This window comes from Aplidium turbinatum, chromosome 5 (genome assembly GCF_918807975.1).
Source record: "Aplidium turbinatum chromosome 5, kaAplTurb1.1, whole genome shotgun sequence".
Lineage (NCBI taxonomy): Eukaryota > Metazoa > Chordata > Ascidiacea > Aplousobranchia > Polyclinidae > Aplidium > Aplidium turbinatum.
Window position 1 is genome coordinate 11,624,855 of NC_137476.1, and position 129,172 is coordinate 11,754,026.

Sequence of the window (129,172 nt, forward strand, 5' to 3'; positions counted from 1 at the left end):
GTAAGTTTTGACACACAAAGACATTGAATAGAGTCAAACTTTTACCATATTCAGAATCCTGATGAAATTTACCGCTTTTTAGATACAAAAAAGATTTTTTGATAAAAAAAAATTTCCATCAGGAGTGTTTCGTTCAGTTCTGCAGCCATGTATTATATCACGCATTGCACTGGGTGGTGTAACAAAGTCGCATGGTTTTTTCCACAAGAATATGCTTTGATCATGACGCACAAACTCAAAATCTATAAAAATGTTGCTTGAGTACTTCTGAAATTTAAATTTTTATTGGTGCTAACTTTGTTCCGTATTTGGTGCATGTACTACAAATTATTCTTGGCTTCTTTTCAACCGACGACACGTGCTTTTCAGCATATTTTTAGCTATTGGTGTTATCCTACAATCTCGCAGTGTATCATATATGTTTGCGATCGGGCTGTTTGTGAGATTATAAATTATTTTTTTACTTTCATCAACAAGCTTTGGTGCTACCATATTGTGTTACCGTTGCAAGTGAAGATCTTCGCTGAGTGATAACAAAACCTGGCGTAAGTCCAAAACCATGATTTAAAAAACATTTTAAAAACAAGCGGTCGTACTAACTTACACTTTTTAAAATTAGTATTCAAAGGAGCAACGAATACGACACGTTTTTGCAATATAATTATCCTATACAACTTCAAAAGCATAAAAATGAAAACCAATTTTTTTGGACTTGAGACAGTCATTGTTAGCGAGGAAGTTGAAATGTATTATATCTCCCATCTTTAATGGTTTAGTAGATTAAAATATACATATTCGCGAGACATGAGGGTTACCACCATCCTGAGACAAGACAGCAAATCGTCTCGTTTGAAGAATTTGTTCTTTAAAACGAGTCGCATATAATCCAGATAGTAGGCCATTTGAATAAAAACATTTTGAAGATCCCATCAAGAGTTAAACAGACTTTAAAGTTTTTTGGAGAGCAGCAATTGTATTTGCACAACAGTGGACCATATTCGAGAAGCGACGTTGTATTGCAGTGGTGTATAACCTTGCGAGTGCAAAACCCCGTTGATGATTTCAAGGTGTTCCAAACAAGGATGTGTTGAGATGGGCTAGCTGAGGCGTTGCGGAGAAAGACAAAGGCCGTGTTAAAAAGTATTTTGGAACTGCTTTCAGCGAGACTTCACCTTTAACTGCGTTTAGTTAAAGAAACTTATGCATCCCCTTTCCAAGCTACAAGTTGTAGGTCTAAATTTAAACCTTTTTCAGGCAATGTAAACTCGAGTATGGCGACTTCTATTTTCGTTCGATCATGACCTTGTAACTGCATTTGAACCGGTGATAGGCTAATGGAAAATTATATCATTTGGATGATCTTACTATTTAATACAGTAACCATGAAAGAGCGGGTCCAACTGCAACGCTCCGTGCTAAACTTCAGAAGAAAACATTATTTTCTTTCTGCAAGAGACCAATATTACAAGTGGCAGCATTACTGTACAATCAAACATAACGCACTGTGTTAAACTCGCTTTCAACTGTTAAATACCCTACTACAGTGGTTCCCAACCTTTTTGTTGTCACGGACCCCTTTAGACAAATTATTAATTCTGCGGACCCCTACCTAAATTTTGCCTGAAACTCAATTAACATACTATTGACTATTGCAAAGAAATTTATTTTCACACGAGTCAGTTCAATCACAGTGTCATATTGTTCAATCACAGTGTCATATTGCATTGCCGCTGTGACTCCTGCGGCAAATATCAGGAACAGTTGCTCAAATAAGAAAATGATAATGGATTGTTCAAGAAATGTCAGCAGTATTTGAATATTAAGGGGACCGAAAGTGCCATAACGAAACTTTTTCAACGTAAGCAAATTTAATGAGATGGTTGTTGTTGCCTTTCCTGAACTAAACGACTGAACTGCGGTTGAGTTTTTGACAATGCAACACGCATGTCATCTTCAACGTCCACTATGTCCAGGCGATTTCGATGTTGTTTTTATTGTAACAAGAGCTGAGAATCCTGCCTCGCAAAGGTTAAGTGGTTATGAATGGTTACAAAACAATAATTGCTTGCTTTGCCAAGAATGGGTAGGTTTGCAGTTGTGAGCACCAAAATTCTTCCACAGTTTTTGAATGAAACTCAATGCGTAACTAACTCTTTTGATATCAAATCAATTAGGTCATCTTTACTGAGATCGTCGCTAATGTTGTTCAAGTCAAAAAGAAAAGGATTTCGAATCCATGTTTCAACTTCGTTCGGCAGGTGTTCTAAATTAAAATAACGTTGAAATGAGATTTGCAGGGTTTCAAGTGTGCGCAAAATTTTTCTCTCATGGAGATCAAAAGAGTAGGCTACATTCTCTTCGAGTTTCATCCATCAAGATAAGATCTTCTAACATTGGAAAGTTAGCGTAATTACCTGCTTCCAATCTGCGTTTCCAAACCGGCAACTTGGCTAAAAACGCTTCAGTTTTTCAGCTGCATCAATTATTGTCACACCTGGTCCTTGAATGCCACGATTGACATTGTTAATATGACCGAAAATATCGGCTAAGTAGGCCATGCCGTATAGAAAACTTTTAGGCTACTCTCGAACAATTTTGAGAGGAGACTTCCTTTTGCTTTCAAAAGAGTTGATAAGCCTACCTCATTTTTTAGCTGCTGCAGTCGTTTTAAAACTTCTCTGGATGACCAACGTACCTCAGAATGATACAAAAGTACTCCGTAACCTGACCCTACTTCTTGATAGAGCGCTTTAAAAGTACGGTGGTTTACAGCTCTGCTTTTGATGAAATTAACGACTTTCACGCAATTCGTCAGAATTTCTTTGAGACTCGCTAGTAAAGTTTTGCTGCTAAGGCGTACCTGTGCAAAAAGCAATGGGTAACAACCACGCGAGGAGCTTCGATTTTCACTAAAGCAGCAAATCCGGATTTGTTCTCGAGCATAGCTGGTGCTCCATCCGTGCATATAGAACAAAGTTTTTTTTTTTTCCAAAATTCATCAAGGTAATCACGGACCCCCAAATGCATTCTCACGGACCCCCAAGGGGTCCGCGAACCCCAGGTTGGGAACCACTGCCCTACTATCAGAGAGCTGTTGCTGTCTTACTAATGCGGAATAAAAAAGCATCGCTATGTGGATAGAGAATGTAGCCTACTGAAAGTTGTTGTTTGGTAAGCTCAATTTACTCATAGAAGTGTAATCGATTCCCAAGCTGGAAACGCAAGGTCTATTTGCAATTCTCACGCTGAAATTTAGTAAAATACTTTGTCATAAAAGATCATATAATTTTCTCTTGTAGGCTTAGCAGGTTCTCTGTATTTTATTTAACCATTATCGTGATCATACAATTTATTGCACCAATGGCCCTACCATTGAAGTTGTACGCCGATTCACAAAATTCTTTTTTGTATTTCTCCCAGAATTAGGAATTTTCTTTGCAGGTTCCCCAGACTCTTGAATGACTTTGTGTACGCATTGCTTGCCGTTGCGAAATGCTGTTCTTCGACCAGATTTCTGCTGTAATAATACGATTGAATCATTAGCAACGAAAGGTCTGATTGCAAGAACACACAAAGTGGGCAAATCACCGGTTACAACTAGAGTTACATTTCAAAATACGAAAAATTTGAGACTTTTAAAACCTGTGAGAAATTTGCTTGGTAAAAGTAGGCTAAACGAAGATACAGCCGTTGTCTTTTATGTGTAGACCAGTGCTTACTGCTTATCAACCGGTGATACGTCAGTATAGCCTAGCTTATGTTGTTGTTTTTTTCATTACTAAACTGCATTCACAACTTTTACCTGAACTAAGCTACGGTACCGAAATTATAAATTTTATCAACACGTCGGTTCTCTTTGTAAAAACTTTGGCTTCGATTACACAGTTGCTTTGACTCTCTCAGTACAACAAAGCTGTTGCCAGTCATTGTTAAAGTCAACCATTCAATCTATCACTTCAAAAAGAAAACTGTTCTGTATTGGAGTTAAAATCTGTAAATGTGTCTGGGGATATTGGACCTCTGTTTATCGTGTGAAGCAAACGCTACGGATTTTTAAATTCTTTACTATATTTGAGAATACAACAGTCAAAACGAACGATTTTATACGGATGTCAAATCACAGAGAAGTTTGGAAGACCATGATCGCCAACGTCTGTATCAGATCAGGCACATAATCATCATCATCATCATATTTGAGAATAGAATAACAATTATTTAAAAAATTATTGTTTCCCTCTGCATAATGCTGACTGATGCATTTCTTTCAAGGTGAAAAATATTCCGTTATAACCTATACCCATCAAAAATCCAGTCAGCTTTATTTCAGCCGACCTGACTGGAGGTATAGCCGATAACTAAACAGCCGTAGCCTAGCCTTAGACTGGAGGGTTGTGTGGTAGGCCACTTTTGGACCCGGAATTATCTGGACTAGAAGGCTCCAGAAAAACACCGCATATTCTTAAACTATTCTATGTTTTTTCCAGGTGTTTCGTTTGGAAGAGGGGGCTTCATATGCTGAACCCAAGCGCGTTATTCATAAGAATATAATAGGATTTTGTCACAAATCTTTCAAATGGCTTTGTAGTGGTATTCTACACATCCAATGAAATTGTGATACCGGTACGGAACAGGCTATGTTTTGCTGATATCTGATAAAAATACAAATAAAAAAAAACGTTTTTCGAGCACAAGTACCTCTTCTTTCTTTTTCTTAAGCCTATTTTTGCGATGTTTTTTCATTTGTCCGATCAGCATTACCAAGCCTAAAATTCCAAACACAGCTGCGAAGGGAATTCCAACAGATAATGCAATAATAGTGGTCTCAGTGTTTTCAGCAACCGCGAAGCTTTGGATTAGTAGCTGAAAATACACATCATGTTGTCAATGGATCAACAAACTGAAATGCATTTACAAGGTCCTTTAAATTTCCGCTTCTTTGTAGCCTACCGGTAACAAAAATATAAAAAGTATTCAATTTTTACAACTGATACGTAGCCTACGTTGGTCTTTGTGAGTAGGCTATAGGCTATGAAACATATGTGTCAAACTCCCGGCCAGCGATACAACATTTTTTGGCCCTCAGGATGGCATTAAATTCCTTTTAAACCTGGCCCGCCGATATGCTGCATCCCAAACAACTCCAAGTTTTAGGCTAATCAATGATAAACTTACATAACTAAAATAAACAATAATGAAGTTATACGTGATTAAAACCTAATAAATGCTTAGTTTATAAGTAGCCTACTGTACAGTGCATATTTGCACGAGCCAAAGTCCTCAATATGCTTCATGAAAGGACATTCTGGGTAGGCCATATTGACGAATTTACATTGCCAAAATCCAGAAATCTGACGATTTTTGAAGAAAATAAACAACAATTCACACAGGAGTCGCCTTACTGATGAACACCTGTTTTCAATCATGAGGATTTCTTCAGCTGAGAGCTTGACCCCAAACATTGATAAACTTGCATCCAAAATGAAAAGCCAAGTATCGGGATTAAAGTAGTAGCTTATGCGTTACAAATGCGCAAAGTAAACTTTCGTGTAGGTTTTTTCTTGCTTTTTAGAGGCATGTTTGTGTTTTTCGGTTTTAGTTTGAATAGCCTATTGTTTTTCTTCGCTGCTTTGAAAAGGCTTTACTGATCTGAAAGCCATAAGCAAGGAATAGCCTACAACTGATTTTTTTTTATTTAATAGCCCTATCTTGACTTTAGATATATTATTACATATATGATTTTATCGTCACCACATAACTAAAAAGATTGTAATCGTCTTTCCACAACAGAACGTAATTCAGATCATAAGTTTAACCCAGGAAACTGCACACTGAACGTTGACTGACGGAGCCAGAAATAATATCACTACTGTACCAAAATCAGATTATACTAGTGAGCTGCACCAAAATTATACCGTACTCTGACATACTCTCTACACCAAAAATAATACTCTCTGTGTTGAATTGAAGGCCAGGACGCGATATACATAGTCGCTGAGGCATCCAGCATCTGTAAGCTATAACGTTGAAGAGACGAATAACTCAGGCCCGTAATTGCCGGGGGGGCTTGGGGGGGGCAATGCCTCCCAAGCTCAAAGTAAGAGATTCTATTCTGCAATCATTTTGGCTGGAATTATCCCAATCATTCGAAATTAATTCGGTTTTTGCCCGAAAAACCGCAAATTAGACTCATTGCAATTACAAATGTTATGTGCATAGCCTTTTACTTCGCAACAGCTTTTGAACACCCCCAAGCTAAAATGTATAATTACGGGCCTGGAATAACTACGTATATATGATTGAAACTGCCGGTTGCAAGAATGCGTTTAGCTTATGGGCATGCAAATTCTTGAGGCACGCAAATTCCTAATCACGCCTCAGAATCTTGGAGCACAACTGCACAATTACTTGAATTCCTAGGTAGCGTTACATAAATGCAAAATAACGACAATTTCATGACGGTAACAAACGTTGAAAAGACCTAAGCAGAAACGCAGGGCGCTACAATTAGCCTACAGTATATAAATGCGAGAAAAATCAGCTTACACACACCGGAAGACTAAACAAAATAGTCGAACCTGTTTTTTGCCGAAGCTGGCTTATGCTTGGCCAATAAAGCTAAGCTTTCGAACATTTGAGGAAACTGCTGTTGTAATTTAACTTACTTTTATGTTAATTTACTATACCACACAACCAGTGTCACTGCAACTATTATACGAACATAACATCAATAAATAAACTTTCAAGACGTTTGAAAGTTTTTACTGATAATATGTTCGTAGCCTACTTTCTTTGCGTAAAGAAAAAAAATGTTACTCTCATTGACGTTACTCAGTTTTATATGTCTGTGGTATAACAAAGTAAACTTTATTAAAGCTTTATAGTAATTAGAAAAATTTAAAACATTTCTTTAAAACGTTACGTTTTCTGGTAATCCGATTGTTTCTGCCACAGCATCTTCTTTTCCAAACCTTATAAATTCCGAAGACATTCGAATATGAGATCCAGGAAATTCACATGGGGTAGGTTTGACGACGTAAGGCTGAACAATATTGGCCTCTCCATCTCCAATTCTCCTCGAGTTTTTTATGTCATCATTTCTAACAGACAGAGATCATTGCAAATCAAAATTTGTTTTTAAAAATAAAAATGTTTATTTAACCATTTTAATTGAAAACTCTGATCCAAACACATACATCACATACAAGTTTAGGCTACAGGCAGTGGCAGTTTGAAGGTTCGAGGCCCATTAAGTTAGAGCACTGAGGTCCCTAAACCACAATAAAGTATTCAATCTATGATAACTATAAAAACGTGTGAATGTGGAGGCTATTAAACACCACCCAAACTTATAAACACGAAAGAAAATTAAACACCGTCTAATATCGAAAGTAACAAGTTGAATACGATTAAAGCAAAAGTTAGGATATCGTTCTTTTAGCTATAACTGTGGCGCAAATTTAAAATAGTCTACATTTCCACATCGTATTATTTTTGATGGCGTCTTGTTTTTCGTCATTAAAGCTGAAAACTTAGAAGTTGGTATGTAGCCTCACAGATTAGGTTGGTCTATTCTGCATTTCTACTGAAGCCAAGTACATTTCTACTGCATTTCTATATGAAGCCAAGTACATTTCTACTGCATTTCTATATGAAGCCAAGTAACATCAGCGGATTTAATACATTAATTTTTAAACACGCATGAAAAAAAACTACATTGATAAAAACATCGAAACAAAAAGCATCGAATTTCTGTACATCGTAGTATTTCCATCAGATATCACAACAAAGTGGTAAGGTGGCGGTGGGATGGCGCAGCGGAAAAGGCGCTCGCTTTCCAATCATAGAGTCCTGGTTTTACTCCCTGCTCAAGCTGATTGTTGCTAACCTCTACCCAGGGTCTAATAAATTGGGTGGGAGTAGTTGCTGAAGAAAAGGTTGGCAAGAGAAAGCAACTGGCCACCCTACTCTCGTTAGTGCCGATGGCTTAGTAATAACCTTACTTTCTCCCCCTTCCTCGATCCTTGGATCAAGTATGGGACTCACCTTTAGCCTTTATCACAACAATAAAACTTAAGTACGTACATCTAAAAAACACAAAATACAGCAGATATAGATTCCACCTTAACTCCAATAAACTAAATCTGCTGATGTGACGTGGCTTTATATGTTTGCGGTAGCCTACCACAAACAAACTCTCTACCAAAGCTCTATCACTTTTATCAAAGTCTGCTATATGTAAAAATCTTCGTAAAAATCAGTGTAAAATACGTAATAGACGACAAAACACATTCTAAACATGAGGTTAGGCGAGCTGGCGTAATATTTATTAGAAGTTCAGGGATTGCAACATACAGCACCGATTGAAATGGAACCTGTTGCAATATTACTTGATTTCGGATAAATAATGTCGAATTTAAAAGCCTCTTTTGAGTTGAAGGGCATGAAAAACCATTTCTCATGCTCTAACTACAATAAGTTTCACTGCCATAGCTGCGTAAATAATTTTGTAAAGTGACTTGGCAGTTGGCACTGCATATGGTCAGGAGCACAGTTTGTACAAAAATAGGAGAGGCCTAATTGTCTTCCAATGTAGTATAGTTCTAGCGATAAGATGTGATCCTGAAGGATTGTGAAAGTTTCGGGGTAAGCTTGTTTAGTGTTTTGTATTGCTTAGCAGTTACTTAAACTTAGCGCTGAATTGAATATAACCAAATTTTGTTAGCAACATTGTCTTCAAATAATACAAACCTTGGTGAAGAGTTTCTTATCCATATCTGTGCTTGTGATTCACGTTCTAAATTTGAAGAATGACTTGAGATTTTGCGAGCAAAATTTTCCGGTGATTCCCACGAATGAGGAATCAATATTTGAACATCTCGAACATATGCTCGTTTCCTGGGCAACAGCAAAGAGTAAAGATGTTAGTCGGTTGTGCCGCCGAGTGGTGAGAGTCCTTGCACGAGGTCGGGAGAGTGTCGGTTCTACACGGCTCCAGAGCACGCGGCTGTGTTATTGGCAAGACACTTAACGACGTGTTTCAAGGTGGAAACGAAGATCGGCTTCCTTAGGGCTACCATATGTCCTCTTTTAAGAGGATTTGTCCTCTTTTTTCAAGAAAAATGAATTGTCCTCCGAGGACACTAAAAAATGCTCAAATGTCCTCTTTTTTGACAATTTGGGTTTTCTTGCTTATATTTTCAACGGGATTATATTGCTTGATTGATGACGTTTCAACGACGGCTTGTAGGCTATTTGTTTTCTAAACATTTTGTATACCAATGTAACATGCTGATTTATAAATTCTACAAGAAATTGGCGCCTTTTATGGAACTGTTGTTGAACGTTCATTGCCTGGTCCACTGTAACATATTAAATGACATTTCAAAGGCCATGCTCAAACTTTCACAAAAAAATACTCTTTTACCTACACACCAGTGGCGTACCGTGACCACTTTGACAGGGTGTTCAGTGACGGCAAAGCAACAGCGGGGGGTCTGGGGGGCCTCCCCCAGAAAATTTTTAAAATTAACATTGAATTTGGTGCGTTCAGAGAGCATTTTCAGCACAAATTCTGAACATGAGCAGAACTGACAAAAATAATGTTGTCGGAATGGAGAAGAATACAAAATAGATATTTATTTGACAGCGCATTGAATGAAAGACTTAATAATATCAAACATTAAGTTGCATTTCTAAAATCACATACTTCAGTTCACTTTTTATTTCCGACCATCAAAACGAACAATATTACTTGCCATAACACAGCAGGAGTCTGAAAAAACGCGAAAGTTAAAGCGTGCTCGAGATGGAAATGATTTACTTCATGCAAGGATTAGGCACGGTCGCAACACCTTGAGAAATGTACAAGCGAATTAAAAACAAACAGGTGAAAGTTAAAACAAAAAACAATAGCAAAGCAACTCGATAATAAACAAGAAAAGAAAGTCGACTGCTATGTTGGTCGGCTGTACTTTTATCCGCCGTACTACTTAGTAAAAACGAAAATGTTTAACACCTCGACTACAGAAGGAAAATTCATCTATAGCATAATTCGATTCTTCTTGTTTGTGCAATAAATTTTTGAATTACATCGTCGTAGAAAGCTTGCTTTTGCTTCAGTTCTAGCAAAAGTTGTTTCCAACGCTGATCACCTCAAACTCTAATCCAACAAGCTAAAACTTGCTATTGCCTGGGATTCCCCCAATGACGCGCCAAGGTGTGCAGATCAGCGAGTGCACAGCTTGGCTGACCTAAAACCATTGCTGTTTTCGCTGCCTTGTGACGTCATTTTTCTTAATTGTTTATTTTAAATAGCACTCGCAAAGCTGTCAGTGCACACCCAGCTTAAAGGTAATGACCGAAAAAAATTAAAGGCAATGACCTCAAACGTTGGAGTATTAAAATTAGAAGGGGAAGAGTTTTGCAATTGAAAAAAAAGCAATCAGCATGCAGCAAGATGTTAGAATATCATGAAAGTAAAGAACATCGACAACCGATGGAAATTTTCTTTTTTTCTGGATTTCTTGGGGTGTGCAGTGCACACCTTGAACACCCTGAACACCTTGAACACACCTTGAACACGCCTACGCCACTGCTACATAGGCTACGTTTTATATTGATACCGTACAACACTGGTAGACGTTGTTAATTACCAACTCAGTTTGGTATTTGAACAAATCGAAACGAATGTCTAAAAGTGCAATGTGTATAACACCTAACCTACAGCAAAAGAAATCGTGGTATGGATAGGCCTACAGCAGTGGTTCTTACCCAGGGTTCGATCGAACCCCTGGAGTTCGACGAAGCTGTTTCAGGGGTTCGGCGCGAACGTCCTCTGAAACATTAACACACGGCCTACTGAATGGTATATCAGAAAATATTTTTGGAAAATATTGTCCATCCGAAACTTGATTGCGGCTTAGCCTACATGATGATAAATAAACATCTGTGTGATTGACGCGTGATGTAATGATGCCATCTGCATGTAACACAGAATGCAAAAAAACTATATTTTACCTAACATTGTAAAAACAATCGGTATGAAAAACTTTATTTTCTTAAAGCATGAATTTCTTCACGTTTGCTACTTGCATGGAACTGCAAGAGCAGGGCTCTCACTTTTGAGGAAACTTCCTTAGTTTAAGGAAATTTAGTTCTATGTTCCTTTTTTTTTCAACAACATCAGATATAAACAGTCCATAGGCTACTTGGACTACATTATCGAGCTTCAAGAAAGCAAGATACAAAAAAATCCTCAACACAACAAATTTTCAAACGTTTTGGTGCCAACAAATGGAAAGTTATCTTCTTATTACAAAAGTTGGCCTTAAAGTTCTCATGCCATTCGTAACCATTTATTTATGCAAGCATGCGTTTTCTATTCTGGTGGATGTTAAAGCAAAAAAAAAAAAACGAAACCGGCTTGCATGCGAAAATGACATGAAAATTTGCTGTTTCCGAGACAAAGCTTCGAATTTGTTTGTTTGTTTGTTTGTTTATCTTTATCCTGCATTGCGGAAAGCGGACTTGAGACACACACGCCTTCCGACATACACCTGACCCACGCTGCAGCCGACGGCATTGTCTGTTTCCGGTTGTCTACTCTTTCTCTCTCTCTGTAGGTATCATGGCTGATACAGCCCTCGATGTACAATGATGTTCCAGTTTGATCGATCTCGTGCGTCTTGCCAAATTTTAGTAGGGTTCTTGGTATGTGGTTGAAAATTGTGCAAAAATGTAAATCTTTGAGCTCCTCTTGACCGTTTTCCTAGTATTTTTCCACTTAAAGATAAATCTTCAAGTTCGCCTTTTCTTATGATGTGACCCAAGAACTTCAGTTGCCGCATTTCTATAGATCTCATTATCTGCTGCTCCTGGCCCATCTGTTGGAGAACTGCTCTGTTGGTTCGAAAAGCTGTCCATGGAATTTTGAGAATTTTTCGGTAAAACTACATTTCTGCAGCTTCAAGCTTTTTTCGTGTTTTTGCCGTTAGCGTCCAGGTTTCACATCCGTAGGCCTACATCAAAATTGACCAAACAAAGCATTTTAACAAACGAATTTTTAAGGTTTTGGAGAGCTTTCAATCTTTAAAGATTTTTACCATGGTGTTGAAACTTGATTTTGATAGTGCAATGCGTCGTCTAATTTCTTCTTCACATCGGGTGCTTGGATTCAGTATTGAGCCCAAATAATTGAATTTTTGAACCTGTTCAATTTTGTTATCATTGCAGTACACGCAAATTGTTGGTTCAGGAAGACGTTTCGAGACTGCCAGAGTTTTAGTTTTGTTAATGTTTATTTTTAGTCCATATTTTTCATTAGATGTTTGAACTGCATCTAGTAAAATTTGCAAACCACATTGTGACGTTGCAAGCAAGACTGTGTCATCTGCATATCGAATGTTATTTATAAGTTTTCCGTTTATATTAATTCCTTCATCAATATCTTCCAGTTCTCTAAGGATGAGTTCACTGTACAAATTGAAGAGATCTGGGCTCATGACACAGCCCTGTCGAACACCTCTTGATATTTCCATCCATTCAGTGATTCCATTGGGAAGTATGACAGCGGCTTGTTGCTTGTAGTATAGATTGTGTATCATACGGAAATCTTTATCATCAATCCCAATTCGTTTTAGTGATGAAAGAAGCTGGAAATGGCGTACTTTATCAAAAGCTTTCTGATAATCTATGAAACACAGAAATACATCTTGTTGGTGTTGAATTGAACGTTCACACAGAATTGTCTACCGGTACTCTACTTATGACTTAAATTTGGTACTACCCATTACTCGAAATCGATCACTGGGTAGAGGCAATTATCGTAAAGTTTTTTTCCTAGAGAAACAACAGCAAGTGCGGGTGGCTGGAGTCGAACATGCAGGCTCTCAACTGCGAGCCCAACGCGCTAACCACTCGGTCCAAGTAATCTCACTATTGGTCCAAGAAAAACATCAACAGAAGTCTCATTGATACAGTAATGTATTACTATTAAATGTGGTAGATTTTCGTTTCTGTGATTCAGCGAAAATTTGGGGTTCAACGATAGCTTGCAGATTAGCGTAAGGGTTCGGCAGGTTAGTAAAGGTTAAGAACCACTGGCCTACAGCTTTGCAAGGAAAGGAACAGCTTTTTAGTTCACGCCGTGTTTAGCATCGTAACGGTAATGTGCACTGTGCAGCCTACAGTTTTAGTCATGTTTCTTGCAAATAATTTAACAATTTCGGGCTGACCAGTGACCATTCCTTGTTGAAAAAACTTAAGGCTTGACCTGGAGGTCGTGCCTGATTTGTCACATTTTGCAGATTTTTGCAATCATTGCTGTCTGACTGACATTGTCTAAAAATTAGGTCTTTTTCACTTTTTGCTTACTCTTAAAACTATAAAATCATTTGTTGTCTTAAGAAGCACTAAGCTTAGAAATGAGAAAAAATAAGTTAAACGTTCAGTCAATCTGTTTTCGTGTTTTTTTTTTATAACTTTTGCTGCGTAGGGCTATACTGTAGCCTAATGATCTAAAAACATGTAGACGATTCTTCAAGCGTAAAATTTACTTGCTGGCGAAACGTGTCCTCTTTTTAGGCGATGAAAATATGGTAGGCCTAGGCTTTCTCATCTTCTTCTCTACTTGATCTAAATCATTTGACGTAATAAGCTAAGATTCAGTAGACCTGAACGGTTTTATATGACGTTTGATTTGAAAATTGTCCGTAACACCATCATGTAAGCCGCAATCAAGTTTCGGCTTGACAATATTTTCCAAAAATATTCTCTGATAGCCTACACCATTCAGTAGGCCGTGTGTTAATGTTTCAGAGGACGTTCGCGCCGAACCCCTGAAACAGCTTCGTCGAACCCCAGGGGTTCGATCGAACCCTGGTTAAGAACCACTGCTCTACAAGTATGCGGAACTGCTAGAAATAACCTTTTAAAGACTCTGTCACTCCAAAGATAAAGATTCAAAACCAAAATGTTCATGAAATTATCAGCTTATGTCACTGAAACAAAATAAAATTACTACCGGTACTGAGATTTATTACAGAATAATTAGATTATTTTATGTACAGATTACACTGGTCAACAAAAAAAAAAAATTTCTTGTTGCAAGAGATTTTTTGATCGATTCTGAATGAGTTTTAGCCACTGATTCCAAATCTGCAATCAGATTTTTTCTGCAAGCTCTAGTTTTTATGCAATACACCAGTCGATATTTTGAGGCTTGCAGCATTTGGTCTGAAATTTAAAACAAAATTCCAACTATTTATGTAACCATATTTTTGTGTTTAGACGTTATAAATTGTTTAGATTTACAGTTCTATAGGCTGCCGGTTCTTTTGGAGTTTTTGACATGGCTTCGTATACTTCTAATCGATATAAATGCCAAAAAAAAGTTGATTTTTTTTATTACATTTGTGGCATATACTCATTCCCTCGTCAGAGACGAAACATAACGCCATTCGTGAAGCGGGCCAACAAAGCTTATTTTCAAGTTCCTCTGGGAGATCAAGAGAAGAAATGGACTCCACATATTGTCTGCCATAATTGCGAAGAAATGCTTAGAGACTGGACAATGGACTTCCTTTTGGTGTCCCTATGGTGTGGTGTGAACCGAAGGACCACTGCACTGATTGTTACTTTTGTTTGATTAACACCAAGGGCATTGGCAGGAAAAACAGACAAAATATTTCTTATCCAAATATTCCTTCCGCTATTCGACCTGTCCTTCACTCTGAAACGTTTCCACCTCCAGTATTTAATGGTTTTGCATCCTCCGATGATGAAGAAACAGACTCTGAGATTTACCACGGTAGTATGGAATGCGAGTATACTAAGGAAGCAGATGCAGACTCAGAAGGCTCTAATTCTGAAACCATTCAGAAATTTAACCAGTCAGAACTAAATGACTTTGGTACGAGACATGGACTTATTCAAGCAAGCTGCTGAGCTTTTAGCATCAAGGTTTAGTGAAAAACACGTATTGGACCATTCTCCAAAGGTTTTGTTTTTCAGGAAACGAGATGAAATGTTTATGTTTTTTTTTTCGGAGGAAAAGCAGTTAATTTACTGCAATGATATTCCAGGCCTTCTCGTCCAACTGGAAGTTTCTTCATATGATTCAAGTGAATGGCGCTTATTTATAGACAGTTCCAGGCGAAGCCTGAAGTGTGTTCTTTTGCACAATGGTAATGCATATGGAAGAGTTCCAGTTGGTCATTCAACTGTCTTAAAAGAATCATATGATGATATTTAGCTAGTCATTGACTTGCTGAAATATCATCAGCACAATGGGATAGGCTATTATGTGTTGACCTGAAAATGGTTGGTTTCTTACTTGCTCAGCAAAAAGGATACACAAATTTTCCATGTTATCTTTGCATGTGGGACAGCAGAGCTAATGACAAGCATTGGACCCAAAAGGATTGGCCCATACGTGAAACACTTGAAGCCGGCATGCCAAACATGTTAAACGATCCGATTGTAAGTAGAGACAAAATTGTTTTCCCCCTCTTCACATCAAGTTATGGTTGATGAAACAGTTTGTGAAAGCTTTAAGCCCTGATAGCGACTGCTTCCAATATATTGTTCACACATTTCCCTCCATTTCATACGAAAAGATTAAAGCTGGTGTCTTCAATGGACCACAAATTCGAAGCCTTGTGCGAGACCAACAGTTCACCAATAAGATGAAAACCAAAGAGAGAGCAGCATGGTTGTCCTTTGTGGATATCACTTAAACTTTCTTGGAAACAAAATGGCTCACAATTACGAGGTTCTTGTGAGCAAAATGCTCTTTGCTTTCCGCAACTTAGGATCCAGAATGAGCATTAAAGTTCATTTCTTATTCAGTCATCTGGACAAATTTCCAGAAAACCTTGGAGCTGTCAGTGACGAACAAGGAGAGCGGTTCCACCAGGATCTTATGAAAGTAGAAGAACGTTACCAAGGCCGATGGAATCGACACATGATGGCAAATTACTGCTGGAGCATTAAACGAGACTACCCCCAAAAAGCTTACAAACGCAAGAGCCTCAAATGCCAAATTTTTGCCCAGCATGTAGTGTGGATTTCGCTTTCTATTTTCATCCAGTGAACTTTTCTCACAACATCAAACTTTTAAAGGAGCTTATTTTTATGCTTGTAATTGCAATAGGTCTGCATGCAGTGCTATGGTTACTACTTTAGTTGTGAAAATGATTCGTTTGTTGTGTATATATAGCCTATTTAGTTTTTGAAATTTTGTTTACGACGCTTTTCGAATGATTTTGTAACGTTTTTTCAAACATTTCGGTGCATTTCTATCAGTAAGTATAGATCTAAGCTATAGACAAAACAGTTAAGCAGTTATTTTAGTCGTAAAAGATGTTTTTTTTCCCTATTCATCAAAATATAATTGTTTTGAAAAATATTCCGTTTTTAGTCAAAAAAAGGAAAAAATCAAAACTTGCAAAAAATCTAGAGCTTCTAGACCAAAAATAACGTCATATTCGGATTCAGCACCTCAAAATTACCCAGGACCAAGTGAATTTGAAAATGCAACAAATTTTTTGTTGGCCAGTGTTATTTATTGAGATTAATTACTATTTAAAATTACTACGGAGAATGTTTGCGACTTTTGTAAGAATTCCTCCTTTTTTGTATTTTTTATTCAATATTTCGTTGCAATTATAATCATGGCAAAACTGTGAGTGCTAGTATATATTGACTTACGTTTGCATTTCTGAATCAAACATTCATCAACAATCTTATGTTTCAAAGGAATTAAGTTGAACATATATATAGCCTTATAACAAGATTTAACTCTTTTACATGAACTTTTTTAATTTGGAAACCAAACCTTTGTACGGCACCTTCTGAAATTTCAAACGACGCACCAGGGCGTCGCTATGCACAGTTTGAGGATCACTGCAATACACAAATAAAGCACAACCAATTTTAAAATTTTGTAATTGAGCAACCATGCTGGCGGACCCCTCAGGGTCCGCGGACTCCAGATTGAGAACGGGAGGACTATTCACCTAGACAAAGAAAGCAAACAATAAATGCCAATTTCTCGGAATGTAAGTTCGCCATAAATTAAATAGGCGATTAAGCTGAAATAAGTAATTTTAAAAAATACTGCACCGGACACATGTAGACACTCCTGGACACCCCTGCCATAAGGCATATTGTGTGAGAGATACAGTATCTATATGGAAAGATTTTTTCTTTCAAGAAATTTTGAAACACCATAGCTTACAATTACGTCTACTCACAGTGCATGCATATAGCAGTAGTACATACTATTGCACAAATTGTACAGTATCACCAATCTTACAAATAGATTTTTAAAAATTGTTGATGCAAATTAATGCAATGTATAGGAGTAGGCTACAAAGCCTTTCATCACATAAAAGAATTCAAATAAAAGTTATACCAATTTTGTTCAAAGGAAAGCATTGTCTTTTTCTGTAAAGAGGTTATACAAACTATTTGCCCAACAAATAAATTAATGGCAAAACGATGAAACACTTCAAAAAAGGAGATACAAAAATTGGAGATATTGCATTACCTGGCCCAAAAATGTATAACAACATAATAAATTGAACTTTGATCCAATCAAAAAAATGTGAAAAGAATTGTATTAGTTTCCGGCTGAAATGAGTTTTCATATATTACGCAATAAGATTTAAAGAAAGTCACCAAAAAGTTGTCATCACGTAACTTCATCATGTCATCACATCACGTAAAAATGAAATCAATCAAAACTTCTCCGACTGAAAACTTGCAAGATTGGTACAGTTGTTCACTAAGTGTTTATTTCAAGATGGAGTGTTGATGGACGCTTTTGTTTGTATGAGTAGAGAGGTTGGAGACAGATTGATCTTTGCAGCACCGAATGGCCAATACCTCAGCGAGTAATCAGCAAAAGAGAAAATTACTACACCCATGTTGAAGGTTGTGTCATAGCAAGAAGTTAAAGATACAAATACTGACGTCACCTCCGGTGGTTTAATGAATGTTGTCATGAGAAATAACAGATCACTGATAATGCAGACCGCAGTACAAATTGCCAAACGAACAGTCACCTTCCTCATATTTGAATGATCGAGATTTTTTTTCATCATGTGAAGAACTAGTGGATATATCAGAAGACCAAGCAATGCAAGTTGAAAACTAATTGCAGATGAAAATATCACAGAAGCAGCTAACTTGAAGAACACTATAAAAGGTTTTGCAATTTCAATTTCACATCCCCCCTCGGCAGCAATAAATTTTGTAAAAAATACCTGCACAATTGTCATGGCAACTTGAAAAATAATAATCCCTACTAAAGTAACCCAGCTTACAACTTTAACTCTGATCGTGTAAAGAATAGACTGGTTTCCATTAATGTAGAGGTTTCTTTGTCGAATCCACAAGATGATATACGGAAGTGACTTGTTTAGGTAATAGCATATTGCGGTTAAAACTCTCAATATCTCACAAATATCATCAGATAAATGCCCAATTCGGATCCTGAGCTCCAGTGTAATTGTTCGCAGCAACAATGTCGTGGAAAATAGACTAAGAATGGTGTTTGTCATTTTTAGATTTGTTTTACCGTACTTGACTTGGTAACAATGAGTAACTATTACCAAACAGAAATTGATAACTAGCATCACTCCAGTCATGATCTCTTCATGAATAGACAACCCTCCACTCGAGGTAGAAGTTCGCTTTGTGGCAAGGAAGATCCAAGATGGCGTTCCAATTGAAACATTCATGCTATCGTTGAGCAGAAGACTGTTTTCACCCAATGCCATCGTTTTCAAGCCTCTTGCTTGCTGCTAATCCTCTTCTAGCTAGAGCATCAAAATAACAAACTGCTTTCGAAGTAAGCTGCTTAAAATATTAAACTTTTGCATGAAAAAATGCGTTTAATAAAAACAAAATAAAGTTAAAAAGGTTTTAGCACTTTAAACGTGTTTCTACAAAAAAAAAGTGTTAGTAACCACTTAAACGAGTACTGCTCGTTGTGAGTTGAAACACTAAGTCTAATTATTTATTCATTTATTTGTTTGTTTCAATTAATATTTCAAATTAGATAAACTAAAACAATCGTGACGTCTAAAACGACACTTTCATACGTTAATAGTAATAGATTTTTTTAAGTGCCTATTAGTGTCTTGTTAGGTCAATGTAAGGCCTTCAGGTCTTTTATTTTATTTTTGCAAGTTAGTTAATTATGAATTAGCTTTTAACATGCTCCAAACAAAGTTGTACGCAAAGGTGGTGAGGGTTTACTAAAACCTAATTTCTTAACTCCCCTCCACAAAACGTTTTCTATCTGTAGCACTTATTTCAATTGTAATAAAATAACCCACCAAAATGAGGCTTAAAATAACATCTTTGATTCCTTTTATTCATCACCGATACACTGATGGTTGGCTGAACGTTTAAAGCGAAATGAAGACCTTAAGTGCACAGAAGCCGGACCCGTATGTCCTATACGCCTAACGAATGCAACATTTGATTGTGCAATATCTGCTACCATTTTGACACCAATAATCTTAACTATCTATCTTATCAGCCGACAAGTCAGCAAGCAAAGGCCGGTCATCTCCAATTTTAGTTTTATTGTAAGCTAAACGAAATTGAAATGTTAACGTATAAATCATAGGTTTATGTAGGCTACTTGAATATTAATTTAACTCTTCAAGCTTAGTTGTTTCTTCTTATACAATATATAAATCTTCATCCCAAACAAAATGCATTATGAAAAAAGTTATAAACATGCACAAGATTTATCCACTTGCGTTAATATTTTTGACATTCTTTCCTTTAATGTTCTTACAACAAATTTACTTAAACAAGGAAACAATTTCTTGAATGAATTGAATTCGTACAAATAGTTTTTAAATACATCAATATTCATATTGGAAAGATGTTTCAGTCCTTGAACCACGGATTTCCGAAAAACACAGATCTGCCCCAAAAGGTGTTCGTGGTGGTGACCATACTGCGACATCAAGCGGTAGCTATGATCCAATCCTAGCTCATTGTCCAGAAACAGAAGATAACCTGAGGAAGAACAAAAGTAGTCGGTATACAAGTAATCTTTACCTCAGGAGATGTTTAATTGGTCTACTGCAGTCACGTGAATGGTAAAAGTAACTGATTGATTGTGGAAACCTTTATCCTCGAACTGAAAAAATTCCTTGAGAGCTTAGCCCTGGAAGTTTTGCATACTTGTAGAGGCTTGAATCATTGACGCAGGCTGGCCTGGTCCCAGAGATGGACGGAATGAATTTCCACTGGCTGTCTGTGAATTATTCCATCCGCAAGGTGCTGATGAGAATGGAGAGCTGTCGTTAAAATGTGAGAATCCCTAATGTAGCAAATGTGCTCATGTGCAAACCCCTAGAGCGAGCTGCTGCCAAAATTGAAATAAATTAAAATTGTGTAGCAAAATGTGATTCTATTAATTGACAAATCTTCTTTGTAAGTTATTGCAAATTTACTGAGATTAGTGTTTTAGAGCAACACTTGCTCTAAAAACAAGAATTTCTAACTCATAGCCAAGAGTGGGATGTTTCAAATAAAACTGTTGCCAGAATATTTCTCAAATTGTCATTTAAAACATTTTACTAGTTGTGTCGTTTCTCGTTTGGAGTTTTTACACTTGAAGCTAGTTGTCTTTTAGCCAGTTTTTAAATATGTTTTTGCATTGATAAATTGTGTTAAAACCACCGAGTAATGTAGCCTAATCCATGGACAGTCCTAATCAAGAGTGGTAGCAGTTCGGGCATGACGGGATAAAATTCGATTATAAGTAATCCATTTTTTTCTGTTGCATGCTGAGAAACCTAGGAGGGGAAGCGTTGGATCGTCAATAATGTCTCCATCATAAAATCGATTTTTTTTCTCTAATATTTTTCCCATTCATGATTTAGAATTTTAGATCATAGTTCTTGGTTGTTTGGTTGTAAAAAGGATGGCGTGATTTTAGTCGATAAGTGTTTGATTTTTATTGGATTATGTTTTGTAATGATGAGTTACTTCAAGTATTGGCAGGTTCTTGAAGTCTTTGAGTTAGTTTGGCTGTAATTTTTCCGCTTGGCTGTAATTTCTCCTCTAGCCTACGTTAGTGATAATAGCTCTACCAAGAAACTACTTCAGTGATGATAGCCTACCTCGTTTACTCTCCGCAAGATTGTGTATAGGAAGGTGCAAAGCGTCTCTATCCCACTGCAAGCTGTGCAGGTGACTGATCAACCGATCAATATTGCCGGTGATGTAATCAAAAAGTACGAGATTTGACCACTGCATCAAAAATCCGGCTTTGTTTAAAGTCAAACCTTCCTAAAAATAAACAACAGGATTTCATTGTTTGAACTGAAATAAAAGCAATAATGGTGACTTAAAACTTTTAGACTTATCAGGAATACTTTAGTTAACTATTCAAGCTTTTAATTTAAATTATATAAAGTAGAGAAAAAATAATCGTAACCACTTGTAATACATTTCTTTCATGGCCTACCATTTTATCACATGAAACTTGACAACTGTCTGGACTTTGGTCTCTGATATACTTCGGGGCTTTCACAGGTCGCACAGAATCGATCCACGGTGTTACTGCAACAATGGCATGAGAGCGCCAACCACTTCTTTCTAAGACAGGCCAGACAGTTGTCCACATGGGAGAAGTTGGAATCACCTATTTGCGTTAATTTCTGTTAAAGTTAACTGAATATATTTCAACTCGGTAAGCTACTGCTTAAGTCAAAGCTGAATTTTTAAAGGCAAGACAATAAACTAGACTATGCGTTTGCTTGATTGGTTTTAAATCTTTATCCTCGAACTGATAAAGGCTCTGATAGGTTATTCCTGGCATTTTCGCATAATTGTAAAGGCAGGATACCGAGATTAACAAAAAGAAGTTTCCAATAATTGTTGAAGTGTTGTTGCCTGGAAATTATTGCATCCATTAGGTGCCGCTAAATAGAGAGCAGTCCTGAAATACGTTGCTCAAGCGCACACCCCGAAAGTCGAACCAGTGCCGCTTGATCTTGAGCAGGTTGCGTAACCACTGAGCTAACGGGGTGTTGTCAGGCTTATAAAGGACGCTGCAGTTGCTGTAAGTTGCTTTGAAAAAATCTAGGTTAAGCCAACGTTAAAAAAATAAATCATGTAAAAAAAGTTAGCTTTAGCTTCACATATCAAAGCTTCAGAATGTTCATAATTTAAGACATAGCTTAAGGCTTATTAAAAATTATCCATTCAACACCATTTTCTTTTTAATTTTTGAACGACTACTCACCTCTAACAAAAAAACTGGAAGAACGTTGTTCATGGACAACATCAAAGCTATTATGTAACTGTAGTAATCTCCTTGTAACTGCTCAAAATTGTGGCGATTTCTTGCACAATATTTGATGCCCTTGTTTGAAATTAATAACCTAATAAAAAAAAATAGTTTACTATCTTTCACTTCATGTTCTTTATATTTTGATTTACAGTGGACCAGAACCAGTGGCCGAGTGGTTAGCGCGTTGGGCTCGCAGTCGAGAGCCTGCATGCTCGACTCCAGCCACTCGCACTTGCTGTTGTTTAAGAAACTTTACGATAATTGCCTCTACCCAGTGATCGATTTCGAGTAATGGGTAGTACCAAATCTAAGTCATAAGTAGAGTATGACAACCGGAAACAGACATTGCCGTCGGCTGCAGCGTGGATCAGGTGTACGTTGGAAGGCGTACACCGATGCATAGCGCTCAAGTCCGCTTTCCCACAATGCAGGATAAAGATAATAAAAACAAACAAAACAAATGACAGACAGAAAGTTTTTTTCTTTCAATTTGCTTTAAAATAATTACACAACTCGAAATATAAAATTTTCTTACTTATTCTTCATTCGGCCACACCTGTTGTGTTCAATATCAACGAAGCGAATGTCAGGCGGCAGAAGAGATGCTTCAGTTTGTTTATTGTCAACATGGTCTTCAACATATTTGCTCCAATATTTTCCTTCTGAGATAAATTGCTTTGCGCTTTGTGTCATAAAGGAACAGTTCAAGAAGAGGCTTTCCTCGTTCCTGCTTTCCTCCGTCCATTGTCTTGCAGAGTTTTCTGCTCTAAGAACGGAAGGCAGAAAAACAAGAACAGCAATTGCTTTACTCCAAGAAATCTTTAGACGTTGTATCATATTAGAGTCAGGTTCTTTTGACTTTATATTTTTGTTTTAATTTCTTAAAACTTATCTTTTAAACTTTCTTCTTTCACTGATTGAATGAGTTTTTAATGACTTCCATTTCTCAAAGAAACCGAGAACTAAACCAGATGCAATCAAGTTTCACAGATAATTGCAAGACCTGCATGCAAACGATAATATAACTTGACTGAAATAAATTCAGCACAAAATAATAAGATATTCTTACAATTGCTAAGTTAGTAAAAAATAATTGTCACAATTTTGTGATAAATTCTGTCGATGTTCAACAGTATGTAGCATCAGTACCCTAGCCTACACGTGAGGTAAAACTGAACAAAGAAACTTAATGCAAATTACCTTAACGCTTAAATAAAGAACAATGAGCAATCTACCGATAAAATCAAAAATCAACGCGCCGTTGGAAATTAACAATGTGAGCATGTCAAACCATTGAAATCTTAGCGGTCATGTTTGAAATAAAACTCCAGAAAAACTTCTCCGCCACTGTGCTGTGAAGCTGCTTCAAACGCTTGCTATCAATATACTGTAGGCCTACTTACCACATTAGACCATTTCTTAGGTTACTGTCCTTTTTTAATGCAACGTATTATCAGTGAAACACTATCAGAACATGTAATAAATTGAGTTTTGTTTTTAGCAGCATGATTGCTTTTTACTTTACAATTGTAGTTGCAAACGACCTGTTTTAGCCTGATACTGCTTGATAGTAGAAGTTTGCACTAGCTTTAGTAAGCTAATGCAAACTCCTACTACCACAGCTAACAAGCAGTATCAGGCTAAAACAGGTCGTTTGCGTCTACAATTGTGAAGTAAATTATCTGAATAGGCTACTTTTTGTCAAACAATTTCAACAAGTTATGGGGCTAATAGCTGAAATTCTCAAATGAAAAAATTGCCGTGAAAAACGTTAATTTTTCACATTGCAGCAAACATTAGTTTTATGAAAAAAAAGAAACCAGGCAACTTTAAGCTTAGGCAAACTAGTTGTAGCCTACTTGTTTACAAGCAGAACTAACGACGGACACCACTTTGCTGGAGTGTTAATTGAAGCAACCAGCAACGTCTCTAAGGATGCTTGAACAAATTTCTTCAATAACAGTCTGTTTGTTCAGACCATGGGTAATAGGTTGATCAGCTATCGAACACAAAATAAATTTCGCCATCAACAACGATTTTCGCAAATTGAGTTTTGAAAAATCAAACCTTAACTTTGTACGAAAAAAACTTTTCAAGCATAGAAAAAAAACGGAAGAACTTGATAGAAAAAAAATAGTTAAAATAACTTGTAAATAAAATTGGACTGCAATCGTCTGTTGCGCTGCTGCGACATTCAAGAAAGAAAAAGGCAAGATCAGCGATGACGTCTGGTGGGGTATTTGCGCTCATTAAACCTTACATGTTAGGCCCAAACGCGACATGATCACTGTTTTAGTTTTTCTAACAAATAAAATTAAATAAGCCATTCGTACAGCCAGATTGTCTAACAACAACGAAAATACCAGCAAAGAAATAGCGGGTTTACACCACGCAAACTCGAATTTAATGCACTCTGTTAAGTTCCTTGTTGACAAGCACTGACTCAGAAAAGAAGAAGAATGTTATAGATATATTTATTATCAATGGTTATATTTTATGATATATTTATTGACCCGACCTAGCTGGTGACTCAGAGAAGATCTTTGATTGTCCTGATGAAAGGCAAAAAGAAACATAACCATGTAAATTGAGAACACGATGAAAAACTTTAATTCATCAAGCAGAGTTACGTTGAGAAACAGCCTATAATCAATTCCTATGCTGACGCGGGGAACGCAAGTTATTTTTGCACGTTTCACATTGAAGTAAATTAGTTGAAAATATACAAGATTATGTTATACAAGACCACAACAAACACGAACGTTAAAAACATCTTTGCTGTCCAATTTAGAGTTAAAATTTAAATTTTCTGATGGAATCGAATTGACAAAGGCAGGCCAGCCAATACAGAAAGCTACAAGATCCACATAATTCCAGTAGGCTAGGCTATTGTAGCCACATTTCTTCGAGCCTTAAAAAGGCTTAACTTACCACTTTTTTTGATCTGTAATTTGAACGTGACAAACTAAGTAAAACAAAAATCTTAGACCTCACTTAATTTCTTCCTATATAGTTTGTCGAATCAGATACACAAGAATAAATTTCAAACAAGTGTTTAATATTGAGAGCCTGCAGGCTACGTTCTTGACAAACATTCATTCATTCTGCATCAAGGAAGTTGGTCTGGTCTGAAAACAAACTTTAAACCGTTTAGCCTAACATTTAAAAATATTTTTCAGTCAGTCTGAACACAAAATCTATTCCGAATGAACAGGAGTATAAGCAATGAAAATGCTTTGTAAACCCACACTCTCAATCGTGTAACCATAGGCTTGCTCGATGCTCAGTCTTTATATCCGTACAAATGTAACCAGAAACTTTAATTCAATTATTTAGCTAAAGTTTGATTTAAGCCCAGGCCTAAGGATCAGAAAATCTTTGACTGAAATTGCAAACAATCAGATTCGAGGCTTAATTGGATGCGCGTCCGACTTTGTGAACGAAGAAACGGTGAAATTAAGCAATGCCGATTCAACTCTCGGGGTATCCGTTTGAGCAACCCATTTCTAGGACAGCTCTCCATTTAGCGGCTCCTGGTGGATCAGACAATAAGCACAAACTTTATTAACCCGAGCCAGTGGTTCAAAACATCTACAAGTAGGCAATACTGCCAGAATTAAACTTACAAAAACGCTTTCTCCGTCAATTAACATCAAAACATGTTCCCACAAAATTCTTCATTTATCAAGTAAGCTTTGTCGAATGAAATGTATTATCATCCCAGTCGATTTTGTAATTAAATACGCAAGAGGAAAAAAAATACTTTTTAAAGGTTAAGCACGATAATGGAAGCATGGAAGTAAGACAGAGTCCTACAGTAGGCTAATCACGCGGATTTTGTTATTAAAGGAGTCGTTTCGGTACCAACAGAGAGCTTGATCCTCTTTAACAATTTTAACTAGTTTCGATAAGTTATTGTGCACTTCTTGGACTTCAATCATCGTTTTATTTTTATCATTAACGTGTCGGGAACAAAAAATAGCCATAGCTCAGATAATCGACACACCAGCACGTAAATGAAGGCGAAAAGGTGGCAAAACCTTGAAAGGTTCAAGATGTACCTGAATAGTTATTCATGTAGTATAGCCTACAGATATGTGTCTGTAGCTAGCACGACCATAAATTCTTCAACCCAAGTTCAATAATCACAGCAGGTCAATAAAAAGTTTTTTCGTGTTGTTTTGTCATCAATAACTAACTGAAAGTAATTTGAGGATTCTAAATTTGTATTTGAACTCCTATTTTTTTCTGTCACAAAAAAATGTTATTTTGCCAAAAGTAACATAATTTGTAATACATTTACTACCTACTGTGTTATGATTGTGTAGCCTACAGTGAGAAGTGATGATATAGTGCAAAAGAGACATATGTGTGCCAGAGTGGGAAATCGCCATAGACCAGTCACGAAACACCGAATTATTCTACGACAGTTGTGGGATTTTAAACTCGAGGTGGAGCAAGAGAGCAAAAATGATTTACGAATTACTATGAATGGCCTGTGTTAATTGTGTAATCACTGTTTTGTTGATCTGTGTCATAACTTATAGTTTATTTCGTTGTCACTTTAGTGTCTAGCTTTATTGTGACCTTATCTACGATGTGTCCTTCGCGTTGTCTTATGATATCTCTGGTTTAAGCAAGGAAAAACTTAGTGCGGAGACTAAAAGAATGTCTAGAGCGCAAACTTGTCGGCCACTGAGCTAATACACAACAACTTATGTCTCTTCTGAATCGCACAATATTTTTAATTTGACACTTTTGGAACGCGACAGAATATGTTTCAAATTAATCAATAGCTTTGATAAAGAATAAAATAGCTTTCAATCTGAAATGTGAAATGTTTATATTTTCTGCAAGCAACATAATCTTTCATAGGCTACACGTTTTTCATGATTGCATGTGGCAACATACAAAGAAAAACATCTTAACTCTGCAAAGGACGGCGCCCCGAAAGGAAAAATAAATTAATCAGACAATAGTGTTGCAAAGATAAAAAGTAAAAATTGAGACCACGAAGAATGTTATGATATTTATTATAAGACTAATTTACAACAAGTTCACATTTTCAATATATTGTTCCAAAAAATAGAATCTTGTCAGTTTTGTGAAAGTCGCCGTTTCAACTTTGATTACAAATTAATAAAATTAATTTTTATAAAAATGAAAAAGAACAAAATTTTAGGAAAGTCTGAGACCTCTAAAATCTGGCAACACTGAAGACGGAGTCGGCCCGTTGTAAACCGAGGAGTCGGAGTCGAAGTCGTATATTTCACCCGACTCTACAGCCCTGTTTTTAACTATTGTGTTTGTAAATCTTGCAACCAAGCAAAGCCTACTTTTGGCCATCTGAATACTTTTTATAACAGTATATATATTTTTTTTTTCAGCACAAATTAAGAAAACTGCTCAATTATTGGTTTTTATCTTATTGTTTTGCAACTTGGTTTAAAAAACCGACTTGGAAGATTTTCAAATCTCATCTCGTGGTGTACTTTACTTAACCCTTTCACTCATTTTGTGGTGTAGTGTACTTAATTCTTTTTGTGATCAAGCAATCGATATTAGGTCAACCTGAAAATCCGACTGTTATATTTTTGCTTTAAAAATGGTCAAACTACAAAGATTTTAATGCAATTTCATGGTATTTCGGTTCTTTGATTTTTTACTCTTCTTGAATTTCAAATAGGTTGTAAGCGCTTAACGACGCTCTCCCGACACATTTCCTTGCGTAAAGGCTTCAAATCATTCTGACAATTTTTTCAAGCTTAGTTGTAATTCAGTCTTGAGACAATTTGACTTACTTCGTAAGTGCAGCTTGCTTCTACCACAACAAATTGAATGAAAAGTAGAAAATTGTCATATTCAAAATGACTCTGCAGAAGTCAAGGTTTACAGCACTTTCATCATACGGTGGTCTTATCATACGATACACGTGAAATCATTGGTAAGGATTCGTCGTCACGGAGCAACACTTGTTGAGAAGGCTATTACATTAGTGTAAAGTAAGTTCAAAACATCGTAAGTATAAAAACTAACAAACTCTTTTGCGGTAATTACAGCTTTTGTAAAGCGATTTGTGAAACGTAAAACGTATCAAGACGTTTTCAGAACCACCAAAAAAATTCTTTTATTGCTACAATTAGTAAAATCATTCGTTTTACATTCATCCTTGTCAGACTTCAGATAATTACAAAAAATGGATTCTGCTAACTGGGCTACGTTTTGTTCAATTACCTGCCGATAAGAATTGTGCAAAAAAGGTTGCCAGTGTTTTTCGTGGTAAATTTATCAGTTGTGAAACACAGGCGAAGTTGGCATTGTACCATAAGCGCAAACTGTCTCATTTCGATATGGAAATTCGAGTGTAAAGACTTGATTTTTTGTTGTTTATACTTAGGCGAAATTACGATGTTTGGCAAAATATTAGAAATCTGTCACCAAATTACCGGTTATGTTTCAATGGTCAGATATGGTCAGTAAAATGTAGGCACATTGGTTTTATTAGTTTTCGCACCGTGGACTTCTTTCATTCGTGCTGTTTTTTATGGCTACTGGTATGGAAGGCCGTAGTATCAGCAATTCAGGCTGGTGGTCTAACCAAGTCAGACAGAGCCATAATTGAAAAAAATAAATCTCGTTTTCGTAAAATTAACGATATTATCTATTATTGCTAAAGTTTCTACAAAGTGCATGATTGCAGCTTTGGAAGAGATGACTATTTCGTAGAAGCAAGCTCTGGTCGATGAAGAAAAGTTTCTTTCTTGTTTCGCTGTTGAAACATTCAGGCAGTCATGCTCCAGATGCATCCAAAGCCTAAGTATCACTTGCTACCGGAATGGCGCCGACCCAATTTTCCCTAAACGCCGGTGTCCGTAAAATAGGAAATCCTGCGCTTTTGTCAATGGATGTAATTCTATGTCTAGGTACTTTGCGGAGAAAAGATTTCAATGGTCATTGCATCTACAAGCATTCGATGTTTGCTTCGCTTCTTTAAAAATCATATCAAAAAGAAATGCAAAGTAATTTTAAGTTTTTTTTTTCGGAGGCATAAAATTCAATAGATAATGACCTGTTATGGCAGGTGCCTGTCTCGACAGTGTCGGCTCCTCGTTTGTTTTGTTTGCTTGCAACAGTTGCATTTGTTATAAATTCAATTCTAGACGTTCATTGCGTGGGTTAAAAATACAAAGTGGGCTAACTTGAGAATTTATTTGCTTTTTTTAATTTATGGTTTACTTTACAAGATCGCTTACATTTCACTGTGTTTTATTGTTCGGTTTGTTCAAATGCTTCTTTAGACGCCGCGTTTTAGCATAAACTAAAACCATGTTTTTGAAATATTTTTGTTAAACAAAGAATCGAGTGCAGGTGCAACCTATGTACCACTTGTGAAAAGTAAATATGAATTAGAAAGGTATGCAAACATTAGTTGGCTTTGCCAATTTGTCATACGCTGGTCTTGATACCAAAACATGTGTGTTTGCGGTTTTTTGTTGCTATCTCAAAGTATTTCGACTCAAGATTATGGACAAAGCACCGGTTAAAGTTGGTCAAAGGAAACCTTGACTAGGTTTGATGAAGCTTTTGTGAACTTAATAACTAAGACGGTTTTATTAGAGCCCGCACACCAAACCTTGCCGTCTATTTACTAACTGGGTGAGGTCGTCAAAAAGCTAACATTGAAAAGAAGTTTTATTATGACAAGATATTTACTTTATTTGTTTGACCTACATGTTGCCCTTTGTAAAGGTCTTGTGATATTTGATGCTGCTACAATATTTAAATGCTATTAAATGTTACTTTAACAAATTTCACTGATAAATTGTAATTTTACCTTAGTAGGTTTTCGGAACAAAAATATCAAAATTAAAACAGGTTTTCTTTTTGGTAGCTTTGCGGCTTTTTCTTGCTTGTAGTGACAAATCATCTTTTTGGAAATGTTAAATGAAATTTAACTCAAAGCTAAGCCAAAGAAGAGACGAGATTGAATATATTATGAACAGTGTTTCCGTTTAATCTTAAGCAGTTATCTGAAACCTATCTTTCAAGCTTCAAGCTTCACTAATCGTTTGTGATTTAAGACGACTTTGATAAATCACGTTCACACCACGCATCTATTTCAACAGATGTCAGTTTTGTTATTAGTAGTGTGACGTCTTATCTAATGCGTTATGTCATAAAATGAAATTACAGTGGCGCTGCTTAGATTTGCTATCGGGCGCCGTTGACAAACACGATTACAAAGTGAGACAAGTCGGTGACACAATTTTATCTCTCGTCATTTTGAGACAAGATAGTAGAAACGGCGAAGTAGATGAAATTCTTGGAATGGCTATTTTGTTTGATGTTACCTTTTCCAATTCGAAGCATGTTTGAGAGATTGATAGGCTTGGCTTGTTGACATTTTTAACACTTTTTTTTACTGAATCCAAACTGACAAACAAAAATCTTTAAACAAGAGGTCCTTCTGTGAAAAAAAGTAAAGGACATTGTGGTAAAGAAAAGGCCGCTTTATTTTATTGAACAATTTAATATTATTATCATATTTGAACAAAGAAGGAAACATTTACGAAAGCATACGATGGAACATATGAAGGAACATGAGGAAAGAAGGCCGGCCGAAATAAATATTAGAAGCAAAAGTAACTTGTGCTTTAATGATTTAGCAATTGCATTTTCCAAAGCTCGATTAGTAATGGAAGCATGTTCTTCGCTCAAAAATCAAACTTATATTAGAAACGGGAAGAACTGTGCAAAAACAAAAGAACAGAATAATAAATCAGACTTGGCTTTTTACAACTTATGAAATCATCATGCAAAATCGGATCAACACAGCAAAACGGCGATTTAGGCGAATTCTGCTGTATGGCCTAAGTTTTTTCGAGGTCGCTTTATTTCCTTCTAAACAAACTCTCTACAAGTAAGTTAGATTGTGATTAACTAATGTTCAAAACTTCACTGATGCAACCTGCTTTATTTTCCATCCTTGGCTTTGATCCAACGTCATTAAACGCTTTTTCACACAAAAGATTTCAAAGTAGGTCAATGGTTTTAAGGAATTTCCGGTGTGGGATTTAGTGAAACTTCTGTGATATTTTTTCTTGTATTTTGTAAAGTCAACATACCACGCGAAATGGATATAAAATGAACAAGAACTGCAAAGTCAAATGATATATTATAATATTGGAAACGCCAAAAGTGTTTTTTTTTTTTTTGAAGTACTGTAGTGGATATGGGCAATTTACTATGAACCGAGTCTTTTGCCATTCTTAGCAATAAATCATGGCTTAGCCCCACTGTACGCAACAGAAAATCTTTCAACTTATGGTCATGCACTCAGTGCTGCAACGCCATACCTTTGTAGAAAATCATTACCAGATTCAAAGATTAATGTTCTGTCACTTGTTGTAGGCCTAAATATAGTAATCAGAAGATCAGCCTTGAATAAGCAATATTCTGTTCATTTTGTTGCAATGGTTTCAGAATACAACACAATGCTCTGTACAATAGCGAGATGAAAGAGCTATCGCACATCCAAGTGCTCATATACAGTCGATTCCATGGATGAAATTGATCAACAGAAAGCAAGTAATAACATCAAAGTGGATTTTGATTTAGTGTAGAAAGATATTCGTTCCCATGTGGGTAGTTTGACACATTTACAAGTATAGCAAAAGCTTTGACAGTTAGGCGAGATGATAGTAAAGTGGTAGCCTAGTAGGCTACTCGGTATAATTGAAAGTTAAGCGGTGGCTAAGTCTTTGTCAATATCAAAACACGAGCTGAAAACTTTTCAGTGCAAGTGATGAAATGCATGTTAATATCTAAAAAAACAAACCCTCGTTTTACCATAAATATTAAAGAAAAATGAGAACAGAGCGATTAGTAGCATAGTAGTTTTCAATAATGGTGTCAATTGTCGTAACATCCTAGCTACTTTTCTATTGTGGATGAACTTAAAAGACTAGTTTCAAAACATTTTGCTTTGATGTAGTGATAGGTAATTACTTACATTGAGTAGGCCTACCTTGTTGCAAACTATGGCGATCTGCATACACAGGCCTTGACAACGTGCGAACTGGAGACCTGACAAGGCCGATGTATTTTGGATTTTAAAGTTTAAGTTAAATTCACTATTATATCGCTTTGAAATGATAGTTTTGAGAATCTAAATTGCCAAAGTGTGATCCCTGAATCACAAATCACTGAAAAACTCCAAACATTACGTTAAAATAAGTGATAATCTTTTCCCAATTACCGGTGCTGCCAGACGCTTTTTGGATTTCCAGCACAAGTGCCAAAATCTAGTCCGTTATTTTTGCTGATAACAATAACACAAAAGTACCTCAAATTTGCACAAAATATAGATAAAGACTTTATGTATCAACTAATACTCAAACATTCAACTTATACTAGCGATTTTGGCCACTAACAGATCGGACAAATTTTAAGCTGCACGTTGTCGTGGCCTGTGTATAAAGGCGCCATGTTACAAACTTTATTGTACATTAGGTTTATGTCGGATGCCTAACAATGCCACTTAATTTTGTGTAAGTCGTTTTAGAAACGAGGAAACTTAATGATCGCTTCAGAGATATGAACAGTTAAAGAGGTAAAAAAAACGTTCTACTATGTACTTTCGTTTGGAGCCAGCTATTGATAAGTCGGTGGTATACTTTGCTTATCAAACCGCCTCGCTTTGTTTGATCTTTTTAAAACAAGCTTGAAGGTTATGTTTGCCTTGGCGGGCTAAACATGCTAACAGTAGAAGACGCTCAATAGTCATCGTTTGCAGACGGGCGGGTTCGCGCTGGCTTGGTTTCCTTTTAGCATTTTCGAATCCTACGCAAGTCTTCCATTCCAAAGTTCTGCTTTCTCTTCTTGGAAGTTTGCATTTGAGCAACTCAACATTGAGACATCATTGAAACGTAAAATAAGCCGTCCTCCTGAAATCACATAAATTGTGGATCAGGTCAAAGCCAACAGAGATTATTTTGAGCGTTTGTGGAAGTGGAAGATTTAAAAACAAGAACGAAGACTTATGTCTGGTTGTTATGCACAAAGACGGTAAACATTTGTGTGATTGATACGCTATTTATCTTGTAAATCTTTCCACATAAAACATGATTGTGACTTGTAGGAGAAAAATGACAAATTATACCTCTGCTGAATAAACTACTCAGCGCGAGAGAAAAAAAGGAAAAACACCAAGACGTATTCTTGGAATCTTAGCGAGGCAAAGAAGTACGTTAGCAAGAATCAAAAGCATCAATTGCAAAATGCATTGTGAACATAGCTCGCTAGTTAGAGAGTTTTTGCTAATTGTTAAGCCTAATAGGAAAGAAAGTTAAGTCGCTTTAATTTTGTTTGTATGTCAGATAACACAAAATTTCAAACATTGCCTACAAGCAAATAAAACGTGCTTGCCTGGGAAACCTTTGACATCTGTACTGTGAATTTTCCTTGAGTGTTGCCATGCTCACATCGTGATAACACTTCGTGGATGGCAGCGTCAGCAAGTCTAGCTAGATCTACCAATCATTACATGAGTACAAAAGCAACCTACGAGTGAATTCGTGTTAATAAAAATGTATAACTACAGCACAGCATAAGAATTGCCCCTTTTGTCTCGCTTGACAGCTACTTTGGTAGCTACGCCGTCAGATTCAGAACGAATGTTAGCCTAAAAAATTAAAAATTAAAATGAAAATCAATTGATATTTATCACTAGTTAACGACCATTAGCGATACCTTGTGAGGCTAATAATTTGTAAATGTCTTCAGCGTACTTGAAAGAGGTTTGGTGCTTAGTTTAGTTTAAATTGTGGTGTTACGTCGTTGAATGACACAATAGAACAAGCTCCTTCATCTCTGCAATCTAACAAACTTTTCGATTTTGATACTCACAAACAAAAGGGTTGTTTAGCATTTAACAATGATTTTAATTCGTTTCTTATGTATTTTTTTTCTAAAAATCAGAAAGATAACCGCTCAATGACTAAAGTTTAACATACTTTTGTGGGGTCACCGTCCTTATAACTTCAAAAGTGTTAATACACATTTTGGATGGCAACTTTGAGCAAGAAATCGTTGTGCAAAATTTCATGAGTGGAAGATCCACATTGGGTTTGAAGCTCAAGATTGAGGGTAAAAGAATTCCATTTCTTGAAGATTGTGAAATTTTGCCGCCACCTCAATGATATGCTATGCTGCAAATGCGTGCAAAGTTATTTCTTGTGACTTTTTAAGTAAAAATCCTTTTGAAGAACTTCAACCAATAAAATATAGGCTAGGTCCCGTCATTAGGGGGCAGCCTATAACACTTGGACTTATTAGAGATTTAAATACAAAATAGCTAAACAACTTTATCAATGGTTTGAGTTTTTTGTGTAATTATAAACGAAAAGTGTGAAAAGCAAGCTTTCCTGTTTATGATGTTGCTTTGTCGAATGGTAAGCTCTCATTGTCATTGCTTGTGCAAATAACAGTAACATAAAATATCCGAGATTCTTCAATAGAATTAAACTTTTCCTGTTTCTCGGACTCGTAAAAATCACGAGGGCGGTGGCGAATTCTTCTGGAGTGAAATCTCCAGAGAAATTGATAACTCTAGCTTTACCGTGCTGTGCAACTGAAGTTACTACAGCATACCTTTTCAGACTGGATAAACATCTATTAAATACCCATCACTTTGTTACAGCCATTTTTCAAAAGTCAATTCAAATGCAAGTGTGTATTTTTTGTATATTAAATGGAGGAAATTTATCACAACCATAGTTGTTGTGGGATCAATCTTCGACATATTGCGGAGTCAGGAGTTACCGGGAATTAAAATGCAGAAGTTGTGATGAAAAGATTCATCCTACTCCTTCGAAACATGTATCTTTGTTAATCCTCTTTTAAATAAGTTTTTTTTTTTAATAACGTCTGCTTAGTGAAGATTTGTCCAAATACTAAAGTTTTACATCACTTTAGTTTTTTGAAAATTTTGCAAACGTTGGGATAGGCCTACGACAGTACAACATCTTGAGGTTGTCTCTAAGTACAAGAATAACCTGTAATAAAGTATACTTTGACCACTGCGTGCGGTAACTTTGTTGGTTATTTCTTGGGATAATGTTATATCATTCCCTGGTTTTATAAAAGTTGTAGGCTACTTTCTGACACTTTGTTAAACTAGACCAGTGGGAAATTATTGGTTTCACTGTTATCGCCTACAATGCTGCACAACTGATAACAGAAAAGTTCTTGCATAAAAAAAAGGCGAAACCAGCATTAACAATTTGATGGGCTTAAAGCTTGCAATGTGCTTTATTGAAGCTCAGTTAAGTAGCTTATTTAGCAGCTTGCAAAAGAGAACGAGAACAATACATACTTGTAAAATTTAGATGATAGTAACTGATAACAGAAGTTTTCAACAGTGGCCAGGCACATTTTAATGTCTCAGTGGTTGGTAATATGTTCGTTGTGGGTTTTTGTTGAATTTTCGAAAAAAAAGGAGTGAGTACTGATATGTTTGGAATAACTGGAAAACTAGGTTGCCATCATTTAGTTGGCATCAAATATGTTAAACGAACGTTTAAATCATACTGCTTTGTCAATAAAGTTGACTTCATGAGCACCAATAAAACGCCATGCATTGTAAACTTGTGTGGTGTGCAATCACAATGATCAAGTCTGAATGATTCCAAACTGTTTACAAGATGCGTAAGTAGCCTACCTGCCTGTCATTATTTGTTTCCAAGAACTATCCATTATCCAACTCTTTGTGAATGATTTGATAATCCCTGTGTTTGAGAACATGTTTAGAATTCTTTGATCACCAATGCACAGTCTACTGTATGACACTATTCTCAGAGGATTTCCCATTAGTCACGAGAGAACATTGAGGTGTGTCAAGTTGAAACACAATTCAATGAACACTTCAACCAGCTTAAAATAAAACACTCTCGGGAATGAAACTGAAACTTTGAAGACGTTTTCTTTTGTGTTTGTTCGAGGTATCCAGTTATCATATTTTAAATAGATTTCCTTTAGGCTACTACTTAATTTTATCACTGACTTGATAAACGTGCTTTTACATTTATTATTTTGCAGGTTGTAGCTAAACCCGTTTAGTTGCGTCCATTTGCAGTGCAATATTAAAATGAGGGTGTTTGCCGGGGCAGTAGTTTTTGTATTTTTTATCCAAAGTAATGTCATCGGTAAAAGGTTAAAAACAAAGACTATTTTTCGCGGAGGAAACGGAATTTTAAGCGATGATCCAGTACTTGAAGTAGAACCTTTGCCTCCAGATGTGGTCAGAGGAGATTGCAACTGCGTATGCTGTGAACCCCCTCCAGAACGTAAGCGAAGATGCAATAGATTAATAAAACTTGTAGTTTTTTCTCCATAAAATCGAAAACTTAAACCTACTGTTAAATAACTTAATTGATAAATTTAAGCTATACAGAATGATAGTGCTATGTTTTGAGTGAGGGATTGTAGGCCCACTAAATGTCACACTGCTGGTTTCAAGAAGTGTTTGCATCTAGCTGCATAGCTTAATCAATTTGCGCTGATGGATACAGGAGGAGAGTCTCAAATCAACAAAATCAAGCTTTTGCTATATTGCTTGATTGTCTGGAGACGCTGAATTACTGTCAAAAGGATGACGTGTAGCTGAGGAACTGTCAAAACCGCAACTTATGTTATTTTGCTTCCTGCCAATTTTGAAAGCAAAACCCATTTACCGGAAAACAAACAATTAACACTAAGGCAAAGCTTGTCAAAGCATTGAGTGTTAATACTTAATATTTTCCAAGAAAGGAAAATACATCGATCCGTTTTTTTTACTTCTTGCACTGAAACAATAACCCCTGTTTTTCAGCCCTTAGACAACCAAAATGTGCCAACGATGTCGTCATAGCTGTTGATAGCAGTGCTTGCTTCAGGGATCACCATAGCCGCATGATGAGGTTCTTGAAAAAACTTGTTCGCCGGATTGGACGGACGGATAACATTCAATATGGAGGAGACGAAACGAGACTCGCATTGATGCAGGTGACTGGAAAGTCAGCGTATTCCACCGGATGACGCAATAATCACGCTTGACTTAAAGAAATTTAAAACATGAGTTTTAAAATAATTATGTGCATCTTTTGCACGTTGTAACTTGGATTAGGTGGCGCGGTAACTTAAACTATATATCAATCAAGGCAGGTATGATGTAGCCTATCTGTTGTCTTCCTCCACTTAGAGCTCATCCTCACCAACTGTTTCTTTAGCCCTTCCTGTGATAGCAATGACCGAAAAAACATTACAGACAATGCTCTTATCTGGTAGTGACACTAGTGTGACAAGTTATGAATAAATCCATTTCGAGCTAGCCTTGCGCTCTGAGGCAGTTGATAACAATGTGACTTCTAGTTTGTTCGTCTATGTCCAATTTTTGGTCATAAGCTAACTCGTTTAGGACCAATGGCTGTTTACACAAAAGGTTTAAAGCTTCTTCTTTTTAAAAAGGTTTAAATAAAAGAAGAAAAATCCTACTATGTCTTCGACTTTTATAATGTAGCCTATAAAACTGTAGGCTACATGTACTGTAAAAGTGCTGGTTTGACATTTAACTTGCATAGCCTATGTCTTCCAGTTGTATTGCGACGTAAAATAAACTTTGTTGTTAAGTTTACAGCACCAAAATTTTTCTGGAGATATTTTTGAATTTGCTAACGTTAATAATTTTGTAAAAGGAGAGTCGGTTATGTGGTAATTGTGCATATACCTGAATTGCTATTATTTCTAAGCCTAAACTTACCTATGACGAAATGAAAACAACGCAACGCACACTTATATTAAATATACTTCTTTGCAGTTCAGCAGTGATATTGTATTTCCTCTTGAACTGTCCTCCTTTGAAGATTATACAAATCCCTCCACAAGAAAAGGGATCATGGATGGAATCAACACACAACTGGAAAGACTTAGATTTCTTGGAGAAGGATCGTTCCTCAACAAAGGTGATGTACCAGAGTAAAGTAACGGTTCTCATAAACTTGTTAAACCATTCTTCAATGTTAATGCACTTTTGCAACCAAAAGTGCAATTAAAAAGCACATCGCCTCTTGTGACTTGTGCACTGACAATGTCTCGATCGATCAATTTAAAATCATCTTTCGGGGAAGATCTGTATTTTAGCCTAAGACAGGGGTTGTTAACCACGCGGACCCCTTGAAAACAATTTTGGTTTGCGTGGACCCCCTTTGTGGCCTAGTCCGAGAAACTTTTTGATCAGCATGAATTGGTCATAACGCAATAAAATTAAAATATATTGGTAACAACATTTATGCTTTATTAAATTTAAGAAATAGCAAATGCAGATTGTTTTTCAATGTCTTTGATTTAATTTCATCAATGTGAAGAATGCTGCTGTTTGTCTTCAACAAGAACATAAAATTGTGGCTTTGTGTTTGATAGGGCTGATAAGATAGTTGTTTGAACTTAATCTTTTTCTTTCGAAAAATTTATTCCATTTTTGAAATTATACACTAAGATTTCCATTGGGCCTTCATGGACCCCCTAAAACTAGTCTGCGTACCCCTTGGGGGTCCACGGACCCTAGTTTAAGAACCCCTGGACTAAGATCATGTAAGCCTTAAGAATCAAACGTAATAATCCGTCTGTCAACCGGCAGTTATTCGCCTGTGGCTCATCGTTCCTTTTGTGTGTGTTCTAATTGTTTGTCACATGCCTGTACTTTCACCTTATGTGATCTGTTTTCCGCAGTATAGTTTACTCGCAATCATTCTAGCATCACTTGTTCAGTTTGTGCTTTTCAGTCCGGAGTGTCGTTACAGTTGTAGTGCATAGTCAGATTTATCTTATAATTTTCATTTTATGTATATTGGAGATTTAAATAATTTCTGATGAGGACAAACGTACGCGTCGAAAACGTTTGAGTTGATATTTCAATTATGTTATATCTCTTTGTAATAAAACATGTTAAACCCGCTAAAGCTACTTTGTTTTGTCTGTCCATGGTTCAACAAAGCAAACTTTCTACCAAAGCTTTATTATTTATTTAAAGCAGCCCAACCGATCATCCTTCACTCGTCATCTGCATTTTTTAGGAAAAAGTATCTATGCAAATGTCATAGAAAAAGTATTGTCACAATATTTAAACAACAACGACAATTTGATTTGTGTTTTAAAGAGCTTTATTGCTTCTCAAAAGACAAAAAGTTACAGTTCATTAATGTTAAATCTCCATTTCAGCACTTAACGCTACTGTGGACCACATCCAAACTCAACCGAGACCTCAACGTCTTTTAGACGCAATTTCTCCAACAAACCCTCGGCCGGTAAGCGTGTCCTCATTGTTTCGATCTTTTTCTAAACAGTCAAATACAAGTTGGGGTTGCTCACATTATAAGCTGGTACTTTTTAATTTTTTTTTTTTACAACGTTAGGCATTTCAAGCTTTCGTTTTGCTTTTCAAGTTTTTCAAGCTTTAACACGTGTTTTTTTTCTTGTTTGCACCTTTTCTCTTACACAATATTGTGGCCTTATCTGCAATCGATTAAATATAATCTTACTAACCTTAACGAGCAAGCTACAACAGCTTTTTTATCTTTTCCGGCTACTTGTGGCTACGTGTACTTATGTGAAGCTGGCTAAGTTGGCTGTGTTCAACATTGGCTATGGTTAAAATCAAATAGGGTTAGTTGGTTAGTTGTGGAATCTTTATCCTCGGACTGACAAAGCCTTTATAGGTTATTTCTGGACTCTGGTAGTTTCGCATACTTGTAGACTCTACAATGTAGAGGCTCTTGACGAAGAGCCAGTTGCTGAGATTAGTAAATTGAAGTTTCCGACTGTTGAAGTGTTGTTACCGTGAGTTGTTCCATCCATTAGCTGCCGCTGAATGGAAAGCGGTCCTTAACGTGCGTTGCTCAAGCACATAGATGGTCGAAACAGCGCCGCTTGATCTTGAAGCTTTTTCGTTCACGAGGCTACGCGCTAACCAACTGACCTAAAGGGGTGGACGATATGGTATTGAATGTATTGACAGCTATAATTTCTGATCTTGACAAATTTGAATGATCATCACATTTTCCCTGTAACCATAAAGTATGAACATTTGTGCTGAGAGAATAGTCCGGGATTGAAATGTTTGAGAATATTAATTTGTCTCGAGTGCCTTGGAAAATCTTTCAAACAAAATCAGTTGGTGTTTAAGTAGGATTTTAGTTCTAACAACTATCATTCCAGATCGTGATTGTGATAACAAATGGCAAAAGTCATCCAACCGTGACAATGAACGACATCGAATATTCGATTACGGATCTACAACGAGCCGGAGTCACGGTCATACCTGTCTCTGTCACTAGGGAGTGCCAGTAAGTGACAGGTTTAAGACAATGTACTTATAGGGAGTCGATAGAAAGAATCAGTGAGGCAGAAAGGGGTTTACATATTTGTTGTGTCTATCTTCTAGATATGAAGCAATTATTTTGATAAGTTATCGTATTTGTTTAATATTGTTTTGACATTTGAAAATTAATTACAAAGTGTCATCTTGCACGTACAGAAGTACATGTTTCTGCTCACACTTTGATGAAACAATTAGTAATCAAATTTTAAAATATTAGGAATTGATACAAATCTATTGCTTTCAAAGATGTAATTGTTATCACTGAAAAAGTAAATGTTTTAAAATTTAAAAAATTGCCGGCCCTTGTCAATAGGCAGGATACGATTAGCAGAGTAGTAGTAGTAGTAGTCCAGTTATAATCTGGTGATGTCCCTGTTACCGAGGGTGGCCGGATTCACCTTCAAGTTCCGCAATCACCTTCATACCCTGCCTCCACATCGATCTGTCTAACGCGTCCTCTTTCGTCAAGCCCACCTTGCTGCTTTCCTCCTCAACTTGCCGTTTCCACGTTTTCATGGGTCTTCCTTGTTTTCTGCGACCATCCACTCGCAACTCCAGCGCTCTTTTCAAAACATCATCTTCATCCCTTCTCAAAACATGCCCAAACCATCTCTCTCAATTCTCATTCTCATTTAACCCAAGCAAGTTCATTAGTTTTCTTCGGTATTCCTTTTTCCATCAGCTTCACACCACACATTGATCTCACCATCGCTCTCTCAGTTCTTCTTAAAAACACCAATTTGTTTTCCCGTTAGCACCATGTCTCACTTCTGTACAGCATTGCAGATCTCATGCAACTGGTATAAATTATTTATTCCTCTCATTTTGAACGGAAATCTTCTACCACATCGACACTCCACAACAACTCTCGACACTCTCTGAGTTTCACCAAACCAAACCTTACTCTTGCAATCACTGCCGCTTCACAACCACCACTGGCATTCAATCTATCTTTAAAATAGCAAAAGGCATTCACTGACTCAACTTCATCATTCAGCTTTTCAACAGGACCAACCATTCCTTTTTCAATCTTCTTGCATCTTTCACATTCAAAACCATCTCCAAATCTGCATGTCACTCTCTTCATCTTTGCACAGCTTTCATGCACCCACTTCCTGCATTTCGTACACTTAACAGAATTTCCCCTTCCTCTTTTTCCACATACGCCACAAGGGTCGATTTTGCTAATTATGGGTTCCCCTTCCGTACAATCTTTGTCTTTTTGACGTTAACAAGCATACCTTTGCATTGAAGCGACTCCTTCCACTTCTCAAATGTCTCTGTCAGATCTTCCATTGTGTCACTCAACAAAACCAAATTATCAGCGTACTGTTTGAAAAGTATTTTGAATGCTTCAATACTCTTAAAATACCTTTTGTTGGTAACACACCTATCTTTCAAATGCGGTACTGTTTTATTAACTTTTCTATTTGTTATCTTTTCAGTTTTATTAGAATCAAATAAAATGAAATTCTTTATATTAAATGACGAGTTTGTCCTTGTTATGTGCTTTAAAGGCTCATAGTAGCAATATTGTGGGTCTTCTACTGTGTAATACTATCATTTAAATCAAGGAATTTTTTACGTTGCTGCAACGGCCGCCAGATCACACGCGATTCGAACTGAAAGTTTATTTTTTATAAAAATAAACATTAAACAATAAATGTGGTTTTATTGACTTTATGTCTGGCTTCGTTTGGAGACTTTACCTTTGTATTCAACTGAAGAAAGCACTAAAATTTAACGCAGCGGAGTACAATCGGATGGCTGGAACGAGGGACTGTGCCCAGACACAATTGTTCTTAACAAGTTGGCTAAAATTGGGAGACCTGATACGTCGACTTTTATGGAAATGACTTCCCTCGAAACAATGGCTGACATTATTAATGTCTTGGAGGTAAGCTAATAAAAGCCGCAGTTAAAGCAAACATCGGTCGGCTTACTTGTAGAGTCGATTTTATTGGCAGAAAGACCTTTGCTTTGACTTCCCAGACAGCAAAGCAACCGTTTTTTTACATTGATTTAACATACCCAGACTTTGAATTGGGTTGTTCAATGTTCATGTGTCTAATATTCCCGCAAGAAGATGAACTAGCTCAAATTTTTGCTTGATTGAGTTCAATGGGCCAAGGTTCAATTGCTTCTTGCTCATGAAGTCCATCAAAAAGAACCAATCGTTTCGCTACAATTTTGTTCAAGCTTTTGTCTCGTCACAGCGACTTTTGTAAATGATTATGAAAATAGCCTTAATTACTGTAGATCAATTTTGTTTGGAATTTTTATATGCCAGATTGCAATTGAAAACTAAACTGATAGTAAAACAGTTTTAAATTTTGTTGGTTTTTTATGAAACTGTTTAAAATTGAATTTTTATTTTTCAGGCGGTGAGTCCAAGATATCTTTGAAACTTTCTGGGCATACCATTGACAAATCATTGGAAAACGCTCAATAAAGATGCAGAATGTTAAATTTGACAATTTTGTTTGTCCATATTTTGATAAAGCTTTCTTTTGCACAAACGTTTTGTTTCATCACCTTTGTCTAGTTCTACAATAATGAGTATTTTCAGAACTCCAGACTTTTAAAAATCAGTCTTTTTGTTGATGTTAATTTTTTGTAGTAAGTAATATTATTTTTATTATGATAGTGCTACCCGAAAGCTTCTGGATATACTGGGAATTATTGCAACAATTGCACCTGCTCTTGTGAGGTAAGAAGCATGCTTAACTTGTTTGCAAAGTTGATAAAAATGTTATAGAAAGGTTAAGTTATGCTTTTTTAAGCAACTCCATTTTGTAGGCATATTTGGGTGCTTACTGTAGCACCAGAATTTGCACAAAAATACCTCGCAGTTGCGAGAATGAACATACAGTGATACAAATGTTCTTATTTCATTTAATGCACTATAAAATGTTGATCAAGCGTTTCGAGTGTCCAACATTTCTCTTGAAATAAAATTGCAAAAGTTTTAAAATAAAACATTTTCCGATTTGCTCACTTCAGCTTCCAGTTGGACCACGAGGACCTTCTGGACCCAAAGGACCCCCAGGAGACTTTGTTGAGGTAATGTAAAGTGTTTACAAAGCATTTGAGATGATCATTTTTGTTAGTGTTGTTTTCAAATTATTGTGCCGAATTCTTTACATAACGTACGGTACTTTAGAGACTTTCATGCTGAGATTTTACTTCTTGTTTGTCTTAATTTTGTTTTGTTTTTTTACGTTCTTTTGACAAAACTGTAGCCTACCGTTATCCGTTGTGTTATGTTTTAAATGCTCGCTCAGTAAATTTAGACTATGGGTACAAAAAATGTAAACAAATTATAATATGTCGAAATCCACTGCTTCGACATTGAATTTCATTCAGATACTGCAATTAACATTTTAATGGCCTTCCTTGTATTGTATGTCAAGTTGTATGCACCTGTTGGTCTGATGGAAATAAATAATCATTTAATAATAATAACTAATGACTGAAAAATGCGGGTTTTCTGCCAGCATCAGGTTAACCTAGCGAGTAAAAGATCACACAGCAGCAGCACTAGTGTTGAAAGCTAAAAGGCATATTTTTGATGCGTTTTTTTTTTAACTACGTTAGCAGTAGCCTACATACAAAACAACACCATAAGCGAAGTTCCTTATGGCAGAATATATGGTGGTTGTTGGAAAATGCAGCATGATATTAGTTTGTTGCATTGACTTTTTATGTTCAGGGTCCTCAAGGTAAGAAAGGAGAAGTCGGACCGAAAGGCAGCCCTGGATTTGACGGTCCACAGGTAATTCTTTTTTTTGTAAACGCATCCAACACAGTAAAAATGCACAATTAAGTAGTAACCTTTGTATAGGTTGATTCTGCCACTACTGTATTTCCCAATATTTTTTCCGTTTAGACTGACAATAGATAACAAATATCTTTAACCAGCTTTTCAAAGTTGTAACGTAGAAAAAAGTGATGTCATCAAGCAGGATTCCATATCAGTCAATGAATCCATCTAAATATTAAATTTATATCTTTAAATGTCAAATTATGTCATAACTGAATTCAGATTGACTTGATAACGTAATACGAATGAAGACAGTTGGTCTATAAATGTAAGTAGGTAAAATAGATAACAAGTTATGGCATTTAAATGTCAGCACACGAGAGAATCAAACATACAAACATTACTTATTTGCATCATAAAAAGTTATCCTTGCTCGTATATTCGATGAACCATTCCTCTTCCTAGAACTAGTCACTAGGTCAATAACTTTGCCCGAATGAGACCACGTCAATATTTCATCCACGTTGGGAACATTCATGTTTTATTGGGGTGTATTATAGGTTTAACTCACTTTGGATCCATTGGTTAAACGCTTGTGGAGTTAAGTTTAGAGAGCTATAAAAATTTCAACAGTAAAGTGATGTCATCGCTTTGGCAGAGATCAAACGAAGCGGCAATGATAATAATAAAATCATTTTCAATTGCTTTTGTTATAGCAACATGCAGCATAACACTGCGAATTATACAGTATATGCCACACAACAGACAAATGATACCAGCGAAAGACTAGGCGTATACTCTCTCGGGCGATGCCAAACCGACGTCCTGCGAATGTCACGCAGGCACTCCCACCACGACAAGTCAGTCGACAGATGTCGATCAAAATCAAGATCTAGTCTAGAACATCAACAAATTAATATAAAACATCTCTTGGTGCAGTGGCACAATTACTTAACTTTACGAACAAATTTGAAAAGCTTTTGATTTTTGTGTTTTTTCCTTGTTTCAGGGCAAAAAAGGAGACAAAGTAAGTAGGATCGTTATATTTGATATTTCATGGCATTCTTTATCTTTGTTAGCTTTGAGCATTTTCATTGCACATTAAAGTTCAAACCGGCGGAAATCAATTGGTTGGATTAGTTTAACCAAGTCTAGAACTCCGTGACATCGTGTAGTAGACTTTACTTTTTCCAATTTTAGTTCCAATTGCTGCTTTATTATGTTTGCATGAATGTTTATGTCACTCTATAAATTTTCCCCTATAGGGTTCTTTTGGAGACAAAGGAAATGTTGGACCGAAGGTGAGTTAAAAACATTCTCTTTTCTTCACAGTGTAAATTCTAACGATCTGTTCAAGCCTGATGCTGTGAGTTCGTTGTGGCAATATCGAATTACATTAGCTTTCGGAACACAGTTCCCTAGTCAACTTTCGCAACTGTGTTGACTAGGTTATCAATAAATTTTACATTCCGGATAACGCATGAATTAAGATATTTGTATTTTAAGTTGATCAGTTAAGCGGATGATACACAAAATTATCAGACAACCTCTTTTTCTGCATTTATGCATAGTAATAATCGGTTATAAAATCACCTAATTTTCACACAGTTTATTGTAGCCTAAGTGTCCACTGTCCACACATACCATGTAAACAAAACGAATCCCGTATTTCCAACATTTACTGCTTCGGCAACCCATTTGTTATGAAGCACAACCCGTTGATTGCGGAATCATGTAAAGGAGATCAAAGTTTTGTGGCTACGGTGAAGACTCAAAATGACAAATTAACTCCGAGGATTACTAGACCCTGTATTTGAAAGCAAGGATATCCAAGCTTGTTATAAACGTGTAAAAACGAAGTTGCAACATTACTTTTATGCTAAACGGTTAACCGATAAAATTCTACTCTGATATCAGACAGCAAAATCACTCCGGGCACACGGTTTACCGCTATCCAGATAGTCCAACCCTGTCGCTACATACCACATAAGTAGGCTGAAAAAAACTAAGACAGGATATGTTGGCCTGTCCACTGCATTTGTCAGCAGCTTTGTTGCTTTCCCCCATTTTCTGATTGATATTTCTTATGAACCAACTTTTTTTTCGAGAAAAGCCAAAAGTCAAATAATGTCGGTACCACTTTTAACGTCGTTGATTACAAATTGACCACCCACAAGGAAGTTCCTCGGCCACCGATAGAGGACATGCCATGATAATCATGCTGGCAATAGGTTGGAACCTGAAATGAAATCCAGACCAAACAGAAAGGTAGTGGTAAGTATTCGGTACACTAGCCGGTCGACCTCTCAGATACTAGTCTCCACCTTATGTTGAATTAAAACTGAATATCTTCTGCTATGTCTTAATAAGAGCCACCGGTAGGCCTACCTTTAAATAGCTGGACATTTTCGAGACAAGTCTGTTCAAATGCTTTGTGTTGTTTTTTGTGATTCAAGTCAATATTGAAACCAAGTATTATGTAAATGATCAATCTTAATTGTTTTGTTTCCACAGGGCGATAAAGGTGTCGTTGGACCTGAGGGCGGCAAGGTACGATTAAATTTTGTTTCTTTTCGTACATTGGTTTCAAAATTAGGCTACATCGCAGATCATAAATGAAGGCAATTGATATAATTTTAAATTGCAATATGCCCTTTATTATACGTGATGAATATTTAGCAATCAATCTATCAATAATATTTTTGAAGGCTACATCTTCACATCGCGGTATGTTGTTCATAGCAAACAAAGCATATGATACATAACTACTGTCAAACAACATGGTGTCAAGTACCGGAATAGCCTTGTGGTTATCTGTGTTTTCCCCAGGAGATTATGTTGTTGTTTTTCGGTATTGCGGCATAACTGCAGCATTTGTTCGATTTTTGTAGCATGAAAAATAATAAGTTTTGGTCAACAATTTCTCTTAGGGTATGATTGGACTTAAAGGAAATGTTGGAGACAAAGGAGAATTTGGAGAGCCTGGTTTACCTGGGTCAAGAGGACGGAAAGTAAGTTAGAAGTTAAGTGCCTTGAGATCATGACGAGTTGCAGCAAGAAAGTAGGCTGCGTTTTAGTCTACACTTTTGGCGTTTGTTATATCTCACGCTCGAAACAAAACTACGTTACTAAAACAATAGCCTACACTACTACAATGTGGTTTCTGTAATGCAATGCACTAATCTTGGTAGGCTATTTAAACTTTTGAAAGGCGATTTGGCGTTAAAAAAGTAATGTTAGAATTTATTTCTTTAACAAAAAGTTGTGTAAAAGTTATTGAGTTATAAAATAAAATTTTGAAATTTTAAAGGGAGACGATGGAGAGAAAGGAATGATCGGTCCCAAGGGTGAAGTTGGAGACAAAGTAAGATTTACGACGTTGGCTATAGCTGTGTATTTACGTGGTGCTAATGTTAACAGTAGCCTACATGATTGCAGTTTTTCTGTATCTACAGCAATAGAATTTTGTCGACTGCAATATGCACTACTAAACATATATCTTGGTTAAGAAAACTGAAATGACAAGTTTAGGGAAAGACATTCTGTCTAAACTTGCAATTACAGTAAAATAGTTGTTTGCAAACAAAATACACACAACATGACCTAGATTGTAATTGGTAACAATGTTGTTATGTTGATGATGGTTACCTCACCTCGATATCACAGTATAGCTTATTAGAGAAAAGCAATATAGGCTAAAACAATCCGTAAAAAAAATGTAGGCTACAGATGGCAATTGTACAGCTAGGAATTCAAAGCAAAACAAGCATGTTCAGTATCCTCAGTATTTTAATGGATTAAAGCTCTCTACTTTGTAAAGATAACTCCGTCATTAATCTTATTCATATAAAATCAATTATTCTAACTGTTTCTAATTTTGTAGGGCGAAGTCGGATCGAAAGGAAGTCCGGGAGAAACGGTGAGATTCAGAAATGGCACAAATTAAAGTCACTCTTTCAAAGTAGAAAGTTTATCAAATCATATCTTTGTCTTTCTTTGTTTCAGATATCTTTGTCTATGTTTTGACCTTTTTTTCCGCTAAGTTTGCATCAGTTCAAGCTATCAACATTACAGTTTGTCAGGCTCTTGTTAAAGCATGTGTGAGTTTGAAACTGCCACATTTTTGTACAATATCAATGCAATTATAATCTTGTGATGAATTAAAATGTTTGGCCTAGCTGCAGTCAATCAATCAATAGTTTATCAAAAACACGAACAATACAAAAGTGATACAAAACCAATTCTCAGGTCAAAGATTTGGTTTTTGTGTTCATGAGGGGATAATAATGAGCTTATAGGTTGTTTCTTACTGCTTTTCAACATGGCTGGACGATAAGTAGAAAATCCCAACAATTTGCTTTATTTTTATTGAAGGGTGATGAAGGAAAGATCGGACCTAAGGGAGAAAAGGGAAAAGGAGAAAGGGTGAAACTTTTGATTTATTTCATGCTTGGTGCCAATTAAAGAAGAGGAAGAATCTAAACACAAAAAGTTACTATTGGAATTACTAGATAAAAATACAGAAATAATTGTTTTGCTTAGAAAATTTTCAAATTTTTGCTCTGAGCTACAGCTTACTTTACAGCTAAACAAAATCATTAAATTTTAGGGAGAACCTGGTGTTCCAGGCCCACGAGGACCAAGTGGTAAACCCGGAGATGAGGGCAAAGGAGGACCAAAGGTATTGTTGGTTTTCTCTTTAGTTTTTGGATTCCTGTTTCTGTTTTTTTTTTTTGGAACGTAAAAATATTCGAATGTGTACTACAGTGAGATCTTGCTCATTAAAAGCTGCCGTCATAAACAGTGTGACACATTGTCGTTTCAGATCAATATTATCGTATGGTATTTGTTTTAGTTGTTCATATCGATAAAAAAATCAAGAAGAAATTTAAGTTAGTTCTTGAATTACCGTATCGCATTTTTTCAACAGCAACTTTTAAAAAGAAAATGCAAAAGGCAAACTGAAATGAAATCACGAATAAAAACACTTTATTTACACATATAGTGAACGCTTTTGGTGTTTATGATTACCCGCTTATACAGAGTGTGGTAGCCCGATTGTTATTTAAAATCTTCATAATCTGACTCTTATTTTATTCTGGCAGTGGTTGCTCTCTTTTTAGCGCTATTGATGCAGACGAAAGTTTGAACATTAGATAAGTTTGTACATTGATAAACTAACACGAACTTTGCCTGAAAAGTAATTAGTTTTTTTTAAACTTTGCATCATTTAGGGCATGCCTGGACCGCCTGGATTATGCGGAAAGCCAGGTCCTGCAGGAAAACCGGTTAGTTTATTTTATTCACAGCACTGCTTAGAACATTATATCTTGTTTGCAAGGAAAGTATTTTATAAGACCTTGACCTTGTTACAACAGTGCATAAATCGGAATTTACAACATTAATTTGCTTTAGCAATTTTAGTTATAAAATCACAAAAGGTTTTTATACGACTAAAGCCATATTTCTTAGGCTGTTACCGATGAAAAAAATATAAAGTGACCGTTTTAATCATCAATGATTATATTACGTTTTAACCTATAAACTCAATACTGCTCATTGCTAGCAATAAATCTCTTCCTTAGATATCACAAAAAGAGTTTTAATAAACAAGAAAATTAAATTTTTGCTGAAGATAGATTTTATATACTTAAGCAACATTATTCGTTTATTTTGTCTTCACTGATACAGAATAATGGTTAGGCCTACTATCACATGCAGAATAACGTTTTCAAAACTAGTTACTAATGATTACTATATACTAATCATGTTTAAACATAATCCCACCTTTACTTACCGACATCATTGAAGAGTGATTCCGTCTTTTATTTCGCAGGGTATTGAAGGCATTGGCGGAGTAAACGGAGTCGATGGTCTCCCTGTAAGTTTTTCTCTATAAGCATGCTTGATTATCTTTCTGTACTGGAACGATGCAAATGATGAAATTACATAAATGTTTTGCATCCACCGGAGATTAATAACTTTGCAAGATTTCAGTTCATTTACATTTTTTAACGTTTTTCGTTAAATCCTTCATCTTTGTGGCTTTATTAGAAAATTGTAGAAAGTGTGGTGTTTCACAAGTTTACGATAATTGGTTACCGATACTTGTTTTGCTTTGCTTTTCGGAATCCAATCTTCAAAACGTATCTTTTCAGAAAATTTTGTAGTGCAAAGTAATTCGTTTTAAAATTTTGAAGTCTTTTAAAAACACTTCGTTTGATAATTGTTCAGGGACCTCCTGGAATACAAGGCCCAAGAGGAGAGAGAGGAGAAGATGGAGACAAGGTAAAATGTTGCTTAAAATATAACAGATCTTTGCAGGCTGTCAGAGATGATCAAAAGTTCATAATGTTCTCATTCTACGGTTTGCAAGTTGTTACACTTCTAAGTTGCATTTAGTGTGGTGGGTTATGATTTAGATTTGCTTGATGCTAGACGAGAGCTCTTTCAAACTTGATTTAAATGTCTGTAACAATATCAAAATATTTCTACAACCTGCGTCAGATGATAGTTTCAAAATGTTATTTCTGTCTTGGTCTTGTGCAGGGTGAACGCGGTGATGTCGGTCTTCCAGGAAGCGATGGAAGAAGAGGTTTACCTGGTGAGAGGGGACCTTCTGGGCCCCAGGTCAGTGGTAATTGTAAATTAATTTTTAAAGTTACCGGTATTGTAAATTTATTTGAGATGTATTATCAGTTCAACTGTTGCTCACAAACAAACTGTAGTTTCGAAATTTCAATTTTCCAAATTTGATAACTTACAGTTTGCTTGATAACTCAACCTAATGCAAGATTTAATGTAATGGTTACCAAACTTGATTGCTTTGTTTACTAATAATAGTTTATCATGCATTGTTAAACCAGTATTGTGCGTACAGGGTGGAAGAGGGGAGAAAGGAGGAAAGGGTGAACCTTCCAATGAACTCGGACCCCAAGGAAACCCTGGTGAACGGGGTAGGAAGGTAATTGGGTCAAAAAATATTAAAAAGACAATTGAATCACATAAGACAGATGATTGATGCTTACAAACATCTGTCGGGTTGTAATTGATCGACATGTCTACTGATTGTAAGAATCTATTGGGTGCAACATTTTAACAGTTTCAGTCTTTTTTAGAGCAAAATTATTTATTTAGGGAGAGCGAGGTCGCAACGGAATAGATGGCTTGAATGGCCCAGAAGGTCGGTCAGGACGCCAGGGTCCGAGAGTAAGTAATACATCTAACTATTTATTAAGAAACGTCACAAAATTGTTTCATTGTGTTTATGTTCCGAAGCATTTAACTCACCAAGTCTTCCGTTTCAACATGTAGCATATAGTATGTGTTCGCTTTGAATGTTTGCAACTACAGAAATGTGCAACATTATTTTATCATTATGGCAGACCCACTCATCTTTAATTTTGTTACTGTAGGGTGAACAAGGGCCAAAAGGACCTCCTGGAGAATTTGATGTCGAATATTTACGTCCAATCATCTCTGATATCATCCGGGAGCTTCTTCCAGGAAGTAAGTAAATTAACATAATATATTTTTTAGATAATTTGCTTTGAATGTTTTAAGATTTGCCTATGGGATTTATATGTTGGTCTATTTTCTATTTGGAAAATTCCCGAACATTGGAAAGTCGTCTTTCTGTTAATATTCTTTCAGTTGTGTGTATTAGCGATATTCCAAATTGTTGAAACAATATGCTTTTCCTTTCTTTCTGACATAAATGTATAGACAGATATTTAAGTTCTGGCAAGCTATCAGCTTAGTTCAAGCTATTATCTTTACTAAACTAGACGTATTATTTTTTACGTGTGACGCTGTTAACCAACTTTTGCAGCAACGTATTGTATCTACCGCACGTTGTAGGATTTAATGAGTAGAATTATATTTGCCATTTTCTTAACCATGCTGTTCATTTCAGTTTGTTTTTATTTTTGACCATCACAACGAAAAACAATAGCGTATATGACAAACATCGCAAACAAGGTATAAAAAAACGTAGAAGCGACAAAGCGTAAACGTTATGGCGTGCTTGAGACCACAACAGGGTAATCAGAATCTATTGTTCTTTTTCAGATTGCGGTGAGTGAAAGTTTTACTTACAAGTGTTCAAAAATTGGACACAAAAGTAGAAGAATGAAGGACCGGGTGACATTAGTTACATAAATGTTAACACTGCTTCAAAATGATTTTTTTGCAATGCTTGTGTATATCATAAGATACATGATGTATTGTTATGAAAGCAGCTGTGCTGTCTGCCTTGTCATTAGTTACTTGCACTCTGCAATTAGCTAGCACGTGGTGAATGTGAATTTGCTGGTACAGTTAGATTGACCCACACAAGCTAATTCACGTTAGTCAACAAACAATTAACAAAAGCTTTTAATGGGTAAATTTTTGAAAAAATTTTGAAAAGCTGGTGTCAGTAATATCTTTGGTTTTAGTCAAATTGTTCAGGTTTTCCACCGAAGACTTACGTTTTTGATTTTTATTGTTAGTTTAATGTCATAGATTCGTTTGCAATACGAGCAACAGTAGGCTATAGCTTACTGCGGCAGCACTGGAAATTTAGGACTAAATTCACTGTCAGGATAACAATTATTGTGATAAACAATTACCCAAAGTTCATTGGTATTAGATGAAACTTATACCAACAGCTTCAATGTAATTTATTGCACAGTGAATTTTTTCATAAAAAGTAAAAATAAAACCGGGATGGAATGGCGCAGTGGATAAGACGTTGGTTTTTCAATAATGCAAACTTGGTTCCACACCCTTTAAATAAAATATATGGCCTATCTTCAAACGGTACATAGTCTTTTTTATCGTATCTAGGTTTATACCCGGTGGTTGTAGATGTAAATTAAGTAGACGAGAAAGCAAAAAGTCTGTCTTTGTTTCCACCTTTTTTCTGGCATGCCATTAAGTGTCTTGCTAAAGATTCAGCCTCATGCTTTTGAGCGGTGTCGAACTGGCGCCCTTGCTAGCGTCGAACTGAGGCTCTCACCACTCGGTTGTGCATAAGAAAGTATCTAAAGACGATGTGACAAGTTATAAAAAAGCTGAAATTAGATTTGAAATCAGCGTGGAAAATCATTTCAAAAAGTTTGCTTTTCGAGTTGGCTAAAATTGTTTTTTGTTGTTGACTAGTGTAATTGCTTGTAAGATAGACAGATGAACCTCAAAGATGAACCTGATTGTTATCTCCTTTAGATAAACGTTTCAAAGAATTTTTATTTGAATCAAAATCCATTTCTACTTAAGTAGTTTTCCATTATCTAGGTGGATATCAAAATAGAATTTGTTTATTTCGTTTTGAATACACACTATACACTAACATGAAATTTATTGAGAGCTTACGATATTCCAGTCTACAATTTTGCAAATTCACCTATTTTAAGGTAGGTTGCTGTAGGCCTACTCTGTTTTCTGATTGCTAGTCTAAACTTTTACTTGATTGAATTAAAATCAAGCTTTAAATTGCAAATGTACTTTGAGGAACAATTCTAGTCTAACACCCTGCTTGAGGTTCATCTTTCTATTAACGGCACCAGAGATCGTAGGGGAAAGTTGTGACACGTCGGACAATTTTTCGATTTTTCATATTTCTCGCATTTCTAACAATTTTCGGAGGAAGCTCAGTTATCAATTTGTTGGATATTTATTAGCAAACAAACGGTAACAATAACAGAAGTATTCACCGTAAGATAAGCAGTTTTTACGCAAAAACATGATTGGCTCTCGAGTGTTCGAATTCCGCGCAACCGTCGGGTGAGTTCGGATAAGCTTACAGGTGACCTCGGACATTGTCTAGCTAAGCTTGAGTTGATCCTTTGAGAGTTTCGAAAAAATCTTTCCTACTTTTTAGATTTAATCCACGCAAGAGGAAAGCTGAGCAATAGAATACAGGTGCACTTTAAAAAGTTGTATAACATAAAGACAACTTTAGAGATGGTAGTATATTTACAAAAAAGATTTCTGGTTATCGAACGAACATTAGTTGAAAGAAAATGAATTACAAGCAGGCCCGTAGCCAGCCAAGAGGCAAAGCAACTCTGATATTTTTTGCCCCCCCTAGAAGTTTTTTTTTTCAATAATAGACCTGCATACATGCATGCATTCACGCAACTTTTAGTCCCTCCCCCTAGAAATTGGTTAGTCCCCCATGGCACTGAGCTCTGGCTACAGGCCTGATTACACAACATGAAATCAAAGTTTCAGGTCAACGCAGCACATAACCGGACATTTGCATCTCAAATTTTATGGCAGATTGCTGCCTCTTCGAACCATGAGTCTGAACGGGATCTGGCAACACCCTTTCAATGTCAGATCGTTTCACCACATGAATATCATCAATTACTGACTCGACAAATGAACCTGAAACTTTAGCATGCTGACGCAAAAGCTTCACTGTAAATTATACAGATTCATCTGAAGTACTGCCATTGCCATTATTAGTAATCACTTCTCGATCACCTAAATTTTCGCTTCCATCTTTTTCTGAATCATCAGACCCGTTACTTGACCAACGGAATAAACAGCACTTTTCTTTGGAGGCTGAAAGGAACAAGCACTCAACAGCCAATTCGTAGTTGGCTTTTGTAAATCTTTTAACCTTCTTTACTTTTGGTATGATCATCATTGTCGGTGTCCATTAGTTCCATTTGAACGCTTTCATCAGAACTATTCTCTGGCGCAGTAAAGAGAGGAAGAGCTCTTGCAACCTTTGTCTTCATGACACGGGACGGTTTTGAACTTGATTTCGTTCTTTTGCGGTTGTTCTTTTTCAGGGGTATCGGTGGGCGGTGGCTATCATACATCTACCCCTCTTTCGAGTAGAGCTGACTTGCCGGGGTGCTGCTTTTGGGAATCTCCTTTTTCTTTCTTCCGGAAGTTGATAGCTCTCTTTGATCATTTGCATTGCTCTCGTTAGAAAGCAATGTGTCAATTGTTGGGTCAAGACCATCGGTAACAGTACAGCCAATATAATCATCGTCAGTGAAAATGTTGAGATCAAACGGAAAAATGCCGTACAGGAAAATCCTTTCTTGATGTTCATTGAAGTTGCCGCTCTGTCCCAAGCAAGACTACACAATAATGGAAGATCATAAGTTGAAACAGTTTTTCCTGGGGTATGGTCATCCAGTCATTCACACCCTCACTGTAGGCCTAATACTTAAACGCACAAATATGCTTATATCCAATGGGTGAAATTTATTGGTTGTGTGAGATAGAAAAGTTAAAATTACAATTCCGTTTTCTCTGCAGAAATCGATCTCCTTGACTAATATATGTGCAAAAAACTGTAACACTTTAAGAAAATTGTTCCCAGTCATCCAGCGCGATTTGTGTGCAAGAGCTAGTGGCCCATCTGAACGTCCAGCAAGCATACGAGCTGGGTTTTCTTTGACGCGCGGAAAAACCCAGGTAGGAGGGAGAACAGCTCCGCTTTCTGAAACAATACCAACTTGAGTAATGGTTTCGCCCCGCTCTCTTGATGTAACTTGCCCAAACTGATGACGTTCTTTTTTGCTCAACTGCAGTATTGAGACTGTAGTTACTCCAGTCTTCAATAGAAAAATTGCACTGCCAGCATTTACTCGCACTGCCAGCATTTTTCTTGCTACTGTTCTGATGACGCCACAAAACATCCTACTGCATTGGATAAAGTATTCTGCCAGTAATTGTTCTTCAATGTTCTCTGAACACTTAACTTTTTCTGAAATGTGGTAGAAATAGATTTGTGTCCATGGACATGCCGCTTTTCTTGTACTTTTGTACGTAATCTGAAAGTGTCAATCGTTTTAGACCAAACATACTGGCAGCATCACCAATCGAAATTTTATCATTTACAACTTTTTTCGTCGCAGATTTGATTGCATCTGCGCTGAAGTTGGCAACTTGCTTATTTCGAGGATATTTTCTATCCATTTTATATCTAAAATTAAAAAAAAAAATTAATAACTTTCTCTCATTAACAAAACGTGCCATGTGTGGGAGACGTCTCCAGTGTGGGAGACAGTCTCCCAAGTCTCACAAATAGCAGCCATTGCAAAAATACTAACTGTGTCACGCAAATACTGAAAAGATATCCCTAAAGACTCTATAGAATAAGAAGGGCTTGTAATAACATTTTAAATACCACACAAGACTCTTCGCTTCTTGGACCATGCTGTCAACTGCACCTTCTAACACTGCAAAGATTAATTTTACTTTTTTTTCAAAAAACAACTTTTTTTGATCTAGCTTCCCTGTCGCTGCTGACAACCAGATTTTCAAAATGGCTGTCGAAAAAGATCGTAGACAAGTTGTGATTTCATGATATTGTGCAATCCTAAAGTGGCGGAAAAGTCTTTGTCCGAGGTCTCCTCCTGTCCAAGGGGTCACGACTTCCCCTATTTCTAAACCTTGTGCAAGTTTGTTGTGTTTGTCATGTGTTGGTGACGTGTGCTTCTCATGCTTATTCAAGTATTATTCAAACCACTAATGAAAGTGTTCTGCACCCTCCAGTTTGTCACTTAACCTCGACATTAACTTGCATGCGAGAGGTTTCACTTACATTTCGCTTTTAGCTACTCCCCCTGATCCTATTGTGGAACCTAGCTGCCAAGAATCTGGCATTGATCTTGCTTTCCTCGTTGACGGATCTGATTCCATCGACCGAGAAGATTTTGATAGGATCAAAAACTGGATCTTGCTGACAGTGGATGCTTTCCATCCAGCAGTGCGCGAGATTTCTCCATTTGTTTTCGTTGTGCAGTTTTCTGAAAGAAGTGAACTGGAATTGTCTCAAATGGTTTTCAACAATTCGGAAGAAATTTCAAGAAAGGTTTACGCCATCGAACAAATGAGATCAGGTACGAAGACGTACAGCGCTCTGCAATTTGTCAATCAAGTGGTTTATCCTACAATGAGAAGCAACGCTATTAAGATTCTCATCACAATGACTGATGGAGATGCCAGTGAAGATAGAAATGTTGCTGCCATCAAGGCGGCCCAAAGGAATTACGACATGATGGTTGCGGTTGGGGTTGGGTCTAAGGTCATTAATGAAGAGCTGCAGGACTTCAGCACACGCGGAAATGTGTTCAATGTTGACAACTTTGGCGTCTTGGAGGGGATCATATCAACGATAGTGGAAAATATTTGCTCAGGTAGCTTGGGCACGGTTAGATTACCAGGCAGCAATGTTTTACCAGTTTTGTCAAATATATTTTATTAATTGTAGCCTGGTAGTCAAAACGTGATTGATAACTTACTTTTGTTTTGCAATGCAAAGCACTCTTCATGATGCAATAATTAGGCTTACTTCTTATAACTTCAAAAATAGTGAAATTCAACTCGGTTTTCTTTTAACTTTTGTAGAAGTGCTATGTTATGATTGCTAGCACTTTGAAATGCGTGTCTCACTAATGTCATTGAACAAAACGATTTAACTTGATAAAATTGATATCGTAGGCTAGATTTTTGTCTGTCAAATATTTTAGATTGTCAATAATTTTACACGTGTAGAACAACAATAGCCTACGATAAATTCTGAAAACCCCAATTGTAGTATTTGATTTAATTTCTTGTACATTTTTAGACTTAGAAGCATGGGGTTAAGACTTTATGGTTTACATCTTTCAAATGTGCCTGTCTTTAAAACTACACTCTTCAATTTTCTTTGTGTATTGCATGCAGCGTACCTACACTATTGCATGTCTCTCAATTTCAAGATAAAAATTATCTTTGGTAGCATCTTTGAATCAGTGTGTGGTGGTTTGTGATTGCATGATGGGGCAACACAAAAAAAAAACAAGACAGTGGTGCTGGCCCGTAGGAACAGATTTTGAAAATGGCCAATGAATGTTACAAAATATTTTAATTTTTAAAATCGGAAAAATCAATATTTTCAAAACTACTTACAGTATGTTTGGCCTAGAATACATTTTCTTCCTGGCCTGAGTAGTTTTAATCTTTGCAACTTTAATTATCATGGTAGCTGGTGTGTAAGTGGAGTTATATTTACTTATCAGACAAATGATCAGTTAACAAATAAAAAAATTCAAAGTATAATCTTTTTCGAAAATAAAACAATTTGTACCAGCGTTAAATTTATCATTTTTAACGTATTACTGAATAGTTGCCCTGCAATAACGCTACCGGTGAATAAAAGACCTTTTATATTGTTTGCACTTTTTAGATCTTTTCACATCCTTTGCTAGCTGGATTACTTCAAGGATTGGTTGTGCTTTCTCAAATACCTTACTCTCTTTTGAAAGATAATTGTTAGAATTTTTTAATATTTTTTTTGTACTTTTCAGAAGAACAAGAAGAACCGAGCCCACCTGGTAAGTTGTAGTTTTACATTTTTTATGAAATCAAGCCTTGAACATGCCAGGCTATCGTTGTGAAATACAACATTGATAAAAAAAAAATACGCCTGGCACAAACAAGTATGCTTTGTTTATTTTTTTTGTTTATTTGTTCGCTTTGTTTATTTTTTTTTTAACTAAATTGCGTGCTTTTCAGGCGGACAGCCTGGGCTGAAAATTTGCACTTAAACCTTAGCGATTACAAATGCGTCAAACAACGAAAATACAATGTTGTTTTAAAGAAGTCCTCTCTGGCACAGTTCTATGATGACGTCGTCAACGTGCAACTGCCTGAAGTGAAAGGAAAACAAAGAAAAATATAAAAAACACCCCCCAAATTTTCCTAAAATGTAGAATAAATTAAAAATTACTTTTCCAAACGCAACAAAGCTAACTACGGTACGTCATACATTTGATTCCTCTCTGTGAAGCAACTGAGAATGTTCTTTGGCAAAGTCTTTGGGAGTTGGCTGCGATGACGTCACGTGGGGCTGATAGCCAGACCGAAAAAAAAACGAATTGTGAGTTTTCCTGCAACTCCTCCAAATCCTTTTGCTCTTCTTGCAGTCGTCAAGCGTTTGCGGCGTCATCATCATCATCATCGCTCTGGTCCTCATCAATAAGCCAACGTTTATCTTCAGCTTCCTCCAAATAACTTACGACACGTTACCACACCAACAAATTTAGGAAGCAAAACATAATACGTTTGCATCAGATAGACAAATTATATGTGATATAGATGCAAAATAAAATGTTTTGTTGACTAAATTCAACACATCTCAGTTTTAATTCACAAACACAAACATGCTTCTAATGCCAAGACCTACAACCCACAAGACAAAGTAAATAGTTTTATTACCTGGATAGAGCGGCAAAAATATTTGCATTGATTCATAAAATGTTTGACGTTTTTACTGGTATCAGTGTGCACTTCTCTTCCCTTTGTACCATATTTCGAAAACAAAAGTTCTGTGTAATTGTTACATCGATTAAATGCTTTACAACGCTGAAATGATGTTAAAACAACTATTGCCAACTGGGTAGTGGTTGCCGGAGCTAGGTTGCCGGGCTAGATGATCACTTGATGGTCGGTATCTTAGCATATGAATTATTGTTCAACTCAGATTGAGCAAGATGTCCTTGTATTACATAGAGAATATACGATACTCACCTCAACAGTGAACAAATATGATGTGTTGTTGCATAAACTCGTCATTCTTGTTGCTGAAGTTTTTCCAGATTGTACGTTGTGTGTGTATTTTAAACGACTAGTTTAACTCCCAATGACAAACTGAAGGGGAAATGTAATAGTCTTTTTCAAATTGTGAAAGTCATAAGTTAAGTTTCTGTTCAAAGCAAGATTTGTGTATGTATTTTGATCTTAAAAACCAAACGGTGAAAAGTTTCAAGATCAGTTGAGTGTCACGTTATGTCTTTATATAGTTTCATGCGCGTTTGTGTGCGCTGTTACTTCATGCTTGTCCTTTTGATTTTGGCTTGTACGTGACGTAATTTTCAGCATACAAAAATCTTTGGTTGTATGACTTTTTACTTTTCTTCTGGTTTGGTCGAAAGTATACAGATGAAACCAACAACTTATCAATGAAGTTATTTTGACACATTCAATTTGAAAGTTGTTAATTTTCCGTCACAGTATCGAAATTCAAAAGTTTGCTAGGTTTGACAATTGCATTTGCCTTGTCGTTTTCTGTTTTCTGTTGACAGATTTTTTCATTGTGCTACAAAGATTTTACATATTCTAACATTAAATTAATGAGGACCATTTTCTTTTGTTTAAACGATATGTATTTGAATTGTCAACTTGCTGTGAAGTCTCATCAGAAATCTAATAGTTGTTTACTTTAATGTGCGTTTTTTCTCTACAAAAGAGTTTGTGGCCATAACGTTACGATTTTTTATCTTGTTTTCAAGAGCTATCACTAAACATTGGGACCCACTTGTGGCTTTCGGGTGAGGGGGGGGGGGGCAAGAAAGCGCTCACACGGCTCTGGTTATACGTTTGCTTACAACGAGAATAATTGTAAGCTCTCGGTATCAATTGATTTCAAAAAAAAAATTGGTGATAAAATTATCTCAGTTTATTTTACAATAGTTTACAACATCATAAGTGCACTTTTTGCCTGTCAAATTATTTTGATTTTATGTACTTTAAATATACAAAGTTGACAAATTTACCACCCGTAAAAGCGATTTGAAAAGAGTGTTTGATAGAGTGTTTCCATATATTTTTTTTAATTTCAGAAACACCATCCCGAGGCGATACAAAGAAATAAAAAAACAGTGATGGTTCACATAGCAAATCAATTTTTTTTTCAATTCTTTGTTATATTTCTACATCAATTTGTACTGAAAGACATAAAACTGATTTAGATAATCTTATATGTGTGGAATGCAGCATACTTGTGAATTTAAACAGCATCTTTTCATTGTAGTTATACACATGATAGCATGCCATCTATTATTGGATTGCTACTGTAGGTTGATCAATTGTACATTCGAAGTAATTGAGTACTACATGAGCGTAGTTATAAAAACAAAAAGTATCAAAAATGCAAGAAAATGTGACCAATTTACAGAGGAATAAAAATCACTGATTTTTTTGCATTTTTACGTTTAAAGTTACGTTCTGAAAACATAAGGTGGTAAATATATTGCATGTAAACTGAATTAAAGAAATAGTGAATAATTATGCCTGATATTGCAAAATACTCAAATAAAACGCAATTCACTAATAGACGTCGATGTTGTGGTGTGCTTCATTCTTCAGGAACCGATTGTGTTAACATCCGTTTGAGTTCATTTCTGAAAATTTTGCATTATTTTGTTTAAAATTATGAGAGAGTTTTTGAATTTGTGGTAGAGTTCGCATTAGTTTAGTTGGCTCTATTCAAGGCCATAATAGCGAAATAATTTCAGGATATATCAGGCAATTGGTCCGCTTGTTTGAAACTAAGGTATTTGAATAAAATAAAAATAATATACAATTTTTTTCTGGGGTACGTTCAGACGACGACTACGGAAACATCTTCCCTGTGTTGGGTAGAAATGATGGCGACGACATTTGTTCACAATTTCCGCCGTTTGGAAATTGTGAAGAGTCCGGTCAGAACAAATTAGTAGGAAAGTACTACTGGAACAAGGCCAGGAAAGCTTGTGTGCTCTTTTCCTATAAACAGTGTCCGGGTGGCAATGTCTTTGATACTCAATTTGAATGCGAGATGCGATGTGGAGGCTCTTTGAGTAAGTGAAGTGAGATGGAAGATTTGATGCTGTAGAAAGTCGTAGTCTTAACTGTTTGTAGAATGGTGTATGACGGCAGATATATGTTAAGACTAGGACTTTCTACTCAATGGTATGAGCATGGTGAATGGAACTTTGGTTTCCTTCAGGGAATGGAATTCGTGTGCGGTCTTGCTTGGTGAGAAAAAAAACGAACGTTTGGTGCTTGAAACATTACTAAAATGGAAAGGCTTGAAAGGTTAGGTGAAAAGGCTTGAAACATTACTAAAATTGCGGTGGTAACATGATATTCAACATGCCTCTGGAGTTTACTCAGCTTGGCATTTTTTTTATTTTCATTGTTTTAAGCATGCGCCATCATCTTTTCGCCAGTACCTTCAGCAACACTGTAGTCAATTATGAAAATACTATCATACATTTTCATTCATACTAACACAACAACATAACATGCGTCCTTGCCGGTGAGTAAAGTTGGCTTTGTATAATAATGTGCTTTCCGTACACGATTTCAAGTGAACTTGTGTCAATTATATCTAGCAATGAAGTAAACATTGCTTGATTTGTATATTTTAAACGTAATAGCTTACGATAGCTCTAAAAGCGAATTCAATCAAAAAATTAATATGAATTGGTATAATGCTTTCCTACGGACTATGAAAGTTATAAAACTGTGTATAAACACTTTAGTTATAAGTTTCAATGTAAAGAAGATATAATAAGGAATTACTTGTGATTTCCACCAGTTGTTCCCACTCCTCGTCCATCTCCAATACTTCCCGTAGCCCCTGGTTGCTATAGGACAATGACAGATCTTGCGTTTGTGATGGATGGAAGTGCATCGGTCGGTGAAGATGGGTTTGTCTTCCTTCAAAACTTCCTTACAAACGCCATCTCGGAGTTCCAGACTGTAGGAAGCGATGGAGTACAAATCGGAATGATCCAGTACAACGCTGAGCCCAAGTATGACTTGTTTTTTTAATCTTGCTTGAAGTTTAAAGCTGGCAAAGTAACAAAAAGCGTCAATCAGGTATTCCGTTTTCTGACTTCACTTTCCTTGTGATGTTGCCTTCTCAACTTAGACTGGCTTCATGCCAATCATCATCAATTGTCAACATTCCAATGACAATCGGCAATTATGATTCACTAGTTTGTCTCAAGTGCAACCAGTCTTTTAATATTTGCTTGTGTTGATATTTTGTCCAGTGATTTAAACGTGATTTTTAGCACTTTGTAATGATCTTAAATTGAACATTATTCTGATAATGTTAGGCTATACAGAGATTCAATGGAGTTTGATAATTAAAATACTACATAAACCTTTCCAACGCACGCCAATGCATTGCTCCACAAACGTCACTAATGATATTTGTTATTTTGCTTTTAGACTTGAATTGAACTTTGAAGAATGTACCAGCAAGGATGTTGCTCTTGACACGGTAGACAATCTTAAATACTTGAGTGGAAACACTAGAACGGGGCTTGCTTTGGAATTCCTGGGTCAACTTTACGACAACATCAACCAACCCAGTCGACCTAATGCTAAACGAGTGAGTTGGTAAAGTGTCAACTTTATTATTTTTCAAAAGTCAAGCAGGTAACTAAGAGGCTGCAGTGGGGAAAGCTCAAGAAATAGCCTAGTCTTCTTCGTGTAAACTTTCTTTGCCACTCTAGGGATCGAGGGGCTCTGCCTTTTATCTAGTCAAAACAAAGCGACTAGCTCACAACCCAAATTGAAAATAAACTGAAGATTTAACTCTTTCTCATGACGTTATTGGCACCAAGTTATGTTTGTATGTCTTCTGCTGGCTAAGTTTTTATTATTTAGTGTAGCCTACATTGAAGTTTTTTTCAATAAAAAAATATCAAGTTGGCCAGTGCGTACACTACTTACTATTACTCCTGCGAATCGTGAGGTTCTACTGTACTAGAGCCAGAGGCATAGCTAAAACGAAATCGAAAAGAGCAAGTCTTTCACTAGTGGTCACAGCGGTAAACCATAATCTCTTTGTGGGAAAATTGTAACATAAGATTCCCGAATCCGTTCGTCTGAATATAATGACCGAACAAGAAACACTCCTTTGAAACGTCTATTCAAACTTGTATTTCTGTAAAATTAGCCCGCGGCTATCGAAATCGAGATGCAACGCCGTACACCTCTAAAAAACTGTCACTACAGAACAAACTACTTAGTTAAAAGACGGAAAATTTGTCCAGCTAGCAAGCACCAAGCAAACAGTTAAACTTGCGACTGACTTCCAACAAACAATTTATGAATGACTAGAATAATTTGCGGTATCTCAAATGCACGTACACAGTAACTGTGACGCAATAATGCAAGACATTGTCACACAATTCAAACCCATGTTCAAAGCGGCTGATGCAATATTTCATCAGGTCTTACGACCGATGGTGCAATATTTGGACATTTTCTAGCAATTTCCATGACGTAAGATGCCAGCTAGATTAAGTAGACCATAACGGTTTTTATATGACGTTTGATTTGGTGAAAATTGTCGGGAACATAGCGGCCCCTAGTTATGACAGTCTGACATGGCATAACTAATAAAGAATTGACGACAATTGTGAGCCAATGAATAAAAACACACGATACACAAATTGTTTGAATCACTCACGTTTAAGTTAATACGTAAATACAAAGGGCATGCAAAGAATGAACAACAATACGGAATAATACACGACGATACATGAAATTGGTACCATAGGTACACGCTAAAATGACGCTATATACAATGGTTGCGATAATAACGGACTGTTCTGGGCTCAGACAAGTGTCGGCCACCGCAGACAAACCAGGCTCAAACCCTAACACTTAGGTGTTCTTTACGGGGGCGAGGCACGAAATATCCCTCAACACGTAGTCTACTTTCACTTTCCCCGTACTCTCAACATAGTTGCAGACGGCAACTTTGGCTCTACGAACCACAGGCTTCCCTTTCCTAATTTGTGGAACTACCTCATGCACCCTCCCAAGTTGATACTTCCCACGTTTACCAATGTCTCGGAGAGAACCTACCACTACAAGTTGACCAGGCTCCAAATTCTCGGCCATTTTTAGCCATTTTTTCCGGCCCTGAAGACCTGGCAAGTAAAAATCGATCCATTTACTCCAAAACTGCTGAGAAAGTGACAAATTGAACCGATAATCCCTTCTTAGTTGGTCACGATCATGTGGTTGCCCAACAGCACAGTATGGGTCTAAGTATGGGGTCAAAAGTGAGGCAGGGGTGATGACAGTAAAATCCCTAGGGTCGTCACTCAAAGGTACCAAAGGGCGTTCGTTCACGATCCGAACGGCACTACTGGTGTACGTAAGCAGTTCAATAAAACTGGGCTTACGTATTGAAGAGTCCAAAATGTGAAAAAAGTACTTGGTTATATCAGCCACGAAACCAAATCTACTCAGCCGAAATCTGGCCAAGAGATCTGCCAGAGGGTTTAAAAAATCAGGACCCGAAAACATTACATCATTAACACAAGTTCCTCGAAATTCAGACTTGCCATCGTAAACAATACGCTTTTTTAATTGTGACGTCACAAAGTATGGTGAATACCACTGAAATCCTTTTACATTTTCTGCTTCACCAGCACGCTCAATATAGCCAGTAGATTTAAGATCTTTCATGGTGTCAGTAAGGAAATCACAAAGTTCAGGTTGTTTTAAAGCCTTCTTCCTTAAAGCAGCAGCTCTATCTGACGCCAACACAAAATTGTTAGGTAGATCAATATCTTCCTTCAACGGAACAGGTACCTCAAATCGACCATCTTTCAACTCAATATTCGGTTCAACAAGTTCTCTAGCCAAATTATCATTGCGAGACAATTCACAGGTTTCATTTTGCAAAGTCAAATCCTGAATGACTTTATTCAGGTCTGCTATTTCGAAATCACGAGACTCAATTTTACGCTGAAAGCCAGAGATGACATCCGACTCTGAAGACGTCTGCACTCTGCACACTTTAGCAACGCTTTCAACTAAGGGTGACTTACCACCACAAGCCAACCAACCGAGAGGAGTGAGTAAAGCATGCGGTTCACTACGATTTTCACCAACACGTTCTTCTTTTGTCCACATCAAATAAGCGTTGTCATTGCCAATCAGTACATCTACAATACTACAATCATTCAAATGAAACATATTCACGTCATGAAAATGACGGAAACCACTTAAATCTTGTTTATGCGGTAAAGTTTTGACATCGTCAGCCCAAGCTGGGTTAACCACCGAAGTTATATCACAAAACAGTTCATCTGTCTCTAACGACTGGATGTTGAGTTTAACAAGGTTAGCACAAGTAGGTTTCTGACCAGCCAGGGTATCCATTTTAAACGACGCTTAATCGTACGGTTTAAGACCAAGTTCGCACACCAAATCACTCGAAACAAACGTCAACTGCGAACCAGGATCATGCTGACAATACACCAACTTCGATTTGCCAGTCATTGGATTCAAAACACGAGCAGCAGTAACGCGGTTAAAAGCTGCTTTAACATTTCCAATCTTAACATTACGCACAGGAACTCTGGCACCAGCATCCTCTTTGCCAACCGAATCCAGAGAATCACGTGACGTCACATAAAAATCATGCAGAAGAAAATAGTGCTTCCTATCGTTGTTAGGGCCACATTGACGACAGTTGTTTGCATGAACGCAATCCCTAACCATATGCTGGCGCAAACAATTCAAGCATTTGCCAGCTTTCACAATGACATCTCTCCGATCTTTAGGTGTCAAGCGCAAAAATTCTTTACAATTAGACAAAAAAATGATATTCAACTTGACCACGTGACGAACAATAAATACATGCCGGCAGGTCTTTACGTCTAGCCTCACCACCGCGCGGTGCGCCAACAGCAGTCGAGTACTGCGAACTACCTGAAATCACATTATCATGGGGTTTTACCGACGTCTGCCTAACCGGACATGAAGGCAATTTTCCTTTGCCAAACTTTTTAAAATGCTGCGACTCACCAGAATCGCCCATTAGCATAATGCTAAAATCAGTCGACTTGCGCGTTTCCTCCCGTACTACAAATTCAAACAAACTCTGAAAAGTAGGCTCATCAGTACCACCATACTGATCACCTAAAAAGTCAAGATAACGCTGCTTAGCGTCAAACGGGAGTCGCTTAGCCAAATCCAAAACAAAACGTCCTTCCAATTTGTCGCGCTGACCATAAGCTTGCGCGTAAAGTAAACACTGCGACAATTCATCTTTAAACTCTTTCAAATCACTGGAAGAGATTGAATTCAATTTGCTACCATAGCGATACTTTCTAATTTCCGGTTCGGCGAAAAGACCTCCACGAACCCCAAAACGCTGGGACAAGCGAGCTAACGACATTTCTATTCTGTCTTCCTCTGACAAGCCAGGGGTGTCAGAAACCACATTAGCAATCGTTTGAGCAGCTGTCCTAACACAAGCTGCTTGTAACAAAGTCAAACGAGTTCCTTTAAAGGGCGAAGCTGTCATTAAGGCCGTAACACGATTTTTAAAGAAGATAAATGGCATATTATTACCATCGTAACCAATCAAGGCCGCCTTATCGAAAAACGTCCTACTATTTTGGTATTCAAAAAAGCAATCCTGTTGTTGAGAACTCGATTTAGCGGGAGAAGACAAGCTATATCCCTTAAGGGGCTGAGGGGGCTCAGTCACATGCACAGCCCGATCACGATCCTCACACACGTTAAAATCAGGAGACGCGATACGCCTCTCACAACCACCCAAATTACGTGTAGCTGGGCGATCAAAAACTAGCGGCGCAGAAAACTGTGAAGGGGGCAAAGCATTACTGCTAATGGCGGCCCCGTGACCTGTACGCTCTGGGGGAGGAGTTTGGTTGTAATTTGCAGACCTTGGCTCTACAGCCTTCGGAAGACCCTTAGCCGCGGCCCCGAGACCTCCTGAAACAGCTGGAAAACATGTGGATTGATCAGGTCCACTTACGGATTGAACAGGCGTCTGGAAAAGGTTAGGTAAATTAAACTGCGATTGATGTTCACTTCTGGAATGCCTAGAAGAGCCCTTCCTAGAGCTACGCCGGGAGCCCAACTCAGAACGATATTCAGCTAAAACTACCTCTTTACGTTGTTCGGCCCTCAATTGAGCGTCTTTGAGTGCGAACTCAGCAGCTCTCGCTTCGGCCTCAGCTTGGATCTGGAGCTCTTCTCGTCTTAGCTGTAGGTTAATTTGTGCAATTATTCGAGACGAAGTCCTAGATATCCTAGTGCTTACATTTGAGGCGCTATCCTCAGGATGTATGTCAGCATCCAACATATCTGAGAACTCATTTACTTTTTGTTCGAAGTTATTTTTTAACGAGTTAAATTCGGGATCTACCCTATCACGAAGTTCTGCCAAGATTGCAGAGTTAAAAATTTTAGTCAAAAGAGCATGGAAATGCCTTAATTCCTCTTCCAAAGTAGAGAACTTAGATCTAAAAATTAACAGTTCCTGCTTATCACTCAAAGAACCTAGGGCTACAGAAAGTTCCCCAATTTGAGTCAAAATATCCCGTCTAAGATGCCGGGCCTCTCGAACTGACTTAGCCTCATCGTTACTGGGTCCCTCCCCAGAATGGCCTGCCCGACCGCAAAGAACATCATCAGGCTTAAACTCAGTCGAGTCGACGGCGGTCGAGTCCCTGTCGCCACCGAGTGTAGACATATTAAATGCTGGGGCTCAATTTAACAATTAAAAAAATTAAGTTACACAAACACACAAAATTAAGTCATAAAAAACTTAACTTCAGAGACCGTAAAAATACAAAAAAGAATTTAAATGCACGATACCGTAGCTGTACGAGTATATGAAGTCCAAAAGTCCACAAAACTTGCTTGGATTCTTCGACTTGAATCTTCAAGCACAGATCGATTGTCTTTAATCTTCTTTCTTGCCAATGAATGTCAAAGTTATTTTTCTTCAGTACCAAACTGAGAAGAAATGTCTTTACTTTTCTTTGCTTCTGTAAGAGTGTAGACTACCAACCAACAAGATCTTCTTTTATTATTTCTTTGCTTCTGTAGCCTACCAACCGACAAGAACTCGTCTTTTATTTATTTTGCTTTAATTTCTTCTTGACCTACCAACCAACAAGAACTCGTCTTTTATTTTTTATATCTTGCCTGTGCTTCCGTACAAACACTAGCCAGAGAACCGTCTTTTATTTTTTTATGTCTTGCCTGTGCTTCCGTACAAACACTAGCCAGAGAATCGTCTTTTATTTTTTTATACCTTCAAGTGCTTCTTGGCCTACCAAGCTAACAAAAACGTCTTTTATTTTTTATGGTCACAGCGGTAAACCATAATCTCTTTGTGGGAAAATTGTAACATAAGATTCCCGAATCCGTTCGTCTGAATGTAATGACCGAACAAGAAACACTCCTTTGAAACGTCTATTCAAACTTGTATTTCTGTAAAATTAGCCCGCGGCTATCGAAATCGAGATGCAACGCCGTACACCTCTAAAAAACTGTCACTACAGAACAAACTACTTAGTTAAAAGACGGAAAATTTGTCCAGCTAGCAAGCACCAAGCAAACAGTTAAACTTGCGACTGACTTCCAACAAACAATTTATGAATGACTAGAATAATTTGCGGTATCTCAAATGCACGTACACAGTAACTGTGACGCAATAATGCAAGACATTGTCACACAATTCAAACCCATGTTCAAAGCGGCTGATGCAATATTTCATCAGGTCTCACGACCGATGGTGCAATATTTGGACATTTTCTAGCAATTTCCATGACGTAAGATGCCAGCTAGATTAAGTAGACCATAACGGTTTTTATATGACGTTTGATTTGGTGAAAATTGTCGGGAACAACTAGCAAGCTAAATTTAGAAACTAAACCCATCGACATGTTTACTTCGCATCAAAAACGTGTTTACTTTTAAAAACGGAGCCAATCGCAGCCCCATAGTCATGCGTGATCTTCCTAGCAGAAACATTCAGTTACGTTTCTAACTTATTCACCTCTTCATCTGCTCCTTTATATTCAGGTGGCGGTGGTTATTACAGACGGAAGGTCTCAGGATGACGTCAAGAATTATGCATTAGATCTCAGAAACAAAGGTAAAGGAAATATCTTAAAAAGTGTTCATGTTTTAAAATGACTTTAAAAACAAATACAAAGTAAATCAGTAGTGAGGAAACTGTGAAAAGGCCACACATTCACAATTTTCGAACACAAAGAACAAATAACAATAATTCTCATTCAGGATACCTATTATCTCTGCCACAGAAAATACAATTCTGCACAAGGTTCCTCATCACGTTCAGTGCCTAGGAAGTTTGGTGAAGCTGATAGGACACAATTTCTTCTAGGCTATATTGTAGAGTTTATTTTGCATGTTTAGACCTATAAGTAGGCTATTTATGTATTTAAGTCGTCTTTATTTTAAATATTGAAAAATGGAATTATACGATACTTTTTCAGTGCAACAAAACCTAGACACCATACTACGTAATCAAACGGCTGCTTTGACGACCATAATGCTTTGACAATCATAACTTGTATCATAGGAGTCGTTATATTTGCAATTGGAGTTGGGGAGGCAGAGTACGTTGAGTTGGTAGAAATTGCGTCAACACCAACCGCAAATTACGTGTACAACGTAGCTGAATACGCAGCTATATCAAGCATAAAAGACAGCTTGGTTGAAAGGATTTGTAGAGATATCGAAGGCATATACAAAGGTGAGTTAAAATGACATTAAAGCTCTTTTTATTGAAGTAGGCTAATAGGGTTCATATACCATCTCTATTGGTTCACACATGGCCCCCTCTAGTGTCTGCAGTGGGCCATGGTTCACATAAGGGATTTTCAAAGTCAACCAAACATTTGTCACTGGAACATCATGGTTCAGATCTCGTTTCATTCATTAGGCCTATTTAAAACCGTTAAAAGAACAGCAGTGTTTAGTTAGTCATGCACATAACTGCAGGCCGCTTGGAGTTTGTAAAACAAAAATAAATAAGAATAAACAAACATAACCTGTCGCTAAGTTGTAGGCTACCCTAATTTTGCAAGAATTTTAAGTAGCCTACGTTAGATAGCATAGTGCTCAGCCTTACACAAGTCTAGAATTCTTCTTTTGTGCATAAATTAAAACCTTAAAATTGACATGAAATTTTATTTGCAGCCCCAGGAACAGATATAGAAGAAGGATTATTTCCAGGTAAGTGAACTCAAGCCAGGTAAAAAAATCATCTGCCTGCTTGCTTGTTCATGCATAGCCCATTAACTGCACCTTGTGCTTACTGCTTTTCTATGAAGTCAATTTTTATTTTTGCTAACTAACTGACAAATATTTAAACATTTTTGAACAAATGAAACTGCTATAACCTAACTAATAAAGGTGCAACTGTGTAAAAGCCTAACTTTGTTCATTTTCTGTCTTTTTGAATTTCTTATTCCATTTCATAAGAAAGCCAAGCACCACGAGAGAGTCATGGTATTTCTCAAAATCAGATTTTTATTTTATCATTGATCGTTTTTGAGACCGAAGTGTAGTTGATAAGAGCATAAAAACCTGCTCAAAGAAATCGCTCTATGACTTCTAGGTTTAACTTTTTGGCATTCAAATTAGCCTAATAACTAGTCCATTCATAATTTCTATTCCATTTAATGAAACTGCATTTTACTGATCTCGCCATGTAGGCCTACCTCCGATAAAAATATCTTTTTAACAACCTGGAAATCACGTTCTTTAGAGAACGGCTTACATAAGTAATATCTCATTGCTTTTTATATACAAGAAATATTGATGAAAGATCTTTTGTTTAGTTGGAGGAGAAGAAGATGTAACGGAAGAAGGCGCAGAGCCTGACGTGTATGACGGAGGATCTGGATCAACCTTTGATAAAGAACTCCCTTAGGTCATTCCTCTCCTTTGAACATTATTTTTTTAAAGACCTTGAGATGACAATGTTAAGTAATATCCATGCATGACCTGCAGACGGATCCAATTAATTATTCACTTTTAAGATAGGCTGAGGATGACCGAATGTATTTGAACCGCAATAAAAAATCATTAGGTCTAATGAGTAAAATATCTAGCAGAAAAAATGATTCTATTCACTTCTATTATTTCTAAATGTTCTATAGAAAATTGGATTCTGTTTGAATAAGAGTGCTGATGAAGCAATTTTACAAATAATTTTGTTTAGTTGCCAAACCTAATTCTTATTCCATTTCACTCTCCATTGAAACCTTTTTCAAACGGTAATTTATCGAAATGACAATCTATTCTTGTCTTCAAATTTAAAATGATTAAGGACATTCTTACTGCCTTGACAGCCACAAACGTAGAGCGAGCTATTTTATGATTGAATTCATATAAGTGAACTGTTTTTCTTATTTTTGTTTCTATCACTGAACGTACCAAGCATGCTTGCAGGATGGGAATAGAAGACTGGATCCTTCAACGTTATCAGCATATCGTAGTGTAGCCTAGTTATATAAACTAACTAATAAACTTTGCAAGGTAGTTCATAGCTATAGCGAACTACATTTTAAACTGTATGAGATCGCCATAGCTATAACTTATCTTTTTAGTTAGTTTATATTCTTTAAAAACTTGTTGTGCAACGCAGTCCTTCCTGCTTGTACGTTGTTTATCTAATGCAGAGGTGACGAACCTGCAGCCCGCGGGCCGCATGCGGCCCGTCAAAGAATTTCGTGTGGCCCGCAAAACAATTTGACAATCGCTCATGCATAAAAGACAAAAGACATCTCAAAACTTTTAATATTTTAATTCTACATTAGATAGCTTCAGCTGCATGATTCGCATGGGCTTTTATTTGTAGTTTGAAAAACAAAATTTCATTAACTAATTTGTTGTTTCGGAGCATAATGGTCGAAACATTTAGTCAACTTGAGCAAAAAGGATAGAGCCAAAAAAAGAAGAAATCATACTCATATTAAAGCAAACGCTTCGAAAATTAAACTGTCTTCATTATCAGTGCAATTACTGTTGCTCTATCCTTTTTGTTCAAGTTGATTTGTTTTTAGTTTTTATTGTTGTATGTTTCGATTCTGCGTAAGATAATTTCACCTGTGTGGGTTTTATTACTTTCATCTGCCGTTTGTTACTTTTCATGAATAATATCTTGAGCCGCTTCTAAAAGATTTTATAGTAGGTTACGATTAAAAAGTTGTGTGGCCCGATATCTCATGTGTAATTGACAAAGTGGCCCGCGACCGCAAAAAGGTTCGTCACCCCTGATCTAACGTGAATGTGACAGACTTTCAGCATTGTATTATTTGTTGCTGCAATTGCGATAATTTCGAAACTGTTTGCTGTTATTTTTAATTACGGGTTAATTACTATGCTTTAGTAGGCTGCACAAAATAATTTTTGGATAAGATTTATTTTTTTGTGGGCTACAATCTTCAAAATATCTGTAGTTACAATCCTTTCAAAAGTTATAAAGTTTTTGGCTTTTCAGTTCTTGAATACAATTTTTCTCACATGTAGACCAAGATATAGCCTACGTACGGACTAACAAATGTTGCACTATGTTGATGGGTCTATTCTGTGTTGCAATTTAGACCTATGCGGTTCTGAATTTTTCATTTTATTCATAATCTTATCTCTGCTGTCATTAACAATGAAATAGTTTGAAAATTAAATTTTGTTGATTTTTACTGACGCATGCAGTTTCGCTGATTGAGAGCCGATCGGTGGAGATACAGAGCAGTGCCGGTCTTAGGGTATTTCGGGCCCTGTGCGGAATATGCTTGGCGGGCCCCAATGACAATGGTCCAATTCAGTAGTGTAGCTTGGTATTTTGAAAGGAGAGGGGGTGGTTTGACGGTCGGTGGGCGAAGTCTGACGACGTGATCTCCGAAGACGACACCCAGCAGCGGGGGGTCTGGGGGGCCTCCCCTAGAAAATTTTGAAAAATTATTTTGAATTTGGGCCATTCTGAGAGCATGTTCAACAAAAATTTGGGTATAAATATTACTGTAAAATGGTGCTGTCCGGTGGCATAGCAAAAGGATAAGATCATGCTTTCTTTGGCATTTTTCGGAAATAAAGCTATGTCTCTATGTTGAGTATGGATGCAACCTATTTCGTCCCCTGAAAAATTCGTAGGCTACCCCGATTTCGTACCCTAAAGTCGTGTAATAAAAAAAAAATTTGACCTATTTCGTCCCCTGAAAAGATCGAGAAATTTTGAAATGTTTGAGGCAACTCCGATCAGCGACTTCGGCTCTGGTGTTTTTTTTTCTCGATCTTTTCAGGGTACGAAATAGGTTGCACCCGTTGAGTTTCTATGTTCTTTTGTTGCTAATTCCTTATTTGTTGAACTCACTTGTTGAATTTTTTCCATTGGAAATGACAAAATTACTGCAGTTTCTGAGTAAATTGCGGGCCCCCTAATTTGCGGGCCCTGTGCGATCGCACGGTTTGCACACCCTAAAGACCGGCACTGTACAGAGGATACATACAGCTTTTTTACGACCAAACTCAGCAGGGTGAATGCCTACAGGAATAGGAAAATTTTCCAATGGTAAAGGACGCATGAATGTAATTGAATAGAACGCAGGGCACCTTTGATATCAGTATCGACGTTGTGAGCTTCCTAATGCGAGCGGCTGTGACTTCTGTTTAATAATTTGGTGTTTAGTGTGAAAATCTATTCTTAATCCTACTTCGGTAAAAAAAAAAAAAAGAAAGTTGGTGATGGTGTGAAGTCTGCCAGAACGGAAAAGAGAGACTTATTGGACAAGCTCCCTGAACGTAGCAAGTGTCCTTCGACAGCCTTGAGGAACGATCCAATAGGCTACGGTACGCTACAACAAATGTTTAATTTAATGATGATGTAATCCCAAAGTCACAATGTTAATAAACTAAAATTTAATATAATAAAAGTTAAATAAAGGTTATATACGTGAGGGTACTGCATATTGTTTGTGTTTTAAAACTAATCAAAGATAAGGTTTCCTTTTTTCTCCAGACAGACGTTAGAGACGTTTCTATGGCTAAGAAATACATTTGAATCATACGCCAACATCAGTGGTGCTGAATATTTCAAACGCCTAGAAAATCATTGACATAAATCAGAAGCAATAGTGGCCTACTTTTTAAAACGATGATGGCATGTAATTGCTACAATCCTCTGCTTTACCATTTTCAAATATTGGTATTACTTTGGAAATTTTCAATACTTTGATAAATAGACCATTGCTTGGCAAACTTTTCTCAACCTTGGTTGGTATTTTATCCATACCACAACTGAGCTTAGATTTAAAGTTGTTAAGTATCAACTAAACTTTTTGGGTTTCAGATTTAAGAAAATTTGGTATTTGGGTTTAATGGTTTTGCGCAAAACAAAAAAAAAAGGTTTAAGAATTTTGCTTATCTTGGTGGTAGCTTATATTGATAACCAGTCCGCCTCGATAGCTCAGTTGGTTAGCGCCTAACTTCGTGAACGAAAAAGCTTCAATATCAACCGGCGCTGGTTCGACTCTCGGGGTGTGCGCTTGAGCAACGCACTAAGGACTGCTTTCCATTCAGCGGTACCAAATTAACGGAATAATTCCCTGGAAACAACACTTCAGCAATCGGAAACTTCACTCTTTCAATCTCGGTAACCGGCCCTGTGTCAAGAGCTCCTATAAGCAGTGTTGTACGTTGACGCCGTCAATTTGACGGCGTCATTTGATGGCGTCAACTTTTTGTTGACGCTGAGGCTAGCGGCGTCAATTTATTTTTCAGTTGACGGAAGTGATAGCGCGTCAACTATTTTGCCGATTTTTAGCGTCAAGCGCTAAGCGTCATTTTTTGTTTTCATGGAAAATCTCGTTTCACAATAAGAGTTTCACAATGTATTCTGGCCAGCGCGACTCATCCGAATTACCGGCTTTTGCGTTGGTTGGAATGGCTCCCTGGAATACATGCGGAAGAAGTTCGCCAAATGGTGATCACCCATGTATTGAGAACGAGGGATCAGAGACAGAAAGCGAAAAATCCATGAATGGCATCGCGGACGTTGAATATACTTTATTTCAAGAGCTCTATGCCCCTGAAAAGAGCGATGTTGGTGCAGTGGACCTCGTTAAAAGATTTATACATGCTAAACTATTATAGCACGCTTGGAACAGTGATACCTTTCCGACTAAACGTTTTCAACTTGTTTTTGAAATACAACACACCAATAGCCTACCAACCAGCACTGCTGTGGAACGCATGTTTTCACTTGGAAAGGACAATAGGCCTATGCGCAGGGGCGCCGGAAGCAGGGGGAGCGGATGCACCCCTGCCCTCAAATTTCTGTGGATGGGGAGGGAAGAGGGGGCAATGGTGCCCTTTTAAGGTCATGTAAGCTACTGCATGCTGTGCAATATAACAATTTATGCTATTCGCTTTTAGCCTAATTATAATGTTCTATTTTTGCCTCAAAATAATATTCACGACACAAAATTCTCCATCACAGTAAGTTATATTACATCATTATAAAATAGCATGATGCCCTTCCGTGCCATTGTTCTTTGTACCTATAGCGGACACTTGTATCATTACTCGATAATGAGCTGATAGATGAGCATTATCGCTATATCTTATCTTAAAACTTACAAAAAAATTGGCCTTTCAGCAACAAAAGTGCCCTTTTTTCATACTCCTGCCCATCCAGTCAAAAATCGCTCCGCGTCCCAAACGCAGCAGATTGTCAGACAAACGTTTTGAAATGCTTGTTTTTCTGCAAGGAAATAACTAATAGGCTGAGCAGCTAATTACAATACAGTCTCAAAACATAATACCTGCTCTTTATTTATAGCTATTGATAGCCTGAACTTGGTTGAAATATTTCCGTTTTATGAGACGCTGGCAAAAAATAGCGCTAGAAATTAGCGCTGACGCTGACGCCGTCAATTTCTTTAAGAGCTTACGCAGTCCTTTACGCCGTAAAGTTTTTAGGCAATTCGCGCTGACGCTGACGCCGTCAAATTATTTCAATGACGCGTACAACACTGCCTATAAGTATGCGAAACTACCAGGAATAACCTACCAAGGCTTTGTCAGTCTGAGGATAAAGATTCAAACCAAGCAACTAGATTAGAAGATACTGCTGAAAAATACTTTTTGAAATGATCAGTTTTGTCTTTATTTTCTGTTAGTAATTTTCCTTCAACAAAGAGTGAAGGTGGTTTACCAGATTTCTTTTTTCCTAATAAGTGATTCAGGGTAGGGACGGTAGATACCGGGACGCGCAACTCCGTTGTTCCGCCAACATTAGAAAGGTCAATTGCCAATTTGACATTTTTTCACGCTTTGTTGCTCGCTTGTTTTCAACTAAAAACCTTAAATTACTTTAAAACCAACTTCATTCTTCTTACATAACTTATAAAATGTACATTATTTTGTAAATCAGAAAAAATCGTAACCCTTCTAGTGTTGCGGATAAGCCAAAAGCGGATGTAGTTGCGCATCCCCATATTCTACTGCCCCTAATTCAGGGTATTCCATCTGGCATTTAAATTGGTTTTGTGCTATGGTATAGGCAAAGTATTGATATCCTATTTGCAAGAAAACAACCAAGCACATTATGGAATTCCAATTCTAAAGATTGTAAAAAAAAGATACCGCGAGAAAAACGCAGAAATGGCCTATAGAGAGCCTGGAGGCATACACAAACTCCAGAACCAACAATGAGTGATGTCAAGGAACATAATAACGGTAGGCTATGCGTAAAGCCAGTAGCGCACGCAGAAACAAAAATTTAAGGGGGGCTAATTCAGAAATGTCGGCCGAGTGATTTGCGACAATAGTGACAGTGTTAATAGGCGTTAGGTCCAGGGATTCATAGTATAGGAATGACCAACTCGGCTGGATATCTGACAAGCGGAGTGTAAAAGTGCTGCCAAATATTTTTAACTTTTTAGAAAAACTAATTTTTTGGCATTTTTAAAGAGTACTGCTTGCCCAAAGCTTGTCTGTTTATTTACGGAAAAGTTTTGGGCAACTACTACTTTAAAAATGCCAAAGTGAAAATTTTTCTAAAAATTTACAAAATATCTGGCAACATTTTTACACTCCGCTTGTCAAATATCCAGCCGAGTTGGCGATCCCTAATACTATGAATCCCTGGGTAGGCCAAGGCAATATCCATCCCTTTGATTATGTAAAGGCACTTACGGCCCACAACCCACCGGTTGCCGATACATCAGGATTTGTTCTCTCAATCAGATTACAAGTTAGCCTAGTGAACTCCATGCTACTAGCAATTTCAGCATCCTCATTCCTGCGTCTACTCTCGCAATCTTCTATAGATCTCGACTTTTTCCTCATGATAAAATTAGCCTTCTGTTTGCCAACACAAATAAGTGCGAAAACAACACCTAGCACGAAAACAGTTTAAACAAAACACTAATTTTGTAAACAGTAAATTTGATGTGGACGTTTTTCCTACTTAGCCTACAAAAAATTCAAAATTGGTTTGCATTTTGAACTAAAGTCCCAGACGCCTTCGTCTCTTTGCTCAAATTTGGTATAGCCTACAGTTTTACATGTCCGTGTGATTTGGCATTGACGTACGGTACATCGGTATGTCCATCAGACATTTGACCACGAGCACGAGAGCATCTGAACTTTAAAGGTGCCATCATCAAAGACCATATCATGGAGTGTTCTTTCTACAGATCGAAAATTCTCTGCTGACTCATTTAAAATTTTACGCAAAGGCAAATCCCAATTGGACACCAAAATTCAGGAAGCAGTGTTAATCAAACGCTACAACCCAAATTTAAACAAACAATTAACTTATTTGCTGGAGATGAGTCTATAAACTCTATATTCTCCTCAACATTTAGCCTACTTGATGTAGCCTAGACACGTTCCCTGATGTGGTGCAAATTTTTTGTAGTTATTCATGTAGTTGCCATTTCCTAATGTAATTTTACCTTCAAGAAGTTTAAATTTATTGTATTTTTATAAATATTTTTAGGTTCCTGATGAGGGCTTAAGTTAAGCCGAAAACGTTCGACTGTTAAAACTATTTGTAAATATGTAAAAATATACTGTTATAATGTTCAGCCCTGTTGTATTGTTGTGTCTTATGTATATCTAACTTGTAAGCAAAAGGTATTAATAAGAAACATACAAAAACTTCATTTTTGGTGGCAGGTTTGGGGGGGCTTGAGCCCCTTAGCCCCATGCTGGGTGCGCCACAGCGTAAAGCTAGCAAGTGCCACGCTGTTAACGAAATTGAAATTAACCATAAAAATTGAACTATAAAATTAAAGACATAACTGATCATGAAAAAAGCAATGGCGCATTGTTTTCAACTTTCTCCCACTACAAGGAAAGAACTACAAGGAAAGAACTCAGCGATAAAAATGAATCACGAGATAAAATTATCAAGAAAATGAAGTATCTTCTGACAGGTGTCAAACCCACAACAATGATTGATATGAACGAGTCTTGTAATACAGACGAATTTATTTTCACACGAAGCGGTTCAATTATAATCAAATAGAATCAAGATAATCGCGATAAAATTACTATTTTAAGAGTTCGATTGGAAACGCTGTTCCTTGGCCGTAAGCAATGGTGACGACGCTTCATATTTGACTTGAGCCTTTCGCCTTTCGGTTAGGTTTGCTTGTTTTCTGCAACATTAGTTCAGCCAATTCGTTCGAAAATTTAAGTTTTCACGCGAGATGAGTAGTTTTTAAGCAGTTAATTTTTTATGCTAATTCCTGGTAGAACTGCGTTCGTCTAGTTTAAAAGACTAAGTAGATTAGGCTATAGCATGCAGTGTCAGTGGCGTAGCCAAGGGAGGGGGTTACAACCCCCCCTTTGGCACGCGTGTGACGTCACGATATTGAGAATGATGCTTTCAGTCTAAAAAAAAATTGCCTAATTTTAAACAAAATTGCATTAAAAGAGCGAGTTTTGCCAATACCAAACATTCAAACATCTCAGCCAGGAATTAGCAACAAGAAAACACAGAGATTTAGCTTTATTTCCGAAAAATGCCGAAGAAAACATGATCTTATCCTTTTGCTATGCTACCGGACAGCACCATTTTACAGGAATATTCGTACCCACATTTTTGTTGGAAATGTTCTCAGAATGCACCAAATTCAAAGTAATTTTTCAAAATTTTCTGGGGGAGACCCCCCAGACTCCCCGCCGTTGGGTGGTCAAAACCCCCCCTTTCAAAATTCCTGGCTACACTACTGTGCAGTGTGCATAGCTCATTATCAGAATGGTTTTTTAAAAAAGTTAAAGGCACCGTATTGTTTAGCATTCCGTTTTACCTATAAAAGGTATATATTGTATTTACTGAACGGTATATTAACTGTTTTGAAAAAAACTTTCGTTTTTATTCCGCATATGTGCATAATTCACTGCAAATTTTAAGTGCTGCTCCATTTCTATCAGCTATAAACTCAGTGACTATTTTTATTTCATAGCCGCAGCATCTGGAGCTATTGCCCCAAAGTGACATTGTGAAGTTGCTTTCGCTAATTCTTCAACAAGAAAAGCTTGTTACTAATTCAATTTACATAAATCATCTGTAGTTTCTGCATGCAAGATTCTATTGGATCTCGGTTTGACACAGTTCAAAAGTTTTTTTTTTCTTTTCTTGTGAATCACTACCTTAATTTATGATTGTAGACAAAACTAGGTATTTTTATGTTTACAGATATGGCAAATTATTTGAGAAACTGCACTGAGTTAATGTGACTTGTGATTTAATGTTCGTTGGTTAGGATGCTTTGTTGTGGAAAGTCAAAAGAACCCTTTTCTTGTCACGTTGAACTTCTGGATGGAAACCACCTCAATTTTTCAAGAAATCAAAATGTTAAGGTACGTTACTACTTTGTACTTAGAACTGAATTGAAAACTTGCAAGAATATTACACAAAATTTAGGACTTTTTGTTAATATATCATGGACATGTCTTCACTATAAAGTTTTAATATATAATTAAGCCTGTTTTAAAAAAATTCTTTGTGATAGGACAAGCAGTTGTGATGAATCGAGAATTTTTGTTGTGGTTTGAACTAATGTCAGTAGCCTACTTAAACAAGTATGCCTGCTACAAGGCTAATCACAACAGAAAGTGGACCAAGCAGCCGGTTCAATCTTTTTGTGCGATTAGACCACAAAAAGGGATGCAAGTCTTCTTCATAATTTTTATTGATAGCCATTTGGTCAGCCTAATAACTCAGTGGATAAACACATGGCTATGCAAACAAAGCAAGTATAATACAACATGAAGCAATTCTTCAACTCGGCTATGAGAATATGCAATTGAGCAATTCATTTCAAATATAGTTTTCATTTAGTGGCACCTAGTTAAAAGAGTAATTTACAGGTACAACTCTTGAACTAGTGAAAGCCTAACACCTGTCTATCTGTGTGTCTGCATTGGCAATTTGAAGCCAATGCAGCAATTATGCAAGATTTCAAGGATAAAACATCTAAGGAAGCTTTATAAATTTAAAGATTAATGTCTTTAAGTTTCAACCATGTCATCATTGTTGTTATTGTAGTTTCCCATAATGTCATACACTAGGGAAAGTTGGAGTTTTGCCAAAGACATTTATAAAAGCATAAACGCTTTTCAACTTTGGTGCTATAGAAAAGTATTAAATTATCATATAAAAAACACAAATGAATGAAAAGAATTAGAAAGTGGAGTGCAAGACAGATGGGCAAATGATTAAGCAATACAAAGATTAAATTCTCAAAACATATCGAGAGGATCGGTGGATCAGCTAAATCAATCGGCTGTTGAAAGTATTGTGGAAGTATGTCCAATAGGCTAATTCATTGAGTATCAGAAAAACATAGATAAAAGTAGAAGATTGACACTTCTGGAAACAATTGACTTCCAACCTTCAGCTTGTAGAATGGAGATGGCAGATGATTAGGATGAGTTATTGTTGTCTTACAACTTTCCAAAACTTTGTTTATTTTTCTAATTTTGTTTTTTCTTTTTAGCTCTCTACAAAAGCTCATACTTTGTTTGATGCAGTTTGTTTGCATTTAAATTTGGTTGAAAAGGATTATTTTGGGATCAGCTATTATGACAATCATTCGTACAAGGTAAGCCATTGTATAGGAAAAGTTTGTTGGTTTGTGTGAATTTTTGCCTCTTGGTTCAACCAGCAATACTAATATTTACTGACAAACTTCTTCATTTCTTTACTGATTAAATTGATATTCATCCCCATAGTAGTGCCATGTTAAATAGTAAATCTTATCTGTTTTCTGTATACAATTGTGTTACGAGGATACTAGTGTATTATCTTAATTTATTCTCTCTAGTTGAAATTTTTCAACCTTTGTTGCTTGTTGGCTTGCTTGGTGATTTTAGTCATGTTTGACAGTTAAATGCAAATGATTGATTCACCAGTCACAACCATCGTTTGGTCAGCCATGTGAGTTATCGTAGTTTAGACATGAGCTGCATTCTAAGTAAATATATATTATGATATGAATAAATGAATCTTTGAAACTTCTTCAACTTAGCGATAAGCTACAAGGCTGAGAAATTATACTCACTAGCAAAGTGCGCTACCATTATTGTATCCATGTTGGACTGTTGATGCAGCATTGACATTAGTCATTAAATTGCATATTACGGGAGAGGGTGACTACTGACTAGTCCTTACACCTCACGATGTTGCCTACATGCGAGAGTGGGAGCTCCCGATGTTAGGTTGCTCAGCGAAGGCAAATCGACCGTTGTGTTTTGTCAGACTCCGAAAGTAGATTTAGCTGTTTCATGCCAAACTATTCGCAGTAAACATAAACAGACTACAATACAAATCCTATTCACTATGTAGCCTTACCTACAAAATTGACATGGATCAATGAGCTGTATATTGTGGTTATCATTTGCACGAGGCAGCATGTGTTGACTAGTCCCTAAAGACCAAAACAGTTGTCTACGATTTATCACAGTTCACTGCTTATATGCAATAACAAGAAATTATGTTTTAGTACTGGTTGGACCTGGACAAGGCTTTATGTGAAGATGTTACCTTTATGAATAGTAAGTTTGCTGCACATTTGCATGTGTTATATATTGTCAGATGTCATTGTGAATTTTTTATTGTCAATGAATTATTTAATTTATGATGGCTACTTTTTATGCGGCAATGTTACTTCATTATTTTTAAACTGATATTCATCAACATTCTGATGCTATTTATCAAACAATGAATAGAATTTAGTCTCAATGCCAAGTTGCTGACATGACAATGCTGTTGACGTTGTACAGTGTGTATTATACATGAGAAGATTAGTGTTAAGATAAAAAAGTTAAAAATTGTTTATTTTCATTCAAATATTTTTTCCAACCTTTACTTTTCTTATTCCTTATAAGCTCCAAGTGAAAGATAATTTTTATATTTCAGTACGCTATATATAGTTTTTAATACAAGGGGCGTCTTAAACAACTATTCAGAGCATCAAAGCATCTTCTAAGAACTATTAAGGAACTGTTATCTGCAGGTGCAAAAAATTCTCCTTGTGTACTCTACTTTGGAGTCAAATTCTATGCAGCGGATCCATGTTCTTTGAAAGAAGAAGTAACAAGATATCAGTTTTTTCTTCAACTCAAAAAGGATATTCTTACTTCAAAGTTGACATGCTCATGGAAAAAAGCAGCAGAAGTCTCTGCGCTAGCCCTTCAATGTAAGTATCTACTGCATAGTTGCATGAACTTCAAGCAAAATATATTTTAATGAATATATTTTATGCTGACTTGTGATCTTTGTAGGGTAGCTGATATGTTAACAAACATAAAAGGTGTAGATTGCCAAATGAAACATTTTATCTACAAGGCAATCATTTTTGAACGTATTACGTACGGTATTTATGCATTTGTATTTATAAAAGTTCCGAGATTTTGCTAGTATTTACTATTTTGCCATTAGACGTTGAAATCTTTATTTCTTTGTCTTCAGTCACTACGTTTTCACACTTTTATTTACTCGGGTTTTGCTCTGTTTTATACCAGCTGAAATAGGGGATTACCACCCGACCGAGCACAAACGTGGATACGTATCAGAATTTCGATTCTTGCCCAATCAAGATGAGAAGTTTGAATCAGAAGTTGCCAGGCTGCACGCAAGTTTTCAGTAAGTTCCCCCTACCTAGCTGGCGTGTCAAGTAGTACAAGTTTGTGGAAAAAGTGTAAAAGAGAAAATGTAAACCGAAATTTGAAATTAAACTTGGTAGCCTACTTAAATGGGACGGAATGGCCCATTTTGGCGAGTCCGATTCGGCGAGTCCAATTCGGCTAGTCCGATTCGGCGAGTGCCCTATTCGGCGAGAGCCCTTTTCGGCGATTTTTTGACTTTTTTTTAAAATTATCGAGTACCGTAGCCTAATTACACAAGCCAACACACTTTTTGTGTCAGCATAGTAAATGTCATTCTAGGGTATATTTTGGATGCTGAATTCAAAAATCACATCAGATTTTTTGTATCACATCAGGATTTTATGATATCTGGGTGCTGTTTTGGTAAAAATGGGTAAAATCGACTCCTGATCTGTATTGGTAGACTATGGCGTTTCATGGAATTTGAACCCTTCTTTGTCAACAAGGTCTGTGATAAAGTCTAAATTCATTACGATAAAGTCTAAAGTCTACACAAGAGATACAAACATAATATTAATGAAAACATTGATGTATTTCAAGACCTGTTTTATTTATTTTTATTTTATTGAAGTGTGGTAACTTGAACCTAATTCTTCAAAGTTTATCTGCTAACACTAAACGTTCAACGTCATTTTTTTTACAATAGTAGGCTACATTGTTACTTTTTTCGTGTTAAGAAGTAGGTTTGATGGCTGTGCAAATCCCCAATACATATTTTAAACCTTTTGCTTTTGCCATCTTTTCCTTTTGTTGGTGCTACAGTTGCGTGTTTGTAATGTCATTCGTTATTATGTTTGCGCCAGAGACACATAAAAATAGGTTCAATTCTACAGAAAAAAGAAAATTCACATGCACATTTGGGAAACGTTACTCTGGACAAACTTTCCCTTGCATGATTTTTGTGAATGTTGTGAGTGGATTTAAGATTTCCATTGATCTATCGTCTTAGGTTTTCCACACAAGCTTTACATGCAGCATGTGTGGAGCCCATGATTTGTCCTGATCACCCAGGCGAATTTTAAAGTATGTAAGATATGCTTGTTTCACAAAACTTATTATGGTTTGCCTTTGGTTAGGAACAGTAGCCTATAACTGCTACATATGTAACAAAGAACATCAGGGTCATTTTCACACTTTTTTGAAGATGTCATTCTGCTACTTATTCACACCACAAACAGAATTAACACCTTGCTAATATGAAAAAATCTGAATACATGAAAATTCAAATAAGAATGAGTCATAGACAAGTTTCACATGCGCTTAAATCTCCACGTTCAGCGAAAAAGATAAAACCGATGTTATTTATCAAAAAGTAGAATGGTACTAAGCATTCAGGCGAAAGTGAATGTAACCCTGCCTGTAAGGGGTGGTTTATGGACAGTTCTCAGAAGGTACATAAGTTGGATGGTGTACCATAGACAGATGGTCCACTAGCCAGATGGTCTAGGTGACTCGTTTGACCAGTGGACCATCTAGCTAGGGGGGCTTCTGACTAGTGTACCTTCTGAAGGTAGGTCGGTCACTCCAATGGTCATGGTGTCATCATACATCTCCAAATGTTACAAAATAAATCATTTCCATGAATATGACAAATTTTGAAACACTTTTGGCTCATAAGGTCTTTATAAAACGGTAACAGTAAGAGAAAATTCGGCCAAAAACCCAATATTATGAGAAAAAGTATCATGCAAAAATCTCAAAAACCTGATGTGATGGATGAAATCTGATGTGATTTTTGAAATCAGCAGCCTCAATATACCCCAAATCACATCTTACATTGCAGACACAAATTTTTTTATCTTTTTTGTTGGCCTGTGTTATCATTGCTGTTTTAGGATTAGAGGTTAGGGGTTAAAGGTTAGGGTTGGAGTTAGGGGGCTAAAGGTTTGGGGGTTAAGGGTTAGGGGGTTATTTGAACGTTTAGCGATGTTAAAACGATGTAAAAGCGGCAATGATAATTAGGCTACGGTACCCGATAATTTAAAAAAAAAAATTCAAAAAATCGTCGAATAGGGCACTCGCCGAATCGGACTAGCCGAATTGGACTCGCCGAATCGGACTCGCCGAATAGTAGCAGACCCTAAATGGGATGGCGCAGCGGGTAAGGCGCACGCTTTCCAATCACACAATCCTGGTTCGACTCCCGGCTTATGCTGGTTGTTGACAAACACCGCTCACCTCTACCCGGGGTGTAATGAATTGGGTGGGCGTAGTTGCTAAAGTAAAGGCGGTCGAGAGAAAGGAACTGGCCACCCTACTCTCGTTAGTGCCGATGTCATAGTATAATGAGAACCTTATCTTCTCATCTCCCGATACTTGGATTCAAGTATGGGACTCACCTAGCCTACTTACATCTCAGGAATACTTTAAAATTTCATTTTCCTTCAAAGTAAACTCTTGTAATTACCCAAAGTCTGCTTTGTTCACTAAGGCTAATATGCGACTTGGAAAAAATTTCGCCGTGTTTCAATGATAATAGCATTTCAATCTGACATGCATAACTTTTTTAATGTAGAGGTTTGGTGCCATCGAGTGCCGAAATGCAATATTTGAGGAAGTGTCATCAATTCGATTTGTATGGGGTGGAAATACATTCAGTGAAGGGTGAAGCCGGTGTGCAGTACACAGTTGGTATTTCTCCAAGGGGAATCGAAACTTTCAAAAATAAATACAGAATCGCCATACACCACTGGTGAGGGTTAATTGTAATTACAAATATCCGTTAGCTGCTTGTATTATTAAAATGCTGTATTTTTATGGTGGGGTTAGCATCATGGCTTATCTCATACCTTTGGCTTATCTCAACACTAAAAGTATTATGCGGTACCAACTAATATCCGAAGAGATGTGATAGCTGATGGCCCGTAATTTTTTCATTATATTTCAATCAAGTCAGCTTTGACGTATTTAAGTTCTCGAAATGAAATTAGAATATGTCGCTGTCATTTTGTTATGAGTTTGTGACGACTTTCTATAAATCTCGTTTCTTTTGAAAAACCATGATGCATACAGTTACCAAAGTCCAGAAATGTTGCTAATGACTAAATAACATGCATGTGATAACACTCCATGACGGAAAAGCAATAATTTAAAATTGAATTCCCCATGAATTCTTTTTAGGCGCTTTGTTGCAAAAGAAATGTATTTTTCACAACCGTTTTTGGTTGTTGATTCAAAATGATTTTATCTAAATGTCAAGCATGAGATAGTGTCAATTCTGATAACAGGGTTACCGTTTTCAATGCTCGAAGAAGAATTTCATTGATAGCTTGTATTTTGAGCATATTTCCTGTATTTTCTTCAGACTGTAGAAGTTAAATGTACCACATCTTCCTTTCTATGCAGTTGATCATTCTCTTTGTTTGCACAGGTCCAGAATTGAGCTCCTAGATTACAAAGACGAATATCTGAAGTTGCAAGTAAAAAATAAGCAGGTAATGTACCGCTCTTCTATAGTTTGCCGCAGATGATACATTCTCGTTGCTGCATAACCGCTCTTCACTTTTATTACAAAATATTTTAACATTACGTACGTACTGCATAACATAGCAGTAAACCTGTGTTGCATGATTGTATGTATAAGTAATATGTATTGTATAAATGTATAGCCTATTGTAGTGGCCACATACACGGCTTCCTGATACTTTTTAACTTGTGCAATTGCTGATGAAATTTAAAAAAAAAAAACATACCGGAAAGCGTTAGTTTTTCACCTGCAAGAATTGTATTAATAATTTAGAATTACCTTTCATAATGTCTCCACCAAGAGAAAATGTCAGTCCTCGAAACAGATAATCTCTTGAGCAGAAACCAAGCTTCCAACTAGATGCAAATGTCCAACTTGATTTACTAGATGCACTGAAGCGTTTGATAGGAATTAGTTGTAAGCTTTCTGAATGCGTTCACTCGCAGGGAAACGTCACGTCGCACAGCTTCCATCTGCGGTCACCAGTAGAATGTAGAAACGTGTGGAAAAGTATGGTGGAGCATCATGTCTTTTATAGACTCCCTCAGAACATTCCAACCGCCAACTGGAACAAAAAGTACAGGTAAATTTGGTATCCGTGCAGGAGTAATATTATTTTTGGTTTTACGTTGTGCAGAATTGTACATTTTATGTATTGTTGGAAAGAAATTTATTTCATTATTGCATTTTTTTTAAATGTTCAATATTTTATTTCGTTGCAGGTATAGTGGTCGCACAGAAGCCGAAATATTGCAATCAGAAGTGGAGAGAGAAGAACCGGAAGTGGAAAGAGGGAGCAGCAAACGGTACCCCCCGCGCGTCAAGGATAACAACGACGGTGAGGTTTGGGTTTTGAAATATAAAAACGACGTCAAGGTTACATGTTAATGCTGTGGAGCATAAATTTATGTTATGAGCCGTGCCTGAAGTGGAGGTTGCCACGAGGATAGGTGCAAAAAAAAGGCCACCTATTCGACACAAATGCTGTGTTTTTAACTCTAACATATGGGAAGTTGTAACTTGGTTTTACTACTTATCTTGTCTGGAGGGGTGTTGCTCCTTTAAGTTGCACTCCTGATGAAAGGCTACCTCCTATTTGTTTGATATTCATATAATTTGTTCGACATGCTTTCACAACTCTTCAAAGTTTTCGCGTTTGCCGCAAATGAAATCTTTTATTTGGCGTGCTTGAACAAACCAATTAAGATTTTATTTACTCTCTAAACGTATCATTTGATGTCACTGAGTCTCGAGAAATTATTCAAGTTCGGTTCAGTAAACTAATACAATATTCCACTGAGTACTTAATTAGTAATTACATAGGACGCTTTAAGAAATAGTAATCATCAAAATAACGCACCAGAAGAAGGGAAATCAACGCTTTAAATTACCCGACGTTTAAATGGCACTGACAATATAATTTCCTTTGCTCGCAGCCTTTATTGTGGAGTGAAAGTCATAAAAACAAACTTGAAGTGCTAACTGGTATCCAGGCTAAACTAGCTATTTCCATTATTTTTACATTGATTCAACGTTTCATTTTGCTAGGTTGGTAGAGTCACTTGGACTCTCTTGCTGTTTGAATAATGTTCGGGTATTCTGTTGCTGGATGGGATTGCAGCTTCCAAGTGTTTTGTCTGTTGATGTCACCATCCGCATCACATACTTGGTGGTGTGAGGTTTCATTCATTGCCAGTCACGTAGTATTCTTTGAAATGTAAAATTTGAATTCAAAGGCGTATTGAACAAGAGAGTCATTTGCTTACGTTGAAACTTGGTGTGTTTGACGTTAAGTTGAGTTGTAATAACGTAACGCAAATGAAATAAGTTTAGATGAGAGTTGCTTGATTGTTAAAGTCTTTTTGTGATAGGCAGATAAGGGAAAGGGTTTATCGTATTACTCATATCCGTTTAAACATTAAATTACGACTTGTGAAGAAGTATGTTTACTTTAATTTTTGACAACTTATCACACAACAATAATGTGACATCTGTCAACGTAAATTGAATGTGAATTGGTGGAAGCAGTAAATTTTGTGTGCTGTTAACCATGTGGATGACTTGGTTATAAAACTTGCTTTTTTTATCTTTCAATACTTCAGGTTGTTTGCTACTTTCCAAGCTAGCAAAACTGGTAATTGTTACATTGATTCAGCGTCCGCAGACGTTGAATGAAAAAGGACCGATAATACTAGCTGTGCTGTTGAATAACGCTTCAATGCATGGCATCATTTTTCATTTCTTCTGCTGCTTAGTACCGATGTGGTGTATTTTCTTGCCACAAATTCTTTGTCTATCTGCACAACTTCACTTAGATTTCTTTTGTATTTTTTGCCGTAGTTTCAACGTTGGCAGTTGTTGAAACGATGCGATGTGTTTGCTGGCAAGATCGTATCTGATTACATGACGTCACAATTGCTTGCTTGTAGAATCAGGCTTGCAAACAAACCTGTCATTATTGAACTTCGTATCTTTTTCTGCAATCTATTATTCTCCATGAGTGCAAACGCCTATCTAAACAGAGCCCTGAAATTTTAATACAACCTCAGGCTCAAACTTTTGTTTTATGAAGTTTAAATTGTTGTTGCTAATGGTTTGTGTAATGTTTTATTCTTGTTATATATCGTTTCTTTCCTTGCGTCATCTTTTTTATATTGTAAACAGGAGATAGTTTTCGAAGTACCGTTTTGACCGGAAAGGTTTGAATCTTAAAATTCGTATTGACGTTATTCAAAACTAGACTTACCGTACTTGCTTATAATTATGCGAATGATCAATTGATCACCGGCAGTGTGATGCTCTGTCTATCTGCGGCTGGTTGAGCAAACTATACCTGGAAAGCGATACCCGATCTGATACCATCAGGATCCGTTCATTTATCCCTGACGTCTCCCATCGACCTGACCCTGTTGAATACTGAACATGTTGGCTGCGCCTCAATCGTTTTCGCATGGAGGTTGGACCTTTGCGCCTATGAGAAGTGACTACAGTATTTTCTCTTCCTACGAGTGTAGATTTTAAAAGCAGACCGCATAACAAACAACCAATGTACCGCCCTCCATTCACCAAACGGGGTGTGTTGGACGATAAGACCAACTACTTGCTTTTCTTTACTCGGTGTAGCCGTGGGATGGTAAAAAAATAGATCGACGAAATATAGATCTTCGACTACGCCTGTATTCTATGTAATTCTATCTAGTCTGGGCTAGGTGCAAATGTTTGGATCTCTACCACTCCGATCATTTGATTACAATTGAAAGTTTTTGTTGGCCAATGTCTATTATATTGTTATAGGTCATGTTATAGGGCATAGGCCAATGTCTATTATATTGTATAGCAATCCAATCGCAATTTGCCTTTTAATTCAGTTTATGATGATTTGTCAACGTAGACCCCCCTTTGAGAAAAACGCTGCAAGACCCGCGGAATGTTGAACACGTGTGAGACGACAATGGTTATTGTGTTAATGAGTACCTTACAGAAAGCTTACTAAAGTAATTTGTAACACAACATGTTTACCAAACAAAGCAAACATTAACGGCTCGAAATAACAAGGTGTTTACGTACATCAAGAACCTTGCTATCGACCTACTGGTTTAATGTCGGTACACGACATCTGGGCGAAACCCACTTGGGCGAGACCGTGTGGGCGACGATCTAGTTGCTTTGCGGCGTCACGGTTTATCGTGAAGCCTCAGAAAAGAGACAAGCGAATGGCCAAAAAGTGGTTGACGTGAGTTTTGAACGTTCCCTAACCGTTTGTCCGTCGTCGCAATACCGATTGTCCGTCGCAATACCGAAAACTTGTCTTGTCCGTCCGTCGCAATACCGATGCTGATGGTGCATTCTGTTGAAACATTTTTCGGTATAAGCTACAGGCAGCAGAATCATCAGGCAACCATTGCGAAGTTCTGATTCCGTGTGACTTCAAGTCTTAAAATGTAACAATTGTCAGTGTCAGTCGCAATGTGTTCAACTGCTGATGCGCCTACGCAGCGTCTAGACTCTAGGGGTCTGCTACTATTCGGTGAGTCCGATTCGGTGAGTCCGATTCGGTGAGTTCGATTCGGTGAGTTCTTAACCTCTAACCCCTAACCCCAAACCCCTAACCCTTAGACGGCAATGATAATTAGGTTCGTTGTTGTATGTTGAATTTGAACATTTTTCCACCAGGCAGCCTACATGTTGGTGCTCTGTTTTATCATTAGGCCGCCACAAATGGGGACAGCCTAGGCCAAATTTGGAAAGACGCAGCTTTTAATCTCGCAGCAATCCGGCCCTCAGAGAAAAAAGTTTGGTGACCCCTGCTCTAGAGTCTGCGTAGGCGCACCAGCACTTTACAGAACACATTGTGACTGACAGTCATTACATTTTAAGGCCTAAAGTCACACGGAATTAGAACTTCGCAGTGGTTGCCTGATGATTCTGCTGCCTGTCGCTTATACAGAAAAATGTTTCAACAGAATGCACCATCAGCATCGGTATTGCGACGGACAAGCTTTGATAACGGTTAGGGAGCGTTCAAAACTGACGTCAACCCCTTTTTGGCCAATCGTTTGTCTCTTTTCTGAGAGGTTTCTCGCTTCACAATAAACCGTGACGCCGCAAAGCAACTAGATAAATTATATAAGTCACCACCGTTCCGAACGGCTAAACTTTCGCTACCATCGCCCACTTCGAACGTCGCCCACTTGGGTTGTCGCCCACAGGTCTCGTCCAAGTGTGTTTCGCCAAGACGGGCTCGCTCCGATGTCGTGTACCGTTTAATGTATTGTACGCTGAGGTAGGTGATGTGGTACAAGTAGCACCTTTGAACCCTGGGCAGTCGCCATGGATTGTTACACCATGGGTCTCGGGGAACACTGGTCTTGATCACACACCAAACTAACAAGTGGGTCCACGTCCCACCTCATGGGCAACAACCTGGACTGGTTGGCTAAAACTTGTTAGAAATCCTGCTGCCTTGCAGGAAATACTTTTTTAAGTAAAGGTAAGGCCCACCGCCAATAACTGTGGTTAGCGTCAGGAAGGGCATCCGGCTGGAAAATCTATGCTCCAAAATATTATTTAATCGGCCACCCTCACTAGTGGGGAACAAACCGACGATGGATTATGATGATGATGACGCTGCAGCGGTTAGCTTGCCACAGACATCACGTTGTGTGCTCGTAACTAATTATTCCATCAAAAAAGATTAACAACAAGGATAAAAAATGAAGGATTATCACAAGAACACTGAAGTATGATAGACATAACCAATGCCACGTTAATCAGCACACCACGCTGAGTGTTGGGACAAGTTGAGCGTTGAATTCTTTCCAAACAAGATCATTGTCCATCCAAAGGTGTTTTTGTCACTTGTAACTGTGGGTAAACATTGAACTTTTGTCCTTAGCGTTGTTTTCTTTTGTAACCTCTTGATCTGTTTCATTTCTTTTATTTAACGTTGAAAATATTTAAAATAAACGTAATTTGCAGGAAACGAGAAAGAAAATCAAGAAAACCGTGAAAATAAAAATATTGAAGATTCAACTTGGAAGGAAGTGCTTGAAAAGAAGTAATAATGTTTTCATTTTTTACAAAGCTCTGCAAGTCTGCAGTTCTTTCATAATTGTATTTCTTCCTCGTACTGTAATTTTGATAAAGCGCTGCAATGCTCGAAAAAGCGCCCCTAATCGCAATTCAGCAAAAAGTGCTCGTACCTACTTTACTTAGCCATGCCTTGTGAAAAAAGTTGAAAAATTTTTTTTTTCATAACCTAAGCTAAGCCTATTTTAGTAATCTTATGTGTTCTAAAATATTCAGAAGCTACGGCACCAGACCCCAAACGTATGGGTTTCCTATTGAAGTCTCAGTTTTTCATTTTTTTTTTTGCGCAATGGTTCTTTAAACTGAGCTCTCCTATCTCCAAACTTTTTGCCTCCCACAAAGGACGTTTGCGTGATCATGTCAACTGTAGTCTTTATGACTTTTCACACCTGATGGGAGGGTTGGCGGCGACACTAAATCTGTCAGTGATATATAATAACGACGAATTTCTTATACCCAAGATTGAAAGAATTACAAGTTATACGCGTTGATAAAAGCATACCTCAACAGGAGTCAACTCATTCCCGCCCAAGAAGCAAATCAGTTTATTTGACATTGATCCAACATCCTTGATTCTGCAAACGTTGAATCATTGTCAGGTCTTCTTTGGTGGCTGAGAGCGCGATGAAGACGTGCATCATGTTTGACTTGACAATTTACAAATTAAAATTTATGTACTTTTGAAATTTTGTCCATTTATCACAGGGGAATGTTCAGTGTGGCAGACGGTGATCAGAACACTTCCGTGAATTACATGACACCTAAGAGTGAGCGCAGAGAACGCAACAGACAGCTACAATCGATGAGTGATAATGAAAATCGATCTCGAAAACACAGGTGATATTGGTGTTGTGGAAAACAGCTTGTTTTTGTGTTGTTTAAACGTCATTATTATTAAGCGCATTAGCGCTATTGTTATAGCAGTTTTTTTTCACAATTCTGTTAACCACTTCTATTCCAACTCATATGTACAAGCATACTTTCTAATATGCTTAAAGCCAAATATATATGACCTTTTAACAATTTCAATAATAATTTAGTGATAAATTTCTATGGTTCGAATACAACGCAACAGAGAATGTTCTTTTTCGCATCACATTAATTGGGATGTATGGGGATGGGGTCTCACACTCACGAACTGCTGGGTTGGGAGTCAGCGCTTCTTTCTCGGTTCGGTTACTTACTTGGTGTGTTTTAACGTTCCGCTGAGCCGAGTATCGAACTTGGATCTCATGATTGAGAGCCATGTGTCTCATGTACTCTGCCATGTAACTTACACAGCGCATGTCCAATATTTTGTTTTATGAATTTTTTGAACGGACTGAAAACATTTGATCAAATTTTTCATATCGGCTCTGTGATAAGGGGCTTTGCATCAAAAAGACGATTGTGTTTTGTGCGTTGATTGGTCATCAACGATTGGGCATCAGCCAGAATGCGGCTCAAACAACTTGTTCGTTCATAAACAAAAGATTCGATTGGTGACTGATGTTCTTCAAAAATAAGAGAGTATTAACAAAGGGAAATGAAATATCTCAATCGAAATCGCCTTTTTATATTGATTCGATGAATGCAGACGTTCAATCATTATAAAAGAGGGCGGATTATACTTGCTGGGAGAATGTGTCTCTGGAGATTTAATTAACCGCCCTCGTCATGTTTTAACGGTGAGAAAATTGCTTTCATAAACTTGCCTCATTCTTTCATTGTGAGATCAATACAGTTATAATACCCCTCAGGTCACACAGAGGCCGCTCAAGTGGCGAGGAGTCGGATAGCCCAAGCAAACGACGCATTCGCTCCCGAGCCAGACAAAACCGTTCTAATATTGGCAGTGACGTAAGCGAATCGTCGCATATGCGAAGAAGGTATGATGCCATAAATTTTTATAGAAAATTGGTTTTTATCTTAGTTAAGAATCATGTTGTTTTACGTTGTTTTGTGGTGCATTGTTACCGGACTATTTGGTGCGTTAAAGTTTTGTGTTGGAGCTAAGTCATAAAAAGATAGAGATAGCTTTTTAAAGAGTTTTAAAATACGGGGATGTCAGAGTTACATTCCATTGGTAACTTTCTCCTCACACACCCTTGCTTTACCAGTTGTATTGTTTTTATTATAAATTACCGCAAATAAGCATTAAACATCAAACAATCATTGTGAATTTGTGCAATTGAAATTAGACGCCGAAAGTATTATACCGACACCGAAATGGCAAACGGGGGTGATACGAATCGCGTCAAAAGAAGAAACAACAATGCTCCTTCATCTCAGTCAAGAAGAAACAAACGGTAACTAGCATTTTAGCGAAGATAAATTCATGGGAGAAAGGAATAACGGACATTCCTTTCTAAGCTTTTAAAGTACAGCATGTGTTTTTGAATAGCTGTTGCTATTTTTCTAAGTAGGAGATTTGTTGTTTGCTTACGCTGATCGGTTTAAAAGCATAATCTTCTGCAAATTAAAAGACTTGTAAACAATTGTGCCGTGTTCGTACTTTAGTCTGCCAAATACTGGTTTGTACCGGTGTTTTTATGCTTGTGGAATGTCATCATCAGATTGTCAGAGTAACCAACATTTTTTCTTAGCTAAAAGTGGCTGGGGTCTCTGAAAAAGTTACTAAACAGTTCAAAATGTTAAAATTTTGTGACTTTTTTCCTGGTAAGGAAATTATCAACCACTTAAAATTCGTGCAAAAAGCTCGACAGTTCAGTTTTCCAAATGGCTGCAAGCTTATGCTCAAGAGCTAACTATTTCATTTAGAAATATTTCATTTCCTTGACATGTGGCTAAATAGTGATCAAGTTGAAATGGAATTTTGATAGAGAGGTGATTATTTTTAACCATAGACAACCAAATAATTTTTAACCAAATATTTTTTAACCATTGTCCATGGTTAAAAAAAATTGAAATGGAACTGGCAAATAAACTATTAGAAATGTATTTGCATGTCAGGCAAGTTTCTTTGCCAGTTGTGCCTGAATTGCTTTCATTCAATCTGTATAAGATCACAAGCTACTTTCACCACATGTCTGCTAATTTCTTTGCGGCTAAGGTTTAAAATATTTCAAATTCCCGTAGCTTCCGCATTATGAAACCACTCCTCTTGTATATAGAATAGATGTATAAATTAATTTTAAACATTTACGAACATTTCTATTTTCAAGATTATCACGTGAAGAAGTAGCAGCCAGACAGCAACTTTGGGAGCATATCCAGTGAGTACGAGGAATATTCTTATATATCAAACTCATGAAATTTATCGATGTTTTTCATGTTTTCGCATTTAACTTAGTATTTGTACTTCGATTTTATCTGCACAGGCATATTTCCGAATTTTGTTGATAGGAACTTTGTGAGAGAGATATAATCTGCCGTGGTTTTTTAACAGAGTGATAATATCATATGTGGTTTGTTTGGTTTCCCCAATAAGTTATTTAACCGCGGCGGATAGTTGGAAGTCCTTGCGTAAATAACTTGTTCTTGTTTACGAGTTGATTTGCGTTGTGACAACAAACTGACAGGAAAGTCACAAATAGATCTTGGTCATGGATTTTGAAGTGTTATCACTGGCCAATACCTCTGCGGTGATGGCAGCAGCCTCAAATAGTTTCTTTTTTTCAATGTTGGCATGAGCGTTTTAATAGCCACTGTTATAGCATCACATCATACCTTGCTGTCAACATCGGCTTGTTCATGCTTATTCCGCGCTGGTTCATGTTGAAGACTTTATAAAAGCGGCATTAAATTTTACTCCTTTTTGACACTTGGATTTGAGGTGAGAGATGTAGGGGGGTTATTGCCATCGACTTTTTAGTGGTTTTTACAAAGGAAGAAAATACAGTAAAAATGGGCCATTTGCTTCATTTTTCATAAAAATAGGCCACAATATAAGCAAGAAGAGGACCAGTTTTGATTCTTGACCATCAAGGGGGTCATCCATCGTTCCCCGCCCTTTCTATGCACGAACCTCGTTGTGTTGGTGATACTGCGCTTCCATGCAGCTGTACCGGAACTGTCTAAAACGTTGAGAGCAATTGAAGGGCTTAGTGCAAAAGGGAGGTATGTCAATTTTTACCAAATTTGAGTTAGGCACGTCAGGAAGTTCATGAGCCTGCTGCGCGTCTTGTGTAAAAAGGCTGTATGTGTATCTTGAGAAATGAAGGAGATAGGCGAAGGAAAAAGGAGATATGGCGCATAATTTTTTTATCATTTCAGCGCAAAAAAGATGTATGTTTGACATATATCCTTTTTGCGCTGAAATGATAAAAAAATTGTCTGACATATATCCTTACTGCAAGCAACAGATTACAACAATTGAACATATAACCTGCAAACCCTAGCTTATCCAAGCAAAGCATTCTCGAAATGGTTTGTTTTTTATTGGAAACACTATCTCGTGCTTAATGAAGTGTTGCAAGCAGCTCATCTTTCAGCAATCCGGAATCGTTTTTATAAGCTTTGACCTACAACAAGCAATGCCTCTCCCAAAAATATCTACATCTGTTGCATTTTATTTGAGACAACTTTGGATGTATAACTTCGGAGTTTATTTGATCCGAAAAAATGATGATTCGAGTAATGTGGAAGAAAACGGATTCATGCACTCTTGGGTAGAGAAGAAGGAGGCAGAGGGTCGAACGAGATCATCTCATCTCTCTATGCTTTTATGTTAGAAGCTGAGGTACACGGTGAAACGCCAATAGCTTGGTCGGATTCCTGTGGAGGTCAGGACAAATACTTCTATATGATGGCATTCTGGCACTTTCTTGTTCAAACGAGGAGGTTCGAAAAAGTTTTTCATAAATTTCCGATTGTTGGGCATAGCTACATGGACTGCGACAGAGACTTTGGTCTCATTGAGAAGCAGCTAAGAAAACATCAGCACATGTACTTGCCAGAGCATTATAGAACTGCCATGCGGGACACAAAACATCAAAACAAATTCCGTGTCTATGACATGGCAAACAGTTTTTATGACTTTAAACTGCTGCCTGAACAACTGGGACTACTTAAAAGGAGCAAGAATACCTGTTAGGAAGAATTTTCCATTCAGAAAGTTAATGTGATGTTTATCAAGGAATTCGGCACAACTTGCTATAAAAACGATTTTGAGGATGAAGAATGGAAAGCTTTGGATATTAAGCATAAAAGAAAAATTGTTGATTTCAACATTGATTCCCTTCGGTTGCACCAAAACTACTCACGTGGAACTTCCAGCAAAAAATTTGCAGTTATCCAGAAGCAAATGCCTTTTGTTCCTCACCAATATCACTGGTTTTACCAGCGTCTCGTACAACGTGATGCAGAAAAACTTGAAGAATAGGATGGCCGTACAAGATCCAAACAACTTAAACGAACTTTTTTAAAACAGCTTAAGCAAGAAATAAATTGTCTCTTTGCTTTGTTCTTGAAATCCTGATCTTGAGTGTGACATATCTCCTTTCATTTGAATAAATTGTTGTCCAAAAAGGTGGTATGTCATTTCTTGCGCAAAGTAAAGACACGCAACTTATTTTCAAACAAAAATAAACTGCACTGGCACACTTCAACAACCATTAGGAACTGACACATAACCATGAAATTTGGTATAATGCCAAGAAAAGAGCAGGGTACAACGATATACTTTAACCTTCATTTTCTCAAAAGTGCGATTTTTGACATATCTCGTTTTTGCTCTAAGCCCTTCAATTGCGGTCGGTGCAGCGCTCCACAAAAATAAACATCACTGTTGTAACCTTTCACCTCCACAGACGTGACGTAGTTGATCCTTCTGACCGATCGCCGGAACAACTTCACGACATTCCCTACACGGAAGTCAGGTGTGTATGACGGATGCTCTCGCTAATGTACATTGTCACTGAACTTAGGTAAAAATTAATTTTTTTCAATTCTATCGTGGCTGGTTGCAGATTCCGACATGGTGGTTGCTCTTCCAACGATTCCTTTCTAAGCTTTCTGCCTTATTTCGCTGAGTCACGACAACGCCGTGATGCCAGAGTTACTAGTCTACTCAGTTAGCACAATCTGTTGCATTTACATTGATTGACGTCTGCGAACGTTAAATCAATGTTAAAAGGGCTAATTTGCTTGAGGGGTGGTAACATCGCATTGTGAAATGTTGACAGTTAACAATCTTTTGTGTTACATTTTGGAATGTAACAAACTGTCAAAACACTCGCAACATGCTTATATTGTAATGAATCTGCAATTTACTGATTAAGTAATCAGAAACCAAGTGCTTTCGTTCAAGCGACGCAATCGTATGTAAAATGTGCATTATTGTGCAGTGTTGTGTCTCAATTGTTGTACGTCGATGTAATTCGATATCTCATCGAGAATTTGATAAATTATATCCGTCCTGACGGCAATGACTTTAATTCAACTTTATTATGATCAAAAGTGGGAAGAACTAACTTTATTATGATTAAGAACCGAGGGAAATTCTACCCCCGTGAAAGTTCGCCACAACAGACGACGATATTCATCAGGGAAACGCACCAGTGGCGTGTCCACGAACAGGTGCGCTTGACTTGTTTCACTCATCCCACCCTTGCTATATAAATCTGTTCTTTTTGCATAAAATTGACATTGAATCAATGCAAATGGAGAGATTTTATTATCTAAGGCACATGTTACTGACATTTCTTACATCAATTTGTTGCATTTTGACGTCTTAACGACGATAAAATTTCAACTTCCTATCAAGATTTATTTACCCTTCAGCTATGTTATGTGGTTTAGATTGCCATATCTCAGAAGCGCTGTCGCGGTATTTATGTATCTACTTATTTAAAATCTACACCTAATCGGTTTACGTCTGCCCTGCAGGGGCGTTTGCAAAATTACTTTTAAAAGACGTCAAATCAACGTTTAAGTGATGTCATTTTAACTCAGTTACACCCAAGCTCTAGAAGAAGGCATGGTGTCACCTCTTCCCATTACAACGACAGTGCAGCAGGAGAGACAGCGTGCCATGTACGGCAATGGTCACCGGCATAAAACACCGCCCAGCAAGTCACCAGGCAAGGACTGGGACACCAGAACATCATTATCAGGTCAGTGAACTGCAACCTTCTCAGGTTTTGTTTCTCGATTTATTGACGATCCGTAGATGAAATTTTCACCCCAAACTTATGTGACACACCTCAATAATTTGTTTCTTATGACAGGTTATTATTTTACTCTTCAATCAGTAATTTTGAAGAGTCTTATAGATTCAAAACACAATAAAGGACGTTGTGAAATGCTGTGTTATCGGTGGCCATGTCAACGTATGTTTTGGAAAATGTCCCACAGCCCTTGTCTGAACAACGATGTAAGTTCTATTGAAAAACCTTCCCAGTGGCAACATTCATGTGAGATTGTTCGAACGTCAGGCCGATGGTTCGATTCCCGCCAAGAGCAAGTGTCTATGTCTTGGCAAGATCCTTATTCGCATGCTTGAAGGTGGACACGAAGATTAGCTTACTATTTTGCCCGTCCACTTTATCTAAACCTCCTCACTATGAGAGCAGCTAACTCACAACTATTCTGTGTTTTTCATACTTCCTACCGGAACTGGTGGCCTACCGGTCTGCCATTGCACTTATTCGTTGCTTACAATTGCATGATATCACAACAGGCTGAAATAAAAAAATTTCTCAATCATTTACAATATTTTATTCCTTTGTGTTTAAGTTGATGGCTTCCAGTCACCCGGTTCGCGGTCGAAGCAGCACAGATCGAGACAAAGAAGGAACCCGACCACTGAACGGAAAGACCAGGGTCTCTCGCTTGTATATAGTCAAATTTAGAACTAACCAAACCACGGTGTAGCACAAATATAAGCACTCAGCCCAGCACCAAGAAAACCATACGGGACTCTACGCAAACGATTTAGTTCCTTGTGCTCATTGGCGAAGTCGCAGAACGTTTTGCGAAACTTATTTCAAAATCTTACTAGCTCCATTTGAGTGACAATTTTTACACCTAACCTTGAGAACCGAGTTGTTCTTGAGAGAAAACTAATTACGGTTTTTTTTTACAATAAAGTGTTAATGTGTTAAGATGCAGATTATTGAAAAAGTGCAACAGAAATCCTTTTTATGCAGTATCCGAACTATAAAGCGCCATTTGCTTCCAAGCATCTTACAGTGCCGTTTTTAGATCTTCAAGTCTTTCTTGTCTTATTTTTGTCTTCCTATTTCTTCCTTGTTATCTGATGACTCGAAACTAATTTTATTTTGAGTTTTTAACAGTGTTTTTCTTTATGACGATTGCTTATTTGTTGACTCGTTTTCAACCCGATCGTGATTGCAGCTATAAACACACAAATATAAGTATATAACATTATCTATCAACGACCCAAGATAAGAATTGACCAATGTAAAGTAGCAAAGTTTTGTTGAAAAACACCAAACGGAAAGTTATTTTTTAACTGTGTGTTTAACCCTGCGCAAGTGTGCATGGTACTGTGCGTTGCACGAGCATGATAACGTCAAATAGTGAGTTTTATCTTTGTGTGTTATTAGCAGTAGCGCTGACAGGGGTCCGGATACTTTTGGACCTGGAATGATATTAGGGACCCATAACCTTTCCAAGGGGGTGAGGGGAGCGGAAGAATTTGCCACATATTGTTTAAATATGGTGCGTGTTTCTCAGAAGTGTCTTGATTTGGGGCCAGAGAATCTCATTGGTACTGGGCCCAAACTACCGTCTCAACGGCCCTGAGTATCAGTGCTGCTTTACAGTACAAACACATGGCCGACTTTGTCACCAAGAAATCAAAGTGACGTAATCTTGGAATCGATTTACCGTGTCGGAAAATCTTACGTTTTTTAATGTTATTTTAATGTACAGACTATTTTGAATGGTGATTATTGACTTTTTCCATATTTTTTGATATATATTGTACTGTAAGCTACTGGAATGAATGCTACTATACTGGAAGCAATACGTAGTTTAATATGTTATTTTGCTAATTTACAAACTCTTCTCATGAAAGACTGCTCAACAAAGCATTATATGTTTCTCACTTTGCCGGTCTAACCCCGCAATCCTTTTCAAAATAGAACAGTAAATGTACGTAATTTTGTGACGCTTTAGTGTGGTACAAGTAAAGAAGGAATTTGTGATATATTGTGATCATCGTGAATGCAATCTGCAGATAGATGGTCTACTGCTGGCAATGAAACGTATTAATTTGTTATGATATAAATTGAGGTTGATGATTCTGTAACTCTCTTCAGTGAGATACTGTCGGTAAGGAAAATGTTCGAAACTTTTTTCATATTTTTTTTATATATATTGTACTGTAAGCTACTGGATTACTGGAATGAATGCTACGAAACTGGAAGCAATAGTGACTCTCGGTATGTAATTTTGAAGCAGTGCAAGTATGCTTATTGCTTATGAATGAAAAGAATTTTTCATGTTCATTTATCTTATTTTTTGTTTATGTTTTAGCGTTTTGCAAAAGTTTGAAGTGAAAGATTGTTCCTATAATGTTCTTCTCCAACGCATCAAGACATTTCTGCCCTCCTCTTGAGGACGGACGGCATATGTTCAATATGATGCGATAAAGGCCTTTGTTATTTCATTAAACAAATTCATGATTCAACTTGGTATTGTTGAAGTCTTTATCTTCGGACTGAGAAAGCATTTTTGGGATCTTGATCCTTGTAGTTTTGCATACTTGTAGACTAGAGGCTTTGAACCACTGACGGTGGCCCGGTCACCAGGTTTGACGGAGTGAAATTCCCACGATGTTGAAGGGCTGTTGTCTGTGAATTATTCCATAGACTAGTAAAGGTAAGGTGATACCATTTATTATTTCAAGCATTGGAGAGTGAAAACATCACGTTCTTACTATACTAAGCTTTCGGCACTTACGAAAGGAAGGTGACCAGCTCCTTTCTCTCGACCGCCTTTTCTTCAGCCCAGTTTTTCACATCCTGGGTAGAGGAGTTTTTCAACAACTAGCTCAAGCCGAGAGTCGAGCCAGAATCGCATCACTGGAAAACAAGTACAGTAAAATTCGCCTATAACGGCACCTCTAGGGGATTTGCAAAAACTGACGTTATAGCCGAATTGACGTTATAGACGAACTACCGCAAACTATTCCACAACTGTCTTGTTTATTAGTTCATTGTTTATTAGCAAAAAAAGGCATTGATCTTGAGCTGTTTCGGTTTTGACACGGATTTGACACAGCTGTGGAGCTGCTTTTTACAAGTGATAGTTTTTCACGCGGGAAAAAAAGTTAATTCAGTTAATTAGTTTATACAGTACTGCACGTACAACTGTTGCTTTGAGTTGTTTAAAGGTCAGCCGTAGAGCTGCTTTTTACATGTGATAGTTTTTCACGCGGGAAAAAAGTTAATTCAGTTAATTAAAGTCCCTGCTGCGAACGACGTAGCAAAATAAAGGGAAGACATTTTGCAAGCAGCAGCGCTAACTGGATTACTGACGGTTGGTGGTGAAGGTGATGGCTTAAAGTGACGTTATAAACGAACAAAAGACGTCTGGGGACCAATAAAAGGTGCTGTTACATGCGAATTGACGTTATAGGCGATGCTGTTGTAGCCGAACTACAATGTACGTAAAAGATAGGAATTCTGCCGGGACCGAGCGAAATGTGACGTAATAAGCCAATTGATGTTATAAACGAAGCCGTTATAGGCGAATTCTACTGTACTTTATCCGCTGTGTCACCACACACACCACGTAACCTACCGCTAAATTTGGTGGTGCCTTTCGTCGTCGTGTGAGCCTCTGAGACCGAGGGTCTATCCTTTTACCACCGCAGATTCACGATGTTCCCGGACTACACTAGAAGGCTACTAGAGAGCAGCCAGTCTTTGGTTTCATCATCCATGACACGTAGACCTTCCACTCCATTAGGTGGCTTGAAGATGGAGCAGTCATTGATGATGTGGTCTGCGGTCTGTTCCTCGGCACCACATTCACAAGAAGAGGCCATTCCCCATTGGTGCATGGTTGAGCGGAAAAGCCCGACGCCCGTACGGAGACGGTTGAGGCGTACCCATGCCTGTCTTGGTAATGTCAGGTCGATGGAGCGTGTGTCGGCGTCGAGGATGAACGAATAGAGTCTGGTGGCGCTTGACTTCCATTCATAACTCCATTTATGGTCCGCCCAAGTAGCCGCAGAGATGTCTTGTACATCAGCTTCGTTGATAAGAAGCTGAGCGGCAGGCACGAATGGGTGTCTTGATTTCAGTCGACGGCGCTGCTCGTTTGGATGAGCAGAGATCTTGTGGTGGAGAAGGTGGTTAGGCTCCAGTGCCCGTCGACCGAGAGACAGAGTGGCTTCTTCGCGACGAAGCTCAGCGGGTTGGATGCCAGCGAGAATGGGGAGATTGTCCAATGGTGTTGGACGCAGGCATCTGGTCACTGTGCGCTGTTTATGGCAGTGAGCACTGCGGGACCAAACAGGTGCACAGTACTCTGCTGAAGAATAGACAAGGGCTAAGGCTGCTATACGCAGTGTCAGCCCTCGCCCCCCAGGCGCTTGAGTAGCGCAGCGCGGGATGTGAGTTTCTTGCGCAGTGACACCAAACGGTGGCGGTATGGGAGCGATCTGTCCAGTGTTACCCCAAGATATCTCGGTTCGGGGCAGAAGAACAGAGATTTTCCGTTGTTCTGGACGTGTAGCTTACGATCAGCTTCCCGATGGTGGAGGTGGAAACCTGCTGCCGCTGCCTTTCATACATTGCTAACGCTCACTTTGTTGCATGAACTTGCCATTTCCTCGCGTACAAAGTACGCCGTTTATCCAACGAAGCTGTTATAATATATTGTTTTACGTTATTTCTACGTACTTTGTTTCTGTACTGGTCCTTGTTCTACTGATTACTTCGTTGGCGTGTTTTGTCCTTCTGGCTGTTCTCTATTTTGTGTTGCTTGTTGTTGTGAGCTACCTGCCTTCATTTTTAGTATGTTTTAAGTTGGGGTGGCCGCATTTTAAGTTGGTTAAAACTTTATCAATAAAGTCATCTTTAGTTTCATGACAATTTAACCAACTTAAAAATTTTCAACTAAAAATCGCAAAGGATGGAGAGGTTGTTAAAACCTCAGCGATTAGACATTGAGCCTGGCAATGTACAAGCGGCCAGAGAATTTAGACACTGGCGACAAGTCTTTGAGAACTATATTCAGGAGCACTTACAACAGGGACCTGCCGAAAACGAAGCAGGCGAAGCCAACCGTTTAAGACTTAAATTAAAAGCATTGATCAGCATGATTTCGCCCCAAGTTTTTGAATACATTGATGAGTGCGAGACTTATGAAGGAGCCATGCAGCTTTTGGAACAAATTTATATCAAGAAACCAAACGAAATATATGCGCGACATGTGCTGGCATCTGCAAAGCAGCACTCAGATCAAACCTTACATAAGTTTCGGCACCATTTAGAAAATTTAGCAAAGAACTGCAATTTTAAAGCTGTGTCTGCAGCAGAACATAAGAATATTATGCTAAGAGACGCATTTATCAATGGAATATTTTCGCGGAATATCAGGCAGCGTCTTTTGGAGAATAAAACTTTGGATTTTGAGTCGGCTTTCAACCAAGCGTTATCGTTAACTGAAGCAGAAAAAGAAGCCAAAGATTTTGAAGTTTACAACAGCCACAAAGCTGATTTCTCTGAAAAGGACGTGTTAGCGTCAGCCTCTAAGAGTGACATAAACGTTAGTGACAACAACGAAAAATCCGACAATCTATCAGCCACTTATACTCACCATCAATGTTACTTCTGTGGGAGTAAGCGTTCTCATAACCGCAAGAACTGTGTAGCGCGTTCATCAGTTTGTTTTAAGTGCAACAAGAAAGGACATTGGGCAATAGTCTGTCGAAAGAACGGGAACAGCTCTGGCCATCAAGCAAATAACACGGCGGCAGCATCGATTGATATTCAATGTCCAGCGACCAGTACCGGTACGCCCTCTCAAGGTAATGTCTGTTCAGCAAAAACTGTGAACAATGACTTGAAACAGTCAACAATTTTTATAAACATTGCTGGTCATGAACTGTCCGCTCTAATTGACACCAGAAGTTCTAAGAGTTTTATCAACGAACGATCAGTTAAAGACTTAAACCTCAAAGTTTTTCCGGCAAGGCTCGAAGTGACGATGGCTCAAATGTCAGCCAAAAGTCGAGTTCTCGGTAAATGTGTAGTAAACCTAAACATTCTTGATCGCACGTATAACAACGTTGAACTTTATATTCTAAAGAACTTATGCTCTGATATAATTCTTGGTTTAGATTTTCAAAGCAAGCATAAGCGTTTAGTTTTCGAATTGGTTGGTCCTGAAAATGACCTCATCATTTCACATAATATGTCTGGGACATGTGCCGTAGCCGCCGCCCAAGTAGAGTGTCCATCATTATTTTCAAGTGTGAAAGATAATTGCAAACCCGTAGCGACTAAATCTCGGAGGTACAGTCACAATGACTTAAAATTTATCGATTCAGAAGTTAACAATTGGCTTGCTGAAGGAATCGTTCAGCCGAGTAATTCGCCATGGCGTGCTCAAGTAGTCGTAGTAACAAATCCTGAGTCTGGACGTAAAAGACTTTGCGTCGATTACTCGCAAACAATTAATCTATTTACTGAACTCGATGCTTACCCCATCCCCCGCATCGAGGACATCGTGAACAGTCTTGCACAGTACAATAGTTTTGCGACTTATGATCTTAAATCAGCCTACCACCAGATTCCATTGCTTGACCAAGATAAACCTTATACTGCCTTTCAAGCTGGTGGAAGATTATTTGAATTTAATCGCATGCCATTTGGTGTTAAAAATGGTGGCCCAGTATTCCAACGCATAATGGACAACGTTGTTGCTTCGGACAAACTTGAAAACACGTACGTGTACTTTGACAACGTCATCATTGGCGGTCGTAATTCTGAAGAACTAGAGAAGACCGCTGCAAAATTTCTACAATCCATGAAACGACGTAATATGACGCTCAATAATAACAAAACCGTCTATGGTGTGGAGAACATTAACATCCTGGGTTACTGCGTAGGAAATAGACAAATTAAGCCCGATCCTGAGCGTTTAAAAGCTCTTTGGGATTTACCACCACCCACTTCTAAAAAATCGCTACAGAGAACAATTGGGTTGTTTGCCTATTACGCTAAGTGGGTTCCGGGCTTCTCTGACAAAATACAAAGGCTAAAGGGAGTTGATGCCTTTCCTTTAAGCAGGTTACAAATAAGCGACTTTCAATTCCTCAAAGAAGCTATTGCTAATGCATCCCTTCAAGCAATTGATGAGAACTCACCGTTTACCGTAGAATGTGACGCATCAGATGTAGCAATATCGGCTACTCTAAATCAAAGTGGGCGACCGGTAGCATTTATGTCTCGGTCATTACAAGGGAGCGAGCTACACTACCCTGCCATGGAAAAGGAGGCTACGAGTATTATTGAAGCCGTAAGAAAATGGTCCCATTTTCTGATTCGAAGGCATTTTACATTAATTACAGACCAAAAATCAGTAGCTTTCATGTTTGACAGCAAGAAGCGGACCAAAGTCAAAAACAATAAAGTGCTATGTTGGCGCCTCGAACTGGCATCCTTTTCTTATACTATTCGTTACCGTCCCGGCAAAGACAATACAGCACCCGACGCTTTATCGAGAGCATTTTGCGCAACGGTACCTGCTCGAAACATTAAAAGTTTGATGGATATTCATAAAGAATTGTGTTGCCCGGGTTTAACTCGTTTGTTGCATTATGTGCGTTCGAAAAATTTGCCTTGACAACTGATGTTAAAAGAATATGTGAATCATGCAATGTATGCGCTGAAGTTAAGCCACGTTTCTTTAAACCCGTCCAGAGTAATTTAATCAAAGCGACTCAGCCCATGGAGAGGCTAAACTTAGATTTTAAGGGCCCCTTACCATCATGTTCTCGTAATATATATATATTGTGTGTCATTGATGAGTATTCACGATTTCCGTTTTGTTTTCCCTGTGTTGATACGTCGTCTGGCACAGTAATCAAGTGCCTTTCTCAACTGTTTGCAATGTTCGGTACCTGTAGTTTTATTCATACTGATCGAGCCCAAAGTTTCATGTCTAGGGATGTTAAACAATTCTTGTTGGAAAGGGGTGTAGCTGTGAGCCACTCAACACCCTATCACCCGCAAGGCAATTCGCAAGTTGAACGTTATAACGGAGTAATATGGAAGGCGATACAATGTAACCTCAAGTCATTCGGCCTGCCTGTAAGCAAATGGGAAAATGTCCTTCCGAACGCCTTACACGCATTGAGATCGCTAGCCTACTGTGTACATCAACAAACTCTACCCCGCATGAGCGATTCTTCAACTTCTCTAGACGGTCGTCACACGGGAAGTCCCTTCCTGATTGGTTAAGCACTCCTGGCGCAATCTTACTGAGAAAGTTTAACAGGTCTAGCAAACACGACGATCAAGTCACGAAAGTGTTCTTAACCGAAGCCAACCCATTAATACGCTCGGATCAAATACAGCGACGGCCGAGAGTCTAACGTGTCTCTAAGAGACTTAGCCCCACATCCTGCTAATAATACCTCATACGGGGATATTGTGGATTCTCCTCAATCATCGGAATATATTGTGGATTCTTCTCAATCATCGGACACAGAGGAAAAGTCATTCACACCGAGTGATAGGCTGCCTTGCAGTGGCGCTTCACCGGGAAATAATTTCGATCAAGTCGAAGAAGTTGTTCGCGACCAAGCGATCGACTGCGATCCAGCAATCAATCCGCAATCAACAACGACTGGTGACCTAACCCGATCAAGCCTTTCCAATGAAAATCCAAGAAGATCGTCTAGGTCCACCAAAGGGGTTCCTCCCGTTAGATATGGGGATCCCATTACCTTTTAGAGTGGGTAAATGTTATAATATATTGTTTTACGTTATTTCTACGTACTTTGTTTCTGTACTGGTCCTTGTTCTACTGATTACTTCGTTGGCGTGTTTTGTCCTTCTGGCTGTTCTCTATTTTGTGTTGCTTGTTGTTGTGAGCTACCTGCCTTCATTTTTAGTATGTTTTAAGTTGGGGTGGCCGCATTTTAAGTTGGTTAAAACTTTATCAATAAAGTCATCTTTAGTTTCATGACAGAAGCTATCAGAGAAGACAAACGGAGCCTTCAAGAACTACAGCTTTCAGCTAAAAGTTTTGAACAGAGGTGGGTATTCGCTACTTTACAAGTAGCGCGCTACTCGGGTTAAAGTAGCCGGTGCTACTTTTGTTTAAACCGACAGAGATAGCACTTTGTGAAGCAAAAATGACCTTGAAAAACGAATGGTAGGTTATTATTCATTTATACTGCCATTTCAACATCGTTATACAAATTTATTGTTATGCACCTTTCAAAAATGCGAGTGCCCGCTTTGGCTTCAGCACGGCATTTCCACCGGAGAAGTCTCGCCACCGCAGAAACTAAAGGGGGTGTTGTACTTAATGAACAGACGTTTTAAATCTACACTGAGAAAGCTTAAGGACTTAGGCTACTTTTGTATGAAAAAAAGGCTTCAACAAATAAATTTTCTATTTTCGAGTCACGAGTGCTGCTTCAAATTGGAAAGTAGCGGGAGTGCGACTACCGTTACATTGGAAAAAATGTAGTGCACGCCACCTATGGTTTTGAAGGTATGGAAAGTTTCAACAGCATAAACCTGGCTTCAACAGTTGATGGGTCCTTACGACGTTACCGATCTCAAAAATAATTCTAAACTCCTTTGAGGCTGTTCAGTGTTCAACTGGCGCCCTCCATGTGTAGAGTTGTTTGTACTACAGTATACAAATTTGCGTCAATGCATTTAATTTGTTGCAATTCATTTCGAATTAAGGTGACGCATGATGGTTCTTTTCTTGCAATATCTTACCAACCAAATGTTTGTTTAAAACTGTACATCCGAAGTAAAAACGCTTTACTTTGTGTAACAGTTCAACATTCACGTATGGGAACGTTCAAATATTACGTAACGCCTTCGAGGGGGAGGGGGTTATGCAAAGCGTTACGTTAGCGTCACATCGGGGGGGAGGGGTTCAAGCAAAACGTTACGTAACGCTTTCGAGTACGGAATGGTAGTTTTTTGTGCTGAATTCGTAATAAAAAAGCGTTACATGGGGGAGGGGGGGTCAAAAATTCGGAAAAAAAGCGTTACGTAATATTTGAACGTTCCCTATACTTTATTAAAGCAACGTCTGCTTACAGCATTTTGTTGTTGTATTACTGATGGTGCGGTACCAACTATTAGCTTCAAAGTGTTTTAATATTCTGCAGTCACTTGCTTTTTCCGCTTATTGAAGCCAACCTTTCTTACGTTTAACGCGCAGCCCATCGTAGAGCAATGGTGACTGGAGGTTAGGGTGTTTTCACTATTTCAAAAGGGCTTTCAAAATGCGTGAAATTTGGGGTATTCGGAACTTCAAGGGCCGTGCCTTACATCTTTATGACGCCATAATGAGCTAAAATTACGGGTGTCGTGTTTTCATCTAAAACACCACTATGGCTTTTTGAAAATCAAAAACGGTGAAAATATGAAACACATCGAACAAGGCTGTTGCAATGACAGTCTCGAAGGTTCCACCACATTCAGTTCAAACATCGACGGCAAACGCTATGCCCGGGAATATCACGAAGCGGGGAAAATGGCAAGAAAATTAATTATTTTAGCAGCTCTGACAGCCACTGGTGAGCACCACAAACGGTGACGTGCTAATTTAAGACCTAGATCGTTTGTTTTTTGACTATATTGATAGGCTTGCAAACTGTTCTCGTAGATGAAACAAAAATAGACGTTTGGATGATGATATCGAAATTTAATTCATTCTGCGAACCAAAGCATTGATCTTGTCCTCGCGATTACCGAAGTCTCCTCCTTCGATGAAGTGGTTGGTGACCTTGCTGAAGCCACCACGAGGAGCAGAGAGCTTGAACGGCCACAAGAAAGAGGAGGACTCCTTGAACTTTGGTCCAACCGTGAAGATCTCGTGGATGAGATCTTCGACACAGATGATGCCGTGTTTGCCTAAAATTTGAAAATTTACGTCAGAAAACAAAGTTGATGACGAAACGAGAAGTTAAACTGAGTCTTTTGCCAACTGCTGAGTCTTTTGCCAACCGCCCAACAAAAATCGACCAGTCGACTTGTGTGTGCAACAGTGCAAGTCTGAAGATTCTGTTACAAGAATTCCAAAAGCACAAAATGTTTTATTTGTGTTGAATTCAAAATATTCAAAAAAAGAAATAGCTGCATCTCAGAGATTGGACTAAAATTTAATCATGTGGTTGATTGAGTGGAGCAGAAATTCAAAATCAAGTAAAACAGACTAGAGTAATACAGAAAGAACAAGACTAGAAATCATATCATTAACGATTGTGACATCGTTGGCCTGTCAAGGAGTTGTATGTCTTGGTTGCTGAGAACAAATAACATTGAGTGCTTTTCTTATAAGCCTCTCAATGTAGTTCGGGCAAACATTAACATCTTCGTACAATAAAAGAGTAAACCCGGCGGGGCCCCAGAGGCTTAAAAAGAATATGTGAACGACCGGTGATAACATTTCGTATTTTGAAACATCTTACCAAGAGTCTTCTCAATCACGTTGTTGTCAGAGATAGGAATTCGGCAACTGTTGATTCTTCCATGGCCACGTTTGTAAATGAGTTCACGAACAGTTTTCAAGTTGGGATATCTTAAGAAAATAAAGAAAACCTTGTTAATACAAAACGCTGATAAAAAAAACAAAAACAGTTCATTTAGCTTGAGATAAGCAACATTCATTTTCACACAACACAGTAGCTGAAATTTTATGAATTACAAAAAGTGAGATTGATGCCTAATAGCCAGCGATCACATATGAAAATGTGCTGTGATGTTACAACTACGGTGATATTATTGTTACATCTGCCACAATTTCAGGCCGATCCACAGAAATGATCTCCATCTTAAACCTGTCAGCAAAGTATAGGAGGTTGCAGATCCCTGTTATGAAACATTGAAATTGTTGAGTTGTGACTAAGATTGCAGAGTTGCAATATTGCATTTTACTGGACTGTAACGTGAGGTTGGTTGACCGATAGATAATGACAATGACATAATAACGCATTTATGTTGGACGCGACCAACAATTTGAGAAGCCTTGAACTAGTTTTCAAATCTCGTGAAAACAACTCCCTAACGAAAACAATGCATTTTCAAGCCTCGAAAAAATCGCTTCAGGTACCTCTAGTTTATAAATCGCGATTTTTAGAAATGAAGATGATGTCCGATCAAGCTCAAACTTTCAGTAATGCTTATAATCGTTGACAAGGAAGAAAGTTTGCAGCAATGAAATCTGAGAAAGAGTTCAATTTCGACCCAACCTACTTGATATACACTATAGTATACAGCAATGAAAAACCTTCAATTATGAAAAGTGCCTTACATGTTTGAAAGTCGGGATATTACAACTCTTGCCTTAACCAAGGTTTAGTCAACAAAAATTCTGAAATTGTAAACTGGGCCATCCAGAAAGTCGCAGTTACTTCAAAGTATTCTATTTAATTCAAAGTGCCCTGACTTCGTATATAATTAAATGTTTCTGAATTTTATAGGTAGTAAAGATGAGTCCCATACTTAAACCCAAGCATCAGGGGATAAGATAAGGTTCTCATTATACTAAGCCATCGACACTAACGAGAGTAGGGTGGCAAGTTCCTTTCTCTAGGTCGCCTTTTCTTCAGCAACTACACCCACACAATTTATTACACCCTGGGTAGAGGTGAGTGGTGTTTGTCAACAACCAGCATAAGCCGGGAATCGAACCAGGATTGCATGACTGGAAAGCTTGCGCCTTACCCGCTGCGCAATTATTTTTATAGGATTGGTTTTAACATCAAAATATGTTGTGTAACCATGGTCATCTCATTATACACAACGCTTAATCGCATACAGGCTAGACATAAAAATGCAGCATAACTCGAGTATCCATCTGTACTGCACTGCTACATTTATTGGCACACATAATCCTTGAACTTTTGTTTATTTTTCATATCATTTAATCTCACACTAAAATTCAATTTACATTCTAAAAAAATATACTCTAGAAGTAATTTAGCTTGAATGTTTTTGATACTCACATACAATGGTACAATAATAACAATTTGACAGTGTGCTAAATGAAAATAAGCAAAAGCAGGTCTGCAGCATTCTCTATCCAAACAACACTCAAAACAAGGCACATGCTTGGCACCCCTAGTAACAATGCAATCTTTTATAATGACACCATTGCATTTACTTACCCCCAGGCAATGTGAGGTTCAGCGATTCGCAACATCTGAAGAGAGGCCTTGTTTAGTCTCATGAAAACACCATTGTTGATTTGTCGAAGACGGAACAACTGCAAGACCTTTCGCACCTTTGGACTGACTTGGTTGATACTGAAAAATTTCAAAGTAATAGTGTGATAACAGGGAGTGAAATAGTAAAATCACTTCAAAACAAAGGTGATCTAAGCAAAATAACTTACCCTCTGATACGAATTACAAATGCAAGTCTTGGTTCATCTGGCACGTAGTAGTTATTATGTCGCTTTGCCTGTCTGTGCAAGCGAATCTCATCGCGTTCCTTTTTCCGGTATTCTTTTACATATTGTTCAGCCCTCTTGAAGATGATTTTTCTCTTTTCTTTGTTTTTCTAAACATGCACAGGAGTCAAGAGATCTATCTTCTACACAAATTTTAACTTTTAAAATTATACGGAGTATGCTAGCTAAGCAGTGGTTACTTTATAGCTATTAATTGATCGAAATTTTGTCCTCGGACTGGGAAAGCTTCTTTGAGAGCTTAATCCTGGCAGTTTCTCTTACGTCTAAAGGCAGTTTCTCTTACTTCTAAAGGCAGTTTCTCTTACTTCTAAAGGCAGTTTCTCTTACTAATGACACAGGCCAGAGAATGACAGTGAAGTTTCCGACTGTTAAAGTGTTGTTGCCGAGTAGTTATTACAGGGACGGGTGCAACCTAGTTCGTACCCTGAACAGTTCAAGAGAAAAAATTAAACAAGCCGAAGGCGAAGTTGCTGATAGCAGTTTCCACAAACATTTTTAAAGGGTTAGGGTGTTTCCGCAAACAAACAAACTGAAAAGATCGAAAGAAAAAAATAGAACATTGTTGATCACAGTTTCCGTTTTTCCGTAAACATTTTAAAATTTCTGGTAATGATGAGCATCATTAGCATTAGCACTAAGAGTTTGCCAAAGTGGCAGATTCCGCAAACATTTTAAAAGGGTTTAGGGTTGATCGGAGTTTCCACAAACATTTTAAAAGGGTTAGGGTTGATCGGAGTTTCCGCAAACATTTTAAAATTTCTGGTAATGATCCTAAGAATTTTTATTTGTTTGCGGAAACTGCGATCAGCGATTTTTACTACGGAAGCAAGCTAGTTCGTACCATGAACAGTTCGGACCGCAGTTCGTACCTTGAAACGATCGAGAAAAAAATTTAAAAAAGCCGAAGTCGCTGATCGCAGTTTCCGCAATCATTTTAAAATTTCCCCCCAGAAATGATTGAGAGAAAAAATAGATCAAAACCGAAGTCCGCTGATCGCAGTTTCCGCAAACATTTTCCCGCAAACCTTAATTCTAACCATAGAGTAATCTATGCTCTAACCCTTGCTGATTGCAGTTTCCACAAACATTTTTCCGCAGTTTCCGCTAACCTTTACCCTAACTATAGAGTAATCTATGCTCTAACCCTCGCTGATCGCAGTTTCCGCAAACATTTTTATGCAGTTTCCGCTTACCCTAACTCTAACCATAGAGTAGTCTATGCTCTAACCCAGGGGTTTTCAACCTTTTTTTGCTCACGGCCCACTAAATTAGTAAAAAATGGCGTTGGCCCATTAACGTTTAATGAAAAACACCTAATGAAAAACTTCATCAACAAAAAACACCAAGTTTCAACAACACAATAAATTAATCAGCTGAACATTCACACAAACTTAGTGAGAAGGTTGTTGCTGTAGTTTGTCCACAAGACTTTGTATTCTGGATGCAGTCGATGAGAGTGCGCAACGTATGTCAGCTGCAACTTCAAGTCTGTTGCGCGGCTTGGATTTTATGTTCAATGTGGATGAAAATGCTGACTCACACAACCACGTGCTGGTGAAAGGCAGTAGTTTCTTAAGACAATTTTTGCTGATTTATGGATATGATGAGGACACTTGGATCCAGAATTCAGTGACAGGCACATCTTCAAATAGGTCATGACAGCCTGAGTCATTTCTAAGGTCAATCAGTTAAGGCTAAGGCAACCCTGTCGCTGTATGCCAAGCTTTGTGGCCCACTGAAAACAGCGTCATGGCCCATAGATTGAAAACCTCTGCTCTAACCCTAACCTTTGCTGATCGCAGTTTCCACAAACATTTTTCCACAGTTTCCGCTAACCTTTACCCTAACTATAGAGTAATCTATGCACTAACCCTCGCTGACTGCAGTTTGCGGGGCAACACTAAAAGGCGGAAATAAGCCAGTCGTGAAATGGCGTATTGTCCGCAGAAGTAGCGATTTAATGTCGATGTAGAAAACGCGGGAATACGATCTTGGCGTCCATATTGTTTAACATAGCGATAACTTCATCATGAAAGAATGAAATGTTGCAACATGGAAAAAGGCAGAAATGCGATTTTTAACAACAACTCAACATCGAACCTACTTTTATGTTGAAATATCATTGAAAGATATTGTATAGAAGGTCATTATTGTGAGGTCATTAATGACTGTTTTAATTTCACAGTTATTGGAGTAAATTTCGAAAATTGAAAGGAATTTATTTAAACAGGAAAAAGGCGGAAATGCGATTTTTAACAACAACTCACCATCGAACCTACTTTTATGTTGAAATATCATCGAAAGATATTGTTTAGAAGCAATTGTAAGGTCATTAAATACTTTGACTGTTTTAATTCACAGTTATTGGAGTAAATTTCAAAATTTAATGAAATTTATTGAAAGGAAAAAGGCGGAAATGCGATTTTTAGCCACAACTTAATACCGAACATTTTCTTATGTTGAAATATGAATGAAAGATATTATTTAGAAGCAATTGTGAGATCATTAACAGGCCTCGAAATTTGTACTTTTTCCTGGCGGTCAAGCATGTCCTACCGGACTGGCCCTTTCAGCGGACATTTAATATCTCAACCGGACATATTTTTGCATGCAGATTTTGCACAAAATCACACTACAGGGTCATTCCAGCTCAATTCACCCAGTGCTGTTAACACCACCATCACCGATTTACATCAAATTTGGTTTGTGGTTAGGTTTTGGGCAAAAACGCACAAATTTTAAATTTTATCAAAATCCGGCCAGTGGTTTTGGAGATATGGCCCTGTGAAATTTCGTATTTTGGGGGAAAATGGGGGTACCCGGCTTATTTCAAAATGCCATTTCTCAGCAACCACTGGGTGTATTTTAATGAAATTGGTGTCATTTTGCAGGAAATTGGTCAAGGATTTCATTTCTGTAGTTAATTTTCAAAAATAAGCATGCTTAGGGGTAATGACCTTTTGACCTTTGCTTTGACCTTGACCCTGTGGATCACGTGATACAAAAAACTCGTCTACATGAAAAATATTCCTTGATACCATCTCTATAACATATGAAAAAATGGGAGAGGTAATATTTTTAGTTTAGCCATAGTTTTCATTCAAAGAGGACGATATCTGTGAAATTTTCATAAAATCCGGTTAGCTTAAACCTTATATTGTGGAATAAGTCTTGCTGCTCTTGCAACAACATTGTACCAGCTTCATTTTTAATAATCAGAAATCGATTTCGCCATACTGTTATAGCATGGTCAGTCTGATAAGGTATATCGTTATCCATAGGCGCCGAGTTTTCAAAATAGCTGGGCGGGCGAACACATACTGTCACGTCATAAAGGTTATTTTGTGCGTTTTTCAAAAGGGCGATTTTGCTAGGTTGTTGGGCTAGCCTAGTTTTACATTTAAGTCTATGTCTCCTCTAACACGATTTGGAAACAAGTAATAAATATAATTGGTACGCAACAACGTCTGGTCCTGGTAATTCAGTTCCGCATATTTTTTGTGATTGGTATGTGCGGGTTGCGGGACGAAACTTGCGAGTTTAATATCAGTGACGTAACAGACGCAACTGTGATGATTGAGACAAACAAATTTAGAGCATTTTGGCAGCAGAGTTAATTGATAACGTCGTTTGAGAGAAAATTACTCCTTTGAAGAACAATGCTACAGTTTTTACACCGATTTAACATCTGGCGATGGTACTTCGCATGGAAAGAGTGCATGTGATGGTATAGGGGGGACAGTGAAGTGCCTCTTAACCAAGGCAAGTTTGCAGAGGCCTTACAGTGACGCTATCCTTACTACCGAGTCAATTATGACATTTTGCAAAGCTAACATACAAGGAATTAAATTTTTCAATGTCAAGCCTGACCGGTATGAAGCTTGCAAAGAAAAATTGAAAAAAAGATTCTCTGAAATAGAAATAATAGAAATTAGAAAAAACTGAAATAGTGTCAGTGACAGGAGGGAGAAATGAAGACCTTGCACTTGGAAGCATTGAATGAACCTATCAACATCGCAACACAGACATACATGTGCTGCATATATGATTATGAACCGTGGATAGGTTTGGTGGAAGACATTTCTGATGAGTTTGGAGACTACCATGTAAACTTTATGCATCCTCATGATCCAGCCAGAATCTTCTACTGGCCTTCCTCTGCTGATAAATGCTGGATCGATATTAATAACATTGTTTGTATCATTGAAACTCCTTCCATGATTGCATCTAGCAGATGTCGTTACACTATTTCCAAAAACGATACAATTAAAGTTCACAGGTTGTGTAAAAACTGGTCAGCTCAGTGATTGCTGTCTATGGAAAACTTTCAGAACCTAACATTTTGTCTGTTGTGTCTTGACTAAACTGTGTCATTTACCTCATTTTTATGCAGTATTAATTGGGAGCGTTTATGTATTACATCATCAGAATTTGAGATATTTTACCCCCTCCCCCATTTTCCATCATTTCCCAATGTTATAAGCTTATTTTACAAAAAAAAAAAACACCTCTCATCATCATTTTGGACCCATTCTTTCTGATGATGCAATGTGCATATCATTCCATTTGTACATACCATACTATTTTTGAAAGTGATTTTAAGAAAATTTGTTGAAAAATCATGAGACATGCAAACTTTGAGTGAAAACTATGGCTAAAATAGAAATATTACCTCTCCCATTTTTTCATATGTTATAGAGATAGTGTCAAAGAATATTTTTCATGTAGACAAGTTTTTTGTATCACGTGATCCACAGGGTCAAAGTTAAGGTCAACGCAAAGGTCAAAAGGTCATTACCCCTAAACAATTAAACATGCTTATTTTTGAAAATTAACTACAGAAATGAAATCCTTGACCAATTTCCTGCAAAATGACACCAATTTCATTAAAATACACCCAGTGGTTGTGGAGATATGGCATTTTGAAATAAGCCGGGTACCCCCATTTTCCCCCAAAATACGAAATTTCACAGGCCCATATCTCCAAAACCACTGGCCGGATTTTGATAAAATTTGAAATTCATGCTTTTTACCCAGAACTCACACACAAACCAAATTTGAAGAAAATCGGAGGTGGTGGTGTTAAAAATTTCATTTTTTTTGGGTGATTTGATGTGGAATGACCCTACAGTATTGTGTAGTCGTGTTTGTAGAAGATTTTCTATAACATAATAACTCTGCAATGGTTGATGGCTTAATTAACCAATCCTGAAGTATTCCGTACTGGAGCAGATTGCTTGCAAATATATCAGTGCGTCAATGACAGTCGTGTAATGACGCAATGAACACAATTGAAAACAACAATCCAAATTTCCTTATTACAAAAGCAACTACGATCACTTATTCCGTGGTTTTCATGTTATAGAATCGTTGTGCCAAGCGATTACTGCCGGTGCGGGGTCGTAAATCTCCATGTCAGAACTGTCCAGACAAATGCGCATTAGTGACTCAATAGTGTTAACTAACCAACACAATAGTGTTAGTCTAACACCCTCCCTTATGTGCAGAAATTCTATTTCTATCAGTATCAGCGTGAATAAAGTCGCCACATTCGCCTAAGCACGTGCGGAACCCAGCTGAGACTTGCTTAACTAGAGCTGTGACGTTTCTTTTTAACAAACGATCAATGTAACGCAATAATCCTCATTGTTAAAATTAGAATACATACCCTGACGAAAAGTTCAGACAACTTTATTTCAAGGCAACATTGCAAGGCGTTGAAATGATGTAAAAGTGGCTACTTTTGCCATCAGCTCGTTAACCACGCCACTCTAATGTGATCTTTAAAGCAATTGCCTGTACTATTATTGTTTCAGCTCCGTATTTGTTTGCGTTAAATAAACAATTGTAACCTGGGTTTTTTTTTCGGTCATTTATCGGTCATTGACCGATTTTTTAGCAAAATGTCCGAAAAAAATATAGTCAATTCGATCTAAATGTCCGAAAAATATATAGTCAAATCGGGTGTTGCAAGATGGAGTTTCGCTGATGAACGTTGAAGAAAGTTTTCTCAGATAAAACACGACAACGTTTCTCAGCGAAATTTAAAGGCGCCTAACTATTTTTTTGGCCGTGGGGGCGAAAGCGTGTTTCATCAGCAGCAACGTAAATTCAGCAAAATGTCACGCAGATGGATGACGTAATTATGTCGTCACACTAAGATTGCTTTTATTGCCACACTCGGAGTTATCGCTACGTTCGACCTACCGTTAATTATTATAAACAAATCTCGACCACTTCGGTTAAGCAAACACATGCCATGCGTCTGCGTAAACTAGCGGTTGATGGACTGCGACTCTTTAAGCTAAGCACAACATAAAGTTTAGCAATGATCTAGATTTATTAGCATGAAACAAGAGACGAAAAGGTTTACTAAAAGGTAAAAGGTATACTGTAAATGGAATGACAATGTCTTGAAAATGGAATGCAAGTACTACCTTGATTATACGCTTGAAAATATACCTGTGGAAAGTAAAATCATTCACGTTTACATCAATTCAACAGCACGTCACCTTGAATAAATTTAGAAGTTGCTGACATACGTAAACAGCCCTTGAAAAATAGTTACGGAGAGACCTTTGATTATACCTGTAGCTCCCTTTACACTACAATATCGCAACTTATGACTGACCTGCTTTCAACTTTATGACTGACCTGTTTTCGTGTTGCAGATGAAACAAAAGATGCGCATATTCTCCGCCTTTGATCAGGTTTCTTTGGCAACGGTCGTGTGTGCGCCATGCAGTTTGCGCGAGTCCGTTGTTGCGTTGATTATTCCGCATGTGCGCAATGCGGTTTGTACCAGCCCTTGTTGCGTTGATTGGTGGTTATGTCGTGCCGAGACTCAAAGTTCATTTTCACAGCGAGCGGTTCACTGCCGCGACAATTCACTGCAGAGGTTTCGACTTTCGAAAGCAACATCGAGTCTGTTTGCAAGCGCATAAAGCTAAACGCACGCTGCATCAACGTAGCAAATTATGTTGTTTTTGGGTGCATTCAACATCTGATGACATTGAATCGACACAAAATGGTAGATTTTTGCTATGTCGCAGGCAGCAAAATCAGTCATTTTTACATTGATTCAACGTCTGCAGACGTTAAATCAATGTAAAAATGACAGATTTTGTCTGGTGTGGAATTGTAGCATCCTACTCGTTCTAGTGATTATCGCGAAGCTGTTGCGGTTTGCATTCAAAAAATGTCCTGCTGCCGATCGCTAGTTCATCTATTGTTTTACGTATCAATACAGCATAAAAAGTTGGCGCCTATGTTGTAGCTAGTCAGCAAGTGCAAATTTTGGTTTGTATCAGCTACTTGAAAGGAAGTATTTTCATCAGAAATTATGACCGAAATAAATAAAAAACGACCGAATTTTTTTAAGTCATTTCGGACAAATGACCGAAAAGTGTCAGCGAAAAAAAATTGTAACAATTCAAATTTAAAACATATTTTTGCTGCATTAGCTCTATTTTTGTCAAGAATTTTGCGGCGGTCATTTATGACCGACCAATGAGTCGGCTTCGGCAGACATTCGAGGTCATTCCGGAGGTCATGTCCACCATGACCGCCGGAATTTCGAGGCCTGATTAAATACTATGATTGTTTTAATTCTAAAGTTATTTCAGCTTATTTCCATGTTTCCGCCTTTTAGTGTTGCCCCAGTTTTCGCAAACATTTTTCCGCAGTTTCCGCTTACCCTAACTCTAACCATAGAGTAGTCTATGCTCCAACCCTCGCTGATTGCAGTTTTTGCAAACATTTTTCCGCAGTTTTTGCTAACCGCAGTTTCCGCTGGATGCAACCTAGTTCGTACCCTGAACAGTTCAGACCCTCAGTTCGTACCCTGAAAAGATCGAGAGAAAAAATTAAAAAAAGCGGAAGTCGCTGATCGCAGTTTCCGCTAACCCTAACCATAGACTAATCTATGCTCTAACCCTAACCCACGCTGATCGCAGTTTCCGCAAACATTTATCCGTAGTTTCCGCTAACCGCAGTTTGCGCTAACCTTTACCCTAACTCTAACCATAAAGTAATCTATGCTCTAACTGTAACCCTCGCTGATCGAAGTTTCCACCAAACATTTTTCCGCAGTTTCCGCTAACCTTTACCCTAACCCTAACTATAGAGCAATCTATGCTCTAACCCTAACCCTCGCTGATCGCAGTTTCCGCAAACATTTTTTCGCAGTTTTTGCTAACTGCAGTTTCGGCTTACCCTAACCCTAATTCTAACCATCCCTAACTCTCGCTGATCGCAGTTTCTGCAAATATTTTTTCCGCAGTTTCCGCTAACCGCGTTTTCCGTTAACCATAACCCTCGAGTTTGTTTGTGGAAACTCCGATCAGCGACTTCGGCTTTGTGCTATTAAACTGCGATCAGCGACTTCGGCTTTTTTTAATTTTTCTCTCGATCTTTTCAGGGTACGAACTGAGGGTCCGAAGTGTTCAGGGTACGAACTAGGTTGCACCCGTTTCCGCTAACCCTAACCCTCGAGTTTGTTTCAAATTGTTTGGGGAAACTCTGATCAGCGACTTCGGCTTTGTGCTATTAAACTGCGATCAGCGACTTTGGCCTTTTTAATTTTTACTCGCGTTCAGGGTACGAACTGACTGTACAAATGGTTCAAGATACGAACTAGGTTGCACCCCGTTATTACATCCATTAAATGCTGCTAAATAGAGAGCAGTCCTTAACGTGCACTGTCCAAGCACATACCGGCACCCTGAGATATTTTTTGACCTGAGTTTTTTACCAATTATTCCTTAATTATGTCTTATAATTCCAAAGCAAGCGCTGGAAGTTCATATCTTACAAAAAAATACATTTAAAAAAAAAATCCCCTAGAAAATATCCACCCTGGCAATCATCATCATTATTGGAGGAGACATTTTCTAAATAAATATTTCTCACTTGGAAAACGTTTGCTGTTAAAGATTCTTGTGTGGATTGTTACCGATTATATACCTTTTATGACAGTCGCATACCGTACACATTTTTCAAGGCTTTAAAGTAAAGTTCACAAAGAAGAGTAAATGACACACAATAGGATTTTGCGTATCACATAAGAGCGTGCAGTAGAAATAACAATTTTCGCATGAAAAGGTTGGAACAATTTAATTGATTTTGTGTTGTACAATCTGCATCTTGTACAAAACAATATCAAATTTAATATTTTGCAATAGCTAAAAAATCAGAAAAATTGACATACCAATACATTATTGTCGATCTTTCTTATAACTTACCTTTTTATTAAGTAACGCAGCTTCAGCTTGCTTGGCCTTGAGTGCCTGGTACTGTTTTCGCCTCTTGAGCAGAGACTCGGGAACCCGAGGAAGTTTTTTTGCACTGAAATAAAGCACAATGTGTTTTTTCTGGATACAACCTTAACTACTCTTGCACTTAAAATGTTTATTGAAATTTCTTTTCATCACATTTTTAACATTCACTACACCGTTATCATTCGTTACCACTATCACCTTTTATCACACATAACGATTGTTTCCTTCAAAAAACATGCTAACCACTACTCATCATATGTTTTTATCGAATATCATGCATCAATATGCACAAAATGAATAACAATTAATAAGATTTGCTCAGATACAAACATATAACCTACCTTGCAACCATTCTGACAGGCCTATCAAAAAGAAATTTTCCTGTCGCGTTGAGAGAAATTAGTGGAACTAAGCCACAAGAGGGCAGAATAAATACAAAGAAAATGTATGTTTTCCAGGAATGTTGTTTTGAAGTCAAAACCAAATTTTGTTTGATCATCTGAGCAATGCATCAATGTTTGATCAATTTAATTTACATTTTTAGCGCAAAATTGTAAAAAAATCAATCATAACTAGGGCAACCAATTTTTTGACCTAAAAACTTGAAATTTTGACTTTATAATTTACAAATTTTGACCTAATTTTGACCAATAACTTTCTGCGTTTGCAACCCGAATGCGAAATACAAAGCATATAAGAAATCGAACCGTTAGGTAAGGATATCTTCTTTTTCTAATGAAATAAAAATGTGGAAGACTCAACCACACCACAGCTAACGAACACATAATGAAAGTCACTCGAAAAACTGCAAAAGATAAATATGGAGTGCCTTTAAATATCCCGAAATTACTGAGAGGGTTCTGCAGTATTATACTTCAACATCAAGGAATGTTTCACATTATCGCCTTTGAAGTTCCTGTCTCTCGCCAAAAATTTTCATAAAATAGAGAAGCTTCTCTCTACTGATACAGAAGTTGCCAGGGAGTTCCTCAACAAGCTATAAAAATGCGGTGAAATATCATCTCGTCCCATTTTCACAATGCACTTGATGTCATTTCTTGAGATTCTTGCTTGAATATATTTTCCAATTAGGCAGCCATCAACACCAAAGTTAAGGGACCTCATTTTCTGGTAAGCTTCTTGAATGGTGCATCGGCTGTCTTCCATCTTCTGAATTAAATCAAACAATGCACTGTACTGCTCTTCTATTTCTACAAGGTGAGTAGCTAAATTGGGAGCTTTTACAGCATCTTGAGCACGCCGCAGCAAGACACCACCATCATGGAAGCCTTCCACAATATTTCTTACTTTAGGTAGACTTCTTGAATAATAGAAAGCAGCTTTCAACCAAGTACCCCATCTAGTTACATTTGACTGTGGAAGTTGGCCAATGGAAGTAAAACTAGCTCTTCTTGACCTGTTTTTAATGGTCACTGCTTTAACCCTGGCAACCAACTCATCAACAGCAGGGTAGTTGGCTAATATTCAATCGTCAGTAGTGGGCCAGTGGCCCCAACAAGATTATTACCTCAGAAATTGCAACAGATGGATTATTACGTCAGAACAGCAGCAGAAATTGCAACAAAAAATCAGTATCTGCGTAGCTTTAATAAAATATCAACAGAGAGAAGAAAAACTACGTTAAAAGAAAATTTTGACCTAACCATGCATTTTGACTTTTTTTTTACTTAATAACTTTGAAACCTCTCTTCGTGTCAGCCTGAAATTTAGTTTGTGGACGTTTTATAAACTTTGAACAGAGCAGAAAAATTTTGACTTTATTGACTTTTGGTTGCCCTAATCATAACAATTTAACACGGACAAATGGGGTGGTAAAACCTGAAAAGTTTGAAACTGTCCTTGATAAAACAAACTTTTGGAAATCAGTAGCCTATTGCTAATTTGAATCCATATGATTGTTCCCGACAATTATTCACCAAATCAAACGTCATATTAAACCGTTATGGTCTACTTAACCTAGCTGGCATCTTACGTCATGGAAATTGCTAGAAAATGTCCAAATATTGCACCATCGGTCGTAGGACCTGATGAAATATTGCATCACTACCTTTGAACACCGGTTTGAATTGCGTGACAATGTTTTTCATTATTGCGTCACAGTACTGCGTACGTGAGTTTGAGATATTGCTATCTATTCTGGTCATTCGTGAAAAGGTTGCTTGAGAGTTAGTCACACATTTAACTGTTGGCTTAGTGCTTGCTAGCTGGACAAAAATTCTGTCTTTATCTAATTAGTTTGTATCGTAGTGACAAGTTTTAGCGGTGTACGGTGTTGCATCTCCATTTCGACAGCCAGGTGGCTAATTTTACAGAAATACAAATTTGAATAGACGTTCAAAGGAGTGTTTCTCTTTCGGTCATTACATACAGACGAACGGATTCGGGAATCTTATGTTACAATTTTCCCACGAAGAGATTATGATTTACCGCTGTGACCAATGATCTTTGCAAGAAGTTTTGCCTTATTGTTGTTACGGACAATTTTCAAATCAAACGTCATATAAAAACCGTTATGGTCTACATAACCTAGCTGGCATCTTACGTCATGGAAATTGCTAGAAAATGTCCAAATATTGCACCATCGTGCGTAAGACCTGATGAAACATTGCATCACCACATTTCACACCTGTTTGAATTGCGTGACAATGTCTTTCATTATTGCGTCACAGTTACTGTCTGCGTGAGTTTGAGATATTGAAAATTATTCTAGTCATTCGTAGGGTTGTTGCTTGAAAGTTGGTCGCAAATTTAACTGTTTCGCTTAGTGCATGCTAGCTGGACAAAGTTTCCGTCTTTTATCTAAATAGTTTGTTCTGTAGTGACAAGTTTTTAGTGGTGTATCGCGTTGCACTCCATTTTCGACAGCCAGGTGGCTAATTTTACAGAAATACCATTTTGAATAGACGGTTTCAAAGGAGTGTTTCTTTCGGTCATTACATAGGCTACAGACGAACGGATTCGGGAATCTTATGTCACAATCTTCCCACGAAGAGATTATGGTTTACCGCTGTGACCAATTGTGTGTCCGAATTAATTTAGTTTTCTTCTTTTGACTATTTTTAGAGGACAAAACGTTTGTTTCAGACCTTTTGATCTATATAAAGTGAAGAAAACAATTCAACAGGGCACATTGGCCTATAGCCTACGTTCAAAATAAGCTTAAACTAGATAAATTGTTTGTTTGTAGTGTTCATACTTCATTGTTAGTGATCTTTTGTTTCTATGAAATTGACAAGAGCTCAAAAGCATCGAACCGTTTTTTCATTTTTTGTGATAGTGTCAATTTTTCAGAATTGTATAAAATGACTCACCAGATATCGCATTTTAATATCCTTTAACAAAATGCTAATTTAAATTTCAGCCCATTTAAAAAAAAATTCAGTAGAAAATTTGTTTGTGGTCATTTTGATACCAAGATGAAGGGAATCAGTGTAAAACTCGAAAAGAAAACGCAGTTCAAAGGAGCATGGATTTAGGCAAGCTGTAACCAGAGCCACTATGTGGCTCACTGGCTCTGCTATAACATCAGTGATATCGGCAGCCTTTTTTGCTTTTTAGATATTCTAGATCCCTCCAGCAAGGCGAATTGGTAAAGAAAGCAAAGTAAAAAAAATTTGCAAGACAGCAGTTTTGCCAACCCAAATTTTTTAACCACGATAGTTGGCCCAACCTTCATTTTGCACCTCAACCAAGACCCAAAGATTTTCAGTTGTAGCCCTAGGGACAGTAGATTACCGGGACAAGCAACTCCGTTGTTCCGCCAACATTAGAAGGGTAAATTGCCAATTTGACATTTTTTTCAAGCTTTGCTGCTGGCTTGCTTTCATAACTAAAAACTTTAAATTACTTCAAAACCAACTTCACTCTTTTTATATAACCCATAAAAAATACATTATTTTGTAAATAAAAAAAAAAATTACCCTTCTAATGTTGCGGATAAGCAAAAAGCGGATGTAGTTAACTATCCCGGTATCTACTATCCCTATTGTAGCCCAAGCTTTATGCTCTATTCAAATCAAGAAACTTATTTATTTGAACTTAAAATTCAAAAGAAAAAGAATCAAGACAGGACTGTAATTTTTGTATGTTGGAACTCGTTGTTATGTTAGAACTCTTTCTGCTTTGTTTAAATTTATCTTATTGTCCCGAATTTGTGAATCTGTACATCAACCTAACGGTGTGACTCCGAAGCCGCATGCGGCTCTTTAGCTTTTCTGAAGCGGCTCCCTTTAGATTTGACAAAAGTTGGAATTTAAATTTACGTTTGGTTATTTTAAGTTTATTATTACTAAGTTAATAACCTGGCATAAAAATTAAACGATATCAGATTCAATAGTGAATCTGGTTATTCAAATTAAAAACAAAACATTGCCAAATGCGTTAAACCACAGGGAATTGTGTTTATTGGATGAAGTCGTCTGCAAGTATTTATAGCGCACCCAGGATGGGGCTAAGGAGGTTTAAACCCCCCCAAACCCGCCACCAAAAATGAAGTTTTTGTATGTTTCCCATTTATAACTTTTGCTTACAGGTTAGATATGAATAAGACCAGGGCTGGATTTCAACCGGAACGGTCCGGAACGCCGCTCCGGAAGCTCGATCAAGAAGTTGACTTGTCCGGAACGGCGTTCCGGAAGCTCAAATATTTTATGCTCTTACTATTTTATGCGTTTATTATGCTTTGCTCTAGATGGTAGCCTATTTGTAATTTGTATCATTCATTTGATCCGTTATTGTGCAACCTTGAGGCATCTTGACTGTTCTATAGCACCACACCCTGACGTTTACACTCCGATATTTCATTGAGCCACTTTATTACGTCACAATTAGTTTTTCCTGTATTTTCCACTTTTATTACGTTCCAGCGTTTAAGCATGTAAGATATCTATGGTTTAAGCGCCACTCTTGCCCTATTCAGAGTAGCTTTGTATGTCTGAGCAGTCGTGGTACCAACTGGAAAAAGTAGCAACAAGAACAGTCTTATTCCGCGACCTTTGTGACGCTTCGTGATAAATTTCCAGACATTGTGGTGTGGCATTGTGCAAACCATAGATTGGAACTATCGGTTCGTGGTGTTGTAAATCAGTCAGTAATGTGAATCGATTTCGATCTTTCATGGACAATCTCTGTAGCATTTACTAGCCTACGCTTCTCCTCAAAATAGCAACGAATCGGGTGAATATGCAGCGGCTGTTGAAGTGCAGTTGTTGAAAATCGGAAGGATACTGGACACACGTTGGGTAGCTTCGAGTTTCCGCACAGTTAAGCAAATGCCGTCTGGAATGGTTTCCCAGCACTTTTCAAACATTTTAAAAAGAGAGCTACTAACGACACAAGAGATTCTCAGGAACGTGTGAAATATCAAGGACTTTTGTCAAAAATAACATCTACGGATTTCTTGTTGGACTTGGCTTTGATTAGGGATTGTAGATCATAGGGATGCGAAACTTCATCCGCTTTTGGCTTATCCGCAACACTAGAAGGGTTACGTTTTTTTGTAATTTACAAAATATTTTACTTTGTATGGGTTATATAAGAAGAGTGAAGTTGGTTTTAAAGTAATTTAAGGTTTTTAGTTGAAAGCAAGCCAGCAGTAAAGCGTAAAAAAAATGTCAAATTGGCAATTGACCCTTCTAATGTTGAAGGAACAACGGAGTTGCGCGTCCCGTAATGTACCGTCCCTAGCTTTGATGTACAATTCCTTGCAAGAGTTATCCGAAGTAAGCCTCGAATTGCAAAACAAAGCATGTATTATTTGGGATGCAGATAACAAAATTAATAATCTTGCAAAATTATTTTAAATACGTAGGAACGAACACGGGCGATATTATTGCATTGCCAATTAAGAATGCTGAAGAAAACTTAGAGTTTAAAGATGTGGAATTGCATTTAAGCAATGCAGAATTAGCCCGCCAACGAATCCCGCATCTTCTATCATCACTTAGGA

The 129,172-nt window shown here is 37.5% G+C and overlaps 5 protein-coding genes across 5 annotated transcripts; 3 read left to right on the plus strand and 2 right to left on the minus strand.

Annotated features, from left to right (window-relative positions):
• Nucleotides 1-19,587: 19,587 nt before the first annotated feature.
• LOC145771282 (four-jointed box protein 1-like) lies at nucleotides 19,588-23,322 on the minus strand. Its single transcript, XM_082583022.1, has 5 exons — nucleotides 22,863-23,322; nucleotides 22,280-22,418; nucleotides 21,500-21,676; nucleotides 21,153-21,321; nucleotides 19,588-20,040 (listed from the first exon to the last, which is right to left on the minus strand). The coding sequence occupies exons 1-5, from the start codon at nucleotides 23,162-23,164 to the stop codon at nucleotides 19,745-19,747; spliced, it is 1,083 nt and encodes a 360-aa protein (XP_082439148.1). The 5' UTR covers nucleotides 23,165-23,322; the 3' UTR covers nucleotides 19,588-19,744.
• Nucleotides 23,323-36,431: 13,109 nt separating this feature from the next.
• On the plus strand, nucleotides 36,432-42,668 carry LOC145771404 (uncharacterized). The gene is made up of 6 exons (XM_082583166.1): nucleotides 36,432-36,672; nucleotides 37,197-37,369; nucleotides 38,181-38,325; nucleotides 39,581-39,666; nucleotides 40,577-40,704; nucleotides 42,489-42,668. Exons 1-6 carry the CDS (start codon nucleotides 36,474-36,476, stop codon nucleotides 42,643-42,645), a joined length of 888 nt encoding a protein of 295 aa, XP_082439292.1. The 5' UTR covers nucleotides 36,432-36,473; the 3' UTR covers nucleotides 42,646-42,668.
• Nucleotides 42,669-43,391: 723 nt separating this feature from the next.
• LOC145769882 (matrilin-1-like) lies at nucleotides 43,392-73,793 on the plus strand. Its single transcript, XM_082581423.1, has 29 exons — nucleotides 43,392-43,449; nucleotides 43,743-43,802; nucleotides 44,452-44,514; nucleotides 45,512-45,529; nucleotides 45,768-45,803; nucleotides 47,017-47,052; nucleotides 47,433-47,513; nucleotides 47,813-47,866; nucleotides 48,386-48,421; nucleotides 48,877-48,927; nucleotides 49,112-49,183; nucleotides 49,737-49,790; nucleotides 50,339-50,383; nucleotides 50,737-50,790; nucleotides 51,052-51,132; nucleotides 51,383-51,466; nucleotides 51,640-51,711; nucleotides 51,918-52,011; nucleotides 52,573-52,578; nucleotides 57,069-57,650; nucleotides 58,803-58,829; nucleotides 61,881-62,114; nucleotides 62,858-63,074; nucleotides 63,499-63,661; nucleotides 70,144-70,216; nucleotides 70,667-70,840; nucleotides 71,287-71,322; nucleotides 71,931-72,022; nucleotides 72,544-73,793. The coding sequence occupies exons 7-28, from the start codon at nucleotides 47,436-47,438 to the stop codon at nucleotides 72,020-72,022; spliced, it is 2,379 nt and encodes a 792-aa protein (XP_082437549.1). The 5' UTR covers nucleotides 43,392-43,449; nucleotides 43,743-43,802; nucleotides 44,452-44,514; nucleotides 45,512-45,529; nucleotides 45,768-45,803; nucleotides 47,017-47,052; nucleotides 47,433-47,435; the 3' UTR covers nucleotides 72,544-73,793.
• Nucleotides 73,794-80,816: 7,023 nt separating this feature from the next.
• LOC145770285 (band 4.1-like protein 4A) lies at nucleotides 80,817-102,929 on the plus strand. Its single transcript, XM_082581882.1, has 18 exons — nucleotides 80,817-80,967; nucleotides 82,107-82,211; nucleotides 83,112-83,163; nucleotides 83,625-83,807; nucleotides 84,133-84,253; nucleotides 86,792-86,968; nucleotides 87,647-87,710; nucleotides 88,189-88,325; nucleotides 88,465-88,580; nucleotides 93,221-93,299; nucleotides 94,037-94,168; nucleotides 95,071-95,199; nucleotides 95,512-95,619; nucleotides 96,496-96,546; nucleotides 99,082-99,150; nucleotides 99,761-99,850; nucleotides 100,226-100,386; nucleotides 101,009-102,929. The coding sequence occupies exons 1-18, from the start codon at nucleotides 80,872-80,874 to the stop codon at nucleotides 101,122-101,124; spliced, it is 1,986 nt and encodes a 661-aa protein (XP_082438008.1). The 5' UTR covers nucleotides 80,817-80,871; the 3' UTR covers nucleotides 101,125-102,929.
• Nucleotides 102,930-111,142: 8,213 nt separating this feature from the next.
• LOC145770687 (large ribosomal subunit protein uL30-like) lies at nucleotides 111,143-123,598 on the minus strand. The gene is made up of 6 exons (XM_082582383.1): nucleotides 123,546-123,598; nucleotides 123,169-123,271; nucleotides 113,849-114,015; nucleotides 113,622-113,759; nucleotides 111,924-112,033; nucleotides 111,143-111,366 (listed from the first exon to the last, which is right to left on the minus strand). The coding sequence occupies exons 1-6, from the start codon at nucleotides 123,554-123,556 to the stop codon at nucleotides 111,158-111,160; spliced, it is 738 nt and encodes a 245-aa protein (XP_082438509.1). The 5' UTR covers nucleotides 123,557-123,598; the 3' UTR covers nucleotides 111,143-111,157.
• Nucleotides 123,599-129,172: the final 5,574 nt, after the last annotated feature.

What these genes read in the sequence shown, in the direction of transcription:
- LOC145771282 (XM_082583022.1), bottom strand. Translation starts at nt 23,164, where the DNA reads ATGATACAACGTCTAAAGATTTCTTGGAGTAAAGCAATTGCTGTTCTT. An exon ending in TGTGGCCGAATGAAGAATAA is followed by an intron (nt 22,419 to 22,862) that starts GTAAGAAAATTT and finishes TTTTTTTATTAG; the next exon opens with GTTATTAATTTCAAACAAGG. An exon ending in AAGTTTCATGTGATAAAATG is followed by an intron (nt 21,322 to 21,499) that starts GTAGGCCATGAA and finishes GTTTATTTTTAG; the next exon opens with GAAGGTTTGACTTTAAACAA.
- LOC145771404 (XM_082583166.1), top strand. Translation starts at nt 36,474, where the DNA reads ATGAGGGTGTTTGCCGGGGCAGTAGTTTTTGTATTTTTTATCCAAAGT. An exon ending in CTGTGAACCCCCTCCAGAAC is followed by an intron (nt 36,673 to 37,196) that starts GTAAGCGAAGAT and finishes CCTGTTTTTCAG; the next exon opens with CCCTTAGACAACCAAAATGT. An exon ending in AGGATCGTTCCTCAACAAAG is followed by an intron (nt 38,326 to 39,580) that starts GTGATGTACCAG and finishes TCTCCATTTCAG; the next exon opens with CACTTAACGCTACTGTGGAC.
- LOC145770285 (XM_082581882.1), top strand. Translation starts at nt 80,872, where the DNA reads ATGCTTTGTTGTGGAAAGTCAAAAGAACCCTTTTCTTGTCACGTTGAA. An exon ending in CAAGAAATCAAAATGTTAAG is followed by an intron (nt 80,968 to 82,106) that starts GTACGTTACTAC and finishes TTTTCTTTTTAG; the next exon opens with CTCTCTACAAAAGCTCATAC. An exon ending in TGCAAGTAAAAAATAAGCAG is followed by an intron (nt 87,711 to 88,188) that starts GTAATGTACCGC and finishes GTTCACTCGCAG; the next exon opens with GGAAACGTCACGTCGCACAG.
- LOC145770687 (XM_082582383.1), bottom strand. An exon ending in CTGCGTTACTTAATAAAAAG is followed by an intron (nt 114,016 to 123,168) that starts GTAAGTTATAAG and finishes GTGCATGTTTAG; the next exon opens with AAAAACAAAGAAAAGAGAAA. An exon ending in TTTGTAATTCGTATCAGAGG is followed by an intron (nt 113,760 to 113,848) that starts GTAAGTTATTTT and finishes GAAATTTTTCAG; the next exon opens with TATCAACCAAGTCAGTCCAA.
- LOC145769882 (XM_082581423.1), top strand. Translation starts at nt 47,436, where the DNA reads ATGATTGGACTTAAAGGAAATGTTGGAGACAAAGGAGAATTTGGAGAG. An exon ending in ACGGAGTCGATGGTCTCCCT is followed by an intron (nt 50,384 to 50,736) that starts GTAAGTTTTTCT and finishes ATAATTGTTCAG; the next exon opens with GGACCTCCTGGAATACAAGG. An exon ending in AGTGGAAAATATTTGCTCAG is followed by an intron (nt 57,651 to 58,802) that starts GTAGCTTGGGCA and finishes TGTACTTTTCAG; the next exon opens with AAGAACAAGAAGAACCGAGC.